General features: G+C 53.8%; 1 protein-coding gene across 3 annotated transcripts; it reads right to left on the bottom strand.

The window, feature by feature from the left end:
- Positions 1-39,609: 39,609 nt before the first annotated feature.
- ACTN1 (actinin alpha 1) lies at positions 39,610-134,275 on the bottom strand. Of its 3 annotated transcripts, XM_008138916.3 has the most exons (22): positions 133,908-134,275; positions 82,663-82,777; positions 77,711-77,830; positions 71,193-71,279; positions 69,168-69,255; positions 68,519-68,597; positions 64,499-64,580; positions 62,814-62,899; positions 55,576-55,668; positions 54,015-54,245; positions 51,988-52,135; positions 48,897-49,047; positions 48,277-48,385; positions 47,758-47,898; positions 46,290-46,472; positions 45,888-46,022; positions 44,429-44,608; positions 43,575-43,721; positions 42,592-42,672; positions 42,056-42,121; positions 40,559-40,717; positions 39,610-40,342 (listed from the first exon to the last, which is right to left on the bottom strand). In XM_008138916.3, the coding sequence occupies exons 1-22, from the start codon at positions 134,010-134,012 to the stop codon at positions 40,184-40,186; spliced, it is 2,745 nt and encodes a 914-aa protein (XP_008137138.1). In that variant the 5' UTR covers positions 134,013-134,275; the 3' UTR covers positions 39,610-40,183. The 3 variants fall into 3 exon arrangements, with proteins under 3 accessions (XP_008137138.1, XP_008137139.1, XP_008137140.1); XM_008138917.3 differs by lacking the exon at positions 42,056-42,121; XM_008138918.3 differs by lacking the exon at positions 42,592-42,672.
- Between the last annotated feature and the right edge of the window lie 8,212 nt (positions 134,276-142,487).

Genomic DNA, 142,487 nt, shown 5'->3' with positions numbered 1-142,487 from the left:
ATGGGGAACCCCTGACCTCAGACCAGGAGGCTGCACACATGCAAACTTGCCAACCTCCCGCCTCAGTACAGGTGGAGGGCACGGGGCAGGCAGTCCCAGGACTCTGGAGCACCTGCCTGGGGATGCCCACCTGGCTCACTCCATGCCCAAGCAGACATGGTCTTCACTGTCCATGTACCCTGTCTGGACCATGTGCCTGCCTAGTGTCCATTCGTTCATTCATTCATTCTTTTTACTCACTCAGTCCATGCCAGTCACACTACTAGGCTCCAAACAAGGATCCAAAGGTTAAAAAAAAAAAGTCTCTGCCTTTTGAGAGCTTAAAACTGAGCAGACTAAGCAAGCGAACAATGACCACATGGCCAGGGCCACAACCCCACGGGCAGCTGCTGCTGGAGCGTGGGGGTACGCCTGCTCGCATATGGCACACAGCTGAGCCCACCCCTACACTGTAATCTCCCCAAAGCGGGTCCATTCAGTAAATCAGGCTGAAAACAGGGTCTGAGGGTGCTGGGCTCCTTAACCACAACCCCACCCAGGATGCAGGAGGCTCTCCCCAGCAAGAAAATGTCCCCCAAAAGCGCCTCTAACAGCCTGGCCGGGGGAGGGGAGAACTCCTCCATCGCATCACTCAGGAGGCAGTGGTGGGGGTGCTGGGCTGAGCTGGATGGCCAGGGGACTCACCAGGCCCACACACAGCCACCACCCACAGCAGCATCTCCCTGACAACAGAGCCCTGCCGAGGTCCCAGGTGCATGCTCAGTACGGCACGTGCGTTTTTAAACCATGATGACTTTCACCCGTGAGGAGAGGATCTGCATTCTGGGCGGATCCACCCCTGCACCTCTCCCCAGCTGAGGCCAGAGCTCCCCTGTGTACTGCACGGACCCCTGGCCAAGCTGTCTGGGGAGGGGAGGAAATCCCTCAGCCCAGACCGCCCCCCCCAACCACGCTCCTGCCCCTCCCCTCCCCCATCCAGCTGACCCTTCCAACTCAGCTGGTCCTTCTGCAGTCCTGAACCACCTTCTGCCCCCCAGGGAGCCCCAGAGCGGGGGTGGGGCTGACTGGTTCCTGGACACGAATAGGCCTCAGATGGGAGGAGAAATGACCCCTCAGGGTCAGACACTCTAGGCCTATCCCCACCCCCGCAGCTGTCCCGGAGAACTTGGCAGGGGAGGGCACAAGCTGGATCTTCCAGGTGTCTTGGCTGAACTTATGCAACCCCAGACTGCCCTTCGGGCCAGAAGGCAGAAGGAGAGGGTGCGTGGGAAGGCCGGTGATTACCACCCTCCATTTCAGGGTGGGTGTGGGGGCCACCTGCCCAGGGAGCATAGCCGGGCCAGAGGCAGGGATGAGCCCCTGACTGTCCCAGGGGCAGCCCGGGGCAGGTAGGGTGACCTTGGTTAACGTACTTGACACACATGAACCTTGAAGGCAATCTTTGCGCCCACCCATGAGGAGGCTCAGACGTTTGAGAAATGTGTCCAGAGTCACACAGCCTGGAAACGGTACAGTCAGAATCCACATCCTGTCCCTCTGACCCCGGAGGCTTTGCCCTTGACAACTTAGAGCGCCCCTGCTGGCTGTGGGCCCAGGACCGGTGGGGCCTGAGATGTTCAAACATTTGCTGGGTGAGGGAGTGAGCGGACAAGAGTAGCCACGTGGACCAATGTGGGGACGAGTGAGTGGACACGCGCATGAGAGGACGAGTGGACCAGTAAAGACCTGGGAGGGTGGTGAATGGGCTCAGTTGGCTGAGAAGCACCTGCTGCTTTGTCACGTAGCTTCTGAGAACCTGGTGGCCCATTGGGGTGCTGGCTTACCATGGAGAGGGCCCCAGGTCTCCGTCTCAGACAGCAAACCTCCAGAACAAGGGGCTCAGAAGGCCCCAGGCCCCTGCCTGCCTGCCAGACACACACACACACACACACACACACACACACACTCTCTCTCTCAGTGACCAAGTAGCGGGCTGGCCTGGTCAGTCATCGATGAGCTCTATTGAGAGCTCTATTGCTTAATTATGAGGACTCTGAGCCCCGTATCGACCTGCACCCTGCTGGGAGGAAAAGAGGAGCAAGGGACCCATTGGCCCTGCCTGAGGTGGAGGTGGGGTGGGGGCCGAGAGGCCCTCCCTGCTGCCCTGGGCGGGCAGGGCAGTCTGGCCAAGGCAGCAACCCAGTGCGCTGGGCCCTGGGCCCCAGTGTCAGTGCCTGGGCCTGTTTGCCTAAGGGGGTGGGAGTGAGCTGGCAGGGGAGCGGTTTACCGAGAGGTCACTGTCGTGGTCAGGGAGGGTCAAGGGCCCTCCTCCTGGCGTAAGGCCCTACTTGGGCTCTGGACTGGGAGGTGGGCAGGTTGGACTGGACCCGAGTGGGGATGATGTGGCCGAAAGGGGGTCAGGATGAGGCTGTTGCTCTAAATTGGGGCTCTGTATCTTAGTATCTTAGAGCTTACGGGTGTGTGAGCCCAGCCCCCAACACCTTCTGTGAGGGCCAGAGGGAAAGTAACTGGACCAAGTCAAGGGCAAGCCCCTGAGTTAAAGGGCACACAGAGGACTCCCCCCTCCCAACTGCACCCCCAGCCAACTCTCTGGGGGAGACTGAAGCCAGCAAGGGGCAGGTGGGTCCCAAGTGTCTCTGGAGAACAAGTCCCAGAATCTGCTCAACTCGGGGACAGAGGAAGCCGCGAGGAGACCCAGCTGCCTGCTCAGGCACAGCCCCCCTAGTCCCCGGCATGAGTTGTTATCTGTGCCCCCGATGGGGTCCAGGGAGGTAACAGGGAGGTGTGAAGGGTGGGGACAGGGTACACATAAAACTTGCCCCCCCCCCTTCCCTGCCCTCTGGCCCTGCATGAGCGCCCTGCCCCAAGGAAGCCTTTAAGGGGATAGAGACCAGAACTGCCCTCTCTGGCCTTTTGGTGCAGGGTCCCTCGAGTTTGTCAGCCCCCTACCACCAAATGGGGACCTTCTGGAGAATGCACTCCACCCTAGAAAATGCCACAGAGGCCAGTTTGGCCATGGAGCAGAGAAGCAGTGGGAGACAGCGGTTGGGTCACAGGCTCTAAGGAGGCGGTGAGCGCCCTCTGCTGGCTGTGGTGGCGCAGGTGCATGGAGCCCTCCTGAGACAGGACTCAGCAGCCGCTGCCTCCTGCAGCCTCCTGCAGCTTGTGGGAACATCTTATAACCAACCCGCAATTTACTTAAAAAAGAAAGCAAGTCGTCCAACTTACACAAAAGGACACTGTGAGGATTGCCCCACATTTGCAGCCCTCTTAGCCATACGTTCTTCAACAATAATAGTGGCAACACCAAGAGCGAAAGTTGTTTTAATTCTCACAATCACCCCATAAGGGAGGTGTTATTATTTCCAGTTTTCAAATGAAATGGGGCTTGCATATGAGTACACAGATGGTAACTGGCAAAGCTGGGATTTGCACGGAGGTGTGATGCCCAACTTGTGCTGTGTTTTAGGTACTCAAATCAAAGGCTGTTTCCAGCCAAGGAGCAGCTTTCTCTCCTGTCTTCTCCCAAGAGAGACTGCCCTACTGGACAGAAGGCAAGGAAGTGGCCCTCCCGCCTCTCATGGTTAAAAGGGTCACTGATAAACCTTTGCTTATCTTGTTATACTTTACAAAGGACTTTCATCTGTGTTACCTCATTTGCACAGCACACCAGCCCTGAGAGGGAGGGGGGGGTGACTGCACACAATACACAACCCCAAAGGTAGGGGTCCACTCAACTTTAGTCCTACACCCACATAAGCCCCACCTGGAGCCAAACACAAGACCTGAGATTCCTGTAAAAATCCATTCATAGAAAATATTTGCAAAACCCACCTGACAAGGGACTAGTATCCAGGGTTTAGGAAGAACTCCTATAACATAGGATGAAAGACAAATAGCCCCATTTACAAACAAGAAAAAGATCTGAACAGACACTTCTCAAAAAGAAGATATATGAATGATCAATCCTATCTAATAAACAGGGAATATGCTAATTGACCATCACGCCCTCACAAGATGGCGGTGCCCAGTCCCCTCAGCCCTGCCTCATCCAGCCTCAGTCCCCCAGTCCGCTCAGCCCTGCAGGGGGAGGCAGTTGGGGGCGATTAGGCCAGCATGGGAGCAGTTAGGTGTCAATCAAGCTGGCAGGGGAGTGGTTGGGGGGCAATCAGGCTGGCAGGCAGGTAAGTAGTTAGGAGCCAGCAGTCCCAGATTGTGAGAGGGATGTCTGACTGCCGGTTCGGGATCGGGCCTAAACCAGCAGTCAGACATCCCCCGAGGGGTCCCAGATTGGAGAGGGTGCAGGCTGGGCTGAGGGACACCCCCCCCCTCGTGCATGAATTTCATGCACCGGGCCTCTAGTCCTATATAATAAAAGTCTAATATGCAAATTGATGGAATGACTGGTCACTATGATGCACACTTACCACCAGGGGGCAGACGCTCAATGCAGGAGCTGCCCCCAGCCCACAGGACCCCACCAGCAGTGGCGGTGGGGGACAGGGCCTGCGAGCGGGCAGCACCAGGCCAGCCAAGGCAGGTGCCAGCGCACCCCTTCCCCCCCATCGCCCTCCTGGTCACCCCGCAGATTGTCCCTGATCACCAGCCAGGCCTAGGGACCCCACCCGTGCACAAATTTCATGCACCAGGCCTCTATCCTATCTAATAAAAGAGTAATATGCAGATTGACCATCACTTCAACACACAAGATGGCTGCCCCCATGTGGTCAAAGATCCTGCCCCCATATGGATACAAGATGGCCACCACAAGATGGCCAGCAGGGGAGGGCAGTTGGGAGGGACCGGGACTACAAGGGAGGGCAGTTGTGGGTGATCAGGCCTGCAGGGGAGGGCAGTTAGGGGTGACCAGGCCTGCAGGGGAGGGCAGTTAGGGACAAACAGGCTGGCAGGGGAGCAGTTAGGCATCAATCAGGCTGGCAGGGGAGTGGTTAAGGGGTGATCAGGCTGGCAGGCAGAAGCGGTTAGGGACAATCAGGAAGGCAGGCAGGCAAGCAGTTGGGAGCCAGCAGTCCTGGATTGTGAGAGGGATGTCCCAGATTGGCAAGGGTGCAGGCTGGTCTGAGGGACACCACCCCCCCATGCACGAATTTCATGCACCGGGCCTCTAGTAAGGATATAAAAGAAGATAAGCAGCATCATTAGCCAATCATCATTAGTCATCATTAGGACGTGCAAGACAAAACCACAATGAGGCAAGACAGTAAGAAGTTAGGAAAATTCCTTGGCAAGTGGAATGGGGAAACTGAAACAAATAGCTGATTCACACTGACCCCATCCAGCACCCTGACTCACCTGCCTCCTTCTCCCTGGCATGGCCACCCTCTTAAGCATTAAGCCCTCAGGACAGTGAGGTTCTACTCAGCATCAAAAAATCTTAGGAACAAAGACACTTGGTCTGTCGACCCCAGAAACAGAGTTTTGGTCAAACTACAGATAACATCTAGGCGTCAGTTGTGTTTCAGCTCCAAGCCCAGAAAAGCAGCAAAACCAGACAAAGTGACACCGTGGCTGCCTCAGGACCAGCGGCATTGACTGTGCCCCCTGCCCCGCGCTGACCAATCAGTGGAGACCAGGACCCGGACCCTATCTGCTCATGTTGGTGAAGCAGCGTACTAAAGGCACACCTGGAAAGCTGATGAGTATTCTATTGAGATTCTCCCCTGAGACCTCTTCTAAAATTCCTGCCTTTGGAAAACAGATAAAAACCCTTAAGAAAAAGGACCCAGTGCACATGCTCTCTCTCGAGGGCTCTCTTCAGGCATGTATATTTGCTTTCTTTCTCCTAAGCTCTACGGGGGCCCCATGAGACTCGAAACCAGGGGAGCAGTGGGCAGCAGCAGCTCCTCCCGGGATAAACCCTGAACCTGTCTCCAAGGGCCCCCTCCTTTTGCTTCTGTGACTTGTTTCCTGAGTCCACAGAGCCCAGCCGGCTCACTTCTTCTGCCTCTGTGACTTTCTTTCTAAAAATCCAAGCTCTCTGAGCAGCCCGCTCGATTCTTCTCTTCAAGTTTGCTTGCGCCTTGCATGCTAAATAAACCTCCTCTTGAGCTAGAGCTCTTGGCTCTGAATTCTTTCTTTGCCAAACTCAAGAACCAAGAGCCAGAGTCCACATCGCTGCCAACAGAAAGTAAAAGGATAGAAGGAAGATGAGCTCCCCTCCCCCACACATGAATATATCAAAAGCATTATGCTGGGTGAAAGAAGTGTTACACAAAAATACCTATTATAGGATTCCATTTACATGGAATTCCAAAACTGGCACAATAATCTAGGGAGGAGTGGGGGGAATCAGAATGACAGTTGCCTCTAGGGGCCGGGGCTGGATTGATGGGGCAGAGGGACGGGGGAGCTTTCTCGTTGGTGGTAATGTTTGGCTGGTGTCTGGTTTCATCAGTAGATGCATTTGTTAAAACTCAAAGGGTAAGTTAACATATACATTTCATGGCATATAAATTTTACTTCAAAGGAAAGCAAACTATAAACAAATATTGGATCCTAGTTAAGAACTTACATGTGGAAATATTTAGGGAGCAGGATACTGGTTGCCCCAACCCACCTCTCCAGTCTTTTCTCTCCTTGCCCCACCAAACTGTTAGTCCCGTGAGCTGTGGCCGAGAGCTGTGCTTCTCACAATCCGACACCCAAACAGATCACATGGACCACTTGGTAAAGGGCACATGCTGAGTCAGGAGGCCTGGGCTGGGGCCCGAGAGTCTGCATGTCTTACAGCTCCAGGTGATACTGCTGCTGGTCCTTGGACCACATTCTGAATAGCAAGCACTTAGCACGTTACCTTCTGATAAAGGTCATTCCTCTATGGGGACCCAAGAAATGTAGGCTGCCCCAGGGGGGCCCAGTCCACATCACAGATCTGAACTTGAGTCAGTCTGCAACTTACGGGAAACCTATCATACACCCACAGTCCTCCAACTCGTCTTTAGCTGACTTACCTGACCTTAGAAAATGGGCCCTGCTCACCTCTTCCAGTAGATGGCAGCTATAATTATGATAAATGACAGCAACCACAATCAACTGTGAGAATTCTCAGGTACCAGGGACTGTGCTACATGCTTTATAGGCATTATCTTCTAACAGCCCTCTGAGGTCAATGCTAATAATGTTTCCTTTTTCCAGATGAGGAAACTGAGGTATAGAAAGGTTAAGGTCACATCGGCTTGGCCATCTGGAGACTTCCTTTGGCTTTAATTACTGGCAGCCTTATGGTAACTGCCATGGTGTTCACATACTAGTGTGTTTTCTCTTTCCACTGAGATCACGCTGTCCTGAGGAGAGGGACGACGGGTCATGCTCTTTTCCATCACAGCCTTTGCCAAAGCAAGGCCTCTTCTTCAAAACAGGACATGTGACAAGCAGCTCCCAGCCTCCCCTGTAGCAGGGCCATCATGCTCCCCTCTCCCCGCTCCCCAGGCTCTGGTGTGGGGGCCCACAGCTCCCAGCCCACTCTCCCCCGCCCTCCCCGATCCCCAGCAGCCACTCTCCCCCTGCTGTGTAGACCTCTCCAGCTCATCCCCCCTGGTTCTGCTCGTCTCCACTCCCAGATCTCTCCTTCCAGTTTTCTCTCCCACCCCAGGGTGTCCAGTCTACAGCAGCGACCCCTGACCTGGAAGAGACCCCCTGCTCTGCTCTGCTCTCCCCCAACGCTCTCCTCTGCAGCAGGCTCTGTGTCCCAGCTGCATCCACAGTGGCATTTCGTCACCGTAGGTGGGTGGTGGGAGGGGGTAGCCTGGCCTGGTCCCCAGAGGTCGGAGCAGAGCTCATGTGAGAGGGCCCTTCCTCACCCCACCCCACCCCACCTAATCTTGCCCTCCTTGTCTCTATCACCCTCTGGCCCAACCCAGAGGCCCACAGGTTGGCCACTGCATGTCCTCAGACCCAAGGCACTTCCCACTTGGAGCCCTAACCCCTGCCATGCAGTTCCCAGCCCTCCCACCGCCTCCTCCTCCTGCAAGGCCTTCCTTCTGCGGTGTCTCCCCACCCACCTAGGACCACTTAGGGAGGATATTTTACTTTCCCAGACAAGCTCAGCGATGCAATTTCTCCTCCTAAGAGGTTAGGCTAATTGCTCTTCCCAGAAGAAAATCCTCCGAAGTTTTCCTTGTGGTGGGATAGGAGGTTTGAAAATTATACGTTCAGGGCGACATGGGGTTACTATATTAAGTCCTGGTACACAGTCGGTGGCCACTGGGGAGCGCGGGCGCCATCTGCTGGCCTGAAGCAGGATCCCGGCACTGTCCACAGAGATGCGAGCTCAGTCTACTCATCCGGGCGCAGCCCTGGGCCCCCACTCAGGGCAAGAACACAGACCCAGCTCAGCCCTCCCCGTCAGCTTCAGTGCTTTCCATTTTAAGAGTCCCATAACAACAGCGATGTCTAATTCATTGGCCCCCACATACATAAATTGTATGATTTCCAGGGATGAAGAGACTTAAAACGTACCAGACACAAACACATCAAATTGTATACATTAAATATCCACAGATTTTTGTAAATATTTTGTAGATATTGCATCTGCAGCTTTTTAAGCCTCAATAAAGCAGTCCTTTAAAAAGAACCAGACTCACGCTTTATAAACATTAGACAATGAAAAAATTACGTAGCGGTACACACACATACAAATATACTGAGACGTTTCATGGACGGTGATCTCTACCACGTCTTATATCAAATTAGACTATGCAGTTTTGATCCTATTAGATTGTTTTTAAACTCATCTTTAAACAAATGGGCTCTCTCAAATCTCTAATTCATGGGAACATAAATCAGAAGGAATTTCCAGTCCGTCAAGTTACAAAAGCATATACCCATCAAGGCAGCAATCCCATTCCTGGCAATGAACCCCACGGTCATGACACCAAAGATGTATTGCCTCTGCAGCATCACTATTAATAGCAAAACACTGGGGACCACGGGTAAGATGCTGGTTAAGTGAATGACGGTCCCGCCCTGCGCGGGAGACGATAGAGGGGATCTATCCCTGCTGATATGGGCCCGTCTCCAGGCTGTAATGTTAAGTGAGGAAGCACCACGCAGACTGTGGTGATGGCTACACAGCTCTGTGAATTTCGTCTTAGAATCACTGCATTGTACTCTTAAAATGAATGAATTTTGTAGTATGTAAATTATATCCCAGTAAAGCTTTTTTTTAAAAAAAGACCATAAAGCGTAACATGTAACTTATTCTCTTCTATAAAACTAAATTAAAAGTACATATTTAATCACATATGCTTGCATATGCATAAAAATTCTGGAAGAATATATTAAAAACTTAATAGTAGCTGCTCCTTGGGGTGGGAAAATTTTTTATTATATACACTTTGTCCTATATATATTTTTACTATGAGCATGCATACTCTCTCAATAAATTATTTATTAGTTGCATTCATCATCCCATGGTTTCCACAGCAACAATTTAAATAGAATAAGAAATAGTTTCAATATTTTAACAACTTGAAGAAAAGAGATTTTTTTTTTCACCAAAGACTTAGGTTTTATGCACAAGGTACTTACTTCCTCATAAATAGAACTTGAAGAAAACTCTTTTATTCCATGGTGATTAGACTCACGTGCGAACACGCGTGTGCACACACACACATGCACACACGTACATGCATATATTTTTCTGAATATGCTGAATTTTCAGACTAATGCCTGATTATTATAGAAATTTTTAAATAGCAAAAACTATTTTAAAAAGAGAAAACAATCACCTGTAATACAGCAACTGCTAACATGCTGGTGTGTGTTTTCAGCCTATTCCTATCTGTTCATATTTTCTGTTTTACAGCGTTATGAACAAACTACAAATAGTTCTGTGTCCCAGTTTTTCTGCCAATTCACATATCATGAAAAACTTTCTATGTCCTTAAAGCATTCTTGTTTTTATCACATGCATGGGGTTATAGCCTGTGAACAGTTTCTAAGTTCTTTAATCAGTTTCTTTTTAAAAATATATTTTTCTATTGATTTCAGAGAAGAAGGGAGAGGGAGAGAGAGATAGAAATATCAATGATGAGAGAGACTCATTGATCGGCTGCCTCCTACATGCCCCACATTAGGGATCAAGCCCACAACCTAGGCATGTGCCCTGACCGGGAATCGAACCGTGACCTCCTGGTTCATGGGTCAACACTCAACCACTGAGCCACGCTGGCCAGGCTAGTCAGTTTCTTGTTGGACACTTGACTTCTTCCAGAGTTTTGCTCTATAAATAGTGTTCTCATCCTACAACTTCCCTAGGATTGAATCCTTGAGGTGGAACAACTGGAATGTCAAAGGACATGCCCATCTCAACACTGGCAACAGGTCGCCAATGGGCCCTCCACAAGGGTCACACCGGGGAGAGGAGTGGGGGGTGAGCGCTGGGCCACTGCTGAGTGCAAAGTCACTGCTTCTCCGGAGGATGGCAAGGCCAGCGGCATGGTCGGATGCCTGCTAAGTACAAGCGCCATGTGGGGGGGGGGGGGTTATTTATACAAGAGAGACTTTATGGTTGTCTCTTTTTGACCCATTAGGAAACTGAGGCTAAGAGGCTGACACTTGGCAGGCTCTGTCTCCCAGTTAGTGCCAAAGCCAGGACTGAAAATCAGGTCTGATTCCAGAACCCACACTAGGAGGAGGAGGAGGAATAGGAAGAGGAGGAATAGGAGGAGGAGGAGGAGGAGGGGGAGGAGGAAGTGGAGAAGGAGGAGGAAGAGGAGGAGGAGGAGGGAGGAGAAAGCTAGGGTACATTTTCCAAAGAAAGCCACTCCTCTCGTGCCTGAGTGCCCAGCGCCACCATTAGGGCTCCAGAGTACACTGAGCAGGTCTGCGAACGGCCAATGGGTTTTGAAATGCAGATACTAGTATAACTTTCATGCAGGAGACAAGGGCTAGCAACCATTTAGCCAAGATATCTCAAATGAGCAACAACAACAATTTTGGAAACAAATTTTTGATTCATAGCCATCAGCCGTACCTTAGACCCGTGGTCGGCAAACCGCGGCTCGCGAGCCACATGCGGCTCTTTGGCCCCTTGAGTGTGGCTCTTCCACAAAATACCACATGCGGGCACGCACGTACAGTGCGATTGAAGGAGTACCCTAATTAAGTTAATAATAATGTACCTACCTATATAGTTTAAGTTTAAAAAATTTGACTCTCAAAAGAAATTTCCATCATCGTACTGTCGTTATTTGGCTCTGTCGACTAATGAGTTTGCCGACCACTGCCTTAGACTATGGCAAGAAGGACGCAAAGTCGTGAGTTGTCTATTAAAAGGCAACATTTGACAGAGCAGACCTGGTGTGAAAGCCAAATCCTGGCCTGTGTCTGGATGGGCAACTGGCACAGAGACCCCCACGCACCTTGCTCAGCGCCTGGTTCACTCTGTCCTGAGTCGAGCTGGCGGGACTCACCTACCTGACCTGGAGAACTGCAGGACCCGAGGACAGACATGACGGACTGGCTCTGGCCTTGTCCCCCTCACTTTATCCAGAAGGAAGGGAACGAGGGCCAACTAGGGGCCAGCCTCGGGGCTCTGAACCCCTGCTCTGCTGCTCCCCAGCCCCGCCAGGCAGGTCACGCCCCTCAGCTCAGTTTGGACCGCTGTTCTTCAGCTCCAAGCTCAGACGCTTCCAGGAAGCCCTGGGTCAGCGCGCACAGCTCCGAGGTTTGGGAGCAGCTCCGGAAACTTGGCCTCCCGGGCCAGCCTCCACCCCCGGCCTCCCAGCTCTAATTGCAGGTTTCCTGTTGCCTTCCTAGCCCCCTGGGCCTTGACTGACCAGCCCGCCCCCTGCTCCTCCGCCCGCCCCAGGCCGCAGGTAAAGAGGCCGCGGGAGCTCCCAGAGGCGCCATTTGTGAAGAGACACTCATTGCAGGTTCTCCAGTCCGACTGGAACCGGCGGGGAGGCTGGTCAGGCCGGGGCTCCCACTTTCAAAACAGCTGATGACAGGAGGGCCCCCTGGCAAGGCCTGTTGGGGTTCCAGCCTCGGGGGAGCCCGTGGACGGCAGGCCAAACCAGGGGTGCTGTCCCCCAAAGAGGCTGCTACCCACCTCCCCAAGAACCCAACCTTCCCCACACATGCTCTCCCCCTGCACCCTCTTGGACTTTGTGGCTTTGTTCTCGCTGACCCCTGCGTGTTCAACTTCTTCCTCCCTTTCTTTTTTTTTTTTTTTTTTAATTTCTTTATTGATTAAGGTATTACGTATGTGTCCTTATTCCCCCATTACCTCCCACCTCCCATTCATGCCCCCACCCCCCTGTTGTCTGTGTCCATTGGTTAGGCTTATATATGCATGCATACAAGTCCTTTGGTTGATCTCTCCCCCTTATCCCCACCGTCCCCTACCTTCCCTGAGGTTTGACGTTCTGATTGATGTTTCTCTGTCTCTGGATCTGTTTTTGTTCATCAGTTTATGTTGTTCATTATATTCCACAAATGAGTGAGATCTTGTGATATTTATCTTTCTCTGCCTGGCTTATTTCACTTAGCGTAATGCTCTCCATCTCCATCCATGCTGTTGCAAATGTCTTCCTCCCTTTCTGCCAGGCCTGGTGGGCTCAGAGTCCCAGCCGGAAGGCCCCGGCAGGCAGCCCCAGCTCTCCCAGGCCCACGCGTCCCCTGGCCCTCTGCCCAGACGCCCTTCCCTGCCCGCACTTCCCACCTACCCACCTCCACGGCTCTGCCGCTCTCACGGCGCCACAAACACTTGTACCTGCGGTGAGTGGACACTCTGCTGAGTGCTGAGGTGACAGGACGCCACGGGGGGGGGGGGGGGGGGACAGAGTAGGAGGCAGACCCAGTAGACGTGGCAGCGTTACAGCAGCTCCGCGTGCAGGGTGGCTCCCACGGCTCCTGGGACGCAGCAGCGGGCACCTCTCTGCTCGTGGTCTGTGCCGGCCCTGGTAGGAGTACTTACACCACGGGAATCGGCAAACCTGCCAACCAGGTGGTGGTTGTTTTCCTCGCCGGCAAGTTGTTAAGCGTGTCCTGGCACGCACTGCAAGAGGAGCACATGGGGGCCGTGGCCAGGGAGGGCCCCGGGCTGGGTGTGGGTTCCACCTCTCCTGAGATGGGTTCCCCCCTAAACAGGCCCGGAGACGAGGACTTGACACGTGGTTTATTTGGAAGGTGACCGCAGGGGGGACAGCAGTGAGGCGGGAAGGAAGAGACTTATGGAAGGGGTAGTCAAGCCGTTTTGTCCCTGCGGCCACCTGGAGCTCCGTCCCAGGGATGGCAGAGAGCGTGGCGCAGACCTCAGTCATCCACGGAGCCACCAGGGAGCCAGGGCACGTCTCCGCCCCGCCTGCCAGCCTTCGTTTGGGCATCGTCTGCGGGCTCCTCCGGCAGGCTCTGTGCTCGGACCCAGCCTGTTCCTGCGGGAGAACCCTCCCCCTGAGCGGGAGGGCTTCCCGGTGAGCAGCTGCCTCACGCAGAGGCGAATGCCACGGAGAGCCGGTGGGCACGACGGTGTCTGCCACGGGGAGCCCACCCAGAGCACAAGTCCCCCAGGGCAGCTCTGCTATTCCGCCCGGGGGGCCGTGAGGCCCGGTCAGGAAATCCATGAGGTCAAAACGACCTTTATAACAATGCCAAGGCAGGAGTGTTTTGCCCTCTGGTTCTCTCGTGCGTATACAATAGAATTTTCCAGATGCTGCACAACATGTAACATTGTAATAGGTTAAATGCCGAAGCAAATCTGAGCATCCGGCTGCTGTTTTAAGCCAGACATCAAAGAGATTTGCAAAAATCTATATAAAATACTGAACTTCTCACTAATTTTTTGGTTTGTTTTGGAAGATACGGTTATTTTTCTTAAAATGATTTTTTTTTTTTAATCCTCACCTGAGGATATTTTTTCCCACTGATTTTTAGAGAGAGTGGAAGGGAGGGGGAGAGAGAGAGAAAGACATTGATGTGAGACACATCAATTGGTTGCCTCCCGCACAAACACGGACTGTGGAGCTAGGGATCCTGCAACCCAGGTACGTGCTCTTGACGGGAAACCAATGCGTGGCCCCTTCAGTGCGTGGGCCAGCGCTCTAACCACTGAGCACACCAGTCAGGGCTTAAAAAGTATTTTATTATAAACAGGACAATGTTTCCATTCCTTGTTATTGTGTGGGGGTACCCTTTAAAACTCTTCTGTCTGGACTAATCATCAAATTGGCATGAGACCGATGAACAGGAGAAAATGACCAAATCTGTTACGTATGTACACGCGGGGCTCCCATAGGAACGTGAGACCTGAGGGCAGATCAGGCAGTGAAGTTTGTGCTGTTTTGAGTGTAGAAGACAAGTGGAGGCTCTGGTTTGAAATATCAAAGGGCAGGAAGGCAGTTCTCATGGAGATAAGAAAGCAAACGTTTCGATGTTGGCTGGGCCACCTTTAACCATGGGAGGACGTGGGTCACAGGGCCTCGCTCGGTTCCTCCTTGTCTTTCGCTCTAGTCCCTGTTACACTAGGCATCTGTGGGGACCTCTCCCTTCCTGGAGCAGGTCCTCCATCTAAATTCTTCCAGGCAGTGACAGGGAAGGTCAAAGGTTTTTCCTGAGTCTTCTGTGTCTTAGAAAGAAGCAGCTTAACATCATCAATGTCCCAAAAGGCATATTTGGGGGTGGCAAACTCTGCTCCCCATCACTATTGTAAATTTTCATTTGTAACAGGGTAAACACTGACAGATGGAACCCAGGTCAACAAAAGCTTTTAGGGGGAGGGTCCAATATTTCGTAAGAGAGTAGGGCATCCTAAGACCAAAACATGTGAGAACCTGGGGGGGAGTGTGCAGTGGGTAGAATGCCATTAGGGATGGTGGTGCTGTTGGCTGCCCGGCAGTGTGAATGCACTCCCAGCCACAGACCCTGCCCTTCACAGTGGCCGCAGTGGGACATTCTGTCCTGTCTACTTAACCACAATGAAAAAACGTGTGAGAGTCACATAGGCTCTGCTCAGGGAGTAGACTGTAGACACGGCCATGAAGGGAAGGTTCACCGGGAAGAATTAGACCTGAAACTTTAAAAGCAAGGAACATGCCAGACGCGTCCTTCACGCACTCGTATCTACTCTTTCATCAACCCCATTTTATAGATGAAAAAACTGAGGCTCTGCCAGGTGCAATGATTTGCCCAAGACCTATACTCCTGGGATTTGAAACCCAGGTGGGGGGTCGACCCCACTGGGCCCTCAGGCCCCAGGGCCACTCACTGTCAACACAATCCAGGAGCTCAGAGCCAACAGAGCAAGGCGTTGTCATGGCAATCTGCAACTTAATCCAAACGGGCCATTCTCTATTCAAGAACTTCCCCATTCCCACTCAAAAGCTGCTGTACAAGATATTCTGTGAGCCAGTCGCTTCCCCCCATCCCTATCTTTGAGCTTTAACAACGTCTCAGCAAGGGATCCAGGTTGGCTGTGAAACAAACCCCATCCCCACAAATCTGGAGCAGAGGCTGCGCGTGGGTAAGCAGCGACATGCAAACCAGCTCTGCGGCGATGCCACGCAGGTGTCAGCCAGGAGGAGGAGCCGGGCTGCTGGGACTGTAACCTGCTGATCCTCCTGCATCCTCGCCTGAGAAATGGCGCTCTCACGCAGCGCAGCCCTGCTGTGTGGTCCGTGGCCCATTTCCGCTGGAGGAATATGACCTGGGTCAGGGCTAAGGTACCCGGAGACCACAGGGCCAAGTGGCCAGGGCCTCCAGTCGAATTGGGTACTCATCACTATGCTTACAGATACTTCTTTTTTTAATCAAACTTTTTAAAAAAAATCTTTACCCAAGGATATTTTTATTGATTTTAGAGAGAGAGGAAGGAGGGGGGGAAAGGAAGAGAGAGAGAGAGAGAGAGAGAGAGAGAGAGAGAGAGAGAGAGAAACATCAGTGTGAGAGAAACAACGATCAGTTACCTCCTGTTAGTGTCCCAACTGGGAATCAAACCCACAACCTAGGTATGTGCTCTGACCAGGAATCGGATCTGCAGCCTTTGGTGTATGGGATGATGTTCCAACCAACTGAGCCACCCGCCCAGGGCTGATTGCAGATACTTTGACAAGATTTGAAGGGAAAGTTCATCATACAATTAAATCTGAGGCCCAATATGAGACCACAGAGGCTATGGCAATTGAATTAAAATGCTAATTTATCCTATCCTGCAGTGATTTGTGTATCACACAAATATATATATATAAGCATCTCTCTGTCTCTCTCTCTCTCTCTCTCTCTCTCTCTCTCTCTAAAATCTCACAGCCCTCACAGTCTAGCTCACCCCAGTGGCTGCATGATGTGGTGGGGGGTGGGAGGATGAGGGGGCGTGGAGGATGGGTCCCAGTTGGCTTGCAGCCCCAGTGCCTCCTCCAGGTGGAACCCCAGATCTCGGTCCCCAGAGCCAATGACAGCAAGCAATGAACCAGTCCTGTGGGCCCCCCAGTGGACAAGAAACTGCTAGAGGCCAGCCTTCCCGGTTTCCTCCTAGGATCAGCCCTTTGGGGCTGCAAAGAGGGGTGCAAGCCTATACCCCTTAGACGGGGCAGGCCCCCAGTCCAGGGCTCACAGAGACTGCCTGCCCAGGTCCTCCCAGCCCCCACCTTTGGTCTGGAGGAACAAATTGCAAATGCATAGTGAAAACGGGGCCACCAGCAGCCAGATTGCTCCATGTCGGTTATTTTACTTCATCCTCCCAGGAACCCCGCAGAGGTATTCTTATTCCCACGTTGGAGAAGAGATCAGAACATGGACATTTAAAGCTGGTGTTTGAACCCAGGCCTGACTGCAAAACCCTCACCCTCACTCTGAGCCAAGCTGAGGCAGCTCCCAGATGAGGAACTAGAGAAGCAACCCCAGTTTCCCTGGCCCGAGTATTTTCCCTTTTTTTTTTTTCCCATGGGAAAAACGATTCATTTATTAAATTATTATTTTTATTTTATTTTTTTTTTAATTTCTTTATTGATTAAGGTGTCACATATTTGTCCTCATCCCCCCATTCCCATCCCACCCCTCTCCCCACGCATGCCCCAATCCCCTGTTGAACTTAACCGTTGGATAGGCTTATATGCATGCATACAGGTCCTTTGGTTGAACTCTCCCCTTCCCCCCACCCTCCCCCTACCCTCCCCTATCCTCCCTCTGAGGCCCGATAGTCCAATCGATGCCTCCTTGCTTCTGGTTCTGTTCTTGTTCCTCAGTCTATGTTGTTCATCATTTCCCCTAGATGAGCGAGATCATATGTCACTAGATATATACTAATAAGAACTGAATGTGAGACGAGCAATAATAGTTATGCTGACAGGCAAATGAATCAATCTGTAGCGAGCTTCCCCCTGGACCAACAGTTCTTTTGAGACCCAATTTCAATGTCCAGTAGTTCCTTATGTGTACATGTCAGCACTGACCCCTCAGCTCTGGATGGTGGACAAATGGTGGTAATGGAGGTCCGACTCCCTCTGGTTTGGTCTCGGCCGAACCCAGGGGCACGGCGTCACCCAGACTAAGGGGCACGTGGCCTCACCCCTACCCAAGGGGCGCGTGGTCTCACCCGGGCCTGGGACCCAGCCTCACCCGGATGGATCCAGGGGTGCACGGCCTCACCCGGACCCAGGATCTGGCTTCACCCGTACCCAGGGACGCTTGGCCTCTCCCAGACCCAGGGGCACGTGGCCTCACCCGGGCCTAGGTGCACGAGGCCTCATCCGGATCCAGGGACACATGGTCGCACCCGGACCCAGGGACGCTTGGCCTCTCCCAGACCCAGGGCCACTTGGGCTCACCCGGGCCTAGGTGTTCGAGGCCTAACCCGGATCCAGGGACACATGGTCTCACCCGGACCCAGGGACACTTGGCCTCTCCCAGACCCAGGGCCACTTGGGCTCACCCGGGCCTAGGTGCACGAGGCCTCATCCGGATCCAGGGACACATGGTCGCACCCGGACCCAGGGACGCTTGGCCTCTCCCAGACCCAGGGCCACTTGGGCTCTCCCGGGCCTAGGTGCACGCGGCCTCACCCGGATCCAGGGACACATGGTCTCACCCGGACCCAGGGATGCTTGGCCTCTCCCAGACCCAGGGCCACTTGGGCTCACCCGGGCCTAGGTGCACGAGGCCTCATCCGGATCCAAGGACACATGGTCGCACCCGGACCCAGGGACGCTTGGCCTCTCCCAGACCCAGGGCCACTTGGGCTCACCCGGGCCTAGGTGCACGCGGCCTCACCCGGATCCAGGGACACATGGTCTCACCCGGACCCAGGGATGCTTGGCTTCTCCCAGACCCAGGGCCACTTGGGCTCACCCGGGCCTAGGTGCATGAGGCCTCACCCGGATCCAGGGACACATGGTCTCACCCGGACCCAGGGACGCTTGGCCTCTCCCAGACCCAGGGCCACTTGGGCTCACCCGGGCCTAGGTGCACGAGGCCTCACCCGGATCCTGGGACACATGGTCTCACCCGGACCCAGGGACGCTTGGCCTCTCCCAGACCCAGGGCCACTTGGGCTCACCCGGGCCTAGGTGCACGCGGCCTCACCCGGATCCAGGGACACATGGTCTCACCCGGATCCAGGGACGCTTGGCCTCTCCCAGACCCAGGGCCACTTGGGCTCACCCGGGCCTAGGTGCACGAGGCCTCACCCGGATCCTGGGACACATGGTCTCACCCGGACCCAGGGACGCTTGGCCTCTCCCAGACCCAGGGCCACTTGGGCTCACCCGGGCCTAGGTGCACGAGGTCTCATCCGGATCCAGGGACGCATGGTCTCACCCGTACCCAGGGACGCTTGGCCTCTCCCAGACCCAGGGGCACGTGGCCTCACCCGGGCCTAGGTGCACGAGGCCTCACCCGGAGCCAGGGACACATGGTCTCACCCGGACCCAGGGACGCTTGGCCTCTTCCAGACCCAGGGCCACTTGGGCTCACCCGGGCCTAGGTGCACGCGGCCTCACCCGGATCCAGGGACACATGGTCTCACCCGGACCCAGGGACTCTTGGCCTCTCCCAGACCCAGGGCCACTTGGGCTCACCCATGCCTAGGTGCACGAGGTCTCACCCGGATCCAGGGACACACGGTCTCACCCGGACCCAGGGACGCCTGGCCTCCCCCAGACCCAGGGGCACGTGGCCTCACCTGGACCTAGGTGCACGAAGCCACCCGGACCCAGGGGCGCGTTACCTCTCTCAGACCCCTGGTCGCGTGGTCTCACCCGGATCCAGGGGCTCACGGCCTCACCCGTACTCGGGACCCAGCCTTACCCGGATCCAGGGGCCCACGGCCTCACCCGGACCCAGGGTTCAGATTCGCCCGGACCCAGGGGCACATGGCCTCACCCGAACCCGGAATCCAGCTTCACCTGGACCCAGGGGCGCGTGGCCTCACCCAAACCCAGGGGCGTGAGGCCTCACCTAGACCCAGAGGCGTGTGACCACATCTGAGCCCAGAGGCTCGCCGGCTCGCCTGGACTCGGGTCTCAGCGGGGTTTCGTCTTCTTGATCCCAATTCCTGTTGGTCAATTCCCTCTCATCAAATCCTTCGGTCATTTTCTCAGAGCTCCAGGGCGGCTGCCGCAGAACTCGTTGGGCGGCGGGCTCGGCAAGGCTCCGGTGTGCCCGGTGCCCGGCGGTGGGCTGGTCCGGTGTCGCTGCGTCGGCCCTTGGGTCTGCAACGGTGGCCAGTCGCTGAGCGTGCGCACCTGGCCACTTCGGGGCATTGAGATTCTTGAAGGACTCGGAGGTCAGCAAGCACGGAGTCTCCCACCCCATGTCTCCCAGGGGCTCGTCTGTCCGTGCTCGGCAGCGAGTGGAGCCGTCCCTTCAGCCGGAGACCGCCGGGGGAACTGCGCCGAGCACGTTCCAGGCCACCATTGTGTCGCCTGAGCCATAGTTCTTAAAGTGTGGACTTTGGGTCATCGGCATCAGCATCATCCTGCGTACCCCTCTCTTTTATTCTAGTTGTAGAGCATCTGCTCAGCCAGCCCCCCGGTCTTTCTGGCTGGTGTCTGCTCTGCTCTCCCGTCGTAGTCTCAATATTGTTGTGGTAGGCAACGATCAGGCTGCCGCCCTATGTCTCCATCTTGGTCCTCCTTTGTACAGTTAAGTCTTGATTGTTGTTGGTGTCACTGGGAGGAATTGTCCTCCAGGCCAATTGGCCGTGAGGACCCTCTTTGTCCATATAGGAAGAGTTGCTGTGCAGGAGACATGTTTGTGGGCCGGGTCTTGATGCAGCAATGCCTTGGCGCTCACTGAGTCTGCCTCTAGAATGCCTCCCTTATGCAAGTGATTGAAATCTGGTGTCATCTCCCACCAACCACTAGATGCCCTCGTTTCTGGGTCTCCAATGCAGTGTGGGTCAGCCACTACCTGAGGCACTCAGCAGGAAAAAGCTTCTGCTCAGCTTGGATGGGGCGGAACTACAGGGTGGAGCCTACAACCTTGGCTTCCTGTCAGCCCCGCCCTATGAGGCTCCTGTGTCTGTGTCCCTCTGTATTCCTTGCAAACACCTCTGAGAGAAACGCGCCCTGGAGTTTCGCCCACTGCCAAACAGTCCAGTCCCTCCCCTAATGAATCTGGACTCCCAGATTCTCGCCTGGAACTGGGTTTCAGTGTAGTTGGAACTGGGTCTCAGCGCAGTCTGGCGTCCCTGTCTCCTTCCCAGCAGGGCCACCCAGTGGCGCAGGCAAAAGTCCGTCCTCTGCGCACCTTCCAGTGCGCGCGTCTGGAGCCGCCGCTTCTCTGTGCCTCCGCCACCACAGCCCAAATTCATTCCCCCAGCATGCGCCTGGCTTCCCAGGGTTTCGCCCGGAACTGGGGTTCAGTGCAGTCGGAACTGGGGTTCAGCACGGTCCTGAGCTTATGTCTCCTTCCCGCTAGGGCAGTTCAGTGGCGCAGGCAACAGTCCGTCCTTTGCGCCCCTTCCCGTGCGCGCCTCTGGAGCTCTGCCTTCCCCCGCTCCTCTGTGCCTGCGCCCCACAGCCCAGATTCATTCCCCCAGCCTGCGCCTGGCTTCCCAGGGTTTCGCCGGGAACTGGCGCTCAGTGCAGTCGGAGCCGGCGCTTAGCGCACTCCGGAGCCTTTATCTCCTTCCTGCCAGTGAACGCCGGCCAGGCCGTCAGCCGCCCCTTCCTCTCCGGCTCCATCCTCCCCGCAGGCGCGCGTGCTCGTGTCTCCACCAGTTTCTCCATACCTCAGGCTTTTACGGCTCCCCCGATTGTCCCCGTGGCCTTCTCCTTCCCCCCAGCTGTGGGCATTTCAGTCCGCCAGCTCTCCTGTGGTTCTGGACGATGTCCGTTCTGACCTCTAGTTGTGCCTTTGAAATTGTTGTGCCCGGCTGCAGGTTAGGTGTTTCACCTTTGCCGCCATCTTGGTTTCTCTAAATTATTATTTTTAAAAGACACTTCTTCTAATGGAGAAGTGGGGAAAGTATAAATATACTAGAGGCCCGATGCACAAAATTCCTTCCCCTGGCTGCCAGCACCGACTTCCCTCTGGCACCCGGAATCTGGGCTTCCCTTACAGCCCCAGCTTCGTCCAGAAGGTCTAATTACCATATTAAGCTTTTATTGTTATAGACTAGAGGCCGGGTGCATGAAAATTCATGCACTGGAGGGGGGGGTCCCTCAGCCGGGCCTGCCCCCTATCCCAGTCCGGGAGCCCTCAGGGGCGGGTGGCATCCCCGCGATCAGGGGAAGGCGACACCCCCATCACACCTCTGCTGCTGCCACTGCCGGCAGCGCAAGCCTTGGATGGCCCTGGTTACCTGAGCCTCGGGCAGCCCTGGGCAGCTGGGCAGCTGCCATCCAAGGCTTGCCTGCACCTCAGGCCGGCCCTGGGCAGCTGGGCAGCCACCATTGGAGGCTTGCCTGTGCCTTGGGCCGGCCCTGGGCGGCTGGGGGGCTGAGGGGACTGGGGGACTCCAGAGGCAGGCATCCCAGTGGGGCTGAGGGGACTGGGCGCCACCATCTTGTGGCTGTAGGCACCACCATCTTTGAGGGCGTGGTAGTCAATTAGCATATTCCCTCCTTATTGGCTGTGGGTGCCGCCATCTTTGTGAGGGTGTGACAGTCAATTAGCATATTCCCTCTTTATTATATAGGATTAGAGGCTCAGCACATGAATTTGTGCATGGGTAGGGTCCCAAGGGAGGTGGGGGGCAACCAGGACCCAAACGGCCCTCCGGGTGGGCAGTGGAATGCCCTTGCTGGCCCAGGATCCAGATCCATCCCGCAGACGTTCCCACCAGTTGTCAGGAGCCATCTGGCAGCCACTCTCTTTATTTTATTTATTTTTTTGACACTTCCACTGTTTATTCCATAATCAGAAATGGATCTACGTTACCACAGAGGATGAAACCCCACTGTTCATAGATTGAAAGCTGAAAATAGTTAATTTCACACAATGTCCTAGTTATCAAGCCAGGTGGGTGCACAGGTACAATAACACATGAATGAGGGCAATCTAACAGGCTGAGGGTTCAAGAAGAATGTCACCCACATGGTAACAAAGTGTAAGTGCTCTAGAAACCAGCACCTGGCCGGCCACAGGCCTCACTTCACAGGACGGCCCTCACGTGCCCGGGGTGCTGGGCTCTATGATGGCTGCGTATCTTTCTGTGTGGTTGTCTGTGGGCCAACTGCTCTCTTCCTTCTCACTTAGAGCGAGCAGCATGTGAGGGCAGAGCGCGCTGTCGTGGAACACAGAGGGCTGCCTGGAGCCCAGGGGAGTGGCCGGGCCCACGGGGTGAGAGGCGGACAGAGAGGACCTATCTCACCCAATTGTGGGGCTGGCCGGCCTTCATCTGCCTGACCCCACCCAGGGAGGGACCCAGCAGAGTGTCCGCCTCTCCATTCTCCATCCTTCCGTCTGTGACACCTGTCACCCTTGCCAGGCCTCCCCCAAAGTGAGTTCAGCTCAATCCCTGAATGTAAAAGGGCACGGGGTCGGGGAGGCTCCACTCCAGTGCCCTCTGATTCTCAGCGACAGGACCTGGTCAACAGGACCGGGTCTCAGGACGGTGGCCACAGCTGCAGAACATAGATCTGTTTCAAGAAAAGTTGGGAATGCAGACTTTCGTATGAGCCCCTATTCCAGAAGGACAGTAGTCTGTCTCCATTCCTGTTCTTTGGGATTTTTTCATCGGAGCATAAAAGGATATGTACATTGGGGCAATCCTCTTGCGATACAATATTCCAGTTGCATCCATGTGATGACGATAACAGCGCCCCTCAGTGGGAGGGAGCCGGCAGATGGGGAGCAGGGAGTTCTGAAAACCAAAGGAATGACAGAGACGCGTCTGACACCCCTCCTCAGGCGGCCTGCAGGCCGGGCGTCTGCTGGACCTTTACCACGTGATGTCCTGGCAGGCTGCCCTGGGCCCTGCTAGGCGGTGTGCAGGGCCGTCTGGGCCCAGGGGGAGTCGCCCCCCTCCCCTGCCACTCCTGGTACAGCTCCTGCACATGGGCACTGGTCTCGGGAGGCCACACCGGGATGGCAGCGTAGATGCCTTCCATCTGCCCCAGCAGTGCCCTGTCCGCACGCCCGTCCTCGCCTGGGCCTGGCCCCTGCCGCTTAGGCATCCCCGGCGCAGGCCAGGACCTCCACGAAGTGGCAGGGAACTTGCCCCTCTTCAGCTTCAGGACCACTTCTGGATGTTCCGAAAGCCGAATGCAGCCACAAAGCGTAGCAGAACCTCTCCGTCCCTTTTAAGAGTGACCTCCTGGAAGTCTTTGTTCCTCAGGGGCGGTAGGTGAGCACCCCACGTCCTCGTTGAACAGCTCCTGGGCCATGTGCCTGAAGATGTGCGCCAGGGACCCGTCGGGGCTGGCACCCCCGTGGAGCCTCACCTCCTCCTCCTTCACGTCTCCAGAGTGGCCGCGGCGGCGGCATTCTCGCTGAGGTCACTTTGCTCCATTATCTGGACAATTTCACCTGGGGTTCACACACAGTCAGCACCCCAGGAAACTATGCGAAGCTGTGGGAACATCTTCTCGAAGGGCCTCCGGTTTCTTGTCGTGCACGGGGCCACAATGACGTGGAAAACCTTGTCTGGGGACAGGTTCTGCTGTCTGGTGAAGTAATCCTTCACCAGAGAGCCCATGATCTGCTGGGGAGACTTGGCCGTGCAGAGGTGGGGGGTGACGGGGTGACCCAGCAGCACTCTGCATATCGGACCCAGCCGGGGCAGGCGGAGGTCAGCGTGGGAAGCCGGGGCTCTTCCTCGCGGTGCTGGCGGTACCGGCGCGCAAATTCCTTCTGACTCTCCAGGATGCTGAAGTCCGCGGCTATCGTCACGTCAAAGACGGTGCATCCCAAGGCTTTTGAGGAAGCCGCAGAGCCTTCTGGATGCATCAGTGACACTGAGGCTGAATTTAGCAGCAGAATAAGGCGGAGACTGAGGGAGGACACACGGACACTGCCAGCACCTTGTGCTGTGAGGTATCACATTTCTTATTCAGGTTCAGAACACGGAAGAAGTCCTTCGCGTTCTGCTGAGAAACTTGGACTCCTTCCCCTGCGGTCACACCACTGTCACACGCCAGGCAGTCACTCAGAAATATCCTGGCATCGGCCAACTTACGGAATTCTCCCTTCTCTCTGTCCTCCTGAGCCGGACCCCGGATGTCGACTGCGGCATTCTCTCGGTCATCGGTTTTTGTTTTTTTAACTACATTCCTCCTGTGTGCAGTGCTCACACTTCATCTGGAGCAGGGCGGGCAGGGGCCGGCTCGAGTGACCTGGAGGAAGCACGGGGAGAGCAGTCAGTCACCGCTGGTCACCTCTGGCGCTGCTGGCGGCCGCTTTTATGTCCTTTCTTCCTTGTGGAGCCTCTAGGGAGGGAAGCCGCCACGGTGCCCGAGGCCGAGTTCCAGGAGGCCGGCAGTGCTGTTGGGATCGTGCCGGCAGTGGCGGTGCTGGTCCATCAGTGCCTGGCCCGTTCTCTGGAGATTGAACCTGCAGGACTACTGAGGGAGGGAGTGGCTGCCGCTGGGCTGGGGGGCCTCCTGAAAGGGTCGGTCAGGACCGGTGCTCCCACTGTGGGAGCGCACTGACCACCAGAGGGCAGCTCCCGCATTGAGCGTCTGCCCCCTGGTGGTCAGTGCACTTCATAGCGACTGGTCGACCCGTCGTTCTGGTCGTTCTGCCACTCGGTCGCTGGGCTTTTATTATATAGGATAGCTACAGTCAGCATGACATGACCACTCAGAAATAAACACTCCCCTGGCCGTGTACTCGGCTGGTTAGAGAGCATCCAGATACGCCAAGATTTGATGCCCGGTCAGGGCATACACAAGAATCAACCAATGAATGCATACGTAAGTAGAACGGCAAATCTCTCTCTCTCAAATCAATCAATAAAATAAAAGCCTGTTTCTGTTACTGGTGGAAGTGGGGTTTCCCTTTCCCCACTGGGTGCTGGGGGTGGGGTCTTGGCAATATCTTAAGAAAAAGAATTTTCGGAGACTTGCAGGGGAGGAGGAGGAGTGATTTTTGTGTGTGTGGGATTGCATCCCTGGGTTTCTACAGTCCCATGTCCCTCAGTCCAGTCCTGGAAGAGGTGCAGCTGGGGATCCAGTAGAGCTAAAGCAGAGCTGGTGTCCAGGCTTCCTTTCCAGGGTGGCACTGGGTCAGTACAGCACCAGGCTCGTTGCAGTCCATTAGTCCATGGCGTGGGCAAATGTAGGGGAACCAAAAGAGAGAGCCTCCTGCAACAAGAGTCCCAAAAGTCCTGCCCTAACCGGTTTGGCTCAGTGGATAGAGTGTCAGCCTGTGGACTGAAGGGTCCCAGGTTCGATTCCGGTCAAGGGCATGTACCTTGATTGTGGGCACATCCCCAGTAGGGGGTGTGCAGGAGGCAGCTGGTCAATGTTTCTCTCTCATCGATGTTTCTAACTCTCTCTCCCTCTCCCTTCCTCTCTGTAAAAAATCAATAAAATATATATTTTTAAAAAGAGTCCCAAAAGTCCTGAAAGCACATGAGAGCGAACTTCTATGTTTAGGGGATTAAATTCCAAATCTCCCCATAGGTGCAGTGGCCACACCTACTCTGGCCAATGACCTGTTCCCAGGTATGACTGACAGGCAAGTACCTTCCCTGTGTCACCCCGCCTTTACTGGGCATGCGTCTGTTCTCCCCGTCCACGCCCTTCCCCCAGCATCTGTGTGGAACAGACCGGGGCTCCTTGGGGAGGGCTAAACGGCAGCTTCCTGGCAAAGCTGCCCCAGTGGCCTGTAAGAGCTGGCCTTCCCTCTGCTCCTTTCCTGGTACTAATAACTAGGTTGATAATAATGGTGTCATTTCCATTTTTTTAAAAAGGAAAGAAATAAACAGTGAACACTTTGGGTGTATTTCCACGTACAGTTATTCACTGATACAGAAACACAACATTGGGATGGACTGTACTTTCGACTGAGGGCCAGGTGCTTTGCTTCCCCACCCCCTTTTCATCCTCCAAATAAGCCTCAAAGCGGGCTTATTTTTAACTCGTTGGGAGATAAACTGAGGCATATTAAATTTTTTAAGAGTTTATTTGAGCAAATACCAATTTAAATAATCCAATCTTGCAGCTAGAAAAGAGCTCCAAGGAGCTGCACGAAATGAATTACTGTCACAGGCAGAGGGAGCAGGGACAAGGAAGCTACACTAGGCAAAGGCAGGCTGGTTATTGCAAGGTTACTTCCCTCAGCGCGGGTGGGGAACGTCCGGCCCGATCGACATCATTTGCCCTGGCCCTGCCAAGGCATTCGGGGTGAGTGAATTAAATGACCAGATATAGCAGGCTAATTTTTAAGCTGATAATTTTGTATGGGCTGCAAATGATGTTATAAATACCCAAATGGCCCTTGGCAGAAAAACGTTTCCCAGCATTGCTCTAGAGCTGGCGGGATTTTATCAGGCAGATCACCTAACTAGTGCTGACCAGGGGATTCCTGATTGATTGGTTTAAGATTCCATTTCCGGGAGAGCCAAAGCCAAAATTAAGTGTTGGTTTGGTGACATGGGGCTTCGCAGCATAAGTGACTCCATTTGGGGCCTGCTGTCTTGTTTGTTTTTTTGTGTGTGTGTATTTGTGTGTGTGTGTGTGTTTAATATATATATATATATGTATGTTTATATATATATATATATATGTGTGTGTATAAATATATATATATAGATATGTAGATATAGATATAGATATGTGTGTGTGTATGTGTGTGTATGTATATATTGATTTCAGAGAGGGAGAGAGAGAAAGAAACATCCATGATGAGAGAGAATCATTGATTGGCTGCCTCCTGCACACCCCCCTTTGGGGATGAGCCCACAACCCAGGCCTGTGCCCTTGACCCTTCAGTCTGCAGGCTGACGCTCTATCCACTGAGCCAAACCAGCAGGGCCTGCTGTCTTGTGTTTAACAAACCCCGTGAGGAGCTGCGTTGCCCAAGGTCACGCAATTGGGAACAGGGCTCCGTGTGAACATAAGCTGCTGGACTCTGGAGCCAGAGCTTTCAAAGGCTGTGGTTCCTCTGCTGTGTCATACGGCACCTGGCCTATTGAATATTTTAAGCTGAAGGAATCTGAGAAACTGGCAGGTGCAGGAAGGACTTCCTGACATTGCCCTGAAGCAGATTAGGACACCATCGAGTGAGCAGTGCCCGCCCTGTGCCTGGGGAAAGGACACCCCTATCTCCACGATGGAATCTGAAGGAGCAGCCTTGCTAAGTTTACCCAGGTGACTACACTCAGCTCCCACCTCCTGTCCTATAGCATTCCTCCACTTTCCACTCTTCATCAGACCTGGCATGAGAACGCTCAGGTTTAACCACTTCTTCAGCCTTCATTTCCTTATGAAGGTTCCCATGTCACTTAATACTCCTATTAAATGAATGTGCATGCTTTTCTCTTGCTAATCTGTCTTTTGTTGCAGGCTCCCAGTTGAGAACTTAGAAGGATCGAAGGAGAGATGTTTTTCCTCCCCTAAGCAACCCTACCATTTCCTGTATATCCGACTTGGGGCTTCCATTTTGAGCATTTCTCCACGCCATCACGCATTCTTCTCACACAACGGTTGGTAAGACCGCATTTCTCAGGGAGCAAGGTTTAGCTGCACCAAGAAAACACGGCTCTGGGCACCAACCCGACATCAGCACGAGTGCCCGTCCACCACTCAGACAGGGCCTTAGATCTGCCTGTGTTCAGGGAGCACAGATCCATGAGCATTTTTGTGTGTGAGAGAGACACATCGATTGGTTGCCTCCCACATGTGCCCTGACCAGGCCAGGGATTGAACCTGCAACCGAGGTATGTACCCTTGACTGGAATCGAACCCGGGATCCTGTAATCCGAGGGCCGACACTCTATCCACTGAGCCAAACCGCCTAGGGCAAGTTGTGTTTATTTTAATAAACAATCTTGAGATTTTAAAACAAGCTTTCATGTTGATATTTCACATTTAAAAGACATTTACTCTAAGACCTTATATTTCCCAGTTAGGATTTTCTCAAACTGGGTTCTGAGATTTTTTCTTAGAAATATGTGAGAACATAGTTTTTCTTTTAAAAAAAAATTTTTTTTTTTTAGCTCATAACCGGTTTGGCTCAGTGGATAGAGCGTCGGCCTGAGGGTCCCAGGTTCGATTCCGGTCAAGGGCATTACCTTGGTTGCGGGCACATCCCCAGTATGTGCAGGAGGCAGCTGATCGATCTCATCGATGTTTTTAACTCTCTATCCCTCTCCCTTCTCTCTGTAAAAAAATCAATAAAATATATTTTTAAAAATTTTTTATTGATTTCAGAGAGGAAGTGAAAAGGAGAGACAGAAACATCAATGATGAGAGAGAATCATTGATCGGCTGCCTCTGCACACCCCTTACCAGGGATGAAGCCTGAAACCTGGGCCTGTGCCCTGACTGGGAATTGAACTATGACTTCCTGGTTCATGGGTTGACGCTCAACCACTGAGTCACACCAGCCAGGCGCGAACATAGTTCTTTTCAATGAAATTATTGCTCTAGTTGAGTTAGCCTATTTTTCTGAGGATCATCCAATCTGTAGTTTTCCTCAAATAAAAGTTTTTTATATAATTATAAAATAACACTAGCTTCATGAAAAAAAAACACAGATAATACAAAATGGTATAAAGAGGAAGTTGTGAGGGGGACAGACACTAAAGAAAGGAGCACGGGGGCGGGGAGGTGAGTGAGGGAAGCCCTCTGGTCCTGGTTTTGGAGTAAGAGGAGCAGGAGGGCAATTCTACTGGTTTTGGGGGGCAAAGCAAGGATCACTGTGCAGGTAGGGCTCCTACTGAGGGACCCACTGTCTGTGCAAGAGCAGCAGGATCAGCCACCAGCCCCAGCCCCTTGCCCTCCAGGGCTAGATGACAGATTTCATCCTTGGCTCCCAGGCCTTAGTTACGCCCCATGTAAAGCTTACACAGCTTGGCAACTGCCACCACCCACATGTCAAGCAGAAGCTGGAAGTACACTGTCCATGCTCCCAGCTCCATCCTCCCATAGCAGCGGGGTGTCCACGCCAAGCCCCCTCTCCCTTTCACACACACCTGGGCCATTTCACGCCTGAGGGCCTGATCCCCTAAGTGGGGTGGAGAGACTAGCAGCACATTCCTCTCCCGCCCTCAGGACGCAGGGGAACCAACCCCTCCCCCACAGCCAGGAAGGCTCAGTTCTGGTTCCACAAATCAGGGCCAGAGGACTCACAAGGTCTGTTTTCTGCCCAAATCACCGAAAGTCTAAGCAGAAGCCCCCAACACCCGCAAGACCTGGAGCCTGGGAAACCAGCAGGCCTGTGGCCACTGCCCCAGAGGGCTTTCCCATCTCCCTTGGGTGCCCTTACTCAGCTGTTAGGCTGCCCAGCACTTCACCTGGCCCAGCAGCAGTTGTGGCAGAGCTGGCTGCCCCTCCCAGCCTGCCTTGCAGCTTGCGTGCTGCCCTGGTACCTCGCCCCATGAGAACACCGGGCTTACCTGCACAGCATCCCTTCCCTGGGAGGATGGGTCCTGACTCATTAGCACTCTGTGGGTTCCCTGAAAAGCAGCCCCACAGGGACCAGGATTTGGCTCCCAAACTGCCTGTTACAGCACCTCATCTTCCCTGCAGGGCCTTTCCCAGGGATCAGCTGCTCCGGGTACCAGGATTGATGCTTCCTTAGGGACACCTGGGGCAACTGCTCCACAGGCCCAGCAACCCCTCACTCAAGCCTGTGCACTGCAGATGGGGCCCTCACTACCCTGCACTCACTCTGTGCCCCTGGTCACACAACGCAGAGGTCCCCAACAACATCAAGAGCCAGCACAAGGCAAGGGCTCGACAAATGTCGGCCACTGTTCTCCTGCTAAGTGTGCCTGCTTGCTTCTGCTGTCCCTCTGTGGCACAGATCGAGGCCTCTCACCATCACGGGAGTAACCCAGCTGGGACCTGTTAGGAGCAGGGCAAATGGAAGCCAGGTGGATTGAGGGCTGTGGTTTTGCTCCCTGCTCCTCTCAGTGGAACGCTGTAAGGACGCATTCGGCCACTGGAGGGCAGCATCCACCTAGCACATTTGAAGACAAGCTTTCGCAAAAGCAGCATTTTCTGGTTAATTGTGCGGGGTAGGAGGAAGCCTTAATGGGGGCTTAGTGGACTCTGGGTTAGTTGCTTTGCCCCAGGATTTCATTCACATCCACTCTTCTCCAGGCAGCCCTTAGTGAATAGAGAAGTGTTTTAAAATATAATCTATAGGCCCTGGCCAGGGTAGCTCAGTTGGTTAGAGCATTATACCTATATGCCAAGGTTTCAGGTTCAATCCCTGGTCAGGGCACATACAAGAATTAACCAATGAATGCATAAATAAGTTGTGGAACAACAAATTGAGTCTCTCTTCCTCTTTCTCTAAAAAAATTAAATTTGTTTTTATATATATATATATATATATATATATATCCTATATAATAAAGAGCTAATATGCTAATTAGACCGGACGACAGAACCATCTACCAGAACGACCAGTGGATGAAGCTGCGGGGCCATGAGGCAGCCGGGGGCTGCGAGGGCCGAGCCCCCTTGCATGAATTTCATGCATCTAGTGTATATGTGTGTGTGTGTGTGTGTGTGTGTGTGTGTATATGTATATATATGTACATATACATATATATACACACACACACACACTAGAGGCCAAATGCACAAAATTTGTGCAAGAGTAGGCCTTCCTTCCCCCAGCTGCTGGCACTGGCTTCCCTCTTACACCCGAGACCCAGGCTTCCCTCCAGCTGCTGGCAGGCACCCAGGACCAGGGCTTCCCTCGCAGCCCTGGCTTCATCCGGAAGGTTGTCCAGTCTAATTAGCATATTACGCTTTTATTGTTATAGATACTAGAGGCCTGGTACACAAAATTCATGCATGGAGGGGGGATCCCCTCAGCCCAGCCTGCACCCTCTCCAATCCAGGATCCCTCTCACAATCCAGGACCACTGGCTCCTAACTGCTCACCTGCCTGCCAGCCTGATCACCCCTAACTGCCCCTCCCCCCCGCCAGCCTGGTCACCCCCAACTGCACCCCCTGCCAGCCTGGTCGCCCCCAACTGCCCCTTGCCGGTCTGGTCGCCCCACGCAGCTTGCTGTTCAGTTGTTTGGTCATCCCTCACTAACCCCCCTGCCGACCTGGTCGCCCCACACAGCCTGTGTTCAGTCGTCCGTCCAGTTGACTCAGTCATGACAGCCCCTGACTTTTTATATATTAGGATACTAGAGGCCCGATGCACGAATTCATGCACATTGAAAGGAAATTAGAAGGTGGCTGGTGGGGCGGGACTGGGTGAGACGGGCTGGACACGCCCTGGAGCCAACTTCCTGCAGTCTCTCCCCAGCCAGCTGCACCTGGGGTGGCACCGTGGCTCGAAAGGAGGAGTGAGTGGGGTCCTTCCGGCAGGTGAGGTCCCTCAGCCTGGCCTGCAGGGATCAGGCCGAAACCAGCTCTCCAACATCCCCTAAGGGGTCCCAGAGTGCGAGAGGGCACTCTGCAAAGTTGCTGTCATACAGTGTGTGGAATGCAAACGCAAGTGTGCAGTAAACCAGATTTGGGACCTACAGTGCCCTACCAACATCATAACCCATGGCCGAAGGTGAAATCGTGCGGCCCCACAAGGAATTGGGCTCCCTCCTCTCTGGTTTTGGGGTGCATCACCCAAGAACAGCCGCTGCCAAGTCACTGCAGCTCAGCAGCTCCCGCATTGATTGAGCATCTGTCCCCTGGTGGTCAGTGCACATCATAGTGACCAGTCAGATGAAGGGAGGGACACAGCATATTAGATATACATATATACTAAATTTCTGCACGGGGGGCAGGGGTGTCCCTCAGCCCAGCCTGCACCCTCTCCAATCCAGGACCCCTCAGGGGAAGTCCAACTGCTGGTTTAGGCCCTCCCCTGCCGGCCTGATCACCTCTAACCACTCTCCCCTGCCAGCCTGATTGCCCTAACTGCCCTCCCCTGCCGGCCTAATCGCCAGCAGTCGGACATCCCTCTCGCAATCCGGGACCGCTGGCTCCTAACCACTCACCTGCCTGACTGCCTGATCGCCCCTAACCCCTCTGCCTGCCGACCTGATCTCCCCTAACTGCCCTCCCCTGCCGGCTTTATCACCCCTAACCGCCTCTGCCTCGGCCCCCGCCACTGTGGCTTTGTCCAGAAGGAGGACTGGACAACCAGAAGATGTCTGGTCAACCCTGTCTAATTAGCATATTACCCTTTTATTAGTGTATATGTGTGTGCATGTGTGTATATATATATGTGTGTGTGTATATATATATGTGTGTGTATATACATATATATATATATATATATATATATAGAGAGAGAGAGAGAGAGAGAGAGAGAGAGAGAGAGAGAGAGAAGTTTTATATAAAGAACCCTGTTTTCCTATTGCCATGAATTATAAAATGAGAAATTTGTTCCTAAACCTGGGTCCTCCCACAGGTGCCCAGTAGCAGCAGTTTTCTGAGTGCCCACATGCCGCCCACCAGGACTCCTCCCACAGGTACATGCTCCCACCTGCCAGCTGCTGCCTGCACACAGAGAAACCTGGAGGCCGCCCAGAGAGGCAGCAGCCCCTCCCGAACCCCGGTGTTTCTCCAGGCAGCCGCAGGGACAGGTTTCCCAGCCAGCGGGCTGTGTCCTGGTACCCAGTGAGGACCCCGCGTGGGCTCCAGGATTTTCCTTCTGCGTGCCCATCCTGCAGGCTTTGATCCTGGGGCTTGATCTTACTAGAAGGTGTTCATGGAAATTTGAGACAAAACCAGGACTCGTGTTCCTATATCAAATGGTCGGGCAATGACACCAAGTTGACCAGCAGCAACAGTAAGACATCCCAGCCTCACGTGTGAAAATGGATGAATTGAGGGAGCCCTCTAAGGTAAGGTGACCAGATTTTAACATTGGTAAAGCGGGACACCATTGACGGGGGGGGGGGGGGGGGGGGGGGGGCGGGGTTCTTTTTTTTTTTTTTAATATATTTTATTGACTTTTTTACAGAGAGGAAGAGAGAGGGATAGAGAGTTAGAAACATCGATGAGAGAGAAACATCGATCAGCTGCCTCCTGCACACCCCCTACTGGGGATGTGCCCGCAACCAAGGTACATGCCCTTGACCGGAATCGAACCTGGGACCCTTGAGTCCGAAGGCCGACGCTCTATCCACTGAGCCAAATCGGTTTTGGCCCGGGGGCGGGGGAGGGGTTCTTGATTAAAAATTTGGTCTATATTGTAATCGCTTTTGGTTTTTTTAATAAAAGGAAATTCACTTCTTAGATCATCGTTGAATTTGCACCCTCTTTTCTTACTCATTATGCTAAAAATCTAAAAAAATAATTTAAAATTATATTATAAATTATTATATACATATTGCTTAAAAACACAGTAAGTAGGTACATAATTACATGAACATATTTTATTGTTAGCTTATAAATTAAATTAATTTGATTGTTATAAAGTAACTATATTTTAAAAATTATTTTAATCCTATATTTCTTTCTAAATAATAACAATACTAACTTGTATTATTTTTCCTCTGAATTTGCCGTAACATAAGTCGTAAGTGTCACTTTCAAAGCCAGCGCTAGACTTTTTGCCGCCACTATAAAATATAAATAATACGAGTACTGTCTGCTAAATTCAAGAAAATTTATGTATTTATGAAATAAATAAATTACTTACCTAAATTATCTGAATAGCTGATTTGTAATGACATCACTTGTTTAACTAGCTTCCTAGCACGCAGTACAATGTGTATCATCTGAGAGACAGTTACAAAATGTTTTCGTCGTTGCCAATCCCCAAAAAATGCCATTGTTCATTAAGTCCAAACAATGGTGGTCGAATTCTAACAACTGATCAACAATGCGAACTTTGATAAGCAGTTCTCGATAATCAGTTCTCAACAATTATTTGTTATTATTAAAGTTTAACATTATAAAATTAACAAAAATAATATAAAACTCATATCCTGGCTAAATAGCCACATGGCCGCCAAAAACCGTATATTCCCTTCCCGTTATCCCGCTGTTCCCTAGCTTGTCATGCATTCTTTCCAAAAATCGGGACTTTTTTAAAACGCCGCAGGACGCGGGACAAATTGTTAAAAATCGGGGCTGTCCCGCCAAAAGCGGGACGTCTGGTCACCTTACTCTAAGGCCACCTTTTGGGTTTCCTGTCCCACCTAAACCCCGAGAAATGGCCTCAGCCTTGTCCACTGCTAGGCATCAGCGTGTCAGGCCGGGCCGGGCCAGGCCGGGCCAGGCGGCTCCTGCAAACTTGGAATTGAGACCGGCCTCTTGTGTAGAGGAAATGTAAACCCTGGGGCCCTGGGGCCCTGGGGGTATGCCTCTCCCACCGCGGGGGTCATGACCACAGAAAGTTGGGCAGGGGGAGGAATGAAGCCCACACGCAGGTGAGAGAATGCAGGCTCCCAGCTTCCCGAGGGTTTTCCAGGTCCTGCAGCCGCTCCCTACCTGAAGCTGGGCTGCTGCCTAGCCCGGGGTTCTGTGAGACACCCCAAAACCTTATTTCTGCTTTGTCTGTAAGCTGGCTAGTTGGTCTGTGTTTCTGGCAAAGGGCCCACTGCACTCCCGTAGCTGTGTTTGCTCAGGCCTTAGCTGCACTTCAGACAGGGCCTTCCCCACCCGACGTGGGACTTTGAAAGCCTCACGGGTCACCACGTGACATGGAGCTGTGGTTTAGCTGAAGGACCCTACCCGGGGGTGTCCTGTAAACTCTGGGCCCTCTTGGCCTCACGGTGTGCTTCCCTCTCTGGCTTACAGGTTTGCCGGGGGCCAGGTGTGAAAGGGGCTGGTTATGTGTCCTGCGTCACCCTCCAGCGCCCTGCACGGGATGGGGGCCCCCGGGGTGTTCAGTGGCAGTGCTGCTCTGTCCCCATAAATTTGGTATAGTCTGGGGGTAAGGCAGTATCCTGTGGCCTTGGGGACCTTCTCCATGTGAGGCACCCACCCATTCAGGGATTAGCCCACAGCCTTCAGCACCTCAACCCAGTGCCACTAACCAGCCCACCCATCTTCTGCTGAGCCATCATTCTGGCCCTTTTGTGGGGTTCAGGGCTTTGTAGCATCCATTCCCCCACTCTGTGGACTAGCATTCTCAGGGTTAGGGGCTCTGGTCTAGCAGCTAAGGCAGCCACCCAGGGACCGGAGTGGCCAGCTCAGGCCTTGGAAGCTGGGGCACTGATGTCACGGGGGCAGCCGGGCTTGCCAGAGGCCTGGACCTATTGGTTTCCTGCCGCTGCTACAACAAATGGCCACCAACGCAGTGGGTGAAATACACAACGCTGTCTTCTAGTTCTGGAGGTCAGAGATCCAAAATGGGTCAGCAGGGCTGGGATCCTTCCAGAGGCTCGAGGGGAGAGCCATTGCCTGCCCTTTCCCAGCTTCCAGAGGCTGCCCACACGCTACACTCGTCTTGTGGCCTCACAGCATTCCAACCTGCTCCGTCCTGGCAACCCAGCCTAGTGGCTGCTCCCGTGTCCAGGGCACAGCTCTGAGCTGGCCCAGTGGTGCAGGACACAGCACATTCCTGAAGACAGGGCTCGGAACAGCCATTAGGATTTTGCTACAAGGTTGACAGGCCAGAGAGAAGCTCTTTTTTAGTTAGCCTTCACAAAGCCAGTCCCTATACACATATGGGCAGAGGCAGGTAGACATACAAAGACATGCATGCTCTACACAAGCAGGAGAGAGGCAATGAATTCATCCCATGGATGCAAAAACGACTGCCACCTGGGTCGGGGGAGAGAACTCCACCTACCCAGTCATTCAGAGTGAGCTGGAGCAGATGGGGATGGGAATTGGGCAGGGGTAAAATCCCAAGATGCCTCGGGGAGTGACGCAATGGGTTGCAGAACAAATGCCAGATAAAAGGCATGGGCTCAGGGACCCTGGGGACATAGCAGACAGTGTGTTAGAATCAGCGCCACGACTTCGCCTGGGCCGTGGGTGGCACCTCCCTGGAAGTGAGCGACGCAGTTTATATGTCATTTGCACACATATAAACACCCTTGAACTCTGAGAAACTCAACTGTATCTCTCTGACAATTGTAGAATCTGCGAGTGACATAAGAGTATCAGGATTCTGAACCTTTGACCCCGCCCCCCAAACCAGGAACAAGTTGTAAGGGGACTTAAAAAACCACCTGTTTAGAAATAAGTAAACCAAACTCTTACTACTAATACTTCGGTGTGGTCAGCAGTTTTGTACAAATCATGGCAACCAGTGGACTAATTTAGGGTGCTTGGACACCTTAAGAAAAACTGGCTTGTATTTGGCTTTGTGGTTTTCACCTGAAATGTGTAATTGCAATTAGTGTGCAATTCTAATTCTGGAGGTGCTGGCAAATTGTCAGTAAACTTCAAAAAGCTTTGAACTGCTCCAGAGAACTTGATTTCCTACATTTATAACATTTCAATTGCCTTGTGCTGAGCAACACTTTGCTGCTTGGATCTGAATCTTGCCTGGGCTGGCAGTCTGATGTCCTGAAAGATTTATTAAACTTGGAAATATGTTTAAAATATTTAAAAGAAATTTAATGATGTTTGCAAATAGGCTTAATTGGGGGCATTTAATGTGTTAAATGTGTGACTAATTAGGACAAGCAGAGTTATTTTTACAGAAAAAAAAAATACATTATCGGTATAACAAAATGTGCATGACCTTAAAATTAAGCTTTTCTTAAAAAAAAATTTGTCTTTATTTTTAGAGAGAGAGGAAGGGAGAAGGAAAGAAATGTTGATATGAAAGCGGAACATGGATCGGCTGCCTCCTGCACACCCCCTACCAGGGATGGAACCCACAACCCAGGCATGTGCCCTGACCAGGAATCGAACCAGCAACCTTCAGCGCACGGGTCGACACCCAACTGGGCCACACAGGCCAGGGCAAATTTTTACCTCTTTAACAGATTGAAAATTTATTTAAAGTAACTATAGTCATTTGCACACATATAAACACCCTTGAACTCTGAGAAACTCAACTGCATCTCTCTGACAATTGTAGAATGCACACCCATTTCCATTCCAGCAACTATTACACATTCTTTCTAAGTGAGCACTGAAGGAGGCTGATTGCTCAGACCTCTGACAACTGAGCAATGTGCTTCTACCCTGGTTTTAGGCAACTTTCTGGTTAGAACCATTTCCCCCTGTCCTCAACCCCTGTAACACCGGACCCTCGGTTGGACTTGCATGTTAGTAGCTTAACAAGGGATCTCGGGTCTTCCCAAAGACTCTGATCTGGGAACAGGCTCTGGCCGGTGCCGTGGGGAGCTATAGCCACAGCAGATCCACTGTGAACATTTACTAGACTTTTTACCTCCTATAGGTCAAACCTATACAAATACTTCCCAAAGCAAATGCTAACATCTCCCCATGTCCTTTCTCCTGAGCAGCCCCCTTGCCTGGACCCTCTTTCCCAGGACAGTAGGTATTCCAGAAACTTAACTAATTCCTCCACAAGAGGGCCTCACACCAGACTATCATTGTTGGCCCCAGTTCAGTAAGTTCTGATTTAGTCCTCATCCTCCTTTCTTTTAAGATTATTGACTTGAGAGAGAAACATCAATTTGTTGTTCCGCTTACTTATGCATTCACTGGTTGATTCTTGTACGTGCCCTGACCCGGATCGAACCCTCCACCTTGGCATACCAGGGGCAACATTCTAACCAACTGAACTACCCTGGCCAGGACCAAGTCTTCATCTTCTTAAATGAGGGGACAAATCATGTTAAAGGCTCTCTAAGAGATTCTTCAACAGAACCCCTTGGAACTTAAAATAACATTGACCACAGCCAACATTCATATGGACCAATATTCTAGGAGCTCAATGTGTTGGCTTTCCACGGGCGCTCTTAGCCCCACTGAGGATGGTGGTGCAGTTTCCCCGTTGGCAATGGCAGACCCCACAGCCCCAGCTCCCTGTAACTGCTGCACTCAACTGTTTTAACTGGTAGACACAGCTGTAACTGGAACACAGACCTATGGCTTCTGCTGCTAATTTACATTCCTGCACCCCACTGCACTATTGTTATTTACATCATCGAAAGCCTCGGGGAGGAGAGAGAGGCAAGGAGCCAAAACAGGAGAAGCGAGAGCCAGTGCACCCAGGTCCCCTGGGATCTTGTGTAAGAAGCAGGGGCTGCCCTGGCCGGTGCGGCTCGGTTGGTTGGGCATCCTTCCATGCACCAAAAGGTTGCTGGTTTGCTTCCTGGTCAGGGCACATGCCAGGACTGTGTGCTCCATCCCCAGTAGGGGGCGTGCAAGAGGCAGCCGGTCAATGTTCTGCTCTCACATCAATGTTTCTCTCTCCCTCCCCCTTCCTCCCTCTCTAAAAATCAATAAACATATATTTTTTTTAAATAAAAAAAGCAAATTCTGATTCAGAAGGTCTGGGCGAGGCCTGAGGATCTGCGTTTCCAATAAGCTCCCAGGTGACGCTGGACAGCTGCTGCCTACGGGACATGTTGAATAGCACGGGGTGAGAGGACCTTTACGGAGACCACTCAGTTTGTCCGACGGCAAAAATAAGAGGAATGGGGCATACAGGTATCACAGAGCTGCTTGATGCTGTGGAAAGCAAATGAAGAAACTGCAGTGCAAGAAAACTGACCGTGCCAGGGTCAAAAACATGTTAGAGGAGTGTGACGGATGCCCCACACCCGTGGTCGGCAAACTGCGGCTCGCGAGCCACATGCGGCTCTGTGGCCCCTTGAGTGTGGCTCTTCCACAAAATACCACGGCCTGGGCGAGTCTATTTTGAAGAAGTGGCGTTAGAAAAAGTTTAAGTTTAAAAAATTTGGCTCTCAAAAGAAATTTCTATCATTGTACTGTTGATATTTGGCTTTGTTGACTAATGAGTTTGCCGACCACTGGCCCACACCATCCTTGAGCCACCCCTTACACACACACACACACACACACACACACACACACACACACACTGTTGCTTTAATTTGTCCGTGCCAAGCAATAGCAATCGTACCCCTGACCATCATTAATGGGCAGCACTAAAATAAAACAAAGTGTGCTGATGAAGAGGTCCATCGCACCTCTGGACTTAAAAATGAGGCCAGCCACAGAAAATTCTCTTCCTTAAAAAACAGCCATTTCAAAAGATTTTCTTTAATATCATAAAATATTTCCATGGACAGTGAGCTAGCAAACACACATGCACCAATGTGCCTTTTGACAAGATTATCCCCTCCCCACCCCTTTCCCACATCAAGGTGGACATGAGACTGGAGAAATGAATACAGCAGATGGAACAGATAGGAAAAAAAAAAAAATCGATAAAAAGGATGGAATATAACATTGTGCTTGGTTCTTTTCCTATGTCACAAAACAAAACAAAACATTTTGGTGCAAATAGTTAATTCTTCCTCTTTTCCATTTAAGTCTGGTGGAGAAAAAAATACTTTTTCTATAATAAAATATGCGGTTTTTTTGTTTTGTCTTTTTTACTTTTTTTAACGTAACTTTTTTTCTTTTTTCTTTTTTTCTTTTTTGCAGAAAATAATTTTGTAAACTGTCACTTGGCGGGCAGGGAGGCTGGAGGCCACGTGGGTCCCAGCTCAGGAGGCGGGCGGGGGGCAGCGGAGGAGCAGGGCGGGGCTCGCAGGGGCAGGGGTGCGGGTGCTGGGCGGGCGGGCGGGGCGGGTTAGAGGTCACTCTCGCCGTAGAGCGCCGTGGAGAAGGACATGTAGTCCAGAGCACCGGGCACGGCGTCGGGGCCGGTGTACGGGGCCATCCGCGCGATGCAGTACTCGGCCTGGTCCGGCGGCAGCTCCCGGCGCAGCTCGTCCACCGTGATGTAGTTCTGCGGAGAGAGCGTCACTGCACCCGTGCCGCCCGCGCCACCCCTCCTGTCCTGGATATGCACAGGGACCTTCCGCACACGCATGTCTACACCCGCACAGTGGGACCGTGCGGGACCCTGAGGAAGGGCAGTGGAGGTGCTCGCGACCTTCCCGCAGGTCAGCGCCCAGCCAGGGCCTGCCACCCCAGCGGGGCACCCACAACCCAGCAAACGCACCTTGTCGCCGGCCAGGATCTTGAAGGAAGCCATGACTTGGTCTGCTGTGTCTGTGTCCGCCGTCTCCCGGGACATGAAGTCGATGAAGGCCTGGAATGTCACTACCCCCAGGCGGTTGGGGTCCACGATGCTCATGATTCGGGCAAATTCTGCCTCTCCCTGGAGAGAAGAGCCACCCCAGGCCTGTCAGCCTCTGAGCCACACAGCCTGCTGGGACTCTGCAGGGACCTGGAGCCCTGGGTTCGGGGAGCCTGTGGCTGTTAGAAGGAGGCACAGCCGCCCCGGGGGCCAACCTGGGTTGTCCTGAGGGCATGAGGAGCCTCTTCACAACACCCAACAGTGAAGACCCCGCTCAGGGCTCCCCTTGAAGCAAACTATGATAATCTACACTAATAAAAGAGTAAGATGCAAATTGACCGTACCTTCGCAACACCCACAAGCCAATCAGGAGTATGCAAATTAACCCAACAAAGGTGGTGGGTTAATTTGCATACACAGGCGCCGAGTGCCCCAGCTGCTCCAGGCCTCTGGGCAGCATGGGAAGGCGGAAAGGCGGCTCTGGGCTGGAGCAAAGGCGGTGCCGGCAGCCAGGAGAAGGAAGGCCCATTCTTGCACGAATCTTCGTGCATCGGGCCTCTAGTGCTGATGATAATGATAATGACAATAACAACAGCTCCACCCACACTGCCTATATGACATCCCAGGCACTATTCCAAGTGCTGTGCACATTTTAATTCATTTAACCCTCACCACAGCCACATAGGGCAGGTGTTTACTTCCATCGGGTTTCCAGATGAGAAACATGCAGCCCAGATAGGCTTAGTGACTTGCCCAAGGTCACACAGCCAGCAGCAGGTAGCAGATCTGGGCTTTGTTAAGTTCCTTCATTTAACCTTTACAATAGCCCTCGCCTCATCCGGGCCCCCAAGCTGGTGGTGGTGGAGCTGGGATTTACTCCTGGGTTCGCTGCTCCAAAAGCCCAGGCCTCACTCCTGTGCTGGGCAGCCCAACGCTCTGCACGTTGCACGGCCCAGGAGTCACCCGGCTGCCCCGCTAAGGCCCCGGCCCTGCCTTGGTGGCTTGCACGAGGGCAGGCAGCTGAGAAGGCTGGGGAGGAGCCTGGGGCAGTGCAGAGGGGCGGCAGGCTCGGCTGGCCCTCACAGGGAAATGGCAGAACTCCCCACGCCTCGTACCAGAACGTGCAAACCTGCAGTCCTTCTGCTAGTCTCAGTTCGGCCCAGGAGGCCACAGTGGGAGTAAGCACACCTGTGTCCACAGTGAGCCCCAGAAGCTAAACTGGCACCGACGGTGGGAGAGCCAGAACTCCAGGACCCACAGGCCCTGCGGCTGGGCCCTGCCTTCAAGCTACACCTTCCCCGAGGACCAGAGCCTTGAGCCCCCTCTGGGGAGGGCAGCCCTGGCCTGAGGGCATCCGGACGTGGCCTCTGGGGCCAGCTGGCTGCCCCTCGCCAGGACAGAGGGTGGGGTTTACATTACCATGTTGTAACCCATGGAGATCAGGCAGGCTCGGAAATCATCCGTGTCCATCATGCCTGTCTTCTTCTGTAGGGACAGTGGCATCGAGACACGAGGAGGAAGGGCCGGCCCAGGGCCGGGAAGACAGGGCACAGATGGCCGGAGGGGAGGTCGCGGGGTTTGGTTTCGGGGTCAGGAAGGGGAGAGGAACAGAGGAGGAGGAGATGTAAAACACATCCGGGGGAAATGTCCAGGAAGGAGGAAGACAGAGCAGGGAGATGCAAAGGTCCGTCCACAGGATGGAGAACGGCGAGGAGAGAAGGCGGGCACCGAGCAGGTTCCCAGGAGAGAACCGAGGGCAGAGTCAGAGGTCGAAGTAGTGGGAGGAGGAGCCCGACACGGGCCAGGCGAGGACAGCAGGAGAGGATGAGCCCCAGGGCCCACAGGGAAGGGAGACAGGGAGATCCAGACAGACAGAGAAGAGAAAAAGGAGAAATACGCATTATTTCTTGCCCCGGACGCCACCCCTGAGCGTGCTCCATGCAGGAGGCGAGTACCTGGGGGTCGTTGCCAATATCATAACCCAAGCTGATGAGGCAGGCTTTGAACTCCTCGGGACCCAGCGTGCCGGAGTGATCCTGGGGCCGCCGTGCGTCAGGCAGCGAGCCATGCGGTGCCAGGGAGGTGGAGGCCGTGAGGGGAGGGGTGGGCCATGCCCCAGGGGAGGGTGGCATGTGAGGGAGACACAGGGACGGAGGCATGCGGATAGAGAAGGTGGAGGGTGGACAGGGTGGGGGAGGAGGGAAATAAAAGTGCACACGGTTAGACACACGGACACAGTCCCGAGGGTGCCCTCTCCCCGGCACACGCAGCCCTGCTCCGGGAAGCAGGCCAGAAGGGAGCACAATGAGCCATGGGGGTGAGAAGCCCCCACAAGTGCCCAGCCCGCCTCCAGCCCGATGCCCCACCCCAGTTTCCAGGAGGGCTTCACCCAGCCAGGCAGGGTGCTGGGCAGCACCTAACTCATGCTCCCGCCCCTCCCAGGTGGTCATCCCGAAGCCCCTGGAGCACTGGGAGGGGGACCCCGCACTGACAACTCTGTGCCGGGGGCGGGTGGGGCAGGAGGGAGCCCCCGCTCCTCTGTCCTGAGGCAGAGGCAAGAGATGGTCCCTACAGCCAGAGGCAAAAGGCCTTCCCTTGAGGCTATGGCAGCCTTGCTCTCAAGGGCTGAAGCTGCAGGGTAAGAGAGCAAAGGTCAGGGGTCAAGGGTCCTCCCTTTCTCCACCCATGATCCGAGCTGTCTCTCCAGGAAAGCAGAGAGGCTCATGGGACACCAGGATTGGCTTTCTAAGGCCGGCATCGTGCAACGCCGAGTAGGGAAGGCTGCTGGCAGGTGCTCCCTCCTTCCTCCTCCTCCTCCTCCTCCTCACCTGCCCAGGAACTGGATCCAGCTTGGCTGCCCACACCTGGGGCAGTGCCCTCCAGGGCCCTGGGGCAGGGGCTGGGGCTGCTCTAAGCACGTGCCGGGGGGCGCTCTCACCCGGTCAAAGTGGTTAAAGGAGGCCCGGAACTCGTTCATCTGCTCCTGGCTGATGCCCTTGGCATCCCGGGTCAGGATCTGGTTCTCCACCTCGTTGATGGTCCTGGCGATGGTGGTGAGGAGCTGCTCCCAGCCCACACGTATGTGCTGGATGCGGACAAGGGGCCGAGGGGCCAGTCAGGATAGGCTGCCCGCCTCTCCTTCCCCTGACCATCGCATGGTCCAAGCAATCACACCGGCCTTCTGCGCGATTCACAGTGTCAGCAGAGGCAGGGGGACCAGAACAAGGTTCCAGGACAGAGGGGCCACAGGATGAGGGGCAAGTGCGGGCAGGGTGGTGGCTTCTGCTTGGGACAGCAGAGACCAGCCAGGACCGCCAGCGTGGGATGGATAGCAAGGAGGGGAAATTTGGTAGTGGGAAGGATTGAAGGATAAAAAAACTGGGTAATTCTTTGAATATCCAACTCTAGAACTACACACATATGCTTTCATGGTCAAAACAAGGAATTATTCAGAATGCAGGTGCCACAGGCCGCGTTTGGAGACCAGCATCAGAATCACTGGGGGGCTTGTTAAAAATTTAGATTCCTGAGCCCCACCCAGACCCAGTGAATTCTGGAGGCGGGGTCTGGAAATCCGAATGTCAACAAGCTCCTTGGGAAATCCAGAAAGCGCTGAAGACTGAAGACCCAGCGCGCCCAGGGTGAGAAGGGAGTGCCCCCTCAGCCCAAAGCAAGCGTTGATCCTTATGGCAAATTTCCTGGGAAGATGACAGCCTCCCCCTGCCCCAGCCCAGGAAGGGGAGCGGAAGGGGATCAGGGCTTCCCCCCGAGCCCCAAGGCCCCGACACCCACCTCCATGGTGTAGTTGGTGTGCTTGTTGTCGAAGATGAGCGCCTCCTGGATGAGCTGGTGGTCGCCCTCCAGCTGGTCGATCTTGGGCTTGTAGTTGACGATGCTCTTCTCGTACTGTCGCAGGTGGCTGAGCTGGTCCTCCAGGGTCCCGTGCATCTCGATGGAGATCCTCCCGATCTCCTGCTCACCCGGGAAGGAGGCCCTTGTCAGACCACCCCACTCTGTGCCCCTGGGGTGGAGACTCGGGGCCCCCAGGCCACTGGTCAAACCCTCAGATGATTCTTGGCTCCCACCCAGGACCTGAGAGCCCACTGGGGTAATTAGTAAGCCCGGACTGGACACATTCGGCATGGCAATAGCGTCACAGCCGAGTGGGACAAGCACTGCTATCAGTGGGTGAAACCCCGCCCGCCCCTCCACCCATCTCAGGGACCTTGCGGTGCCCACAGAGCCAGGTCCTCACAGCCTCAGTGCACCTGGCTTACCTCCCCAGTGCCATGCCCCTATGTTCTGCTCCTCAGATGCCCACCTCGGTCCACCGCAATCCCACCCACCTGCGAGCCAGGCCTAATCCCCGTTTCTGTTGGCCCTTCATCCACATAAACAAACTTTGTTTGTGAAAGCATTCCGGGCACTCACATCAGTCCAGCAAATATTTCCTGAGCACCTACTACGCACAATGAGCTAAGCAGGTGGGGGCGGGGTGGGGAGGGCACAGGGGAGACACAGACGTGAACTCAACCTGGGCTCTGCCCTCAAGGAACTCAGAGGGACACCCTCGGCATGCGGCCGCCTCAGCGGCCGGTGTCACAGAAATGGCTACGCGTGTCAGTGCTGACACGTGTCATAGGTTCGCCATCACTGCTCTAACCCAAGAGGTATCCCTTCCCTGACCTACAGCACCCCTCTATCTGGCCCACACAATTCAGCGAACAGTGCCGCGCTTGCCTGAGGTTCAGGTCTCTCTCTGGGAAGATCCTCCTCCTTGACCAAACTCATTGCTTGGGAGCAGGGATAGTGAAGGAAGAGACCTGGTCAGCCCGATACGCCATAAGGGTAAGCCAAGTCAGCCACCTGATCCTGCCGTGGGACTTTCTCGTGGGACTTCAGTGGTGTCCCTGTGTGGGTCTTGGCTCAAGGCAGCTGATCAATGATTCTCTCTTATCATTGATGTTTCTGGCTCTCTCTCCCTCTCCCTTCCTCTCTGAAGTCAATAAATATATATTTATAAAAAAATAAATATTAAAAAATAAAATAAAAGACCAGACACTGGGATCAGCCCACAGCTTCCTTGCATGAGCTCCATACCCTCTGTAGGGCAGCAGACCAGTCACAGGCTCAGGACCCCCAGAGTCCGCCACAGGTCGCGCCTGGGAGGAGACAAGGCAAGCCTGTCTGGCCGGGATGGGGGCGGGGAAGGGGTGGGAGCCTCACGCCTGCCTCCCACGATGGGACCCACCTCCATCTTGGTCTGGATCCAGGGCCCGATGACGTTGGCCTGTGCCCCGAACTGCTTGCGTAGCCTCTCATTGTGCTGCTGGCGGGCATGCTCCTCCGTCAGGGCCTGGTCCCTCCGAGGCACCAGCTGCCGCACCTGGGGCAGGAACAACCGTGGGACATGGGGATGGGCCATCTACCTGCCCCGTGCTTCCGACGAAGAGGAGGACCCAAGGAGGGAAGGGCCCGTCAGTAACACACGGGAGTAAAGATGTTGGCGGGCTCTAGAAATTCGGTCCTTCATTAACTTGACAATTCTGACTATGTGACAATAACGAGAAACACGGAAATAAATAAAAGTCCACCAACCAAACAAGGGACAGAAATCCCTGCCTTTATGAAACCTAAAAGCCCTTGGACTCACATGGTCCCATTTGCCGTTGATCTCCTGAGGCGTGATGGTTGTGTAGGGATTGGTGCCGGCCATGTTGACGTGGTAGGTCTGGACAATCTTGGACACCTCGTTGTGGATGCCCAGGATGGCCAGGCGCTCCTTGTCGGCATCCGGGAGGGTGGCCTTGAACTGCTCATGCGCTGTGGTCAGTCCCTGGACAGAGGTGGGGATGCAGGAGAAGAACAATGACTGGAGGGGCTGGTGCCTCCCATGGGCCAGATGAGCAAAGACAGCCCTGCAGGTCCCAGAGTTGAGGTGGGTGGAAGAGCCCCCCGAGGCCTGAAGGCGTCAACCCAGGATTATCATGGCTCAGAACCAAGAGGGCCAGGCTGGCCAGGGAAGGTGAAGGCAGAGCCATCAAAGCCATAGCTTCCTGCCCGGGGCTGGTGAAGTCAACAGCGACCTCCAGGGCGCTTACCACCCCTGTCAGATCAGGAACAAGGAGTGCCCCAAGGCCTGTTCCCAGGTGACCTCCCCCAACACAGGCTTCCTCAGCGCTTTGCAAAAACCCTTGCGATCTAACCTGTGCAGCTGTATAAAAGGACAAGGAAGCTGTTTGCTGATAGGCAACAAGCTCCAAGGCATCTGTTACATTAACCGTCAAGGTTCCAGCCCCGGCCGGTGGGCTCAGTGGTTAGTGTTGGCCCACACACTGAAGGATCACAGGCTAGCTTCCCAGCCCCGGTCAGGGCCCATGTGGGACGCAACCAATGGATGTGTCTCTCTCTATCCCTCTCTCTCTCTCTCTGTCCCTCTCTCTCTCTCTATCTCTTCCTCCCTCTCTTCCACTCTCTCTAAAAATCAATGGAAAAGCTCTGTCGGTGTGGCTCAGTGGTTGAGCGTCAACCTGTGAACCAGGTCACAGTTCAATTCCCGGTCAGGGCACATGCCCTGTTTGCGGGCTCCATCCCCAGTGTGGGGCGTGCAGGGGACAGCCGATCAATGACTCTCTCTCATCATTGATGTTTCTTATTTCTTTCTCCCTCTCCCTTCCTCTCTGAAATCAGTAAAAATATTTTTAAAAAATAAATAAAAATAAAATCAATGGAAAAAATACCCTCCAGTGAGGATTAACAATAAATAAATAAGATTCAAAACACAGTATATTATAAAAGCTGTTTTATGTATGACAAGGGTGTGGAGGAGACTGTTAATCAGGAATTATATTTGCTGCATATGCAGAGACTGTGTGTGTGGCCTTACTGCTTTCCTCTGGGGAGGGGCTCTGGGGGACGGGGGATAGGAGCATGAACTTCCTGCACAACTTTCTCATCTTTCAGATTTTATACCATCTCCATAGGTTACCTAATCAAAATAAATATAATGCAAAGGTTTCCAATCTATGAAACCCGTGGGACGCTGTCCTCAGTCCTCTCTCTGCAGGGGCAGCCACGGGCGACTAGGGAGCTGGCTGCCAGGGAAGGGGGGCTGCACCCACCTGGATCTCCTCGATGGTGTGCACGATGAAGGTGTCCTGCAGGTCCTCCATGGCCCCCTCCATCCAGTTGTTGAAGGGTGCCGCCCGCTTGGCGTACTCCAAGTACAGCTGGTCTATGGTTTCCAGCAGTTTTTCTGTCCGCTAGGAGTGCCGAACGGGGTGGGGGTGGGGACATGTGAGCAGAGTCATATCCAGAATCCCTCCCCTCTCCCCGAGGTCCTCCTGGCCAGCCCCAAGTGGCCCAGGTCTGGGAGCACCGGGCGAACTCAGGCAGAAAGAACAGGCTGTCTGGGCACCACGCCAGGGGGAGGGGATCTGGTTTAGGGCAGGAGAGGAAGCATCTCCACAATCAGAGCGCAAACGCAGCGCCCATGTGAGTGAGCCTTCCGCACTCAGGCCATGGCTGGGGGCGGTCTGAGGGGCCCCTGGAGCATTTTTGCCCGAAGCAAAGGCAGTCACAGAGCAGGAAGGGGCACCAGAGCTGCAGGAGCAGGCCCCCGTCTCCCTCGGGGCCCTCACCTCCAGGGCTTCCCTGCGCTTCTGAGTTAGGGCTCCTAGATTGTCCCACTGGTCACAGATCTTTTGGCACCGGGCGTTGACACTGGGTGAGTCGTAATAGTCCAGCTCACTGGGAGGGAAGAGACAGGAGGAGTCAGTGGCCCAGGCTCCCTGTGTGGCCTGCTGTCCTCCTCAGGAGGCTGGGGCGCCAGGGGTGCTGGAAGGCCAGGTGTGCTCGCTGCATCTAGACTTCCAGGCGCCCCTCCCAACCTTCCAGCTCCTTGCTTTCCGGAGGCCACTGGGAGAAGGCCCAAGAAGGCCCGTCCTCCTCTCCAAGGTCCCCACCCCAACCTCAGCTGGAGGCAGTGCCAGTCTGCACCCGAAGCACAACACCCAGGAGCCACCGAGGCAGGGAGAACTCAAAGCCACGACGGGTCACCCTCTGGTCCTGCACTAGTTACAGGTAAGGCCCGAGGCCTGTGACAGGAAGGGTCACTGGCTCATTCCCCACCGGGGGGAGTGGGGGGGAGACGGCCTTCCTGCCCAGGCACCGGGCTGTCCCACCCCCTCACGCATCAGGGCCACAGCGCCCATCTCCCACGGCCGCACAGCCCCGCAGCCCCGGGCCCGGCCACGCTTACTTGAGCTCCTGTGCAATGGCGGCGATCTGCTCCACGCGGTCCTGGTGGGCAGCCAGGTCGCTCTCAAAGGCCTCGTGCTTCTTGAGCAGGGCCTTGATCTCCGAGAGGGTGGCCGTCTCGTAATCCTTCTGCTGCAGCATGGCCTCTTTGCCTGAGCCCAGAAAGATGGCATAAGGCTGAGCTAAAGCCGGGGCGCAGGAGATCTGACCATCCACCCCTCAGGGCCCCCAGGGCTCCAGGTCCAGGGGTGCACCCCCGGGGATGCCCGCTGTACAATGACTAATCATCTGCAGTGTGAGAAACCGGGTTATCCACTAAGGGCCCCGGCCAGGCAAGTTGCTGTTCTCCATGGAGCATGAATGGTGGGACGGCATCAGAAGTGGTTACATACAGAGGCTATGCCGGGCTGTGGGGAAACGTGTGGGGCATAACATTAACTTTATAGAGAGCAGAAAACAACGTGGCATAATCAGGAAAAAACAAGCCAAGCAGTAAGGGGTACCCCATTTTATAGTTTCTCCAGCGCTACAGGGACCCCCCGCCTCAATTACTTCCAATGTGGTCATTGTGTCCAGGCACTCTGCATTCACCGATGGCCAGAGCCTCCTTGGACCATCAAATGCACTGCCCTCTCTCTTTAGGGGCCGGCAGGACTTGCATTTCTTGGGTTTCTGTTTCCCGGGAGGACAATGGAATGACCTACGACCTCTCAGGACTCTTAGATGAGGTTCCCAGCTGCCTTGTGAAGTGACTAGCAAAGGACCAGGGGGGACCTGGCCTGGCCGCCCACCCCGGGTGCACCCGTCATGGATGCTCAGCCCTCTCAGTAAATGAAGGCTGGGCTGCGAGGCCAGGGCTGTGCCCAATGTGGCATTTCTTTCCTTCCCTCTACTCCTTCCTGTAAGTCAGAATAATATAACAGTACAAAAAATTACAGAGGAGCCTAGTTATCTCCGCCTTTCAGTCTTTCCTTTATGGATGTGCTAAACCCACGGGGTATATATAAGTTACGCTTCCTGCTTTTGAGATCAGCAGCAGCACATCATCGAGTGTCTCCCTGGCCCCACAGTCTTCACAGGGGCCGCCCGGGGGGGCTGTACATCCGGCCAAGCGGCTGAACCACCCATTGTGGTCGACGGGCCCCTCAGCTCACACGACGTACTGCAGATGGTCTCACCACAAACATCTCCAGACACGAGATTTCCCCCACACTTAGGGTTAATTCTTTAGACAGTCTCAAGAAATGGAATTCCCAGGTCAGTGGGCAATAGATCCTTAGGTCTGAATGAGTCCACGTAGCCGGATTGCTTCGTCCGGCTGTGCCGGCATGCCAGCACTACTCATGCCCTTGTTGGTGCTGCCGAGCCCACAGGTTCCTGCTCCGTGTCTTGCTCTGAGCTGTTCCTTGGCCCCGGAGAGGACATGACAGAAGCATGCAGGTGAAGAGTACAACCTCCACCATCCCCCTCTACTCCGCACCGTCCACACCGGGATAAATAACTCTGTGCACGCAGTGCACAAAGCCCAGCACAGGTACCCACAACAGGGAGCTAAAGCCAGCCCCCTCGACTGAGTCCAGCACCCTCCTATCCCCTACCAAGCCAAGCCACTCCCAAGTGGCCATGGGTGCGGCTGTCCCTCTGGTCTCTCGCCTAAGGAGGGCATAACAGCACTGAGTAGGGAAGTCTTGGAGCGCTGAGCTCCACTGGCTAATGGGGTCTGCCCCTGGGACACTAGCTGACACAGTCTCGGGGTCCTAAGATTTGGGCAACCCCATTCCCCTCTCCACCCCAGCCCAGGTTCTGAGGAAAAGACTCTCCCAGGTAAGATTTTTCTCTCTGGAGTTAACCTTAGCTGCCAATCACACACACATAGCCCGAGTGCCTCCGGGCTGGAGGAATGGAGACGCACGCAGGAAAGCAAGGGCTCTGCTTCTCTGAAACCGGAGGCAGAAGCAGGAGGCGGGAAGGCCGTGGAGTGGAAATACGCAGGCCACCATCTCCTGATGTGAGCCAGGTGCCATGAAATGTTAAGCCGACAACAACCCTATGAGGGGCTGTCCTGGGTTGAATGGTGCCCTCCCAAACTCAGGTCCACCCAGACCTCAGAATCTGACCGTATTTGGAACTGGGGTCTTTGCAGATGTACTTGGTTAAGATGAAGTCCTTATGGATTAGGGTGGCCCCAATCCAAAGATGGTGCTTTCATTAGAAAAAGGAGAGGGAGACTCAGTCACAGAGGCAGAGAGGAGCTGCCATGTGACGACAGAGGCACAGGGAGGGAAACAAGGCAAGGAATTCTGGGATTGCCGCCAACCAGCAGACCCCGAGGACTGGGCACGGGAAGCAGCCCTGCCGTCACCCAATTTAGGACTTCTAGCGTCTGAACTGTGTCAGGACACATCTGTGGTGTTAAGCCACCCAGCTTGTGTGGCTTCGTTGCTGCGGCCCCAGGAAACGAACCTAGGAGGGCACATCATCACCCGCATGGTCCCGATGAGGAAAGGAGACCTGGGGTCAAGTCGCGGGACTAAATTTACACTGCTTCTAGGTGGCAGGGTCGGGATTCGAACCCCCACCTCCCTGCCTCAGGGAAATCACTCCGGTGGCCTGAGCCAGTGGTCGGCAAACTCATTAGTCAACAGAGCCAAATATCAACAGTACAACGATTGAAATTTCTTTTGAGAGCCGAAAACCGACTTCCGCGCATGGGCCACGAAGTTTCAATCGCACTGTACGTGCGCGCCCGCACGTGGTATTTTGTGGAAGAGCCACACTCAAGGGGCCAAAGAGCCGCATGTGGCTCGCGAGCCACAGTTTGCCGACCACTGGCCCTGAGCTATCAGCAATGGGCCTAGCTCTGTACTACGCCAGGAACTCCTCTCGCTGCTTCACATGTACGAATTCACTTCATCCTCGTAAACCTGGCAGACTGGTGCTACTATTATCCCCACTTTACAGATGAGAATACTGGGGCAACCGAACGTGCCTAAAGCCAAAGCCCTGGTAAGAGAAAACGAAAGCGACGAAGCAAGAGAAGAAAGTTGTGGCTGATGGCTGGGCTGGGGGAGCGTGAAAGCGGGCTGCCTCACCGTCCGTCCAGGCCTCGTGGATGGAAGCCTTCTGCCGGAACTTCTCTGCCAGGTGGTCAAGCCTCTCCAGCCTCCGGATCTCGTTCAGCAGCCACTCCTCATAGCCCTTCTCCGCCTGCTCCAGGCAGCCCCAGGCATTGTTGATATCCTGCGGGGATGGAAGGTGCACGGTCAGCCCACCTGGTCGCCAAGACGCCCACAGCTGCTCCAAGCCTTCCAGGAGCCTCTTCTCCATCTTGGCCGTGTCTGGCCATCCCCTCCTGCCCCCACACATCCCCACTGGTATTTCCTTGGGCTCCTGGGCAGGGAATGGGGGTCCGAGTCCACATGGGCCACTCAGACGTGCGGGGAAAGAGCCCAAAGCCTTCCGTGGCCCCAGGACTGACTTCCAATAGGATTCACCACGTTTCTGGATCGCTCAAGGGCTCTGGGAGCCTGCGGGGACCCTGACCTGGGCAACGAGTCTGAGGATAGTGACATGCTGAACACAAACCCATAGCTCTTTAGACAGGGAACCAGCAACAGGGCCACCCACTACAGTTACCATGAGGCTGCTGGGCGAGGCAGCAATGGGCTGAACCTGGCCTGCAAGCCACTCGAAGCCCTCACTGGGTCCCCACCATGTGCCCGTGCCCAGGGCCTGGCTGCAGCTGCCCAAGGGGGTGAGGGTGGGGGGCACTTTTCCTAACTTGCACAGACCCTCCAGCCAGCACTGGTTCTGGTCACCAGAAAGCTGCTGACTCAGCCTGGAACCCATAAAGGACCACAACTTTCCTAACAGCATACACATCAGTGGCCTTTATCCTCGCTCCAATTTCCCTGGGATCCCGCCTCCTCCTAACACTGTTTGCAGGTTTTGCCCATTCCCCGCTTCCTGTTTTATGTGCCCAGGCCTTCTCATTACTCTCCATTTTAAAGGGCAAAAGCTCTATTCTGGTGGATTTTTGAAGTTTCTTTTACATATGTCTCTGGCTTATACAATTTCTCCCCCGAGCCCTCCAGAGTACGGAGAGAGAGAAGTAACATATAAAGTGACATATGTCATAATGACATGGAAATCTGGTCACAATGTTAGCTTTTTTAAAAAAGAGCAGTTTATTAAATAAAACATGCTCTAGGTTTCCCTTAAAGACTAAAAGAATCTCTCCCCCTTCCAATTTTTTAAGTTAATATGGGGTCGTAAGATTATAGCTAATTTCTAGTTTCTGAATTTTGCTTATTTGTATCTTAGAAATAGCCTACCACAAAAATCTGTTACTTGTTTAAGGTAATAAATGTGTTGGGTTTTTTTAGGTGCTTAAACAAAATTCCATGGAAGTAAAAATTATCTTTATCAGACCCTGGCCGGGTAGCTCAGTTGGTTAGAGCGTCATCCCCATACGCCAAGGTTGGGGGTTCAGTCTCCAGTCAGGGCACATGCAAGAATTAACCAACAGCAGACATATGAGCCCAACCAGCGGTTAAGGATAACAGGGGGCTGGGGGCATGTGTGGGGAGGGGGGTGGGCTGGAAATGGGGGGACGAGGACAAATATGTGATACCTTAATCAATAAAGAAATTAAAAATAAAAAAAAAGAATCAACCAACGAACACAAAGTTAGTGGAACAACAAATCGATGTTTTTCTCTCTCTCTCTCTCTCTCTCTTTCTCTCTCTCTCTCTCAAATCAATCAATTAAAAATTTGAAAAAAATTATCTCTCACTACTGAATTATGCCCCTTTTGGGACATGCTGTTTGCAAAGATGATTTTTGAGAGGTGGGAAGCTGGCGGTCCCTGGGAGTCTCGGGTGGATGTTAGGTGTCTGGAAGGGCAAGCCTGGCCTGGAAAGGTCAGGAGCAAGAGGCTCCCCGGGGAGAGAAGCCGCCCCACATCTGGGTGCAGGTGGAGCCTGGCGGGTCACCTGGAGGAGCAATGATTCTGGGGCAGTGTATGCTGGTCGGGCCCGGGCGCCGTGTGGGAGCAGCTCAGGGACGGAGGCCGACGGGGGCGGGGAGAGGGGGGACCCGGGCTGGCCCCCTGGCTCACCGAGACCATCCTGCCCTCGGAGGGCATGAAGGCGGGCCGGTTGCTGAGGCGCAGCTTGGTCTGCAGCGTGTTGAAGTTGATCTCCAGCTGGCACTTCTCCTGCACCTTGGGCGGCTTGTGCAGGCGCCGATAGTCGCGGAAGTCCTCCAGCTTCTGCTGCATGGCCTGCATGGTGTTCTCGGGCGCCCGGTTCTCCAGCCACGGGATGGTGCGGCGGATCCACTCCAGCAGCTGGGGGCGGGTCAGGGCGTGAAGATGCAGGAGGGAGGGAGGGACAAGGGCCGGCGCCCCTCTCCTCCGGAGTCCCTCCCACACAGGAGGCGCTGGCAAGTGGCTCTCCCAACAGCACACTTTTCCCAACTACCCCCCTAGGCCATGCCCAGGCCACCAGGGCAGGTTCCAGGCCTTTCCCTCTGAGAACCTGGGCTTCAGGAAACCTGGCCCCTGAGGTATGGTAACTCCCAGCCGGCACCACAGCCTCCCTGCTCTGCCCAGGGAAGAACCAGACCTGGGGAAGATAGCTCGACTAAGAGCAGGAGACTGATTTTTGGTTCTAGGTCTACTGCTTGGCCGGGCCTCAGTTTCCTCGTCTAACCCAAGGACAGGGTTAACAGCTGTTCCCTGAGGTCCTTGGTCATGACCTTCTAGAATTCTAGAATGTGGTCCCTGACACAAGAGAACAACTGGCTCCTGGGGCACCGGCAGGACATGGCCTGGGTTGTTTTCCTTGATGCGACGGAGGAGCAGTGGAGGTGGTGACAGGACATATACCGATCACCTGCAAGGTGCCAGGCACGGCTCCCGAACTAAATCACCTGAACAGTCCTGCCGGGTTAAGGGTTCTGGAGGGGGTGACCAAGGCCCTGGAGGCTATGTGACTTGCCAAGGTCACCCAGCTGGAATGGTGAGCAGTGACCACACCCAGGCACTCGGGCCCTGGAACTTGGGGTCCTACTATGCTGGAGAGCCGATCCACCAAGGGGCGGGGCTGAGCTCTTCAGAAAGCTGAATGCTTTTAAGGAAGAAGCAGGTGCAACCTTAAAACTCAAATGTAGTCAATGGCAGAAGAGCAAACCCAGCCCTGTCCCTTCCTGTCCCCTGGGTGGGCCCAGCCACGAAGCCAGCCGGAGCCGGCACCCACCTATCGGCAGCCCATACCCCCAGCACCAGACCTGCTCCTCTTCCAGCTTAAGTGACACTCACAGAACAGACACCAGCTGGAGAGCCTCTGAGACCCCCTTGGCTCAAGTCTCACGTGGCAAGTGAGAAAACCAAGACCCACAGAGGTGAAGGGATTGCCCAGGCTCACTGTTGGAAAAGCCGGGGACTCTCTCTCTCTCTCTCTGAAGCCCAGAGATTGGCCCCTGAGTCCCTCTCTGCTTCTGGGAGGGCAGAGAGGAGCCCACACTTCCCCGGGTCAGCTGTGCTGGGGTCACAGGCTACACCCAGCCTGGGACTGTGCTCCGGGGATGGATTTGAAGGTACAGGTTCTGGGGCTCCCTTCTCCCTTGGGGTGGGGTGGCAGGGCCTTGCTGGGGCCAGGGAACCCATGGGTACCCACATCGCTGGCCAGCTTCTCGTAGTCTTCCATGAGCTGTTCATTCTCCTGGTTCACGGCCAGCACCTTGCAGATACGATTGGCTGCTGTCTCCGCCTGGCAACAGGACAAAGGGGCAAGGTCAGCCACTAGCAGCAGGAGCACCCAGGAGGCACGGGCGCCGACAATGCCCCTCCCACCCTGCCAGCTCCCGAGACTTCGAGTTCACCACCTCACCCCTCCTCACCATCCTCTCTGCCAGCCCAGGCTCAGTCCCATGGGTCAGGGATGCTGGACAGAGGTCCTGGTGGCTGAACTAGGCCCCTGGAGAAGGGCCTGAGTTTGAGACCCAACAAACACGTTGGAAAGAAACTAACCCACGGACTAATACAGTCAAAAGGCTCAGGTCAGGTGGCGAGGTGATCATGCCCATCCTGGAATTCCACGTGGAGGCCCTGGATCCCAAGGCTCAGGATCCCAGGCTGGATTTGCCAGGATCGTGGAGATGCAGGAATTCAAACCGGGGAGTCCTGGAGTAAGTGCGGACTGAGAAGCCCCGGGCCTCCCAGGGTCCCTGCAGAATCTCCCAAGGCTCCTGGCCCCAAGTTCAAAGCGCTTTAGCGAAAACAGAAGGACCCACGACTGCACAAAAGGGCAAGGCTTCGGATCAGCCCAGCCTGAGCAGGACGCCCAGAAGTAGGCATGGCACCTCTGGGAAGCTGAGCAACACTGCACCGAGAGCTGGGCACGCAGACACCCGCGTGGGCTCGGCAGCCAGAGGAACGAAAGGGGCCTGAATGGCAACCACCCCCAAAGGCCCAGGAACCCCGGGGAGACGCCGCCGCCTCCGGCCGTGCGGGGCACTGTGCACCTGACACCGGCAGGGCCAGGCGCTCCTAATACACTTCGCTCAGGAGATTGTTTTAATTCAGCTGTGTTCTTGTGCAAGGGAGGGGAACTCAGAGCCTTTGGGGGGCCCTGGGAGAGAAAGGAAGCCAGCCTGTGAGAAGACAGATAAGCATCTTGTGGCCCCAGAGCAGCGTGACCCTGCTGATGGATGACAGAGGCTTGAGGGTTGTAGAAAGAGGGGCCCTCACAGCTGATGGATGAACAAGACAAAATGGGTTTCGATACAGCCAGACAGACCGAGGCTGGGCATAAGGAAGAACTTCCTGAGAATGAGGAAGGAATTTAGAATTGGGAAGGAATGACTAAGAAAATGTCAATGTTTTTTCCTTGCAGAATTTCTGAAATAGGACACACGCCTACTAAACCACATGACTTATAGGGGACTGTGCTGGGATGTGTGTGTGAGGGGGCAGAGTGAGATCATCACAAATGTCCTTTCAAGCTCAAAGTCGAGACTGCACCCTCCAGGGCGAGCTGTCAGAGCGGGGGGGAAGGGGGGGACTCCCCCAGGAGGGAATGGTCAGAGGGGGAGCTAAGGACCCTCTGGTCTCAAGAAACTGAGGAAGGAAAAGAAAAAGAAACTAAGGGAAGGAGTCACATCCTACACCAGTGGTCGGAAAACTGCGGCTTGCGAGCCACATGCGGCTCTTTGGCCCCTTGAGTGTGGCTCTTCCACAAAATACCACGGCCTGGGCGAGTCTGTTTTGAAGAAGTGGCGTTAGAAGAAGTTTAAGTTTAAAAAATTCGGCTCTCAAAAGAAATTTCAATCGTTGTACTGTTGATATTTGGCTCTGTTGACTAATGAGTTTGCCGACCACGGGCCTAGACCCTCCTCCCCCTACCTCCCCACCCAACTCGGTGCTAGAAATGGCACTTCACACACAAAACTCCCGTTTGGTCATCTTTCCTTTGGAGGAACAAGTAACCCTGGGGAATCCCAAGAGCTGACAAAGAGGGAAATTCCTTCCTGGAGCCTGTCCCAGAAGATGTGGGGCCCCGGGGACCCCTGTGAGGCAGCAGGGTCCCGGGAACCAGGCTGGCCTGCCCACTGGCTGGCTGAGGGCAGCAATCTGCCTGAAGTCACTGGGGCCACCTCCCTGGACGTCCAGGGCAGGCGACCCAAGGGAGGACAGTCCTCTCCTCTGTGCTGATGTGTGAGAACTCGGGGTAGCTACACAGACCCCTGCCCAAAGTGCTGACCAAGCAGGAAAGGAAGAATCGGGGGTGAGGAGGCCACTCATCGCAGGCAAACAGCAGCTGCGGCTGTGATATTTCAGGAATAAAGCTCCTCCTCAACCTCGTATCCCCCTCATTCATCTTGAAATCCTATGCTCCAGAGTTATAAACGTTACATGTCAGTTTATCAAACCGGTGGACTGAGTGATGCCTGCGTTTGTAGGGTTTGGGGAGACAGGTCCTAGGACCTCAGGAGCCTGGCCCATCCCTCAGAGCCTGTTGGCGATTCCGGAGTCAAAGGGGGGGGGCTCCTTTTGGACGCGGTCTGGGGGAGTTCCCATGTGGGCCTCCTGGGGACTTTTTACAAAGACCCAAGCCCTCCTCTCGGCCTGCCCCCTCGCAGGCTGGCCTCGCCAGGAGAGGCAGACTAAGAAAACCCATCGTTATAACCAGGAAACCTGCCTCTGGGAACAAAGCATGGACGTCATGGAACAAAAAAAGGCCTTTCTTTAGAAAAGGCAATAGCCTTTGGTCTCCCCCTTGAGGGACAGCCTGCCCGCCCTGCCACCAGGATTCAAGCAGGCTGGAATCCAGATTGGACTTTAGAAAAAATGACAGGCACAGTCTTCAAACTCTGACCCCTCCTCCCGCCTCACTCTCCCTGCTCAATTCCTCCCCCAACAAGCAGACAGGCAGCCCTGCAGGAGCCTGATAGGTGATGGCTTACACCTGCTCACACGTGGGTCCCTGTGTAGAGAAGGGTTCCCTCACCCACCCTCCCAGCCCAGGAGGTCAGAGAGACCAGCCCAGGAAGGAGAGACTTGGTTAAGGCCTCCAGGGCATAACCCTGGAGTGAAAGGCAAGAGAGACCCCTGAGGATGGGACCTGGGCCTCCCCTCCATGTCCTGGTGCCCTAGCTTTCCTCTCCTGTGGCTACAGGAACCCCGGGCGGGTATTCAGGACGGAGGCACCCAGCACCACCACGTCTTGAAGAGCCTGCTCCAGGTCAGAAGCCCAAAGGAGAGATTTGTTCCAGGGGAAGAACGACTCATCCCCTGAGGAACTCGGAAATCGCAGCAGCCCCCGAGTCGTGGCTTCGGGCTAAGAGGGCATGGAACCAAGGAGCAGAATGCTCAGCTCTTTCAGATGGTGACAGAAGAAGGGACGAGACACAGATCCCACGGGCTGGGAGTACCTGAGAGGAACAGCCCGATTGGTCACTTGCAAGGGCCGGAGGAAGAGGCTTGTGGAAATCTGTGTTTACCTTTCCTAGTTTCTATTTTCAGGGACCCACTCGAAGCTGTACTACCTTATCTAACACAGTCACATGTTTGGTTTTACGCTAGAGTTACTTCTTTAAAAGCATGGGCCATGATTCCCGGAGTCCTTAGAGATCCCAAATGACAGTGTCAGCTGGCCCCAGCCAAAGCGCTGCTCTGAGACCAGCTGCTCCGACGGCAGCGTCACTCCAGCTGCCACAGGCAGAGTCTGGAGAGGCACCGTCCTCAATGATGGTGACGTCAAACAATGTGGCCAAATGACACACGACCCACAACCCACAGATTCACATGAATGCCACCACGACCTCCTCCGTGACCTTTTCAGTCAGACATTTCCCAAATCTAACTAGAATTGCCCATTTCCTTCCTCCCAAGTCAGCGCCCCGCCCTGGTGTGCTGCCAGGGAGTCCCCCAGACCGAGGTGAGCTGGCCCCAGAGTAGCTCAGCCCTGTCCCCGCTGCGGTCCCTGCTCCAGCAGTGGGACGGGACCCAGACCAACACTAACGTGCTCTCCTCTTGCAGGCAGCCCTGTCACACCCTTCCTGAGCCTTTCGCTTGAGGGCTCCTATTCAACCCTTAAGACTCAAGCTCAAGTGTTTGCTGCTCAACAGTCTCGGTCCTGCAGCCCCGCACCTGCCCTCCCCCGCAGGTCTGCAGCCGAGCGGCGCACTGGCTACACAGCAGCCATCCTGCCTCCTTTCATTGAGGGTTTTCCCAGATGGACCATGAATTCCTTCAGGGCAGTTGGGGGTTTCTTCCCCTAGAAGATCCACAACAGTAAATAAAGCAACCGACAGGCAAGTGGAGGATGCAAACAGCACCTCCCAATCGCATCCAGAAACACCTACAGCTCGAGCCTGAAAGGGGAGTTTCTCAGAGACAGTTCCCGCTGGACCATGGCCGTGAACTTTAAAAGCTTTACAATCGGCATCCACAGAATCTGCGTGTTGCCTGCCCATTCTAAACCCCTGCAGGGAAGAGGAGAGGAGAGCTGAGGAAGAATTAGAACCAAAACAATGGTTCAAACTAAAGTCGGTCCTCATCTGACTAGGAAAATCTATCACGCACACTTGCACACCACTCACCTGTATGGATACAGGTACTGCTACCTCTGCACACACGTGTACACACACGTGCAGGCATGCATTAGACCCTGCTGCCTTTCTAGTTCCACTGTCCAAGGCTTGACAAGAGAAAGACAGGGGAGGGGAGGGAGGGCGCCAGGCACGGGTTTCGGCAGACTTCCCCACCTTGGCTCCAGACAGGGAGACAGTCAGGACAAGCAGGGTGTGTGAGTCTGAAGGACTCCTCCTTCCTCCGCAGGAGAGAGGAAGACCCCCCTGCCTGTGGCCTGCTTAGCTCCAAGCAGCTGCCTGAACCTTGCAAGTGGTGAGGGGCAACTCTGGGTGAGGCCCTGACCCAGGACGTGAGAGGAACACCCCCCACCCCCCGGCACTGCCACTCTCCCTCCACCCAGCTGGGGGTCTTATCCTCAGATGTGGACAAAGGGAGCGTGAAATGGTTGCAACAGAGATGAGTGAGAGGAAGAGGGCATGGGGGTAGGTGGTATGAGACTTGGGAGGGAGAAAAGCAGGCACACACACACACACACACACACACACACACACACACTCCTCCGAGCATTATCACCAGCCAGGACATAGGGAAGGTTCAGAGACGGAACCCCTGGAGGAGGAGAGAAAGAGGAAGGAGAGCTCAGCCGAGCCATGGACATGGGCAGCCAGACTGTCTGTGGTTATCAGGGTGGGGAGTCCCCCGAGGCACGCAGATCGATGCTGCTCACATCCCCGCTAAAAGGTGGGGGGTCTGAAAGGCTGGAAGAAATTGACGAGAGAGAGAGAGCAGCAGCAGAGGTGGGACAAAGAGAAAGAGGAAGCGAGAGGCAGGCCAGAGGAGGGGCTGCAAGGGCTGGGCATCCTGGGAGGGCCCGGGCACCTAGGAGGGCGCCTCCGTCTCAGTCAGCGCCAGTGAGGCCTGGAAGGAAGGGGAGGAGCCTTGGGTGCCCATCAGGCCAGGAAGGGATGGTGCCTCTGTGTAATTTCTTAAAGGCACCTGTGCTGAAACACTGTCCTATGGACTATGGGAGAAGGCACTTTTACTGCCATCGGCGGGATCCTAGTGATGCACATTGCAATCTGCATTGTCTACGGGGCACACAGGGCCCTCTTGTGCAGTGTGCAGCCTGCCCCACTGTCCGTGGCGGGCCTGGTGGGAAGGGTCAGACAGGGCTCTGTGCCTCCGGCCTGGACACCAGGGAGAAGGCAGGAAGGCTTCTGGCTGCTCTGGCCGCTGGACTATTTGAGAGGATGGTCTGGCCTCAGTGGGGAGGAGGGAGAGAGAAGCCAAGGGGGCCTGGGGATTTAGGGGAACAGACAGGAAGCTGAGCCAAGAGTTGTGCTGCTGGGATAAGGGCTCTTGTCCAGGGAAGGAGCTGAAACCACAGGCTTCCTTCCGGTCTGTGACGCCCACTGTGCCCAGCGAGTAGGGACAGGGATGCAGGCGGCCATCAGAGCCTCTGGAATCTTCAAGTGCCCTGGCCAAGGTTCAGAGAGCGCCCCGCCCCGTGAAGCTGCGCCTGGGGTACCCGGAGGATGAAGAGACGGGCAGAGGGCGGCAGGGAGCGTGGGTGAGGCCGAGGGAGAGCTCACCTTCTGCGCACCCGAGAAGGCGCGGCAGTGACATGAAACATTAGGTCACATGGCCTTCCCATCCCGCCTTAGCGTGCCCACACATCTGCACAGAGAAGGAGAAGAGGTTGAGAAGACTGGGCAGCAGCAGCAGCACAGAATACACCCCATCAGCATGGGGGACAGAGAGAACACCAGACAGACAGACAGACAGGAGTGAGGGAATGGCAGAGAGGGGGGAAATGAGATGGAAGGAGGAGAAAGGGCATGAGGAGGGGAGAGCAAGGCTGAGACAAGGGAAGGAGAGAGAGCATCGGGGCAGACTGGGCCGAGGGAGGCAGTGGGGGGAGCGCCCCGTCATGCATGCCAGGACGGGTCACTCAGACGCCGTATGAGGATGGGGCATTTGCCGGGGCACATGACAAGTCCACGGCCCAAAGCCGTGCAGGCCAAGCCTGTGGTTCCATGTCCACGGCGACCTGGATGTTGTGCTTCCGGGTCCTGCCTGCTGCTGACTGGGCGTGGCCAGGGGAACACGCATGTCTCCCACGTCTGCGCGTGAACGAAGCCCCTCCGTGTGCGGCCTGGGGCAGTGCGGAGCGGGCACCGCGGGACCTTAGCCTCAGGCCTCCCGGAGCCAAACTGGGCCGGGACACTCGAAGGGGCTCGCAGCTGCCCACCCCTCCGTCTTCCCTCCAAGGGGCCGTGCTTATGTCCAGGAACGCAGTGCAGAGTGCCCCTGCATGGGGGTCCCCGGCAGGATCCAGGAGGAAGCACCAAAACCCAAGGGGCCGGGCACAGACCTGCCAAACCGTGTCCACGCGGGAGAAAGGGGGGGGCTTCCTGACACCTTTGCCAACAGGTCAGTGAGGACAGGAGGCCCCTCCCCGGGTCTGCCTCCCAGGGGAAGCCCTGCTCCCACCGAGTGGGGCCCGGAGGGCATGCGGCCCACTGTGCCTTCCAGGGCCACCCCTGGCCGACTGCACCCACGCAGCCCTTCCTGCTGTCTGGGTCCCAAAAGGTGAGCTCTTGCCCGGTTTCTCAGAGACGCAGAGGAAGACGAGGGCACAGGTGCAGGGTGGGAGGGGTAGAGCAAGAACACAGCACGTCGGCACCAGGGGCTAACTCTACCAACGCGACGGACCGTCCTGACCCTGTGGCCAGGGAGAGGTGGGGGCGGGCAGGAGGGCGGGGCTCGGGGTCTGGCATGAGGTGTGCTGGGCGAGGAAGGAGCAGGGGCCTCCGGTACCTTCTGGGCGCCAGAGAAGGCATGGTAGAAGCTGGACACGTAAGTCATGATGGCTTTCTCATCCGGCCGGGCGGTCCCCACGATGTCTGTCAAGAAAAACCTGGAGTTAGAGCCAGAGCCAGCTGGTGAACACGAGGTACACCTCCCGACGGGATGCTCGCTGAACCACCAGGTCTTCTGGCCGAGATGCTGGGCCGGAATCTAGAGGCTTCTGGCTTCGGCTTCCGCTTACGGGAATTCGAAGGGCCGAGAAATGAAATGGTGCCCGAGGAAGCAGGCAGCGAACCCGAGTGAGGAACCTGGCAGGGGCAGCTGGCCCAGCTGCTGCAAGGTCAGGGGTTGAAATAAAAGGAGCAGGAGGGAGGACGAAAGTGCTACAGATTAGAAAAGGCAGAGAAATAGGATAACTAATTGCCATGTGCAGACCTTGGCTGGATCCTCATTTAAACAAACCAACTCTAAAAAGAGACGATGGGGAAATTTAATTGTGAGCTGCATAGTGGATGAAGGAATCCCGGCAATGGGCAAGGTGCGAACGCTGCCTTGTGGTTGCCTAAGAAAACAGCCACATGTTAAAGGTATGCAGTCTGAAGTATGTAGCAATGAAGTACTGTGATGTCTGGCATTTGCTTTAAAACATGTCAACAAAGAGAACAAAAAAGGAAAAGAAAAAAATAAAAACAAAATCTCAGGAATTGTTCTGTCTGAATGGCAGGTGTATGGAAGTTCATTGTACTTATCTCTCTGCTTTTGTATATATTTGAAAATGGCCCCACACACAGACAGATACTGCTACAAACCAGCACATCTCCCACCTAGTCTCTGAAAGGGCCATTCATCTTTCCAAAAAGTCATCTGCTTTTCCATAAGTGTCTGGTCTTCCCCCACCTTCCCTTACAAAGTTAGGTGTGCACACAGACCACCCGCCTGGGTTACTCTGTGCGTGCACGCATGTGTGTGTGTGTGTGTGTATGTGTGTGTGTGTGTGTAACGCACGTGTTAATAAACTTGTTTGCTTTTCTCTTGTTCATCTGTGTCTATCTAATTGACATGGCCCGTGTGTGTGAGTGTGTGTGTGTGTAACGCACGTGTTAATAACCTTGTTTGCTTATCTCTTGTTCATCTCAGTGTCCATCTAATTGACACGGCCCATGTGTGAGTGTGTGTGTGTGTGTGTGTGTGTGTGTAACGCACGTGTTAATAACCTTGTTTGCTTATCTCTTGTTCATCTCAGTGTCCATCTAATTGACACGGCCCATGTGTGAGTGTGTGAGTGTGTGTGTGTGTGTGCAATGCATGTGTTAATAACCTTGTTTGCTTTTCTCTTGTTCATCTCAGTGTCCGTCTAACTGACACGGCCCACGCTGGAGAAGTTAGGAGGGAAGAGGGGAAAGATGTTTTCCCTCCCCTACAGCAAAAGAATGCCACGCTCCACCCTGGCACCCACTCCCTGACTCCAAGACAGAGATGAGAACCATCCTCAGACCTTCGACGAAGAAACAGCCTTCAGCACCAGCTGTCCCCTCTTCCTCCCAACCTCAGGGAACTGTGGGGTCCCCGACACACAGGTGACCCCATAGACCAGGCCTTCTCCCTTCCCACCTCGGGCTGCTGGGGCCCACCCCCCTTGGCCACGGGGTGCAGGTGGGAGAAGCGGTGGAGGCCCAGACAGAAAGCGCCTTTACCTTCGGCATCCAGCATCTTGGGGATGTCCAGGTACTTCTCTGCCACGTCGAAGGCCGTGTTCAGGTTTGTGAGGGGGTCGTCCTAGAGGGAGAAGGGAAGCTTAGAAAGAGGTTTGACAAGATACCGGCGACCCGCACAGGGGTGACCACCAACTCTTGGGGCAGAGGGGACTCCTACCGCCCCGTCCACAGTAGGTGCCCAGGAGCCAGCTCTGGGTGTGAAGGCTGGCCTCACCGCCTGGCCTCACTGACTGGGGGTTTAAAACACCATCGTTTGCCCTGGCCAGTGTGACTCAGTGGTTAGAGCGTCCGCCTGCGAACTAAAGGGTCACAGGTTGGATTCCTGCTCAAGGGCACGTGACTGGGTTGCAGGTTCGATCTCCGGCCCCACTTGGGGCACGTGCGGGAGGCAACCAATCAATGTGTGTGTGTCTCTCTCTCCATCCTCTCTTCTACTCTCTCTAAAAATCAATGGAAAAAATATCCTCAGTGAGGATTAACAACAACAAAAATGCCATCTTTCCTTCTCAAGCCTTAGTTTGTCAGAGAAACGGGGGGTAAGAATACTGGCCTGCAGCCTAAGGAAGAATTGCTAGACGTGAGTGTGAGAGCAAGGCATTGGCCCGGGTGCCATCTGTCTCGGCTTCCCGTTTCAGCTCGGCCACCAGCGAGCGGGACTGGAAACCCGACCTCAGTTTCCCCATCTGTTACTGAAGAGTTGGACTAGGAGCTCTCCTGCCACTTCGGTGGTCACGGTCCACGAAATCCTGGGCTCCCTCAAATAGCCACAGCCTTCTGACTATTTTGATTTCCGCTACTTTCTCAAGAAAACTGATTTGGGATTGGCGAGGATGTGGAGGAATCGAACTCTTGTGCCCCACTGGTAGGGCTGCAAGACGGTGCAGCTGCCGTGGAAAACCGTGTGGAGGTTCTTCAAAAAGCTGAACATCGAGTCACCATATGACTCCACTGTGCCAGATGCCAAGAGGTCTGGTGACGGCTGCACACCAATGCGAACGGACTGAACTGTACACTTAAAAACAGGTACAATGCCTGGCTGGCGTGGCTCAATGGCTGAGCGCCAACGTATGAACCAGGAGGTCACGGTTGGATTCCCAGTCAGGACACATGCCCGGGTTGTGGGCTTGATCCCCAGTGGGGGAAGTGCAGGAGGCAGCTGATCATTGATTCTCTCTCATCATTGATGTTTCTCTCTCTTCTCTCCCTCTTCCTTCCTCTGAAATCAATAAAAATATATTTTAAGAAACAGTTGCAATGGTAATTTTTGTTATATATACTTCACTACAATGTAAAAAAATGTTTTTACGTGGAAGAAAACCCACAACTTAGTGGGGGGGTGGGGAGTTCCTTGTAGGACCTCCCACCCTCTTCTTGGTTCCCCAGAATAATCTAAAGCAAGCTGGTTTTGCCATCCCAGGACCCGGTTTTCCCGTGTGCCAAGGTGAGACTCACAGGGAACAGAAACATAAATATATGCATTTGGGATGCTTTCAGGAAGAAATTGCTCAAAACAGAGAAGGTGGAACTCTTCTGGGAAAGTCTCCAACCGCTTCCAGAATGAAACAAAATACTGCCAAGCTGTGAAGGTCATTTCCGCCCAGGGCCTCAGGCCGGCTCAGGCCAGGGGTGCACATCCGCCTGCCCCACTCAGTGCCCAGGGACTACCAGGCCCCCACGCCCACCGAAGGCAGGTACAGGAAGGAAGAGCCTCCTGGCTGGAGCCCCTCAGCTCCCCCATGCCATCATGAAAGTACCCATGATTCAGTGGGACCAGCTCTGTGCTAGGATGTGGGCTGGATTTTATTGATGCTACTGAATTAAAGAAACAGGGAAAAATGAAAAGACACAGAGAAGGACAGAGAGTGGGGCCAGAGCTGGCCGTGTATCAGATAAAGGCCAGGGGACTCCCAGCTCCCACGTGGCGGAGGTGCCTGGAGCCCATGGAATGGGGGAGGGTTAGCGTGGTCCCGTTTTATACGGGGGCGGGAACAGCTGTGGATGAACCGGCTGCTGCCACCCCAGCACACCCACAAAGGGACACAGAAACATGTACACCTGTCACAAAAATGCAGCAGCGGGAACAGTGAGGAGGCATCTGACGATGCCTTTAAAAGACAAAATCGCTACCTTCAGGATTTCTGGCCTCCGCCTGGTTGGTTTGGCCTGATAGCTTTCAGATGGCTCGGGGAGTTTTTACAACTGACACTTTTTTCTTTTTAATATATTTTTATTGACTTCAGAGAGGAAGGAAGGGGGGGAGAGAGAGAGAGAAACATCAATGATGAGAGAGAATCATGGATCAGCTGCCTCCTGCACGCCCCACAATGGGGATCGAGCCCACAACCTGGACATGTGCCCTGACCAGGAATTGAACCGTGATCTCCTGGTTCATAGGTCAACGCTCAACCACTGAGCCATGTTGGCTGGGACCTTCCTATCCCCCAAGAGACCAGCTTGGGGAGGGCTGCCCGGGGTGCGTACACCTGGACGCAGCCACGCGCTGTGCCAGGAGCGGCTACTCTCCTTCAGGGGTTGGCCTTTCCAGGTGGGCAGGGCCCCAGCCTCGAGCTTCAGGCCCAACTTGGGCTGCCCAGAGGGTTGGGAATCTGCTCCTTTCCTCCCTCCAACCCAGATATTTACATTACGATTCATAACAGTAGCAAAATTACAGTTATGAAGTAGCAACGAAAATAATTTTATGGCTGGGGGTCACCACAACATGAGGAACTGTATTAAAGGGTCGCGGCATTAGAAAGGTTGAGAACCACTGCTCCAAACCCTTCTGGCAGCTCCCTCTCCCACACCCTGAAACACAGGGCCTGATGCCACCAGGCATGGCCAGAGCAGCTCCCACACTGGCAACATCGAGGCTCGCCCGGCCACTGAGCAGCAGCAGGGGCCCCCTTGGGGCGCAGGTAAGGTGGGGGGGTCTTTGCTGAACACTGCACTCTCCCGTGTCAGAGTTAAGTGGAAAATACAAGAACAGCCCAGCTGGTGTGGCTCAGGGGTTGAATGTCCACCTATGAACCAAGAGGTCATGGTTTGATTCCTGGTCAGGGCACATGCCCGGATTGTGGGCTCAGTCCCCAGTAAGGGGCGTGGCAAGAGGCAGCCAATCAATGATCCTCTCTCACCATTGATGTTTCTACCTCTCTCTCTCTCTCCCTTCCTCTCTGAAAAAAAAGAAAGAAAGAAAATACAAGAGTGGTAATTCCTAGGAGCTGCTTTGCCAAGAGACTCAAGTGCAGACTGGCAACATTCCAACCCGAGCTCCAGGTCTCAATTGGGGGCATAGGGAGGGCTCCAGGATGGCCTTTCCCAGGATGCCTGTGCCACATGGGCGAGATACAGGATGGACTGAGAGGGAAGATGGGGTAAGTACAGTCTCCAAGGTCTAGGCCAGCATCCTTTTACCAGCCCAGACACTAAGAACCACCACGAGGCTATAGACACAGCTCATAGCTCCTGGTCTCCTCAACACCCGCCTCCATCTTCCCCCCTGCCTGCCCTCCCACCCCACACACTGACTCAAGAAAATCCTGCAGCCACACCTCATGATTGAGGGAGACCAAACCCATCGTGGGAACCGCCCGGGACTGCACAGTGAGTCTCGGACACAGCTCGGATACGTGACTCGAAGAATGCGCAGTATTTTAAATTATGAAAGTAACAGCTCCACCTTATCAAACCCGGGAAATGGGAGGGGGAAACGCCACTGACGATTCCGCCAACCTCACAAAACTGCTGCGGTGGCTCCCATCTTCTCCGGCGGGCTGTGCGTGTGGGCACGCACACACATGCTGTGCACATACGGTCCTGAGGGAGCCCTAGTGAAGGTGTTTTTCTCTAACTCCTCAATAGGCTGTCTTCTTGGCTAATCTAAGGAGACTGACCCCCGGCTCTCAGAACAGGGGCCCAGTCCTGCCCAGTCCTGCCCAGTCCTGCCCCCTGGGACCGGCGTCCGGGAGCTGCAGTGGGCAGCCGGGGGAGCACACGTACCTTCCGCAGCTTCCCGTAGTCGATGAGCTCAGGCCGGTGTCGGTGGATCAAGGCACAGAAGCCAAGGCCGTCCTTCCAGCTGCCCGGGGGAGAGAAGGGGGCGGGCTGGTGAGTGGGGGGGGACACTGACTACGGGGAAAGCACTGAGCAGGACCTCCTTTTCCCGCAGGTGGACACACGGCCCTTCAGACCAGGAGTCAGAGGAGAGAGGATGGGCAGGGACATTCCTACCTGCCAACACCCCAGGCGCCGGGGTCAAGACTCTAGGGGGCTTGGCACGTTGAGATGCACCTGCCACATCCCAGCTACCCTATACCAAGGCCATGGCCTGTCTGCTCTGTTCCAGAAGCCCCAGCAGCCCGAGCACAACCACAGGCGAATGAGGCAGTAGCTGCGTCCAGGCAGCGCCGGCAGGGAGAGGGGGCACCTAAGAGCCGGCAGGGAGAGGGGGCACCTAAGAGCCGGCAGGGAGAGGGGGCACCTGAGAGCCGGCAGGGAGAGGGGGCACCTGAGAGCCGGCAGGGAGAGGGGGCACCTGAGAGCCGGCAGTACTCCCTTCCCATGAAAAGGGACTTCTTCCCCAGGGGCCTCTGCTCTGGTCTAGGGCTGAGACCGACCTAGCCACGCCCCTCGGCTCCCGGCCACTCACCTGATGTGGAAGTTCTGGATGTTGACGTTTTTGTACGGGGCTGTCTTTCTCTGGCACCACAAAAGCAGCCCTTCCTTCGCCGAGGTCTCTGTGGAAGGGCAAAGCGGGCGGAGAGATCAGGGGCTGGCTCGGTGGTGGGAGGGCAGCCGACTCGTGGGAGGCCCCATCTTGACGACAGGGTCCCTGCTCCTTCACATAGAGGGTTCCCACAAAGACCCCCTAGATTCCAACCCTGCTGCTGACAAAGGCCGAGGAGTTATCTGACATAGACGCCGGCTAGGACGCTGTGCAGAGCGAGCTGCAGCACGCACCGAAATGCTGAGAGGACGGCCTTCCGGACTCTCTCCCTGTCGCTCCCTTCTATCCAAGAAATGGTAACGATACAAAATAAGTGGGCAACCGACTGGTCTACGAAATCTACAATTCAGGAATTTCTAGACAGGAGCGTGCACGCCATAGGGAAAGAAAGCACTGGGACTCCTACTGAGGTTGAGTGTTCATCTAAAAACTAAGGCCTCCTTATATTTAATGCACGGATCAACTCTGTTGGTGTATGTGAAGCAAACACATGTCTATCAGATAAGGCAAATAGGTAGGTATTGGAGGGGGCCCAGGAGCTCCCAGAACAGGAGGGCTGCCAACCACACTGCCCCCATGTGTTCACTTCTGTGAATTGCAGGTTATAGCACTGAGTGAAGTGGCTTCCTGGATGACCTCATTGACTTTCAATTCACAAAATTTTAAAATGACGTTAAACGATTCCTACCAAGATAACATAATAATTCAAGCACAAACAATTTTAAAAATCAGCAAAGCTAATGTTTCTACTCTCAGTTCAAGTTCTTTGTCAGCTACAAGATTAAAATAATAACTGTTTAATAGGAGCTGACAAGTCTGCCCAAAAAAATCAAACTCACCAAGGCTACTTGAAAAATGGACTGATATTTACCATTAATAACAAGAACCATGCTCTAAGTGACTGCTGCGGGCATCTTTTAACCACTTCCACCCTAAATACTAAGTATTTATAAACCAAACTTAGATCCTCACATCGCTGTATCGCAGTCAAGCCAAGATTTCCGTAACAAAGCAATTTAGTCCACGCTGTTCTCATTAAAATGTTACATTAAAAATCTTTCAAAGATTTCTTTAAAGTTTCCATTAAAATTAATTTAAAATATATTTTTTAAAAAAATATTTTAAATTAATTTTAATGGAAACTTTAAAGAAAATATTACCCCCATCTTATTTTTTTTCATTTGTTTTTGTGTATTTTATAATACGCTTGGAAATACACAAACATAAATTATGACAAAATAAACACATATCTCAGCTCAAAAGTTGCTGGAATGTAGAATCAAGAGTTTAGAGATCGCCCTAGCCGGTTTGGCTCAGTCAACAGAGCATTAGCCTGTGAACTGAAAGGTCCCAGGTTCGATTCTGGTTGAGGGCACATGCCTGGGTTGTGGGCTTGATCCCCAGTGGGGGACTTGCAGGAGGCAGCCGATCCATGATTCTCTCTCATCATGGATGTTTCTATCTCTCTCTCCCTCTTCCTTCCTCTCTGAAATCAATAAAAATATATTATTTTTAAAAAAAGTTTAGAGATCACTGACCTGTGGTGGCCCCTTGCAGATCTACAAAGTGGCCACCAGAGGGTGTTATGGGAGCAAAGTGGAAGACCTGGGGTCCGTTCCCCAGCAGGCAGGCCCTCCTGGCTGCTAGTCCCCTACCTTTTCAAGATTTAGCAATCCAAGAGCGAGGCGCGGTTTCCAATGCACTTCCCCACAGCCACCTCGGGCTTTCTCAAAGTGGGGCGTTTCCCTGGCGCCAACACGCCTGTGGGAACCAGCACCTCAAACAGTTCTTCTCTACAAACTAGGAGGGAGGACAGATGCTGGAAATGGGTCAGAAGCTCAGGATGTGGCCCAGGATCAGGCCCCAATGCCCACACCAGAGAGCCCTCTAGGCTGAGCCCAGGCCCGGAGGGGGGCTTGGGGAAGTCATGGAACCGAGAAGACCTACCTTCCACGGAGATGTCCTGGATGGCAAAGCGGAGGATGATGGTCCAGATCATGCCCAGGGTCATTTTCGCGTTCCCATCCACGATTTCTACAAAAACAGCAGCAGGATGGGTCGTGCAGGGGAGGGGCAGAGTTAGCATCCCCCGAGCGCCCACGTCGCTCTGTGCACCGTGTAGGGACTCAAAGACCACACTGTTCCACCTCCGGAGGGAAGTCCGTATATTGTTTAAAGTTAGGGCAAGTGCACTTCACAGGTGACATGATCTGGGGGAGTCGCAGAGGCACAAGGTGGTAGACTAGGGGTGTCCTGGGGGTACAAGGTGGGTGTGGTCAATTCTACTGGGTACATCAGGAAAGGGAACAGAGAAGGGGGCGACTTAACCCCGAGGGGTGTCCACCAGCCTGACGGAGAGCGGGAGGGTCTCTAAGCCACCACAGATGCCCTGGCGGCTCTGAGCTAAGGGCCTCTGGGCACGGCATCACGCCAGTGCAGGCCCCAGAAAGCACCCACCTAACTACGGTTTGCACACTGCCATCCTGCAGGCTCCACTAACTCACACATCAACCGCATCGTGCCATGCATTGGGTATTTTTTAATTAAAAGAAAAAAGTCAAACCGCTTCCAGACCGTAACGAGATACCCCCTGAATTCAGTCTAAGCAGCACTTTTTCAACTTTTCAAATAATGCTATAAATCCGATGAAGTAATATTTTCTGTGCCGGGCAACACAAACACACGTGAGCCCTGTCTGGAAGCGGCTAAGACAGGGAGCCACTTGCACAGTCTTGGGGCTGGAGCAGCTCACAACCCAATGCAAACTCCTTACCCTCACCCACTTCCAGACCAGCAGACGGTAACCTGGCCCTGTGGTGAGGTACTCTGGTTAAGCGTGAGGCACCCCAAGAATATCTTACTTTTTTTGTCTTACCTGCAACACTCGTTTTTAGGGGAGACGCAACAGAATCGGGAGAAGGGGCAACTTCCAGGGTTCCCCGAGCCAATGCCCACTAGAGTTTGTTTCCCACACACCCATTAAACAGGAGTGGATTCCATTACGGAAATTACGCTCTAAGGTCTCACTCCCTTCGGAGAAGGGAGGGAAAATGTGCATGCTGCTGTCTGGCCACGGGAGGCACAGGGCATCGCTGCTGCTTCCGGGGCAGGGCGGAGGGGGGGGCTCTGCAGAGCCTGCACTGGGGTGCTGAGCAAAGGAGGGGCCGTGTCCACTGTGAACGTGGGACAGGATGTAACTCTTCCTGCCCCCGGGCCCTTAAATGCCCCTGCCAGAACCCCAGACACCAGCAGGGCCCAGACCTGGTCGGAGGGCCTGGGTTAGAGGCACAGGGAGCTGTAGCACCGTGCGACCATGTTCCTGAGCAAGCACAGCCCAGCCAGGCCTCTGCAGAGCACGCTGCGGGCGGGGGGGGGGCGGGGGGGGAGTCTGTGGAGACTCAGTTCGTCAAGGTTTGAGATTTTTTTAAGTGCCCTTTCATTTGTGACTTCTAATGGGTTTCATATCCGTAACACTTAAAGCGTTTACATAAATTGATAAGGAAAAAGCCTCAATTCACAACAGATAAACAGGCAAAGGACACGAATAGACACTTTATGAGGCATGAAATAGAATAACCCCTTCACAGGATGTTCAGTCTCACTTGTAATTAAAGAAATCAGACACCGTTTTCCCAGCGATCAAATTAGCAAAGTTAAAAAGAAATAAAAAGCAAACACACGCCTTGATGGCAACAAGGCTACCGCACCGTGGCTGGAAGCGGATATTAGCCTAAAACAAAACAAAAAAAACACTTTCTGGGAAATAATCTGGCAAGAGGGGCAAGCACCTCGAAGCTGTTCAGCTTTCCGAGAGCCAATTCTACCTCCAGGAATCCACCCCTCGCCACAGATGTGCAGCGCAGAACACGGCGTCGTACGAAGGTGCCGGCTGCGAGGTTCTCTCTCATGGCCCCAAATCAGAAGCCGTGTGAACGTACCAAGTACAAGGCCTCCCTGAGTAAATGCCCAGACCCCATTCCTCTCTGCTCAAAGCCTCCGTGGCTTCCCACCTCACTCAGAGTCGAGGCCGACGGCAGGCTGGGCCGCTGGGCCCCTCGGCCCCTCTTCCCACCACCCCTCCAGCCACAGCTCTCCCCAGCCCTCTCCACATCTCCGCTCGCCCTTCACCTTCTCATTGAATTTTCCCTCAACCACCCACTGGACGCCCCACTTCATCTTTCTCCATCTGATGTAAGGATGTGCGTGTTTCCTCTCGCCCCTTCTAGAACATAAGCTCCAGGAGGGTCATGATGTTTTCTGTTTTGCGTCACTGCTTAGAGCCCAGCACAGTGCCTGGCAGAGAGCATACCCTCAGTCAGTATCTGCTGAACGAATGAATGAATGAATAAATGAATGAATGAATGAATGGACGAATGGACGAACACTGGAGGACACTAACCAGGGGGGTGGATGGGCAGAGGAAACGCAGGCCTGTCCGCCCCGGAACAGAGCACAGCTGTGCCCAACAAACAGATAATTAGCACAGCCATTAAAATTACATTCCCGGGTTTTTAATGACTTAGGGAAAATCTTTACACAGTAATATGGAAAGCATAAAAAAGCAGCCACAAAATTTTACGAACCGCGTTTTGAATACAAGGGGAAATTTGTTTAACGTCCAGGAAAAGGTCCACTGGTAATGATGCTGCCTGTTGGCCTTTCCGGGAGTGAAGGCGGCGGTGCTGCCCCTCGCGCCCGCCGCGGCCCCCCTGGGCCCCCAGCCTGCCCCCCTGTGCAGGCCCCACACCCGGATGAAGACTAGGCAGCTTCGTACGTGGGTCTTGCCTACTTACTCCTCTCTTCCTTCCCCAGAAAAACCCCCAGGGGTTCCAGAGGTTTTATTTACTGATTCTCACACCAAAGAAGCAATGTCCCTCCCTTCAGAAAACAGAGGAGCCAAGTACAGGCGAAGAGAGGGGTGTGATCCCTGAACAGTGAGCGGGGGCCCCACCCCAGCCCCAGCGCCCACCCGACTCCCATCCCCCTCAGCGTGCGACCCTCCCCAGAAAGGCGGGTCCTTTCCCAGGCACCCCTGTGTTTGCAGCAGGGACGCCCCATCTCACAGGAAGCTTCATGGCAGGAGGCTGCGGGGAACTGGGCCCCGCGGGGAACACCTCGAGGACCGGTTAACAATGCGGCCGTGAGTGTGGGGAGGAGTGGAGGCACGTGTCCGCCATTCCTGGTCTACAGTAGCTATGAAGCTGCCCACATCTAGGATTTACTCGAAACCGGCTCTCCCTTCCCCCCTCTCGGCCCCCCGGGGTACCGCCATCTGTACAGTGTTCAGGCAGCAGAATGAACTAACGGAGGAATCCCACAGGACGGAACTAGCCCCGGGGTCACCACCTCCAGACCGATGCGGCACCACCCCCTCCACCCCGGGTCTTGGCCCCCACAGCCGTCATGCTTTCCCCGCCCGAAAGGTTGAAAAAGAATCCTGCCGAGGTCCCCTCACCTGGCGAAATCCCACCCACTCACCCAGGTGAAGCCCCAGCCCCATGACCCTAGAAACTTCAGAATCGAGGATCATACAAGCAATCTGAAGTATCCACACGAACCCCTCCCCGGGGCTGCCCCCAGCCTCCATCTGAACATCTCGGGGACAGGGAGCCTCCCCAGAGCCCTGTCCATTCCCGGAGGTTCCGCATGGAACCCACAACCAGCCTGCCCAGAGGTCCCCGTTCCGGGCTGGTCCTGCGCTTTAGGGTCGATCCGAGTCTAGCCCAGCACCAAGTGACAGCCCTTCAGAGGTCCGGGGTCTCCCCGCTGCCATCCACCTGGTCCCCACAGCACAGGATGCTCCTCAGTGAGGCCAACCAGCAACGTCTCGCCCACCCCACGCCCCAGGAAGAGCTCACTGCAGGGGACCCGCTCCACTGCCTTTTATTGTATCGTCTACGCAGTGAAATCCATTTCGTTAAAATGCACAAAACCCATTTGGAGCTCATCTCGTTTCCTGGCTCAGCAGAGCGGCCTCCCCGCACGATCCTGGAGCTCAGCATGGAAGGAGAGACGATTTCAAAGCGGGGAGTAGTGAGAAGACAAGCTATCTCATCTGAAGGGATCCTTTAGAAACCTCTGGAGAAGCGAGGCCTGTGGGAAAGGAACTGGAACACCACGGCCAGCAAGGTTAAGTGACTTCCCAAGGTCAGAGGGGGTGGTTCGGTTTCGGTCTGTGGTCCCACCCCTCTGCTGAGGCGAGCGCAGCCACCCTGACCCGCCACGTCCCGGCCGGCCACCGCACGTGGAGGAAGCTCTGTCCTGGGCCCCTGCGGGGAGGACGCTGTGCCTGGGGTGATGGGAAGAGGTTTAGACCTCAGCTCTGGAACCGAACCCCCGGGTGCAGTCCCGGCTCTGCCACCTGGAGGCAGCCTGGCCCGGAGCCCGGGATCAACAGCACTACACGCTTCCACTCCAGCAACTCTTCTGAGCCCGCGTCCTTGACAGTGAAATGAGGCTGGTGGTACTCACTCAACCATGTGCATCTACAGCCAGGCTCAGATCTGGAACTCAGCACATGCTCTTCTCTCCCTCCTTCCCTTTGGTGCACAAGGTCTTACACATTTTTTTTTTTTTCATAAATAGTTAAATTTTCCTTTCTGAACACCTGGGTTTCTGGCTTCCTTTGAAAACACGGAAGATCTAGCAGTGCTGGGCCTGGATTCCCACCAGGCAGCCATCGGCTACACCTGTGTGGCAGCTGCCCCGTTTAGAAGGAGGTGCTCTCCCCAGTTCTCCACAGTCCCCACCCACCCCTACGGCCCTCCCCTGGCCCAACTCACACATCCTTCACTTCCCCCGCCCCAGAGGGCATCTGATCCTGCACCAGATCACCTGAGCAGCAGTTTCTTTGGCTCCTCACCTCTGCCCAGTGAAAACTTGTTCTGCCAAGACTCTGTTCCCTCCCTGATAGCACAAACTATTCTTTTTTCTTATTAAAAGGCAGAGAACCTCTTCCCACTCACAAATTGCCCTGCTATGTGCAAGTCCTTCATACACTTACTAAGCACCTACTGTGTGCATCACACTGCAGGGAGCTGGGGCCACAAGGGTGTAGAAGGCAGCTGAGGGGTGCTGGGACACCAGTGACTGCCTCAAGCTAGCCCGATAGGCAGGAGTCAGCAAACTTTTCTGTCAAGGGCCGGAGAGCAAACGTTTTTGGCTCTGAAGGCCAAACGGTCTCTGTCACAGCTACTCAACTCTCCCTCATAGCAGCAAGCAGCGAGGACAGTCTGTAAACAAACAGTGTGGCTGAGTTCCAATATTTACAAAAACCCGCGCCGGCCAGTTTCGACCTCATGGACTGTGACTTGCAGACCCTTGTGCCAAAGGCTCTTGGTTTGATGGAGCAACACAAAAATCCTTCGATTTCTAGAGAAAGGAGGAGGGGGGCTTGAAGGTCATCAACCCGGGAAGAGCCCTGCTCCTGTGGACTGGCTGAAGCCAGGCCCCCCTCCTCAAGGAAAGGCCACTCTCCGGGGTCCCGCAGACCCGGGCTTGAGTTCTGGCTTTGCCACTCAGGATGGGACCTTGAGCAAGTTACCTAATCTACTGAGGCATCTGTTTTCTTTTCATGAAATGGAAGCAGTAATTAGAGCCACCGCATGGGGCTGGTGTGAGGATTAAGTGAGAGCACTGGTGCACGGTACCTGCCACAGGGGAAGTCCTCAGTAATCACAGCCAGGGCCATATCGTGAACGAACGAGTGAATGAACGAATGAACGAACGGAGACTGCATCTTATTTATCTTTCGATCTCTGGCACACACAGCAGGTGCCCGATACACACTTGCTGAATCCGCCCGACACAGTCCAGACGGGGCGTGCTCATTCTAATCTAATCGCCGGGCCCTCCCCCAACCCTTCAGAGCCACCGCACTGCACACAGAAGCAGTGCCACCTCCCCTTAACCATTAGGAAGGTGCTGATCATGGTTTCAACTGAGCCTTAACCATTTTTTTCAGTGAAGGAAAAAGAGCTAAGAAGCTCCTCTGCGGGAAAATGCTATTAAGAATGTTCCTAAAGGCTTGTGGGCATCAGCCTTCCGGGCCGTGGAGCCTCCGGGCAGCTTCGCCCTCCACCCACCGGTATCTGCACCCTCTCCGCAGCCCACAGAACTCTCCACCTTGGGCAGCGAAGTGCAGCCAGGCCTGCAGACGAGGAAGGCGGCACTGCACACACAGGGTTCCCCCGCGCTGGGACTGGCTGAGGGGTGTCGAGGGGTGCACCAGGGAGTGGACTTTTGTTTGCCAGGAGCGGACGGACAGGTGGAGGAGGCTGAGCTCGGATGGAAGGTACTGTTGTTACATGAAGAATCATGTGACATGAGGTCAACCAGATGGAAGTGTTGGGAGCCCCACTTCCCAGTGCCCCCTGGATGTGTGGGCGCAGGAGTCAGGGTAGAAAAGGCCCAGGGGAGCACAAGCTCAGTCTCTGAGGGGCAGCCCGAGGGCCGGCCGGACTCACCTTCGGCTCCAATGGATACCAGCTTGACCCCCTTGCTGGCGATGAAGTCCAGGGCCTTGTTGACATTGGAGATCTTGTGCACCCGCATCTTGCCTCTCTCCGGCTTGGCCAGGCGCTCACCTGAATACAGACCGAGAGCGGGAAAGGGCAGGTGAGGTAACAGCCACAAGCCGGGGCTGCTCTCCCAGCACCCTCATCCGGGGCACATCTCCGCCGGACGCTCACGTGTCACCGGGCAGGGAATGAGAGGGAGCGCCCACCGTGGCTCTTCTTTCTCCCACGTCTCGGACCTAACCGCTTGCGTCCACTCAACAATTCTGCATGAAGCCCCTAACGTGTGTCAGGGACTTGGCAGGGCGCCAGGAATACGGGGGTGAACAAAACCATTTCCTGCCCTCGTGTACTTATGGCCCAGGAAGAGAGACAGATGTTCGGTAGAGAAACACACAAATAAATATATACAAATACCAAGACAGAGAAAAGCTTAAAATAATTGCCTAAAAAGAGGCTGCAGAAGAGGAGGGGCGGGCAGGAGGAAGAGGAGTCTCAGAGTGCAGGAGAGGGCCGCCGAGAGGGAGGACAGCCAGGCCTCGACGGCAGGGAACAGCGATCAAGGCAGAAGGAACAGCACATGTGAAGGCCCCGAACTCCATCCGGTCTAGCCTGGGCCTGGGAGAGGGTGTGGGTCACTCCAGAGTATTGTGCAAAAGTTCCCAGGGGGTTCCCATGGAGCTGCCCACAGCATCCCGCCCTCATTGGACAAACAGGGCTCTCGTCCCGGTACTGCCTCTGGTGGGCACCCGCGGCTCAGCTCCAATTCAACCCCCACCCACACTCAGCCGCCACTCCCCACACCCCGATCTCCACCTTCCAGCCACTCCCCACACCCCGATCTCCACCTTCCAGCCACTCCCCACACCCTGAATTCCACCTTCCAGCCACTCCCCACACCCCGATCTCCACCTTCCAGCCACTCCCCACACCCCGATCTCCACCTTCCAGCCACTCCCCACACCCCGATCTCCACCTTCCAGCCACTCCCCACACCCCGATCTCCACCTTCCAGCCACTCCCCACAGCCCGATCTCCACCTTCCACGTGGGCGCTTCTGCTGCTCAGGTTTCAGGGCCAGAAGCTGCGTGGAAACGGGGGGGGGGGGGGGGCGGGCGGGGGAGCTGGTTCTCCAAATACCCCATTCAGGGCATCATCCCAGAACAGTGGCCTCCAGAAACCTCCTGAAACTACTTGACAAATTTTTATGTGCAACTCACGCGCCCAAACCTGGGGAAGGAACACCGCTCTCGGCGTCTAAACGGCCACAAACCCCCAAAGGCTGAGAACCACCATCCGAGAGCCTGGAACTCAGGGCCTTGCAACTGTCACGGTCCCCAGCCCGGAGCCCCGCCCTCAGGCATGTCAGTAGCCTGGCTGAGGAGGCTCGGGGCTGGGCCGGGCCCACCCTGTCAGCATAGCACGTCTGCAGGGGGCTCCCAGCTTTCCTGCCGCAGATGTCATTTGGCCCGGCAGCTCCCAGGGAGGCACAGCTGGATCATTATTAAGTCAAGACTTTCCACGTGTGGCTCTCCCCAGGCTGTGGCCACTGCCCTGCCTCTCCAGCAAGGCACCCACCATCCTCCTGAGCAGATGAGAAACCACAGGGGCTCCCTCCCATGGGCTGGATGGAGACAGTGCCACGTGCCACCGCTACCACTACCCCCATTCCCTCCCACCACTGCGGGGCTGCTCCAGCTACGCCCCAGCCCTCAGCCCTCAGCCCTGCTGAGCCTGAGCAAGGCCAGCGGTTTTCAAACTTCAGTCAGCACAAAACCACCTGGAGCACCAGCTAACGACAGATGTCCAGCCGCTCCCCCTGCTCCTAGTTTCTGATTCAGGAGGTCTGGGTGGGGCCTCTGATCCTGGTGTGGGTGCTCCAGGGACCACACTTCGAGGATCTCTGCAGGCAGCACCTCCTTCCTTCTCGTCATCCCACCCATCTCCAGAGGCGTGGGTGACTCGGTCTCCGCGAGCCTCTGGAAAGAGACGAGCCCGCCTGACAGCCATGCACAAGTCCTCCTTGGGCGCAGGCCGCCATTCAGCGGGGACGCACTGGTGGTTACACAGAAAAGCCCGGTGCGGGGCACCTGGTCACTCGGCCGTCTGCCGAGTGTCACCTCCATGCCAAGTACAGTTCTAAGCACCTGGGACACAGAGATGAGGCTGTCCCTGCCACAGGAGCTCAGGGTGGAGTGGGGGGGCGGGGGGGGAGACCAGTGAGCCTCAATGACTAAACCACATGGCAAATGACACAACAGAGAAATTAATGGGGTGCCATTGGAGCCTGGAGGAGGGCAGCCACTCAAATTGGGGGTGGGGGTGGGCAGGGAAGAATTCCTGGAGAAAACCCCTGAGCTGAGTTTGAGAGAATGAAAAAAAACAACAATGCTAGGTTGGTTGGTTGGTGTTCTTAAACTAAGAAAATATTCAAACTAATAAATGCTGGGAGGGGAGGTTGGTAGAGAAGAATAGACTAACAGGTCATTGGAGAAAACAGTAAGGCAGTTCCTAAAAACTTAAACACTGCCCCGGCCTGGTGGCTACGTTGGCTGGAATATCGTCCCGCACGCTAAAAAGGAAATGTACAGGAGACAACCGATCACATTTCTCTCACATCAATGTCTCTCTCCTCTCTCTCTCCCTTACTCTATAAAAAAATAAAAGTGAAATAAAAAATCCATTAAAAATTTTATTATTTTAATCGTCATCTTCAGGTAAGGATTAAAATAATAAATTTTTAAATAACTTAAGCATGGAATTTCCATATTATCCAACAATTCCACTTCTGAGCAATGGAATATTACTCAGCCTAAAAAAAAAGGGAAGGAAATTCTAACCCATGCCGTAACATGGATAAACTGGAAGACCTTATGCTAAAGGAAATAAGCCAGTCACAAGAGGACAAATACTGTATGATTCCACTAATGTGCGGTTCCCAGAGTAGTCACATCAGAGACAGAAAGTAGAATGGTGGCTGTTGGGGGCTGGGGGGTGGAGGAATGGGGAGTTAGCATTTAAGGAATATGGACTTTCAGTTCTGGAGACGGATGGTGGTGATGGGTGCACAACAACGTGAATGTACTAAATGCCACTAAACTGTACCCTTAAAAATGGTCAGGCCCCGGCCAGGGAGTTCAGTTGGTTAGAGCATCATCCCGATACACAAGGCGGTGGGTTCAATCCCTGGTCAGGGCACATATAAGAATCAACCAATGAAGCATGAATGAGTGGAACAATAAATGGATGTTTCTCTCTCCCCTCTCTCTCTCTAAAATCAATCAATAAGATTTTTTTAATGGTCAAAATGGTAAGTTTTATGTTATATATATTTATTTTTTTTTTTTTTTTTTTTTTTTACTACCCACCCCCCCACCACACACACACCGATTTCATCTGCAAGGGAAATAGAAAAAAAGTATTGGGGTTTAAAAAAAAAAAAGGCAGTTAGCACGGAATGCAGGGAGGACCGAATGTCTCCAGTGTGGCAGGGGGCCTGAGGACCGAGCCCTTTTTGGGAAAAGCTAGCTGAAACCAAAGCAGGTGCCAGCTCACGAAGGCTCCTGCAAGCTGTGCTAAGGAATGTGGGCTGCGGGCGGGCGCAAAGCCCTGGGGAGGCGCCGAAGGGTTTCCAGCAGGGAACAGCCTGACCATATATGGGCTGCTGCACGGACCCTCTGGCGGCGGTGTGATGATGGACTGCTGGGTCGGGAGGAGCAGAGGAGGTTTCCGAGGGCCTCTGTGGCATCAACTAGGTGAGGTCCACAAGGACACACGGTAGCCAGTAACAGGAGGAGATAACATGTATGGATGGAGATAACATGTATGGAGCTTGAATGCCAAGTTGGAAAGAAGAGCAGAGGCAGAGCTGCCTGATTCCTACATTAGGTTTAGGGCAGTGATGGGCAACCTTTTGAGCTTGGTGTGTCAAACTTCGCCAAAAAACTGAGCATAACTCCGGTAGTGTGTCACTTTGAGGAAAAAACATTATTTCGCAAATGTTTCATCCTCAGGGGCAGCAAATGTTTCATCCTCGGCATGCGGCCGCCTCTGCGGCCGCGTGTCATCAGAAATGGCTACGCGTGTCAGTGCTGACACGTGTGTCATAGGTTCGCCATCACTGGTTTAGGGGAACAGGACAGAGACTGCAGAAGGAAAAAGGTCTGCTGGGGCCAGGAGTGGTAAGCACAGTTTTGGACACACTGAGTGGACCTGGGGGACATCTGGGTGGAGATGCCCAGGGCAGGTCAGCATTTAAGAAGGGGCTTGAGGGAGAAGGCTAGACTGAGACGAGGTCTGGGACTCACTGGCACCACGTGGAAGGTCAAATGAAGGGAGCACCTGAGGGTGCCCAGGGTGAACCACGGCTAGAATACTGAGGACCACCAACCTTAACAGGAGGTGGAGGAAGGTATTCACAAGAAAGCCGAGGAGCGCGTTCAAGGGGAGCCGTCCCTCCAAGACACCTGGACATCCACATTCCAAGCTGGGGGTCCAGAGAGGGACTGGGATCCTGTGGCTTTAGGCCGAGAGGTTGCCGTGGAGCCAAGGTTTTAGGTGTAGCCGTGGTTGCGTTCTGGACCACAGAATCCTAGCATTTTGGAGAAGGGACCTCAGAGGCCATCTCTCAAACCCCCTCTTCTTGCAAATAAGGGTGCTGAGGCGAAAAGGCAGCGACTTGTCCAAGGACACACAGATGATGGGCAGCAGTCTCCTGGTCTGATTCACACGTCACCCCAACTTCTTTCGGAAGCCTTGAGCTAGCCGTGACCAAGGCAGAGCAGCAGCGGGGTGGGTGCCAGGGAAGCGTTCCCAGAGTGGCAGGCCCAGCGGGCAGCACCTGATCTGGGCCAGGATGGCCCTGCCCGGCTGCAGCTCCCAGGGCCAGGGGCCCACCTCACCTGAGATGACCTCCAGCAGCAGCATGAGCTTCAGGCCGTCCCGGAAGTCCTCCTCGATGTTCTCGATCTGCGTCCCGGCCTTGCGGAGGTGGGAGTTGCACCACGCCGTGAACGTCTAGGCAAAGGAGAGACGAGTGTTAAGTCACATGGTCGCTGAGGCCCTCACAGGGGCCTCCCCGGGTCCCAGGGCCCACCTGCCTCACACCATCTCTTTGGTTGTTCTATATAAGGCACGGGTGGGAACAGGGGGACGGACAAAGCAGCACCCTCCTTTAACGCCTCCCCTCTGGGCCTTCTTCCAAAACATCATCTCCCCCCACATTTATTAGTGCCACTCATTTACTTCCTAATTTTAAGGCTTAGTTTCAATCTCCGTCGTTTTCTATTGTTGTTGTTTTTATTTTTTTACTCCTAACCCGAGGATATTTTTTCTATTGATTTTCAGACAGAGTGGAAGGGTGGGAGGAGACGGGGGTGGAGGGAGAGAGAGAAACATCAGTGTGAGAGAGACACATCAATTGGCTGCTTCCTGCATGCACCCCAACAGGGGCCAGGGATCAAACCTGCAACCAAGGTACATGCCCTTAAGGGACCGGGGATCGAACCTGTGACCCTTCAGTCTGTAGGCCAACACTCTACCCACTGAGCAAAACCAGTCAGTGCAATCGTCATAGTTTTAAGGCGAAGTACCCCAGAGGTAATATATAAAGCCTTATTAATACCATGGGGGGGGGGGGGGGGGGGGGAATACCATAGGGTAAATTGGTTTATGAAATCATAGTATACTCAGCAGCTACCTGAGTAAAAGGATTCATCAGTTTGGTTAGGCACACAGTTCAGAATCACAGTGTCAGGACAAGGAGAGAGACAGGTAAATACCCCAATGTGTATGCCCGTGTCTTTGGGATGGGGGATAAAAGCACCTTAAGCTTCAAAAATACGAAGAATTCCAGAAAGGGAATATAAGGAGCCTAAATGAAAGACCATCGGTGTTGAATGTTCTAGTCTGTGGGGAGAAACAGCAACATTGACGCTATATATATTTATTTATTTTAAATCTTTATTGAAACTTTCTATATTTAAGCAGATGATCAGGCAGGCCACAACCAAGCTGTCCTGTGCCAACAGCACCCCCTGGTGACTCAAACAAGGAAAAAGATAACAACAGAGAAAAGTGTGCATTTTCATTTTGTAATGTCCCTTCTACAACTTGGGCACGTGTCTCTCCCCAGCTGTCACGTTCCGTGGGAAACAGAGATAAGCACTTCCCGCTTCAGATCCAACCTATTCCTCGGCAACTCCAGACTTCTCTGCACCAAATGGCACTCACAGCTACATGGGGGCTCAAGGGCCAATGTTCATTCAGTCCCCACAGCACCCCAGGCAGCTCTCCTCCCACCTGTCCTCAAAGTTGCAATGATGAGCAGTGCATTATTCTCTGTAACAGCAGCAGCCACACTAGAGATACACTCCCCTCCTTGGAAAGGTCACCAGACCCATGACCCCCACCACCACTTCCTCTTGTCCCAGGGAACTCCAATGTGAAGTGGCAATGGATGGGCGGGGGCAGGGAGGAATGCCACACCAGCGATTACTGGGGGAAAAGAAATGGCTGCTAGCGTTGTAAGCAAGAGCTGAAGAGTCTGTGAGCGAGGAGGAGAGATGGCAGTCCACACAGGGGCAGTCTTTGGAAAGACTGGCACCCAGACTGGAGGTGGGCAGGGGGCATATTCTGATTGATTCATCAGCCTGGAATTTCCTCTATGTCATGTTTGGCTAACTCATCTTTCTTTCTTTCTTTTTGTTTAATTTCCATGCAGTTTATATCTTTGTTGTTTTGTTTTTTTTTAATATATTTTATTGATTTTTTACAGAGAGGAAGGGAGAGGGATAGAGAGTTAGAAACATCGATGAGAGAGAAACATCGATCAGCTGCCTCCTGCACACCCCCCACTGGGGATGTGCCCGCAACCAAGGTACATGCCCTTGACGGGAATCGAACCTGGGACCTTTCAGTCCGCAGGCCGACGCTCATCCACTGAGCCAAACCAGCTTCGGCTAACTCATCTTTCAAGATCAGGTTAAGATACCACTCTTCCAGGAAGCTTTCTTGACAGCCACCCACCATGTCTGGGTTGGGGGCACAGAACCCAGAGCATCCTGCACCCACTCCATCACTGCCCATGTCCTCCTGCACGGTCCTTGCCTGGCCACTTATCAGTCCCATACGTCCAGACTGGCACGGACTCAATGCTCTCCCTAGAGTCCCGCGGCACAAAGTCGGGAACACAGCAGTGAAGAAACAGCAAAAAACCCTGCCTTGTGCGGCGAACATTCTAGTAGATGTAAAAGTCAAACAACTGAATGAAGGAGCAAGTAGGGAACCCATGCAAAAAGGAGGAAGGTCCTGGAAGATCCAACCGCACCTGAGAGTGATGCTGAATGGTATCAGCAGGGGGTGATGGGCCGGACAGGCTCTCAGGGACCTCGGGGAGCAGAACACAGCTCAGAGGAAAGGGGGTGTGGCAAGACAGGTAAGAGTATCTACTGGGTGCCCTTCCTCTGGTGCTGGCCTCACAAAACTGGCAGAGAAGGCAGGGTGCAGTGGCTTTTATTTTCATTTTGTTGTAAAAAATATGAGTTTCTAAACCTTTAAAATAATTTATTTTGTAGTCCCATATTCTCTCCTACTTGCCATCTGTCCATATATGCACTCCTGCCAGTGTCATCACCATTCGTGGGGTGGGGCGCCTTTATGACCACCACCATCTGTATCACCAGAGCACCTTGCTCTCATCTCCCTTCCAGGCCCCGCCTCTGCCTGGGGACTCAAGGGGAGTGGGATCGTCCAGCAACTCAAAGGGCTGGTCTCAGGTCCAGTGGCCGCGGTCCTGCTGGGAATCGCCTGCATCCCCACAGGTGGGGGCTGGGGGACCTCTCTGGTCATCACTCAAGTCATGGAGCGAGGGCTGGGGTGTGAGGAAAGGGGAAGAGGCCGCTTTTGTAAGAAGACACTGCTTTGCAAGAGGAAAAGTGCTGTTGAAAGCAGCCTGCCTCATTTCCGGGAGAAGCCGGACTCCCCGCCTGGAGACAGACCGCACCTGTGTTTGCTCAGGTCTCCCATGCAAAGCCTGGTTCTGAGGGCTCGGGCCTGCTCTGGGCTAAAACCTCCAAGGCCCCGCCCCTGGCCCCCTCAGGGGACGGCCCTGATGGGACCTCTGAGCACCATCCAAGTAAGAGAGTTCCCCTAGGAAGCAGCTCCTACAGGGAAGCTCAGGCCTAAGGAGAAGATGGTGGGGGCAATTCAGTGATTACGAACAGGCACTTCCCAGCCCCGGCTGGGTCGTCGGGTGGTTAGAGCATCATGCTGGTGCACCAAGGTTACGCGTTCAATCGCAGGTCAGGACACATACAGGAATCAATCAATGAATGCATAAATAAACGGAACAACGAATCAATGTTTCTCTCACGCGCACTCTCTCCTCTCCCCCCACCCCCAAATCAATCAATAAAAATTAATTTAAAAAGAATCATGCTCTTCTGGGTGCACCAGATCTGGGTTCAATGCCCAGACCCACTATTTACCAGCTGCGTGACCTTCAGAGTAACCTCCCTAAACCTCGGTTCCCCAAACAGTAAATGGGGGATGGTTAACTGCACGTTGTAAAAGCCAGGAGGATTAACTAGAAACATGTATGAAGTGCCTGGTACTTAGAAACTGCTCAGGAAATGGTGAGAAGGACAAACCTTTCTATGGATGCGTCTCGGAGGGCTTGCCCTGTCCTCCCAGCCCACACCCTCCTCCCAGCCCCCAGCCACCCAACTCTGCCCTGGGCTCCGTCTCCGCAATCCCTGCCCCGTGTTTTCAAGGTGATGCCTGGTGTGTCTGAGAAAAGTCTTATTTTTGAGCTGAGGCTGATGTATTCTGGGAGAGGGCTAACATCGTGGTGGGGGTGTAGGAAGCCTAGGATTTTTGACAGCGGTCTTGTGGATCCCCAGCAAGCGGAGGCTGATGGGGCACCAAGAGGGGAGAGGGCAGTGCCCGCAATGCAGACTTCCACGCACAGCACACAGCTTCTCCTCGGGGGGCGGGGCAGGCCTTGTTCTTAAAACCTGAGCTCCCACCTTATGACAGGGAAGGGCACCTGCCCCTTCGTGGTGCCCCAGGGGTCCAGCGAGGAGGAAAAGCCAACAGTCACAAGTGATGCCTGTGGCTCAAGATGGAGACAGAGGGTCCCATGGCCTCTAGTCCAGACACCCCAACGTGGTGGGCAACCCTACCACAGCAGGCTATGGTCCAGCCTCATTCAAATCAAGGACAAGGGGACATTTTATTGCCTCAGTCCCAACCAGGACCTGTCCGACATGGCCTTCCCTTTGCTCTAAGAGCCCCATTGCTGGGTCCTTGGCTCACAGCCAAAGGAGATAGGGCCTGCAGGGGACTCACTATTGTAGAAATGGGCTCAGGGATGCTGAGGCTTCTCAGGAAAAGGGCTTAGGCACCGCGCTGGGCGTGCTCACAGGGCTGCAGCAAAGGCTAGTTCCCTCCTCGTTTCACCAGCCACCAGCCCCACTGCACAGCCTCTGCGGAACCTGGATGGGGGGGGGGGGGGGGGGGCGGCGCTGGCAGAGAACACAGACCTCTGTTCATCTTGCAACATCTACCCATCTCTAATCTGGCATCAAGGAGATTTTAGTGGACAATGATTATAACCATTCAGCACTGTAGTTCACAGGACTTCCTCAGGATCACTCCACAGAGCAAGAATCCAAGTGATCAGAAAGATTAAATCACTCTAAAGATGACAATGCAAATCCCGCCTCCATCTACCTCCAGCCAGATGGTAACCTTGTAAGTGACTCAACATGGCTCTGCCTCAAAGTACTCATTTGTGAAATGGGGGCAATAATATCACGGGGTTGGGTAGAGGATTTAATGAGACAACCCACTGAAAAGAGGGCCTGGAACAGAGTCCCAGCTCAGGAATAATTACCTAATATTATTGTTACCACAATAATAAGTTCTAATTATTACAAGTTCATGCTGTTCAACACGTGGCATCAAAGAATGTTAGAGCTGGAAGAGATGTTAGACATCACCGAAGTCAAACTCTCACGTTACAACTGGGGACACATGGACCAGAGAGGGTGAGTGGCTTCCCCCAGGCCACACAGCTGGGTGTGTTCACAACTCGGCCTCCTGACTCCCAGTCTCAGACGCTTTCGGTTCCACCAGGAGGATTCGGATTTCAGGTGCAGGTTCGGGTGGGGTGCTGGAAGGGCCCAGCAGAACCAAGACCGAGAATGCCAGAGGGGAGGGTGGGCTGCATCTTGGGGAGCGCCACTGAAAACGGGGCACTAAAGGGAGAACACGAGCCAGGTGGAGTCTGGGCGGCCCTGGCCAGCACTGGCACAGGGAGTGTGAGTTGGTGGAACATCGGTAGAGTTGGCGTGGGATGGGCAGCCTCTCTGGCAGAGAGAGGCAAGGGGAGCAGCACCCAGAGGCAGGCAAGTGGGTGTCCAGAGGTGGAAGGTCATTCTGTTTGGTGAGCTGCTCAGAAGCATGTCTGGGGGAACTCTGGGGACTGGGCTTTCACCAGGAAGAGAGAAAGACTCAGGGGCTCACCTCAAATATCTGAAAGACCCTCCCATGGACAGCAAATACATGTGCTGGGCACACACCCAGGCAGAACAAGGCAGGCAACTCACACCAATGCTGAGGAATGTAGATTCTAGAACAAAGCTGACCTAGAGCCAGGCCCAGCTCTGAGTGACCTTGGGCAAGTGACTTCCCTTCTCCAACCCTCAGTCTCCACATCTGTAAAATGGGTATAGTACTAGACCCTACCTCAGAGAGTGGTGAAGATCAATGCAACAAGACATGGTAAGTGCTATGCACAATCGCCCACACATAAGGCTCAATAGATGAAAGCTATACTTATTAGGATGACAGGAAGGCGCAAGGAAGCCTAGAGTTTAAAATAATAAAGAACGGAACAAAACTAGAAGTACAGTGTGTTACCGGCCAAAGGCATGTACTTAGTGAGGGGGCTGGGAAAGGATTCAAGCCCCTGGGGGCTGAGCTAATAAGTAAGGTCCCGTATAATTCTGATAATCCAAGAGCCCTAGGCAGCCCTTGAAAAGTTGGTTCTGAGATTTGTTTGAAAAGTTCCTTCAGACCAAGAACGCACAATTAAATATCTGAACAACATTATTAATATTTTGGGTTGGCTACTTGTTGGCGGGGGGGGAGTGGGGGGGGCTATCCTATGCATCACAGATGTTTAGCAGAATCCCTGGGCCCTACTCACTAGATGCTGTAACATGCCCCCATCTCAAGTTGTGCCAATCAAAAATCACCCCCCCATTGAGAACCTGGACTGGGAGACGAACACACAGGCCATAAATAAGAGTAATAATGTAACAATCGCAGCTGACATCTATGGAGCACTTACTATGTGTTAGACCCTCTTCTGAGTGCCTTACCCCCTTTGCCTCTGACTCATTGAATCTTCACACTGTGAGGCAGGTGCTATTCTTCTCCCCCTTTATAAATGAGGAAACTAAGGCACAAAGAGGCCTAATAAATGAGCACAAGAGGCAAATGTAAGACAGAAGGTAGGACTGGTCAGTCCTCACCTCCATGTATGCTCATGCGTTGCTGTGGAAACAGTGGCCCTCTCGGACTATCCTTTCTTTCCCCTCAGGATACAATGCTCCTACGTGTGCAAGCGGATAAACCGCAAGAGCGCGCAGCCTCTGTTCCAGGGCAGGGTGGTGAGGGGACGGGAGCAGCCTCTCCTTGACTCCACGTGGGAGCACGGGCCCTCGGTTGCCAGCCTGCCAGTGAGGAGGAGCCAGAATCTTGGACTTCTCCGTGAATTGCCAGTTTCTAAATGCTGGCACAATTTAAAAGTAAGACCTCTCGACCGGGCTGGCGTGGCTCGGTTGGGCGTCGTGCCATGCGCCGAAAGGTTGCTGGTTCCATTCCCAGTCAGGGCACATGCCTGGGTGGTGGGTTCGATCCCTGGTAGGGGGTGTGCAGGAGGCAGCTGACCGATGGTCTATTCTCGATGTTTCTCTCTCTCTCTCCTTCCCTTCCTCTCTTTCTAAAAATCAGTTTAAAATTATAAATAAACAAATAAATAAAATAAATAAATAAAAAACACAGGACATCTCACAAGCCTCCAAGCAGATGTCGGCAGGCTAACTCTGAATTAAGACTCATAGGGTCTCTGGTTCTACAGCAGGAAACGTGAGCTCCTTCTAAGCCTCCTAAGAAAATAAGTTACGCACACAGGAACGTCTGGTGTGTGAAAACAAGCCCTGGCGGACAGCTGTGCCGGGCACGGCTAACACTCCTGACAGACCGCGGCCGACACCAGCCATCTGGGAGCGTGGTGGCAAGGCTGCGGGGCTTCCTGTGAGGGGTGGCGGGCTCCCCGCGTTTGGGCCTGATCAAGGACCGCTGCACACACTAGTGCACGCGCCACGCCGGGCTTTGTGGATTAAAACAAAGGCACCAATTTCCACTTTCTCCATTTGCAACAGTAAGTTCCTAATTCCCGTGGTGGGGTGGGAACCAGGACAAAGCCCGCCACACGTCACAGCGGACAGGCTGCTGAGGCATCAACTCCTGTGGAAGGCAACTCCTCCAGGGAACTAAAAGGGGCACAAACCCTCAGCCAAAAGCTGGGAGCCCATCCTGGGTAAAGACACTAAATACAGACAAGGCCATGAGCATGAGAGCGTTCTTGCCAGAACTGCTTGAGAAGCAAAAGTCTGCAATAGCCCCACATTAGATTAATAAAGTGTTCGTTAAGTAAACGCAGCTCATCCACCTAATGGAACATTTGCATGGCCAAAATGATGGGTTCTGAAACTACATATTATTATGGAAAGAGGCTTCTGGGTAATTAACAAAAAAAGCAGGACACAAAATTGTGTGTACCGCGGGTTTCAAACTGTGTGAGCGATCCCACAAACACGAGACTGTGACGAAGCAAAGCGCGTCCAGATGCAAACAGTGCCTGGGCTCCGGCCATGCAATCGGATGGCTTCTGCCGCCTCCCTGGCCCGGGCCTCTGCAAATGGGGTTCGTTAGGTCTCCTCCGACCCTTGTCCCCAGCGAGCGCTCTCCTATTTGGTGTTGCCTCGCCTCCTTGCACAATCCAGGCTGTGCACGCGGGGTGGACTGACCTCGCCGGAGAAGCCTCCACTGACAAAGGTGCTTTCTCTATTGTATTGGGTTTACAGCCGAGTAAACAAGATAACCCACCTGCAGCCAAATGAGACTGGGGCGGCAGTGGGCCACCAGGCCCCAGGCTCACGTGCTGGCCACACCCCTCCTGGCACACCCTTCTGCTTCCCCGGGGACCGCACACTGGACACCAGCCATGGTCCACTCCAGGGGAGTTATTGTGCAGAGGACAGGGGTCAGGAAATCTGGGCCCTGCCCTGGCTCAGCCAGGCATGCGTGTGACCTCGGAGAGATCCCCTCCACCCCTTCCAGCTATGTAACCCCAGACGAGCCCCTTGCAGGCTGGAATCCAGAAACTTCCCCGGTTGGTGGGATCGTCTCCTTGTCCAAAGAGGCCAATGAACTCCACAGGGACAGTTTCATCTCCGTGAACTCAAAGCAGGATCAGCGTTTCAGCCCCAGGACGGCCAGCTCCTACCCGTCACAACCAGACGCCTGTTATTAGTTTACTGGATGGTCCCTAAAAGCTTTATGCCACAGTAACCCTGGAAGGACATACGAGGACCTGGAACCGTGGCTGCCTCCAGGGAGGGGAGCTCAGAGGCTCCCCAGAGGGAGGGAGGGAGGGACTGGCTTTTCACAGAATACCCTTTTGTTTCTTTTGAATTTTATAGCATGTGCAGTCATTACTTATTTAAAAAAACAGAAATGCTATGCAAATGTACAAAAAGTCTGTCCGGAAATGTGCACATTTTTCTGTTAAGTCGGACTCTGGGATGGGATACAGGGGACTTCCCATTTCTCTGAGAATTTATTTTGGGGGCAGGGGGTCAGTGCTCAAGGGGGAAAAAGTATGTTTCCCAAAAAGAGAACATCAACAACAAAAAAACCAACAACAACAAAATAAAAAAGAACAAGAAAAAGATAAAAAGGGAAAAATTATCCCATCTATTTAAAAGAATTAGGAAGAGAATCGGGTAAGGTATTATGTAGAGAAAGGGTTCTGAAAAACTTTCAAGTGCCTTATCGGAGTAAAATATAGAAAGTCAGAATTAGGGAACGGGACACACACACACACACACACACACCAACAGTTAGACACCAAGCTATTAACTGTGGGAGAAGAGGAGGGGCATTCCTGGCCAAGTGGCCACCCCCCCCCCCCAAAAAAAAAAAACAACAAGCTTCTAAGCCTCTTGAAGGTGGTACAAGGCTTCCCATAAAAGATGGCTTCCCATAGCATGGTCTTCCTTTCCCTGGAGAAAAGCAACAGGACCCTGGTCTAGGCTCATCAACTCAAAACTCACTCCTGCTGAACCCCTGGGGGGTGGGGGGGGGGGGGGTGCCCCACCTGGCTGCCATCAGAGCCTGCCCCTCCTCTGCCGCTGTTGGCCAGGACTGCGAGCACCAGGCCAGGGTCCCTTGAGGGGGCAGGGCCAGCACGTGTGCAAAGGGCTGAGCTCCCCGAAGAGCAGCCATGGAGTGTTCTTTCTCCCTCGGGCCACCCTGCAGTCCGTGACCCCCACCGAGTGGCCAGGGTGTGGGCACTGGGTGGTGTGTCTGGGCGAAGACCTGCCAGCGGTGATCTCAGATGCCCGGTGTTCTGGTAACGTAAACAGGAGTATCTGGTTAACTTATCGAGGGCTGGCTGCCAGGCTTTCAAACCGAGCTGTCAGCTGGTTCACTCACAGATGAAAAGCAGAGTCCTCAAGACATCTCCACCCAGATCTGTTTACTTTCCACCCACCTGGGAGTGGCTGCTGAAAAGGCAGAGAACCGCCAGGCAGTTTCCTCTGCTCAACAAAAGCATCTCACAGCTTGCCCCCCCACCCCAAGTCATGTGAAGGCTGGGGTCCCAGAAACTCAGAATGCAGGTGGCCAGGCACACCTCATGGAACCAGACACTCGAGCTAGAGTTTCAGTCCCAGCCTCCACCTCTCACTAGCTGTCTCTTTGGACAGAATTCTTAATCTCAGCCTCAGGATGCCCATCTGTGAAATGGGGATAACACCACCGACGACGACGGCACAGCATTAAAAAGGACCAAATTAGATCCTATGTACGTAGACAGTCCGGTGCTATGTCCACAACAGACGCTTAAAAAACATGAATCCGGCCCTGGCAGGGTGGCTCAGTTGGCTGGAGCCTCGTCCCGTGCGCCAAAAGGTTGCAGGTTCGATTCCCAGTCGGGGCACATACAGGAGGCAATCAATTGATGTTTCTATCTCTCTCTCTGAAAATCAGTTTTCAAAAACCAAACAAACATATCCTCAGGTGAGAACTGAAAACAAAACATTAATCCAGTCAGCTTTTGTCACTCACTAGCTGTGTGGCCTTAATTAACCTGTCTAGGCGTCAGGTGCTTTACCTGACAAGTTGGGATACCTAACACCACTCCTTTGCAGGGTGGTTAACAAGATGAGGGTGTCATGGATGCAAACCATGCAGCAAGATGCCCACGAGATACCCAGGACAGAGCGGGAGCCCAGTCAACGCCCGCCACCTTCCTGACCTCACTTCCCATTCCCTTTCTATTGAATCACAGTTAATCATTGACAGAGCTCTACAGGTTGGAAAGAAAGAGGTCATTTTTTTTTTTTCCTACGTACATAAGATGAGAAAACCCTGAAATCCGCCTCCCAGCCAGGGTGCTGGGAAGCAAGCAGGGGCCTGTGCATTTCCTGGTTTAGGTCCACCTGCCGCCCATTTCAGGAGACACAGCACCGAACACCTGGAGGGCGGCCAAGGCCAAGGAGGAGGGACCCCTGGCTCAGCCTGGGAGGGGGTTTGACCTAATGAACAAACCCATTTGGAGAGGGCTCCCCGCCATGAGGCCCAGGCACCCCTTTCCCACCAAGGCCCTCAGATGGCAGGCTGCTGCCTGGACAGCTCAGCCTCTTCCTGCCAGTGTAGGCAAAACTGGCGGGTTCCTGACAGAACTCAGAGCTGTTTCTAAAAGTCAAGGGGTGTGTGAGCCAGTGAAGAGATGAGGGCTGTCCACTTAGCTCCTGGCCAGTGAGAGTCAGATGCCCCCACCGTCTGCCACATCCACAGCCTGGCCTCTCCCAGGGACCAGAGAGCCTCCAGCCATGGTCCAGCCATCACAGACAGACTCCCTGAGCCTCGGTTTCCACCTCAGTAAGGCTAAGACCAACACGAGCATCCATCCCGCGCAGCTGCTGCGAGGAGGGTGGTGTGAGCTAACTTGAAGGGCTGAGGCCAGTGCCAGACACAGATTAAACGTTCACTCGATGTTAAAAAATCAAAAGTGTAGCCCTAGCCAGTTTAGCTCAGTGGATAGAGCGCCAGCCTGCGGACTCAAGGGTCCCGGGTTCGATTCTGGTCAAGGGCACATGCCCGGGTTGCGAGTTCGGACCCCAGCTGGGGGCGGGCGTGGAGGGGGGCGGCGTGCAGGAGGCAACCAATTGATGATTCCCTCTCATCGTTGATGTTTCTCTCTCTTCCTCTCCCTTCCTCTCTGAAATTAATAAAAAGATTTTTTTAAAAAAAAAAAATCAAAAGTGTATCTACAAAAACAGAAAGCCAGGGAGTGGTAGTTTAGGGCTGGGCTAATTAACGGGGAGACAGCGAAGGGGTATGGGGCTCTGTTCGAGGTGATGAAAACAATGGAAAGCTGACGGCAGGGACAGGTGCACACAGCTGTGAATATGCTGAACACCATTCGGTTATGAACTCCACATGGGCGAATTGTGTGCTATGTGAATTATCTCTCAATCATTATTTTTTTAAAAACTAAAATGTTCCAGTCCCCCACTAGGCCTGTGATTCAGGGTCGTCCCCCCTGACCCCCACCCCCGGCAAGAAACCAGTCTCAAAGGCAGGCCCTGGAGCTTGGCCCGCCCCAGGTACCGAGGTAACTGAGCCACTCCAGTTACTGACCAGTGGGCCGAAAGCCAGCTGAGCGGAGGACTCCAAGGGGCACATGCAGCCCTTGAACCAGGCCGAACCTGAGCTGTAGGTGCTCCCAGCCTGAAGCTGGCTCCCCAACAACTGGTTCCTCTGAATAGCAGGTCAAGCCCCAGGGCATCTGTTTAACCCTCAGAGTCCAGTGGGCTCCCCCCTGCTCTGGAGGCCCGAAGAGAACAGCCTGCTCCCCGCTGCTGTCCCCAAGTCCGGGCCTGCCTATAACACCTCCCCCACGTCTGGAGTCTGACTCCAACCTCGGCAGGTCTTGAGGGCCGCAGCTCGCAGGAATGGCCCACACATTCCTTCCCCGAAGAAGCAAAAGCCACCCAAAGGTGAGGTCATTTGGTTTTTCTGGCACAGATGCTGAGAGCTTTGGGCCACTAAATTCTACAGAGCACTCCCCCGGATGACAAGGATTGACCCAGCTGGCATTCATAAACAGGGATCTGTGGTCTGGCCTGAGCACTAACTGCACTCCTCAGGGTAGTTGAGGAATGGCCCTCAACTTCACAGCCTGAAGCCTCGATGGTCTCACCTGTAAAATGGGAATCATATGCTCCCCTCCTGGGGTTGGGGTAAGAATTAAACAGCGCACTACTTGACTTATGGCGGGGGCGGGGGGTGGGGTGAGGAAATAAAATACCTGTGAAGACAGAGAGCCATGAACTAAAGGGCCTAATGAAGTCCATTTTTTTTCACCTGAGGTCCAGGAAAATCAAGCTTCTTCGCCCAAAACACAAGCATAGATCAGCACATTATCAAGCAGCACAGAAAACCCCCAACACCTTTATTAAGGAGCCACAGAGAACCTGCGGGCCGTGGAAAACCCCACACGGGTCCAGGCCGACTGCCGCTCCTGCCACCCCTACCCTCCCAGACCGTCCACTAGACCCGTCGGCAGTCTGGGCGCCAGCAGCCCAGCACAGAGGCCTGCTGGCCAGGCAGCCGGCCAACACCTCAGCGTGGCCAGCCAGCTCGAGGGACACGGCGGCAGGGGGATCCGCAGCGGGGAGCAGGAGACTAAGGAACAGTGTCTAGAAACTTCTACGTGGCCGGACCCTCCGACTCTGCGGGGACAGGGCAGGACATGGGCTCCTGTCTGGGGATAAGTGTGTTCTCGCCCTCCTCGAAGCTCAGAGATCTACTCCAGCTCTGTCCCGCCCCCCGTCTCCCCGCAATGGGCTTAACCTCAGAAACTGTGCTGAGGGGGAAGGCACCTCAGCCTCCCCGAAACCTTGTTCCAGAGCAGAGGACAACAGAATGCAGGCCAAGTGGACCTCTGGGAGCCTGAGGGGAGGGGAGGAGAGTGAGAATAAGGTACTGGAGCCCTCGACGGTGCGGCTCGGTTGGTTGGGCGTCGTCGGTGCACCGAAATGTTGCCTGTTTGAATCCCAGTCGGGGCACATGCCCGGGTTGTGGGCTTGATCCAGGCAGGAGAGGTGCAGGTAGCAGCCAATCGAAGTTTCTCTCTCTCCCTCCCTTCCTCCCTCTCTCTCTCAAAAAAAAATAAAATAAAATCAATTTCAAAATCTTAAAAAAAAAAAGAAGAAGAAGAAGAAGATACTGGAGTTGCTCAAGGATGTTGGCTATTACACTCAGTGAGGCATGGGGCCATCTCAGCAAATCCACGCAACAATGTTAGAGGAAGAAACGGAAGGTGAGAGGCGTTAAGCAACCTTCCCAGTCACACAGTTCTGAGAGGCAAAACTGAGATTCGAACTCAGGTCTATAGATCACCAGAGCCTGAACCCTTCCCACTATCCTGGGGGCTGAGGTTCTTCCAGGCAAACTTTCAACCTCTGGGCAGGCCAGCAGCTCCCGCCCCCACCATCCAGCTCTGCCCACCGTCCCACAGAGCCACAGGGGGAGCTGGGCAGTGTCCCCAGGCCTGGGCCGGGGCCTGGGCCGGCAGCTAAAGGGCAGCCCAGGACACCGGGCTGAGACCACGCCCAGCGCTCACATCCAGCCACAAGAGAAGGTGCTGGACCTTGTGGCTCCCTAGGGAGGCAGAATGGCCGGGCAGGTTTATCTTCTGTTCTCAGCCTCCTTAATGGATGGAGAGTTTGAATTCTTGTCTCTTTTGGCTTCTAAACACAAAGCCCATTGAGAAAGACCATGAATAATTAAAGGGGCAGCCAGGTTGGTGGGGGGGTAGGGGGGGGTGATATGGCAGAATGTGGGCAACTGGCTTGTTTGGGCCTGGACAGGCCTGATGTCAGCCGCTTCCCTCACAGCAGCCCTGCAGATGTTCCCGGCCTGCCAGGCTCCAGGCCACCCTGCCAGGGAGCTGGAGCCACATGCCTTCCTTCGTTCACTTACTCATCCAATACTTACCGAGCACTGACTGTGTCAGGAACTCGGGTCACATGTCGGGCAAGTGAAGACACAGTCCCTAAACCAGGGAGCCTTTAGTCTAACAAGGACGACAAACATTAAAGACTCAAATACATGAGTGTATATTTGCAAACTGAGCTAAATGCAGACAGGAAAAGTTCCAGAAGGCATGAGACTGAAAACAGGTAACGAGGTCCAGGTGGTGGTGGTGGTGGTGGTGGTGTGGTGGTGTGTGTGTGTGTGTCTGGCCACTACCCTGAGGAAGTCAGGGAATTTTTTAAGCTGAGAAATTTTAATTAGATGAAAAGATTGTAAATGTGAAGGGGGACCATCTAATTTATCATCCAAACCAGGACACTTGAAAATAACAGGAGATGCTATTAATAATTACATCACGACAACAGGTGCAAATCGAGATGCGCTATCACCCTCTGCACATGTGTGGGGTCTGGATGGTCAGGAAACACAACATCACAGACCCCAAGGCGAAGGGAATAAGGCCCCAACTCCTGGAAAACCGCCACTGGGGCTGGAGCAGGAGAGAGGGTGCCAGAGACAGGAGGTCAGCAGGCACAGGGCTCCTGCAAGATGTTAGCACGGTTTCTCCTGAGAATAAATGGAAGCCACCAAAGGGGTTTTGTTTGATTTCAGCTGAGGGTTGGTAGGTGCAGGAATCAAATGCCGGTTTACACATAGTCACACCTGCACCCTCAAGGAGACCGCTAACTGCAGTGTGAAGAGCAGATCAGACATGGACAAGAATGGCAGCAGAGACCAGCTGGGAGACCACGCCAAGGTCCAGGCAGGAGAACAGGGTGGCTGAGACCAAGGCGGCGGCGGTGCTTGGGGACAGAGAAGTAAGCCGGTGGATACAGAGGTACTCAGGGAGTGAGGAGGGATCAGAGGCCACACCCAGATCTCAGAGCTGAGCCAACAGATTAACGTGCGGGTAAAGGGGCCATCCGTTGGAACACAGCTCTCCACCCTGCCCGCCCAGGCACCCACAGCAGCTCACCACGGTTACCAAAGAAGGCGCACAGTCCTCAGCCTGCCAGTCCAATCTGAAGGTCGAGCAGAAGGACTTCAGAGACCAATTAATTCTCCCACCCACTCTACGAGGGACGTATTATTGTTACTAATCCCATTCTACAGATGAGAAAACTGAGACACGGAGCAGCTCACCAAGTCGCTCCAGGTCACATCAAACGGTAGATGGAGGAGCCAGAAGTCAGGCTGCAGAGCCTCTGCTTCTGACCAGGCGTGCTCAGCCTGGACCTCCTTTCTCCCTCCTCTCCGCTGACCCTCCCGAGGACCCAGTCAGATCACCTTCCAGGGCTGAGGCTGGCAGGGGAAGCTCCTGAAGCTCCCAGGGAGAAGACAATCCTACTGGGCAGTAGGGCGGACAGCCTTGGCCTTGCAACACCCGCATGGAGCAAGTCCATTGCCTCCACTCTGCCACCACTGCGGCCTCGGCACTCACCTCCCGCCTGAGGCTCTCCGCGTCTCCCCCCTTTCCCACACTCTGGTTAGTAGGATGTCTGTAGACACACAGCCCTGGGAGACCTGGGTTCCAATTCTGGTTCTGCCACCACGGAGCTAAGGGCCTCAGGTCCGTTCCTTAAGGCATCCTAGTCTCACCCCCGAAGGCTCCCACCCGCCTCAATGGGCTCCTGTGAAGATCAAATAATTCAGCCACTGGGAGCACACTCTGAGGGAAGGAGCATTTCCCACATTGGCCTATGCAAAAACACGCTGAAATCCAGACCCCACCCCAACAACAGCTTCCGGCTCAGTGTTGGGGAGGGGCCTGAGAACAGGCGCTTTAACAAGTAATGAGTACTCCAGATGAATCCTATACTCCGGCAAGTTCGGGAAACTGGTCTCCAGGAGCAGGAAGTCTTTATCACCTCGCCTTCGGGGCACAGAAGGGAAAGAAGGGCGTGCCTGGGTTTTGTGCACACACAAAAGGACAGCACCTGCCCCCACTCAGGGAGCCCATCGGGTGCCGAGTGCCAGCCTGAGTGATTTAAACCCATCATCTCCTTCAGTCCTGGCAACGACCCTGCCAGACAGACCGGCTTCCCTTTATAGATGAGGAAACTGAGGCTCAGAATAGGGGCCTGTTCAAAGACACAGCTAGTAAGATGGCAGAGCCCCTCCCCCTATCCCCCTCCAGCCAGGACTCTGATGCCAAAGCCAGGCTCTTCCCAACACCTCGCAGCCTCTGCAAGATGGGCTCTCCGCAGGGAGAGGCAAAAAGGAGAAGGCAGCTCCAAGCAGGACTGCCCTCCTGCACCCTCCCCGAGCCTGCACATGACCCATGCATCGGTGGTCCCAATCATCCTATCTTGCAGGAGAAAGGGACACTCTACCACATGGAGATGGAGGACACTGATTTCTGGCCCCAAATATGAGGGACACGGGGATCCTGGAGCCGGCAATCCAGAAAGACGGCCAGGACCCACCTAAGACACAGTCACATAGCAGCCCAGGGCAGGGGAGAGTTCTGAGCCAAAGTGTCTGGTGCTGGAGTGAGGAGCAGCTCCAAGAGGGCCTGGCAGGGAAGGGTGCCGAGATCTGACAACATGCTGCGTCTAGAATCATGACCCAGGAACCCCCTACCCCCTTTCTTCTCCCCAACACATAACATCCCGGCCTAGCGAGCAGCAGCTGGCCCCGCAGCAGAGTTCAGCAACTCCCACTGCCTGGAGAGGAAGCAATTTCCTCCTGCAGAGGAAGCTGCCGCCACCCAGCCAGACAGCAGCAGCCAGCCCTTCCCTCCTGTCCCCCGGCCCCTCCAGGGGGAGCCAGCCTGGGACCAGACCACTGAGAAGCAGAGAGAAAACGCCGTGGCGGTCCCGAACCCCGCCCTCCTGCACGGGGTCCTCGCTCAGGCCTGGCAGCTGGCGACTCCTGTCCCACTTGGGCTGACATGTAGTGACACATTTACCAAGCACATTGCTCTTAATATCACCCTTACTCTTCACAACAAGCTTAAGTAGATTTTAATTCCCATTTGAGAGATGGAAACACTGAGGCCCCAGAGGATAAGTAACCCAGATGGAAAAGACCAGGCCCCAAGCGAAAAATCAGGCGTTCCCTCACACCAAGTCTCCAATTCTTTCTATTGAGGTGTAACTGACATAGAACATTATATTAATTTCAGGTGCATAACACAATAATTTGATACTTGTATACAGTCAAATCCCAAATTTTTTCCACTGCTTTCTCTCTTTTTCTCTCACTATCCACTAAGGACAGGGTACAGACCAGCCATGGCCAGAATAAGACACCCCCACTCTCAAGGAACCGTGCACGCCTCGCCCGTGAGGCACAGACTGAGCACCCGGAGGGAGCAGTTCGCAGGGCCCTGCAGGCGTCACGGTAGAGGCCCACGCCAGGGAGCAGGCAGAAACCAGTTTGTTCTGCACAGGGCTCTGGGCTGTGCCCATATCTTGGGGGCTGGACTTGAGACAGTGGCCAACTTCAGGTACAGCAGGCTTGGTGGCAGCAGGAATCAGAGAGGAGACCCTGCTCTGTTAGTAAGAAACAGAACTTTTCTCCAAAGGAAGCCAGTTGTGCATGAGTGTCTGTACCTCACTGGCCAAAAGTGCGTCGCACACCAATCCAGCCTGTGAGGGAGCAGAGTCTGGGAGAGAATCGGCCTGGGGCAGAACGACCTGGGAGGAAAAAGGCCAACGGGGAGAGTGGGACCAGCTGTGGGGTCCCTGCTCCTCCCCAGCGTGTCCAGGAGGCCGCAGCCGCCTTCCCAGGGTCTGCAGCAAAAGAAGGGTGGGGTCCTGGCCCCAAAAGACCCTTCTCCACCAAAAGATGCCAGAGCTCCTCATTAGCTCAGCGCTCCAGACTTCCCAGAGCTGTGAGCAGCCAGCACTGGACACGGCAAGCCTGCGGCAGCCCAGCTGGCCAGCCCACCCACCTCCACAGGCAGCTACTGTGACAGGCCCAGCCCACCAGGAACCCAGCCCCCAGCCCTGGGGCAGGAGGCAGGAGGGCTGGTGTGCAGGGCCCTCTGCTGACCTATCACCCCTGCCTCGGGGACTCGGAGTGCCTGAGCAGCACACTTAGTAAGTACATCAGCTGCAGCAGTTTCGCTTCGCTTCTGGGTATCTACGGAAAAGAACTGAAAGCCGGGACTCCAACAGATATTTGTACGCTCAGGTTCATAGCAGCAGTACGCACGCACGCAACAGCCAAAAAGTGGAAACAATCCAAATGTCCATCAACGGATGAATGGATAAACAAAACGTGTTCTATACATACAATGAAACATTACTCAGCCTTAAAAAGGAAGGAAATTCTCACACTTAGAAATTATTTCACTTAGCTAATGAATCCTGAACATTAGCTAAGTGAAATAAGCCAGTCACCAAAGGACAAACAGTGTCCTGATCCCACTTTAATGGGGTACCTAAAGCAATCAAATGCACAGAGAAGAGAGTAGGAAGATGGTAGTCAGGGGCTGGAGGGGAAGGGAATGGGGAGCTGTTTAATGGGTACAGAGTTTCCGTTTGCAAGATGAAGAGAGCTCTGGAGATGATGGGGACGGTTGCACAACAATGTAAGCGTACTTAATGCCACTGAACTATACACACCTAAAAATGGTGAAAATGGTAAATTTTATGCTATCTATAGTTTACCATAAAAATATATGGATAGCCTGGCCAGCGTGGCTCAGTGGTTGAGCATGAACCAGGAGGTCACGGTTCGATTCCCGGTCAGGGCACATGCCTGGGCTGTGGGCTCCTACCCCAGTGGGGGCATGTAGGAGGCAGCCGATCAATGGTTCTCTCTCATCATTGATGTTTCTAGCTCCCTCTCCCTTCATCTCTGAAATCAATAAAAATGTACTTTTTAAAAATATAGATAGACAGATCAAACACATAAAATGATATGTGTGGCACAGAAAAATATCTGTGTTACCTGTGGAAATTTTTTTTGTACTAGGAGCATGTCATACTTTCATAATAAAACCAAAAGACTGAAGATGTATAAACCAAAAATGTTTCGAATCATGACTCACAAGGGTGTTTAAGAACCCCCCACCCCCATATAGAGTGGGCAATGCTGTCATCTGACTCCTCTCCTTGCCCCGCCTGCCCCAGAGGACAAGCAACAACCCCTGTGACCCCCCCCCCACCCCGCCACACACACACAAAGCAGTAAAGGAGGCAGACGTGGGTGGGGGCCTGCTGGCTACATGGGGCCCCTGGCCCTCCCCTTAGCAAAAATGGCAGGAGAGAAGTGCCCCCCAGGGCCAGAGGCAATGGGTAGCTGGGGTCCCCGCCCCAGCCTCTGACTCCAGGGTGACTCTGGCTCTGGTTTCCCCGGAGGAAATGACCCGCCTGCCCTAGTTCCCTTTCTAGGAAGCCACAAGGGAATGACCTGGCCCAATCCCTACGGGCGCAGCCTTTCCCCACAGACAGCTCTGGTGGCGCCCACCGCCCTCCCTCCACTGCAGGGGCCGAGGAAGCCGGAATGGAGAGGGAGGCGGGGGGGGGGGGGGGGGCGGGAAGAGACAGCTCACCCGGCTGATGAAGGCACAGACAAGGGAAGCACAGAGGACAAGATGGGCCTAGGCTCTTTCTACCCTCCATTCCCATCCAGAACACACCAGGAGGGATGCAGACTGGGGCTCTGGTCTGACTAGCTGTGTGGCCTTGCCTCGGTTTCCTTGTCTGTGACGTGAAGGGAATAGGACGTGTCCTACCCAAGGCCCCTTCCAGCTCTGCAACCCTGGGCGGCTGTGAGAGCTGTGATGGGCCAGAACTGAGCAAGGGCTGGAGAAGACGGGACATGGCCCCGGAACAAGAACTTCGGGATGGAGACTCAGAGGGAACCGCCGAGCTTCTCACTGGAACATCAGCACCCACCCTCAGGCCGAGCCACCCAGTCATTCATCCAGTCAACCTCTCTCAGCCCTCACTCTCTGCCAGGGCCCGTGCTAGTCCCGGGAAGCAGCGCCTTCGTCAGCCCAAACCAAGCTCTCACTCATGGCCTCAGGAACATTGCCTCCGAGTGTCAAGACCTGCCACCCAAGCCCCTTCCTTCCCCAAGGCCAGCCTGTGAGGGAACAGCGTCTGGAAGGGTAAAACCAACATCAGCCATAGCGGGCCCCCAAAGAGGCACCAAACCCAACTGAGCGAAGGGAGTGTGGTCTGAGCTCCAAGTCCACCTCTGGGCCTCAGGTTCCTGATACGTAGAGAGGACTGGGGCTGGTCTCCGTAGGGCCTTCCGGCTCTGGCACCCGGGCATCCATGGGACACAAGCCCTTAACCCCAGGATCAGGGCAGGGAGGCCTGCCATCCAGGAAACGAGGACAAGGATGCCAGGCGAGCCAAGCTGACTGGCGGCCGACTCGGGGTCCTGCGGCACCAGAATGGAGCTCGGCCCAGCAGGCCCAGCTGCTGCAGGCCCTCTGAAGGCGAACATCTGCTTTAACGTCAGGGATAAAATGGATGTCCGTTTGGGATGGGCTCGGAGGAGCAGAGGGAAGCGTGGGGCATTCCCCGTGCATCACTGCCTAGGAGGGGAAAGTTGCGCCCCTCCTGCCCCATGTCTGCCGAATAGGAACCATAAACATAGCCTTTTTCTGAAGGGAAGGGCTTAACATGAACCAGATGCTGCAGGGACTCTCCCCCACCCCCCCCTGGCCCTAAAATTAAACCTTCGGTGTCTCCTCTGCCAGAATTCACTTGCAGGCCAAGCCTTAAAGAGCCAGCACCTCTGGTCCTCGCCCTCACACGCTCTCAATCACATCCCTGCTTAAACAAAACGTCAAAGCCGCCAAGTGCCATGTGTGGATGGAGCGGCCCCCGAGGAGCGCCTGGCGCCCATGCGGCCAGGGACAGATTCACAAGGAGGGGTCACTGGAGAAGGGATGCTGACCCTCCACCTCCAGCCGTAAGGGCAGCCTTCTAGGGATGGTCCCCCTCCTGGGGATTTGCCCCTAGAAGGCTCAGGGCGGGCTTGCAGACAGAGGGCAGCTACCCCCCCAGGGGACTATGCTCTAGCCTTCTCTCTCCCTGAGGGACCCTGGAGATTCCTGGAAGAGTTCATTTCCTGGACTTGAGTTCCCAGTCTCTAGAAAATGGGGTAAGTAGCAGGCATCGCATTGACCTGACCTCACTCAAAGCCGTGGTGATCCGGACAGAGCCCATCTTAAGGGAAATGGACTCTGCTGGGCTTTGCAGGCTTCCCAGCTGCCAGGCTGGCTGCTCTGCTGCCCTGAAAGCTCCCCTGGACCTATGGGCTCCTCCAACCCTGCTGAAGGCCCAGACCATCCACCCACCACCACCACCCCATCACCTCCCCATGCCCCCCACCCGGGCCAGGGTCACGCCTCAGCACCCAGCACCAATCAGCTTGCCCAGCAGAGGCACATCTTTTTTTTCTTTTTTTTTTTTTTTAAATATATTTTATTGATTTTTTACAGAGAGGAAGAGAGAGGGATAGAGAGTTAGAAACATCGATGAGAGAGAAACATTGATCAGCTGCCTCCTGCACACCCCCCACTGGGGATGTGCCCGCAACCAAGGTACATGCCCTTGACCGGAATCGAACCTGGGACCATTGAGTCCGCAGGCCGACGCTCTATCCACTGAGCCAAACCGGTTTCGGCCAGAGGCACATCTTGTCATCCCCCTGTCCTTAAGCTCAGGGACCACGTCTCAGCCCTCCGTGCCTCCCAACACACTGAGGTGCTCAGAACAGATGGTTCAAGTTCACAGAGCTGCCATTACTCAAGCAAAGGGACAGGAGACAGCAGACAAATGTTTGGAGAGGGATGGTGCTTCAGAGAGAAATTCCCTGACTTGCTAGAAAATTTAAATACTACTCTTCTTTAAAAAGTAGTATTTTCTACTTTCTTCAGTCTACTTCAATAAAAAGAGAATCTTTATATATGTTTTCATTGATTTCAGAGAGAGGAAGGGAGAAGGAGAGAGATTGAAACACCAATGAGGAGAATCCTTGATCAGCTGCCTCCTACCCGCCCCCATGGGGATTCAACCCACAACCCGGGCATGTGCCCTGGTTCATAGGTTGATGCTCAACCACTGAGCCACACCGGCTGGGCAAAATAAAGAATATTCTTAATCATTTCTTTGTTTCAGTTGGATAATTTCCTTAGGACACAGCCTGGGGTGGAATTACCAGGCCAAAGGGTATGAACATTCTCAAAGCTTTCGCTACACAAACAAGCCATGACACTCACCCACAGACTGCACCCAACCTCAATGCTTCTGAACCCAGGGCATCCATATGCTCAACTAGAAACCTACCCTGCTAGGAATTCTTTACTTTTTTCAAAACTGCCTCTCAGTAAAGCTGCATTGACTGGAAGGTTTCATCTCTGGGGACCCTGTCTCTTAAATCTCAGCCCCAAGTCCCACCACCTCTCTACTAATCCTGCAAGCTTGGTCCACTCTGATGTCAGTGATGCCTTCCCTACCAAACTCAATCCCCCCCATTTCTGAGGCCGCTGATCCCCTCTTTACTGTGGCCCCTACGGTGCTACATCTCCCCTGAGAAATGACCACTAGGCAGAGAAGCAGCCAGAGGGCTTCTTGGCATAGAGCCCCCAAGACTAACGCTACGGGTGGATCATCAGGGAAATGCCTGTTAAACAGAGTCAGTCCTACAGGCCTGCCCAGCTTCCACTGCCTGGGCCCTGTCTCCAGGGGGCAGTTTGAATCTGCACCAGCAAAACACACGGCTGCTGGCAGACCCCCAGGCTGAACCGAACCCCGATCAGACAATGAGGAGGCGTTCACAGTCTAGAGCCAACCCAAACCCTTGTAGCCACACTGTCTGAATGAAAGCTAGAAGCCAGACAACAGCCCACAGTTAGAAGTTGGCTCAACTGAGACAAGCTGATCAGAGGTCACTAAGGTGGGACAGGGAGGAGAGCAGGGCGAGGCAGGATACAGAACGTTGAAAAGCCCTCTCTCCACAGGAAACCAAACAACAGAGCTGGCAGGTCACTGAAGGACACAGATGTTTGTGCTCGGTGGCAGGGAGGGCCCATGAGCAGGCTGAGGGACTGGTGGGCAGGGTGGGCCGCCTCTCTGATACGGACGGCCCAGCATGAGTCAGTGTGCCCTCCACCACTACCACTGCAGTGCTGCTGTAAGGCAGCCAGCAGCCCTGGCTGGTGTGCTCAGTGGTAAGAGCATTGCCCCATGGACTGAAGGGTCGAGGGTTCAATTCCCAGTCAAGGGCACGTACCTGGGTTTCAGGTTCAATCCCCAGCCCCAGTCGGGATCCATGTCTCTCTCACAACCATTTCTCTCACTCTCTCTGCCTCCCTCTCTCCCTCCCTCCCTCTGTCTCTTAAAAAAAAAATCAATGGAAAAAATAACCTTGGGTGAGGATTAACAGATAAACAAAAAAATTAAGTAGTAGCTGCTAGAAATGCAGGCTCCTGGGTTCTGAACTCAGAGCATTTGGTTCAGCAGGTCTGGGCAAGGCCCAGGAGGCCACAATTTGTACATGAACCCTAGGTGGACTGTAGACCAACTTCCAGGGAATACGGCCTTGGAGTGAAATTCTCCACTTGGGTGGTAGAGGGTGGACATGCCCATGGGAACCAGAATTCCTATAGGAAAGTTGTGGTCACCTGGAGCAGGTGAGGCCCTTAATTGCCACCTGCATCCACTCCTATAGCAAAGCACCCTCTCCTTCAGAGAGCAAAGCGCAAGTCATTGTCTCCTGGGAGTCCCTCCCTCTCCCTCCCAATTACCATGACTCTAAACTGGACCAGCCTTTACAGTTCACTGTGGTTTTCTGGGTGGGGAGAGGCAAAGAGGGTCGACCGTCTCACAAACCAGACAGAACAAATCAATCCCAGCCTGTCCACATGGCCACAAGCTGGAGCCAAGAGGGAGCAATTTAGCAAACAACCAGAACAGCAGCGAGACATTCCAGCGGCTTCCGCCTTCACTGCTCCCAAGGAAATGTCCCAACACCAAGATTCTCTCTGGTGAATTCACTGGCTCCCAAGTTCTGACCGTCCACAGCCCCTGGACATGGGGAAACTTCCTAACCGTGTCCGATGGGCTGGCCCTGAGACACTCGGCACTAGGGACAGCAAACCCCCTCCAACCCCCTGCAAGAGAACCTCAGAGTCCCACCCGTGGGTAGGGGCCTGGGTAACTCTAAGATGCCATCGTTTAAGCATCATCTCTTCCTCCCCCAAGAAACACCAGCTGTGGTCCTGCCCAAATCCCACCAGCTCCATGGAAGGGCCAGAGTTGCAGGAGAAAAGAACCTTTTGTGCATCACCTCCTACATGTTGAAAATGACACAAACTCCCAGGTGTGCACAGCACCAAGCACTCCCGATGTATTCACCCGTGTTGGCACTTGAAGCCACCTGAGAAATCGTTAGCTGGCACTTAGAGCTCCTGGCGACTGACGCCTCAGTCCCTATTTGAGGTCATGTCATTCCATGAACAGCCCAACTTCTCCCCATCCCAGCATCTGTGAAATTCAATCAGGCACTTAACTGCTCAGGTGACAGGGGAGCTGCCCAGGGATAGGGAGAGAAGTAACACTGTGGGTTGGGGGTGCCAGCAACCCTCAGCCCAGAACCAGCAGCCCCGTCAAGAGTTCAGCAAGGCCCGGCCGGTGTGGCTTAGTGGCTGAGCACTGACCTACCAACCAGGAGGCCACAGGTCCCATTCCCAGTCAGGGCACATGTCTGGTTGTGGGCTCCATCCCCAGGAGGGGGCATGCAGGAGGCAGCTAATCAATGATTCTCATCATTGATGTTTCTCTCTCCTCTCCATTCCTCTTTCTGAAATTAATACTTTTTTTAAAAATATATTTTATTGATTTTTTACAGAGGAAGGGAGAGGGATAGAGAGCCAGAAACATCAATGAGAGAGCAACATCGATCAGCTGCCTCCTGCACAGCCCCCACTGGGGATGTGCCCACAACCAAGGTACATGCCCTTGGCCGGAATCGAACCTGGGACCCTTCAGTCCGCAGGCCGATGCTCTATCCACTGAGCCAAACCGGTTTAGGCAAAACCTTTTTTTTTTTTTTACAAGTTCAGCAAGGGCCGAGCCAGCACAGGAAGCTGTCTCTCCCACCCTGGGGCTTCCTCCTGAAGGTGGGGGTAGAGGAGAGGTCACCTGGACCATGGAATGTTTGGTCGAGAGAAGTGACGTGGGGAAGTGAGAGCGGGGTGCAGACACGGCAGGTTTAGGTTCTCGTTTACGACTTCTCCCACTTCCCTTCCATTTTACCAAACACCCTGGCTCTTCCGACAGGCCTCACAGACAGGCAGGAACTTGGAGAATGTGGTCAGGAGCCAGGTCTGGGCAAAATCTGCTCAGACACATCCCACATCTGACCACTTCTCCCATCAATCCTCATCGGCCGGAGCCCTGCCCCTTGGGTCTTCCCTGGCCTGTGGCAGCTACTGAGGAATCGGCTAAGTTGCCAGTGGGCGACACAGTTTCACACTGTCTTGCCAAATACTTAAATCCTGACAGTGTGGGAACCTCCTCCGATGTATCTGGCACTGGATTAGAATGTGAGCGAGGCCTTCAGAACTCTAAGCCCACAGTCAGACAGCTAAGGGGCTGGGAAGGTATTTTGGGTCAGAGGAAAACCAGGGGTCCCTGTGCCAGGAAGCGGGCACCGAGGGACAGGCACTTACAGGGGACTGTGAGCTCAAACCCCGGCCTGACGAGAAGCGATAGGTTCATCGCAACAGCACACCAACCCAGCACCAACCCAGCACCCCCACGCCCTCAGGTATCATGGCTGCAGGTCTCTTTCTTCTCTGCTATGTACCTGGCTATCTTTTCCACAATAAATATTACTTTTCTTTATAATGAGTAAGGAAAAAATAGGTTGTGTATTGCTGGTGGTACGTTAAACTGGTTCATTTTATAAAGAGACCTGATTGAGAAGTGAAAGGGCTCAGACAATGATCATTCGCCTTTGACCAATTCACTCAGCTGCCAGATATTAGCCTAAAATGCAGGAAAATGTCCATGCCAAAAGAATATTTATGGAGGAGTTATCTATGGTAGCCCAAAACTGGAAACCATGAAAATGCCCACCGATGGGAGAATTCAGGGGAGGGTTATGTCCCCTGGCTGAGGAGTGAGGCAGCGGTGAAGGGCCATCCCCAGGCCAAACCCCGGCCGGCACGCTGTTTCCTTCCCGAAGGGCCTCATCCTGCTCCGAGGCAGAGGCCTGAGACACAGCGCGGACCTAACGAGCTTCTAGAAGGCAGCACAGCCGTGGCCTCCGCGGCTTCCTCCTGAGAAGGCGGGGTGGACCAAACGCTCCTTTTCCTAGCAAAACGGCAGCAGCAGCTTTGGCTCTGCCCTCCTGTGCCCAGCAGCTAATGCAAACAGTTGTCTTCTCAGTCAAGGCCTCAGGGGACCTCTGAGCACCCTCCCAGGAGTCCACACGGACCGCCGCCCAGGTCCTGTCCGGCAGGTGCCCGTGAGAGTCCCCACGAAATGCTGCTGAGCATCCAAGGACGGGAGCCTCGCTCATGTTCAACCTCCAGGAACAGTAGAACAAGATGGCACTATTCCGCTTCCCACAGAAATGCCTCCACACAGTGTGATTTAACACCATGCCTCCGGCTCAACTGGGCGTTGATTTAAGAACCGTTAGATAAAAAAGGTTTCCGTGGGTTCCAGGACACTAATGCTGACAGCATCATCCACCACGCTGCTCTCCTAACATGGAAAAGCCCTTGGCGTTCGGGACTTAAAAAAGGGGTTTCTTTCCCATGAACTGATATAGTTCCCTCTACTCGGAAATAAACCTATGACATTCCAATTCCCCTTTTGGTTTTGGCGACCAGGGAGCTCGGAACCAGGGTCAGTGCTGACTCACAAAAACTCAGCTCTTTTAACCTTGTTTTCTCAATTACCTCACCGCCACCCTGACGAAGCTCTAGATCTCCCAACTTTAATTTAAAACTCAGCTAGCTACAAATATGAGCCTTGTAATGTGTTCTCCTCAAATGCTATTTGGAAAGAGGCAGGAAAGTACAAATAAATATATATTCATGAAACAATCTCTATACTTGGCTCTCACTTCTCCACGGAAGGAACATGAAGGCGGTGTGGCTACAGAAGAAAAAACTGCCTTCGATAAAATGTCGTATGTGGAAATAAGAAAGCAGAACTCCATTGTATGTACACTTTGATTACCGTTTTTGTAATATGTTTTTATTGATTTTTAGAGAAAAAGGAAGGGAGAGGGAGAGAGAGATAGAAACATCGATGAAAGAGAAACATCAATCGGCTGCCTCCTGCACACCCACTACTGGAGATCTAGCCCACAACCCTGGCATGTGCCCTGACTGGGAATCGAACCGGTGACCTCTCGATTCATGAGTTGGTGCTCAACCACTGAGCAACACTGGCTGGGCTGATTACCACTGAAGTAAAGCAAGCATGAGGATAAAAACAAAAATAGGTTTCTGAAAATATAAGTACTTGCATTTAGGTGAAAGAGTTAAAATGGTCATTTCCCCCTGCCCCCCCCACCACCCCGAAGTTGTCTTCTCAAAAGGAAGCAGAGCCCCATGTGGGTGGAGCAGGTAGGCAAGCAGAAGGTGGAAACGCAGAGTCCCCTGACCTTTCCAATGTCATCCCCCAGGTTGCAGCACTGGGAGGGAGGGGATAGGCTACAAGCCCCCACCTGAACCCTTAGGGACTGGACCCCGGTAGGTGATGGTCTGCATTTCTCAAGGTCTTAGGGAAGGTTCCTGGCGCCCTGAAATCACAGCTATTAAGATATTTGCCAACCCCTTCAGTCAGTGGGCATGTTCTGAGCACTCCCTCACAAGAACAGAACTGGGCCCTATGACACATGGCTGGAGGGAGGGGGGGGGGACGGGGGAGCGGGGCGGAGGGGGCAGGCCAGGAACCATGACCTCCAGGTGCCTAGGACTTGATTGGCATAGGAGTGACCCCCTCAACCTTCCCGTGTCAAATCAAATGCCACTCCCTCCAGGAAACTTTCCTCATCACTCCCAGAAGCTACCCCCACACCTGACCGAGAGACTTTCACAGAAACCCTTAGCATCCCTGAAATCACATCCTCAGCATCCATCCAGCTCCCAGGACAGCTGAGGTCAGTGCCCATCTGAAGGAGCTAAGCGGCCTACAGACAGGATGGTTCAGTCCTGCTAAGGGCGAAGGTTTGGCCAACTGGACTAAAGGCTCTTCCTGCCGCCTCTGGAGAGCAAGCAGGACTTCAGGGGCAGGCTGACGCATCACCTCAAAGGTGGAGTGAGCTCCTTCCCTTCCAGGGCATCCTCCAAAGGAATCCCCTTAACCTGCCCTCCTCCAGCCTCAATCCTCAGAACACAGAGTGAGGAGGGCCAGGCACGGCAGAGCCCCCTCCCGCCACCTGTATCAATACCTTGAATCTAGCTGATCCCTTTTAAAACCCAGCCACTCATCTTCCTAAATTATAATCACTATGTTGTATACCTGAAACAAATATAATATTGTATGTCAATGGTAATTGAAAATCTACACTAATGAAAGAGAAATATGCAAATCGACCGTACCTCCGTGACACCCATCAGCTAATCAGGCGTGAGTATGCAAATTAACCCAACAAAGATGGAGAGTTAATTTGCATATGAAGGCACAGAGCAGCAGGGCGGGATGCCTGCTATGAGGAGGAGGGTAGGGGGCGGAGGGAGCTACAGGAGCGGTGCTCCGGCCGGGAGCCAAGACTTGCACGTTCCTGGGTGGCGAGGAGCGAAGACTTGCAGGCTCCCAGGCGGCCAGGAACGAAGCCAAGGGAAGGAAAGCCTATTCTTGCATGAATCTTCATGCAACAGGCCTCTAGTTTTAAATATTTTTTAAACATTATGAGACAAAGGATATTATATATACATATTTATAAAAGGTCCAATACAGCAAAAAAATTTAAAAAGAGCCTGGACAGTGTTGCTCAGTGGTTGAGCATGCACCAGGAAGTCATGGTTCCATTCCTGAAAGGGGCACATGCCCAGGTTTCGGGCTCAATCCCCCCCAGTTGTGGGGCATGCAGGAGGCAGCTGGTTAATGATTCTCTCTCATCACTGATGTTTCTATCTCTCTCCCCTCTCCCTTCCTCTCTGAAATAAATTATATATACATATACATACACACACATATATGAAATAAAATAAACAAAGACCAGGAAACTCTTGACCTAACAGTTCATTCCTTCTCTGAAATGTTTGACTGGGAAAAATTGTGAGCTAGGCTCCATCTCCCCACAACTCCCACCAAGTCCCACTGTCCCCTGTGGGCCTCCCAACACGGCAAGTCCACAGCCCTTCTTCCAGAGGACAGCCTGGCCTTCTCCAAACAGCCAGGGTCCTTCCACATTCCTGACACGGTTCTCTCCTTCCCTCCCCTCCACAGGCATTACATGGTCTCTATCCTCTCAACTCGAGGTGACCTGTTCAGACAGCCGAGTGCTGAGCAGGTCTTAAGACAAGCCCACTACTGCCCAGAAAATGGCCCAAGCTTGTCCCTCCACTGACTCACCCTGTACTCACTCTCACCCACCCCTGGGCCTCTTTCTCTCCAGCTGCTCCCTGCCCATCCTTCACATCCATCTCCCTTCCCAGAACTTGACACTCAATGTTTCATGCCTGTGGTCATACGCTTTGTCTGGCCCACCTCCCTCATCCTTCACCTCCAACCCCCTTTTTTCCTGACTCACTCTTACATGTTCCAGATTTAAATTTTAGCTCACATTATCACCTCCTCCAGGAAATCTCACCTGTCTCCTCCAGGTAGACTGGGCCTGCCCTGGGCGCCCTTCACTGAGGGATGTGACATCTTTGAACATGACAGGGAAATGCCAATTCATGGATCTCTTATCCTCTGGCCTCTTGAGGGGCAGGGATCATGCATCTGTCCCTGATCTAGAAAGAGTGAGTGCTTAATATTTGTTAAATCTGGGTGGTGAGCACATGGGTATTTATTTTACTATTCTCCGTACGTATTTTTTAAATACAGATTACATTTAATATTATTTTTTTTAATATTTTATTGATTTCAGAGAGAAGGGGAGACAGAGAGAGAGATAGAAACATCAATGATGAGAGAGAGTCATTGATCTGCTGCCTCCTGCACATCTCCTACTGGGGATCAAGCCTGCAACCCGGACATGTGCCCTGACTGGGAATCAAACCGCTATCTCCTGGTTCATAGGTCAACCCTCAACCACTGAGCCACACCAGCTGGGCTACAGTCAATATAATTTTGAATTGGTTTCAGGTGTACAGCACAACAGTCAGACAATCATAGACCTCACAAAGTGCTCCCCCAAATATTTCCAGTACCCACCTGGCACCATACATAGTTATCACAGTATTACTGACTATATTCCCTGTGCTGTACTTCACATCCTCGGGATCATTTTGTAACTACCAATTGTACTTCTTAATCTTCACCTTTTTCACCCACCCCCCCCCCCCACACCCTCTCCCCTCTCTGTGTACTTTCTCTCATATTTGAAATGTCATTTTTAGAAAGTGATTTGAATGGATGACCTATTGCTGGCTGCAGTGTCTTCGGCCCAGCATCTCACGTGTCTGCTGACTCCCCTCCCACCTGGGGCACGAGCGCACCTGGGGCAGGAGCGCAATGCCACCTGGCCAGGTACTGAGTGCAGTCAGTTCAAATCTTCAGGTGAGCACCCACTACATGCCTGGCACAGCAGGACCATGAGGATGAGTTTTTATTAGTACTATCGTATCGTTTTATCTCCACTTTGCATACTAGCTTCCTAATCTCGCTGTGAAATAACCCAGGTGGCTAACTATGACAGGCAGGTTCCTCTGCCAATTGCGGAAGCTGGGTAGTGGGTGTGTAGGGATTCACTCCACTATTCTCTACTCCTGTGTTTGAATCTTTCCATAATAAGTGTGTTTTTTTAATTCATTCATTCACGCCACTAACACTCCTTAAGTGCCTACCAAATACCAGGCATCGTGGATAAAGAGAGAAATAAGAAACAAAGCCCACAATGGATAACTATTAAATTCTAAATTGTTTGTTCTTATCCCTCCCTGGAAATCAAACACCTAATGGCACTATGCCATGCTTACCTCCCCAAAGAAACGATGAGCTAATGAGGGGCTTCGGGCACTGTCTCCCAGCCCTGCCTACTCCCCTACCCTTAAAGTCTCCCCACACGCAGAGGCCCTCCCCCATTCCCTCAGTGGCTGCAGGAAGCAAAGGCTGGGCCTCAGGGCTGCCACGGATCTCACACACCCACAGGAGGCCTTGCAGGTCCCCGCAACTTTCCTTCAAAGGGCAGGCTCCAAGCGCCCTTCATTCCATCGTTACAACTTTCCCTGGAACCCACCGGCACTCAGGTGCTAGGCCAGCTGTGGGGATAGCAATAAAGGCCACATGGAGGCCCCTGACCTCAAGGACCATGGTCTTATTAACAAGAAACCTTGGATTCAAATCCTAGCTCTGCCACTTACCAGCTTGGGCCAAGTACTCAACCTCTCTGAGCTTCAGTTTTTCTGTCTGTAAAATGGGGATACCAGCGTCCACCTCACGGGGCTAGTGTGAGGATGGTATGGTTAGTGCATAGGAAGTCCTGGTGCCAGAGCTTAGATGTAAAAAGCTAAAAACAGTGCCAGGCCCACAGCATTAGAGGTTAGTGTGCACAGCTCTTAGAGGAGAGTTGTTGTTATTGTTATTGTTATTGTTATTGTTATTGTTATTGTTATTGTTATTGTTATTGTTGTTATTGCAGGTCCAAGTGACAATGGGGCTGAAACTCTTTGAAAGGAGGCAGTCACAGGCAGGGCAGATCAGGGGCAGGCTCCGACGGGCTTCCGGCCGCCCTTGCATTAGTGCTCGCCGCCTGAGCTTCCTGAGCAATGCCCAGCCCCAGCATACTGAGTAAGAGGTGCCCACAAGCCTGTAAATGCTTTCCATCTGGCCTCCTCTCTCCTCCATCAGGGAGCCGCCCCAGCCCACCGCCGGGAGGCTGCAGCCAGGCTGAGTAGGGTTTCATTGTTGTTGTTTGAGGGTTGTTTTTTGGGGGATTTTTGGGGCCAGCTGCCACTTTCTGCTTACTCTGGGTGTCAGCGGGTGCAGGCACTTCAGCCCCACAGACCCAGGTGTGAATCTCAGTCTGCCGTATGCTGACCTCAGCGCATTCTTTGACCTCTCAGGCTCTGACTCCCTCACCTGTAAATGGGGCTAACACATCCCACTTTGCTGTGGGTTTGAAAAAGAGTGTGGCCCTGACTGGTTTGGCTCAGTGGATAGAGCATCAGCCTGCGGACTGAAGGGTCTCAGGTTTGATTCCGGTCAAGGGCATGAACCTTGGTTGCAGGCACATCCCCAGTAGGGGGTGTGCAGGAGGCAGCTGATTGATGTTTCTCTCTCATCGATGTTTCTAACTCTCTATCCCTCTTCCTTCCTCTCTGTAAAATATCAATAAAATATATTTTTTTAAAAAAAGAAAAAGAGTGTGTACGTACAACAGTCAGTGCAGGACCTGCAATGACGGGGGAACACTGCCGTGGCCGTGTCAGAGGGTGGAGGCCTGGATGGAGCACGTCTATGGACACAGGAGCAGCTCAGTCTTGACTCAGCCAAGAAGTGCCCCCCGCCAAGGCAAGGCCAGCACCCCTGACCCCAGGAAGGCGAGGAAAGCCACCCCCCACCGCCCAAAGGGAAGGCCCAGCAGAGCCTCATCCCAAGACCGCTGCGGAGCAAGAGGGAAGGAGAGCAGACAAGAAGAAAGGAGGAGGGCAGAGAGAAACATGGCAGAATAAAAAGCCCCCATGTGGCTGAGCCACTCCAACTCCACTGCTCAACACAGTGCTGGGACCTCTAGTGTCAGGGACCGGAGAGGCGGCCACTTCCTGGTTCCTCAGGAATGGGCAGGAGTGTGTCAGGAGAGAGGTCTCTGGGAGGACGGAGACCGGCTCCACCTCTGGTAAGGGGCTTCCTTCTCCAGGCAGGGCTGCCTCTCCCCTCCCCTCCCCCCCACCTCCCACACCCACACCCACCCCCCGGCCCCAGCAGAAGTGTCCTGGCTGCCCTGGTGAGAGGAGGCAGCCAGGGGCAGTGATTAGGAATGGGTTCTGGCCAGACAGCCCTGGGACCCCAGGCTACAACCCCACTCAACAGCTGTGTGAGTTGGGGCAGGTTATTTAATCTCCATAATCCTCAACTTCTTCGGTAAAGTGGAAATGAAAATGTGACTACCTTCTACTTCACAGGGGGTATGAACACTCTTTGATATGGACTCAGCACAGGGTGGGAGTGTGGGGTGTTAGCTGTGAAGTCAGGACCAAGGCCACCAGCGCCACCACCACTTATCATCTTGTCCCACTGGTTCACTTCTTTTCTTTTTTTTTTATTGATTTCAGAGAGGAAGGAAGAGGGAAAGAGCGATACAAACACCAATGAGGCCCGGCCGGCATGGATCAGTGGTTGAGTGTCAACCTATGAGCCAGGAGATCACGGTTCGATTCCCAGTCAGGGCACATGCCTGGGCTACAGGTCCGATCCCCTGTGTGGGAGGCAGCCAATCAATGATTTTCTCACTTGATCTTAGCCAAAAGGCCAAGAAGCGATCAATGATTCTCTCTCATCATTGATGTTTCTACCTCTCTCTTCTTTTCCCTTCCTCTCTGAAATCAATAAAAATTAAAAATAATAATAATAAAGGAAGTGTAAAAAAAATAAAAAGAAACATTAATGAGAAAAGAAAATCATTGGTCAGCTGCCTCCTGCCCGCCCCACATGGGGGATCAAGCCCACAATCGGACATGTGCCCAGGCGGGGAATTGGACCATGACCTCCTGGTTCATAGGTCAACACTGAGCTCAACCACTGAACCGGCCAGGCTCTCTGGCTCATTTCTTTCTCCTCTCCTCAACAGCAAAATCAGGAGCCAGTGTGAAGGTGACCAGGCAAAGGGCCCACCTGTCCATCATCACCTCCAACCTGGCAGAGAACAGCTGCCAGCATGTGTGAAATTCACCTGAACTTGACCACCCACACACTAGTCAGAACCTAGCCGCTCCATCTGCCTTCAAGCCCAACCTGCCAGTCTGTCAACAGGTGTTCTGGAGCCCACCCAGAAGGATGACTTCAGAAGACGGCTTACATGTGCCCCAAATAAAGAGTCCTTTATCAAAACCATCCCCATCAGGAATGCATTCATGGCAATGTGTCCCTTGGACAAGCCAGATCACCACTATGGACTTCAGTCTCTTCATCTAAGGGGCAAGGGTCAGGTGACAGTCTAGGTCCCTTCTGGCTTGGGCATTCGATGATTATATTTCTTCAAATTACAAGGGACAGGAGGGATAGAGCTGGGTTTTGAGAGTAAACAAAGTAAAAAACAAGGCTGCTTACTGGCATCAGTCCCTTGGGCAATTTCCAGACTGAAATCCTTGCTCCCTGGCTCCGGCTGGGGTTTCTCCTACCCACTGAGCCACAGGCAGGCCACCTCCCTCACACCAGGCCTGTGGGGCAGCCAAGCTTACACAAAGGACCAATTATGACCAGTCCACCTTGCAATGGGCAGAGATGCCCTCCCCACTCCTCCTGAGCCGCCCCCATGCACCCCACCCCTCACCCCCGGAGCTAGCAAACAGAGCTAAGGAACTTTTACCAACCCCAAACAAGGCCTCCCCTACCCTTCCCTCCCCGGGCACCTGGCTTCCCACTTGGCCACACCCCAGCAGGCATTTCCAGAGTAAGAGAGTGCGGGGCCCAGACACAGAGCACTTTGGATCCATAAGAAAAGCTCATTTACCTGGTCCACCCACGCCCGCCCTAGAGGGTAAGAGCAAATTCCTGAAAGCTGAGGACACAGAAGACTCCTACAGATAAGAGACTGTGCTAGCAGAGCAGTTCAGCTTCAGGACCAGGCTGGGAAGCCCTGGGTCAACCTCAAGGTCACCTCAAGAAATGCTTGACAGCTGAGTGACTCCCCTGACAAGAGGACAGACACGCAGACTGCTGGTGTGGAGCCGGACCCTGGAGGTCATCTCCCTGCAATAGCCCCAGTGAGACGCTTACTACTACAGAGCACCACTGCCACCCTATCGCCCAGCCCCCTCATTTTCATTTTTATTTTTTATTTTTTTGTCAATCCTCACCCGAGGATATTCTTTCCATTGATTATTTCAGAGAGTGGAAGGGAGGAGAAGATAAGAGAGAGAGAGAAACGTCAATTTGTTGCCTCCCCACACACACCCTGACAGGGGCAGGGGATCGAGCCTGCAACTGAGGCACATGCCCTTGACCGGAATGGGAAGAGGGGACCCTTCAGTCCACAGGCCAACACTCCAACCACTCAGTCAAACCGGCGAGGGCCAGCCCCCTCATTTTACAGGTAAGGATCCGGTGTGACTTGTCAGCATCATGCAGCAGCCACAGGCAGCTCTGAGACGAGACCCCAGGCCCGGCTGGTGCGGCTAGCTGGGTTGAGCATCATGCCATGCACCAAGAGGTCACCAGCTCAATTTTGGTCAGAGCTCCATCACCAGTAGGGGGCGTGCAGGAGGCAGTCGATCCATATTTCTCTCTCCCCTCTCCCCTTCCTTTGTCTCTAAAATCAATAAAAACATATTTTAAGAGAGACAGGTCTCCTGGGGCCCTGGTGCATAAACACAATCGTACTCCCTATGCTGAGGGGACAGGACAGGGTCCTCCCAGACAGGTCTCTGGCCTAATAGTGCAAAAAGGACAGTGTTTGGCCCTGACCAGTTTGGCTCAGTGGATAGAGTGTCGGCCTGTGGACTGAAGGGTCCCAGGTTCGATTCTGGTCAGGGGCATGTGCCTTGGTTGCAGGCACATCCCCAGTGGGGGGTGTGCAGGAGGCGGCTGATCGATGTTTCTCTCCCAATGATGTTTCTGACTCTCTATCCCTCTCTCTTCCTCTCTGTATAAAAATCAATAAAATTTTTTTTTTTAAAGGATAGTGTTTGCACACCTATTCCTCTCCTCAATGCCACCCCGCAGGGTCCCAACAGGAAAGAAGCAGAAAGCAGTTGGGCCACGGTCCCGGTCCCACACGCTGGGAGCTGGAGGATCCAGAGATGCTGGCTGGTTCCACGCGCCCCGGGACGCTGTGGCTAAAGACAGAAGGCTGCCGGCACCCCACACCCCAGAGAACCCACGGCACTGGGCCGAGGAGAAGGAAAACCCAGGCCCAGGTTTTACTTCCTCTGAGGCCCCTGAACCCACATATGAGGACAAGAAACTCCCTAAGATTTTCTCAAGTAGGGGCTCCGGCCAAATGCAATAGGCAGGGAGCGGAGGGACGTGTGAGCACGGCCAGTGCCTCGGGAGAGGAATCCGAAGTGGGCCGCGGGCCCAAAGAGCAGAAACCGCCGCTGCCTGCCTAATATGGAGCTTGGGTCTGTGCTAGCTCCCGCCACCGCTATCTGACACCCGGGGAAGACCCCGGCCCCAGCACCAGGCCAGCTTCCCTGGCCCCGGGCAGCCTCCCGGGGCAGACCTTTGAAGCTGGGGGGGCCAGCCCAGGCGCTGCTCTGGGTACTGGGCTCAGCCCCATCCCTGAGCAGCCCACCCAGCACCTCAGCACCTGCCAGGTGTCTAATGCTGGGCTGTGGCATTCACACGCCCTCCAAAGGCACGGCCCCTCACTGTTCATCACATCCAATGCTTGGAGCACCTACTACGTGCCAGCAGGAGGCTCTTGAGGAGTTACCCTTCCTCGGGGTGCAGGAGCACATCTCTCCAAGCCTGGGCCTCTCGGAGAAAAAACATACTTATTTGGGGAAGGGAGGAGAGGTGGGAGATAGAAAATACCAGCAGTCACAATCGGCCTCAAGGCCTTTCTCGTAAAGTGTGGAAACAGCCCCAGCCCCGATTCTTCCTCTTCTCCTTCCTCTGCGAGAAACTCTGAAGTGCCCTCGGTTAAAAACGCACATTCTCAGCCCCCACCCCAGACCTACCGAATGACAGGCTCTGAGGATGGGTCCCCACAATCTGGGGGGAGGTGTTGTTTTTATTCATCCGCCTCCCCCGACCCCGATATGTCTCCACTGATTTTTAGAGAGAATGGAAGGGAGGGGGAGAGACAGAGAGAAAGAAACATCCATGTGAGAGAGACACATCGCTTGGTTGCCTCTCACGTGAGCCCCAACCAGGGCCAAGGAAAGAGCCTGCAACCGAGGTCTGTGCCCTTGACCGAAATTGAACCCTGGACCCTTCGGTCCGCAGGCCGACACTCTATCCGCTGAGCCAAACTTGCTGGGGCAGGAATCTGTGTTTTAACAAGCCCTCCCGGTGATTCTGATGCACGTTCAAGGTTGAGAGCCACTGTCCTACTCCACAGCTCCCCCCTGTCCCCCGATCCTGCTAATCTCCAGGCCCCTGGGATGAGGTGGCATGAGCATGTCCGAATTTCAGGGGCACAGCCTCCAGGAGCCCCGATAACAGGTCCCTTACTAGAGTGCCCCAGGAGACCCCACAAATCCACCTTCAATCATCCGAGGAGCCCCACGGCAGTCGTAGATCAGTGACATCCCCTGAGAGCCCTCCAAGTGTCCTCAGCGCCAAGCGCTGCACAACAGTGGCCAAAGCAAGTGTGAGGAGGCTGCCAAGAGGCTGCCAGCACGTCTGTCCTTTCCAGCTCCCTCCAGCCCGTCCACCCAGGCGCTAAGTGCGCGAGGCAAAGGCCTGCGGGGCCCAGAGCCAGGGGAAAAGGAAGCAAGGCCAGAGCCAGGAAACCCCGGACAGGGAGGCATAACTGCACCTCCTGGCTGCTCATTCCCAGCCAAGTGGGGCTCATCCCGGCGTGGCTCCCCTCCTCTGGCCTCTTCCAAAACTGCGCGCACAGCACGGCTAGCTTCCCCAGGCTGCCAGACGCCACGGTGGGACGTGAAGCAGAAATCCATGCAGCAGCATTCCCAAGTACTTTCACAGCAGCTTTCTGCCACTGCCTATTTGCCTCCTCGAGGAGCCATAAAAGCACCACGGCTACCCTGGGAAGAGAAAAGATGGCAAAGCTGTGTGAGTCCCAAATACCCACACTCCCAGAGCCCCGGGGACAGAGGGCACTGGGCAAGGGTGCCGTGCCCCCAGGGCCTGGGAGCCAGGAGCCAAAAACACACGCGGGAGGAAAGAAAGAAACTGAAACTGACTCCTCCTGCCCTCCCTCATCAAATACCAGGGAGTCTTTGAACTCGGGCAGGGCCCAGGGCGGCCCCGCGGCAGAGAGCACCACCCGCACAGGCAGGAAGCCCGGCTTCCAGTCCCACCTGCCATCTGTGCGCAGCTGTGTGACCTGGGCAAACCCCCAAGTCCTCCGGCCCCACCGGGCCTCGGCCGGCTCATCCACAAATGGGATGCTGAGTCCCGTCGGCAGCTCCGGGATGCAGAGAGGTGTGAGCCGACGGGGCAGGGTGCGCGGGGAGACACCATTTCTGCGAAGTTCTAAACAGGCGCAAAAAGACAACTACGCAAGCAGGAACTACATAAACATGCGCATACAAGGAGAACACCAAACCAGACAGTGGTTAAGGCCAGTGAGGGAAGGGAATGGGACTGGAGAAAAGCACGCCCCGGCCTCAACTCTGTCTATGACGTCCATGGTCGCTGTGATCTGGCCTCGAGAGCAGAAAACCTAGAAATGACAGCTGTGACCACCTGAGCCTTTGCAGGCCTTTCTGAATGTTCCTCCCCCCCTCCCCCGCTCCCCCCTCCCCCGCCCCCAGGCAACACCACCTCTAAAGGGTGCTGTGAGGATTACATGAATCAGTATCTGTGAAACACTGAGCAACGTGCCCGCCCGGCCCACAGCACAGTCCCAGGTTAGCACTTCTCAGCTGGGGGAGGGGAGATGCTGCTCAGCTCCTCATTCCCAGATACACTCCCTGAGCCACAGGTGACCCTAAGCGGGGCCTTCCCCTGAACCAGCAGCTCCCGTGGAAAGGGAACGGGGGCAGGTCCCCCAGCCAGGGACCCCTGGGCCCACTGTGGCCTCACTGCCCGTGCCAAGCAGCCCCATCGAGATGCCAGTGTGGCATTCCTTAATTTTTAAAAAGCTGATTATATACAACAAACCTCTAAATTCACTGTGGCTTAACTTTTAAAAAAAATAGGTGGCATGCGACAGGGAGTAGGGGAGGCTGGGGGAAGGTCAATGGGGAAAAATAAAGGAGATATATGTAATACTTTAAACCATTTTTAAAAAAACTTAAAAAAAAAAAAAAAGGTGTCTTTCACTGGGGCTAACGTTTGGGAAATCATCCCAATTTCTAAAGAGAGCCCCAGGGCCTGGTGCGAGTGATGACTGCTCCACAGTCCCCGCCGAGGGATGAAGGGCAGGAAACCGGGGTCTGGCCCCGCTTCCCCCGCTCCAGGAAAGCGGGATTCGCGAGCCGCCGCCTCCGGCTCCCAGGGCAAAGTCTGCAAAAGCACTTTGGGTTCCTGGAAAGAAAGGCCTTTCCGAACTATCGGGAACTCGACGGCAAAGTGCCATTAGGCATTATCTGGAGGATGTCCGCGGTGTTTGAAAGGGAGCCTCTGCTCTGCCAAACACAACAGAGGGGCTTCTGGGAGCAACACACACCACACACTCACGCACTCACTCACACACTCACTCACACACACTCACACAAGCACTCACACACTCACTCACTCACACACTCACTCACTCACACACTCACTCACTCACTCACACACTCACTCACACACGCACTCACACACTCACGCACAGACCCAGGCAGACACAGAGGTCAAGACAGCAGGACCTTGGCAAAAGCGGCTGCCCTCCCCCACCCCCACCCCCAGGCCCTCACACTAGGGATGGTAGGGAACCTGCTTCCTGGTGTGAGGACTTAGAATGAAAAGCCCCACGTATCTCTCCATCCCCAAACCTCAGGCTGTTCGGCCTGGACCTTTCCACACAGGACCTAAGGAGAAAAGAGGGAGTCTGGCTGCAGCAAGCCCCCTCCCACCCACATGCAAGGCTCGCCACCTCTTCCCGACGGAAAGCCAAGTTCCATTAGGAGACCTGCCTGCGGGAGGCCACCCACCTCGCCGCTCCCTCCGCCGGTGTCATTTCACCTACAGATGATTTGAAAATAGAGCTGTGCACCACTCCGCTCTACGCCCATCGGTTATCATCGGCTTCACAGATGGCTTTTAAAAAATAAATCTTCAGGCCCATAAAAATGCTCCCCTGCAAGCCCTGGCCTGGTCTCAACTCACAGGCCTGTGACCACCGCGTGCACAGCCCCATAGCACCAGCCACCCCAAAAACCAGGAAAGGTAAGGTAGAGAGGAGACAGCTCGTCGGAAAGGCTCCCTTCCCCCCGTGATCGCCACTCTGCTGTGCCCTCCACTGAACCACTGGGGGGGCCTTAGATTTAGACCCTGGGGGCAAAGGTTCAAAACTGGGGGGTCAGGAAGGATACTCTCTTCTCCCTGGCCTGGCCCACAAAGCGTAAAGCCAAAACTGCTTACCCCAACCTAAGCCCCCAAGCTTTCCCTCACCAACTTCCTCAACAGTCTCAAGGCTTAAACAAGAACCCCTAACGTTGGGTTTCACGTGCACAGGCTTCAACAAACGAGGTAACACTGAGCCTCAGCTACCTGGTTCCATCGATCCTGTTCAGTTCTCCTGGGGACCAAAGGGACCAAGAGGAGCAGGTAAGGCTGAAGGAGCTGAGGCAGCAGAGAGGGAGGGGGACATGATTGAATCTTAAAGCAGGGAAGTCCGTCGTAAAAGCAGAGATCAGCTCGACTTGGGCCAAGGGGGACCCGTGGGGTCCTCTAGGTTCAGGGGGCCTGAGTCTATTCCTGACAGTCACTCCTTCTCCTGAAAGTGGAGAGAAATACAACTACAACCCTCTACTACCTTTTCAACCAGAAAAAGGAACTTCAGCGAGACCCATGCCCACCCCGCGAGCCTCACAGACTCTCCGTTCAGAAACCTGGGTTCCAAACCATTCAGGCTGTGAGACCCAGTCAAGTCACCTCCCCCTTCTGAGCCTCACGTGCCCTGTCTATGAAATGGGGATAGGACCTCACAAGGTGGCGCATGGTGATTAATGGAAAGAAAACCCTATGTGAAAGCATAAATGTTAAAAATCCCGAATCTCAGGAGTACTTGATTATACACCATCTTGAGCTGTTCCTATTTATTTCATTTATACATTCTTGTCTCGCAGTTAAAGCGAAGGCCGTGTCTGTACTTCTGGTTAATAGATGAATTCTGAGATCAATCTCTCTGGGCTCATTCCGCACCTGGGTTACTGGCTGGTCAATCTTAAGCAAGTTACTTAACCTCTCTGAGCCTCAATTTCCCGTCTGTAACAAGGAAAATAACCTTCTTCAAAGGGTTGCTGACCAGATTGAACTATTAGTCTTATTACTTATTTGGAGAACTGAGATGTTTTTAATAAATACTGGTTGGTTGGTTAGTTGGTTGATATAAAACAAGTAATTCGCCCTAACCGGTTTGGCTCAGTGGATAGAGTGTCGGCCTGCGGACTCAAGGGTCCCAGGTTCGATTCGGGTCAAGGGCATGTACCTTGATCCCCGGTAGGAGGTGTGCAGGAGGCAGCTGATCGATGTTTCTCTCTCATCGATGTTTCTAACTCTCTATCCCTCTCGCTTCCTCTCTGTAAAAAAAATCAATAAAATATATTTTTTTAAAAATAAAATAAATAAAACAAGTAATTCTCCTTTCAGCCCTCCTTCTCCCATCTTCTCTTTCCCTCCCAGGAGGTGAACAGTGTTGACGTTACCTCCTGGATCTTGGACCTGTGAAATGCTTTAAATCAAAATGAGAGTTTCCTTTGGAAACCAAGGGTACCAGCACCTTCATCCCCAGCCCTTTCCTGCTGTGTGGCTGTGAGCCTGTCCTTTTATATCTCTAAGCTCAGGATCTTCATCTATCAAGTGTGATCATCCCACATACCTTACAAGGCTGTTGGGAATGTTAACTGTGGCTGCCAACAGAACACAGCTCACACACAGGTCATGTACAGGAAGGGTTTCTCTGTCCTCCATTCGCCGACACTGTGGGTGACAGGCCCGGAGAGGACCCTACAACCTCCCAATGAAGAGTGGATCCCAGCCCAGTAGCCCACTGTAGCCAAGGACCAAGCAGGCGGTTTCCAGGGTAACAGCATCCTCTGCATCTACTTCCCACCTCCATCCCTGGCTGCCTTTTATTCTTCCCCCTACCTCTGAAGTGGGCTAAGTCACCTTTTCCCACTATTGCTAAGCAACCCAAGAGTGGTGCAGCTGCCTCCTAGGGGAGGACCCTGACCCTCCCCATGCCTCAGACTCTGGGGAAAGCTGCCCCTCTTGGGCCCCCACCTTGTTAACCCTGGGGATGGCAGAGGTGAGAAGCAATCCCAGGCCCACAGGGTTTACAGACGCAGGTCCAGTGGGGAAATGAGGAAGGCCACCTCTCCTCCCCAGCCCCAGCCTTCTGATGATCCATCCTTAAGCAATTTCCAAGAAAAGGGCCACATTACACTTTTTGTGAAAGCTGCCCTTCTTGATTATTTTCCTCTCTATTCCCTCCCCCCCTCCCCACCCCGCCACCTCACTCACCACAAACTCAGATTCCCGGCCTTGGAGTGGACAGTGAGGGGAGAGAAAGGGGGACGCAGGGATGACAGGAAGAGGGACACGGTGGCAGAGGGCACCTGAAACTCCTGTGCGGGCTCTTACCGCTGGGAGGTGGGATGACAGGCCATCGTCACTTGCTTCTTTGTGTTACTTAGCATGTTCTGAGGGCTTTGTGAGATGTGATTATACCATAAAAGGCACCCATTTAAAGCATGCAGTGGTTTTTAGTGTATTCACACAGTTGCCAGCCATCACCACTATCTAATTCCAGAATGTTTTCATCACTGGGTTTTGCTCTGTGTGTCTGCCTTTGGTTCAATGTTCCTAGACACAGGAGCATTCCCTTTATAAGCAGCAGAGCAGAGTGGTGAGGAGGCAAACTCCAGAGCCACACCGCCCGGCCTCGGATCCCAGCTCCCCTCTTGCTGGCTGTGTGATCTGGGAAAAGTCATGTAGCTGCTCTGAGCCAGTTTTCACATCTGTGACATGGGGTAACGTAGGACACACCTCACAGGATTAGATGTGTTAATGCATGTAGAGTCCTGAGGACAGTGCCTGATACTTAGCATGTGCTCAGAGAGCGTGAGAAGCTATGGCTATTATAAGAATTTTTTTTTAAATTTAAAACAAACAAAAAAATCCAGTCCTGCTCCTAGCTCTGGGTCTGGGAAGATGGCCCTGCCCAGGCTGCAGGGGACTGCCACCGTTTTTGCCGATTTCTCTAGGAGGGGCTGGAGCTGGCCTAGGGCGCTGTCACTCCCGCCCAGCCCCTCTGTAACCAATGCTGCCATTTGGTGGCTGAATGGGGCACACAGAGGGAGCAGGTTGGGGTCATAACTCTGGGACAGATGTATTACTCCTGGTGTCCCACACACTGAGATCCTGCCAGATAATCCCCGGCCAGGACAGGGCGGGGGCAGAGCACATGAGAGCGCAGAGAGCACTGGACCAGCCTTTTCCATACATTCACCTCCCACCTGCTGAGAAGAAAGGATTCTGGGACTTGATGCTCAGCCTAAGGACCAGCGAGAAAATCTGGGCCATGTGTTAAGAGGAAGTGGGCTTCCAGGGTGGTTCTGAGCCCTGGGGTGCTGGGTCTCCTCCCGGGCCACTCCCAAGGCTCCTTGCCTCCATCAGGGCCACGTGTGGACAATTCAGACTTAGCAGGATGCTGGCACCTGAGCTGATGGAAACAGAAGCCTGGGCTGAATCATGAGTCTGACTAGGGTGACCCAGCCAGGACTAAGGAACCAGGTTAAGGGGGTCTCCTTCGCCCGAGGCCTCTCAGGCGTGACCCCTCTGGGGAGTGGGTGGGCCCCAGGACTGCTCTAGTATCCTTGATGAGGAACTAGATGACCACACTCAGAGGGAATAACAGCAGGGCAGTGGGGAAGGTGCCCTCGGACCACAGCCTCTCGGCCAAATAGCAGATCCCAGGAAAACACTGGGTGGTTACACGTGGGGTTAACTGGCTGGAATGGTCCCAACAACACCTGCACAGAGGTATGGGGCTCCAGGGCCCCACCTGTGAGCTGTGCAAACAGCCTGGCCTCTCAGAAAGGTGAGAGGTCAGTTCTGGGAGAAACAAATAGAATAAGAAAGGACAAGGAGTGAGAACAATAGGAGGGGTGTTCCCCCAGCCCACGGGCCCTGCAAGGAGGACAGGCAGTTGCCCTTGCTCTGCCCTTTTAGCCTTCTCCCTTCTCCCTTCCCGTCCGCCCCTCCTTACACACACACACACACACACACCCCACAGCCTGGCTGCCAGGGAAAACGGAGGCTTTCCAGAAGAAACTTCAGTCCTGCCCATCCTTGGCAATGAACCTCAAATGCCACCGGCCCTTCACCTTCTCCACCCACCACCACAGGCCGCCGTGCTGGCTCCTGCCCTGCAGGGACCATGGCATTTGTCTTGGCCATGCTTCCGGCCATTATCGATGCAGGCTGTTGTCCTTTTCTGTGTCTTTCAAGTCCTCTCTCCACCTAAACCATGATTTCCATGACCTCACGTGGGCACAGCTCTGATACCTAAGAGGAGTTCAGTCATCGCTCACTGACTGAGCCGTAAGAAACTGTCAACGTTCTTACACTATTAAGGAACTAGGGGGAGAAGCAGAGTCACTTCCAGCTCTTTCCTGGAGACACACAGTAGCAGGTCTGGGTCTAGGGTCACGGCTCAGGCTCGTGCTGCTCCACCCTGGCTCCAGGTCTTGTGTGACAAGTCCTCACGCCAAATTTATGGTTTGTGGCCACTGGCCAGGTGCCCAGCCCCAGAGCTTCCCCAAGAAGATGGAAAGAGGGGGCCCAAATCCCAACCACAAACCCCAAACTACAGGACACTCATTGGTCTGACCTCCTCACACTCAGAACTACCCCACAAGGAAGGGCTCACGGGTCAGGGCCTCCTCCCACGCCCACCCCGCTGGGAACGGCCTCCAGCTCCTCCTCAAGAATGGAAATGAGTCTCTTCCTTCTCCATTTGAAAAGGCTGGTGACCACGGATCCTGCAGGAGCCTGCTAGCCTCTTGCTCCTAAAGTCCATCTCCAGTGACCCCGACGGCCCCTCAAGGTCCCATCAGTCCTCAAAACTGGAAAGTCTGGTTCACAGAGCGCTCAGGCCGTCTCACACCTGTCTGTCTTGGGCAGCACAGGTGGTCCCCACAGCCCTGACGCTCCAGCCCCCCTACTCTCTCCTTCAGGCTTTGTCGATCACTCCGACAACCAGTGGGCACCTGTTCTCAATGCATTCACGTGGACAAGCTCTGGCGAGAGAGCACCTGCAACAGGTCCTGAAGCCAAGCAGGGCTGGGTAAGCTGCTGGGAGGTGGGCAAGGAGGGGAGGGCAAAGAATGCCCCAGCTGTGTGACAGCAGGGCTTGCAGACACCCCCAGGTTGTCTCGTTTAGAGGAAATTCCTATTTTGAGGTCATTTTGCCTGTCGTGTAACAAGCTGACAAGCACTTTAACACGCACCTCTTCATCCTATACATCTAGGAAGTAGCGAAAGGCTGAACAGGAATTTTACAGCATTCTAGAGTGAAGGAACTGAGCAATCAGAGGTCAAGTGACACTGAATGAGCCAGAGCTGACTAAAGGGTCAGAGGTCAAGGATGACACAACTCCCACACATTCCTAGGCAGCCTTGGCTCCCTCTATGATGGGTTTATATATTACAACCTACCTCAAAGCATATTGGGTAAAGGCCATACAAATTCTGATTACTCAAAATAGTTAACATTTACTGAGCACTGGCTATCCGCTAGGTGCTATGCTAAACTTTCTATGTACGATACTTGGCTTACCTCAACTATATCAGGCAGGAATGATTATTATCTCCATTTCCCGGTTGGGGTCATCAGGTAGATCACACAGCTCGAGATGACCTAGAGTTGAAGCCAATGTGCCCAGAGCATGGCTATCAGCAGAGCATGGAGCCAGATACAGCCCCAGGATGGGGTGGTGTATCTGGAATGTAAAGCATTTCATCCCCATCTCCACCCCCCAGCCCAGAGTTCAGAGGCATGCATGACGCCATTTTCCAATTACTCAGCGATATTTCTTGACCACCTCTAACAGGCCTGTCTATGTGCTCGGCACTAGGGATTCGGCAGAGAACAGGGCAGGCTGGGTCCCTGCGCCATGGACACTGGCAAGAGGTGAAGCCGGCTGGAGTCAGGAAGTGTGAGGGGCCTGAGGACAGACGCCAGAGCCAATGCCCTCTTCTCTCCGGTTCTGTTTCTGCCAGACACCACTCTGGCTGTAGGAGTCCTAACCTTCGAGGCCGGCAGATGTCTGCTCCTCCCCACGGACCGGTTAGCTCCTGTGCGGGTCATGCAGTCCAGAAGGAAGTGTAAACAGGGCGGCCTCTCTTCCCGGGGCCTGGCTTACCAACCTGGCTCCACGTGGGTGCAGAATCAGGATCTGGGCCTATTTACAACCATGTCCTTACACCTGCCTGTTTCAACATCCATTAGCTCAACAAATATTGATTAAGCTCCTACATGTAAAAAAAAAAAAAAAAAAAAAAACAGGGCTGGCGCCTGTGGAAATACACATTCAACCAGAGCCTCCAGGATTTAAGAAGGAAGAGAGAACCACAGAAGCTGCTATTTTACATATCTTCTCCCATCAACCTGGGGCAGTGGCAGGGTGGGGGTTGGGAGGGCATGAGGGCAGGTCTTAGCTTCTTTTTTAAAAAAAAAAAATGTTTTTATTGATTTTAGAAGGGGGGATGGTGAGAGGGAGAGAGAGAGAAACACTGATGAGAGAGAAACATTGATAGGCTGCCTCCTGCATGCCCCCTACTAGGGATTGAGCCCACAACCCGGGCATTTGCCCTGACTGGGAATCAAACCACCGACCTCTTAAGTGCATGGGTGGATGCTCATATACTGAGCCACACGGGACGAGAGGTTAGCTCCCCCCCCCTTTTTTTTTTCAACATATTTTATTGATTTTTTTACAGAGAGGAAGGGAGAGGGATATTTAGAAACATCGATGAGACAGAAACATCGATCAGCTGCCTCCCGAACACTCCCCACTGGGGATGTGCCCACAACCAAGGTACATGCCCTGACCCGGGAACCTTGAGTCTGCAGGCCGACGCTCTATCCCCTTAGCCAAATCGGCCACGGTGAGCTTAGCTCCTTTTATATAAATAAAAGACTGACAGAGGTTATGTGACTTGCCCAAAGTCAAAAGCCTGAAAGTGTAGAGTCAGGATGCTCCTCAAAGTCTTATGATCTGTCCAGCCTGCCTGACGCCCACACACACATACATGTAAGGGCATGGGCAAGATCCATGGGGACTATGGTCAACCCAAAAAGACAGGCGTTCAGACCTGCTGCCCCTAGGACAGTGGCTTTGGCGGCTCAGCCTGGAAGGTCAGGAAGACCGCGGGCCAGTGAACATCTCTGACCCGCTGCATTTTGGGTCTGAAGCCAGGGAGTCCGGCCTGATGAGCTCTGCACTGAAGCATTCTTTGAAGAAGGGACAAGCCCCGGCCCACCTGCCACAGGTCTTGAGTCATGCCTCCTGCCTGTGCAGACTCCTACCTGCATGTGCAACAGGCCTCTCACCATTCAGAGGAAGTACTTCCTTCCACGTCATTTAATCCAATCCCTGTAGGAGCCCCAGGGTGTTAGCAGGGCAGGAATGCAGCCCTTTTACAGAGAAAACAGAATGGAAGTGCCAGGCACCTGTCTGTCTTGTTCGGCGCTCTATCTGCACAGGGTTAATGCTCCAAAAGTATTTATTAGCTGAATGAGCTAATGAAAGCTGGGAGAAGTGAAGCGACTTGCCCAAAGTCTCACAAATAGTCGTGGTTGCACCAGGGCTAACAACAGGGTCCTTTGCCTCCCCGCCAGTGGCCTTGGTATCCCACTGCCCTGTGTCCTCCCCTCCCCACCCCCCACTCCCCTGCCTCCATCTGGAATGGTCAGACTCTGTCCATTTGTCAGCTCTGGTTCACCCAATGCTTGCTCCCCAAGGTCAGCAGGGAGGGTGTCAAAAGCAACAAATTACGCTCAGTCTGATTCTCCACAGGTGATACCACTTTATATGCCACTGAGAACCGGGTGAAGTCTACAGAGGAGGGAATGGAGGCCCATGCAAGGCGAACTGATGGCAGAAAAAAACTTGGGACCAGATTTTCTGAGTCCAGCCCAAAGCTCGTGCTGCCCAGCTGCTCCCTCCCATCAATCCCACCAAAGCAGGCATTGGCTCCCCTCGGTCCAGCGGTCCTGGCAGGATCTGGATGCCAGGCCCAGCTTTCCCGCCTCCCTTAACCAACGAGGGACAAGGAAGGCGAAGTTGCCTGCCTCGAGCATGGTTGCATCCCAGCCGCACCCCGCACCAGCCTGGAACTCTGGGCTGGTTAACGTCCCCCTCTGCCCCGCCTTCCCTCATCCTCCTGTGTGCCGGCTCACAGAGCTGTTGGGAGTAACAACTGGAACAATATATGTGACTAGATTAGAACAATGCCTGGCACACATCAGCCAATGCCAGCTTTTGGAACTGCTGAGTTTGCCCAGTAGATTACTAAATGTCCCAGACCACTGTTTCCACACCACCCCGGCCAGTCTTATGAATAGATATACATAAAGAGAGAGAGAGAAAGGCACTACATAATTTTCCTTCCCAACTATATTGAATACGTTCATTCATTCATTTGATAATACTGAATACTATTGGGCAGGTCCCCTGCTCAGTGCTAGGGAACAAGAGTTTGTGCTTCCCAGGAACTGAGTCCTCCCACTGTCCCTGAAAGGACCTAATTTCTCATTCTTGGGCAGTCCTGTCACTCCCACCCCTCCTAGGCTTTACAGTAAGTAGCTACTCAGTAAACAACAATTTCCTTCTCTTCTACTCCGCACCGATGATCCCAAGACATCCACCATCCTCATCTCATCGCCCCGGGCCAAGTTAAAAATCTATTCTCAAGAAGGAAGGCTTCACCCTAAAATTTAAAAAGAGCCCCTCTGCCTGGCCCCCACGGGAATTTCTGTTACCCACTCGCTTCTCTGCTCCACCAATCACCCAGTTGTCCCAGGATAGAAGGGGGTGTGAGTGGGGTACTGTCACAGCTCTCCCAGAGGGGGCAGAGGGGAAGAGAAGGGGTGGTCTTAAGTAACTGCTGTATTTCCAAGAGGTCAGCTCCAAGCTGGGGCACCTTGGGATGTCGCCTAGGGCTGGGCCCAGCAAAAGCCTGCCTGGGTGTCAGGTCGACTGGCTGTGAGGAAGCCCTTTGTGTGTGTGTTTTAAATTACCTCTACTTGTCTGATGAAGTGAGTAAAAGGGCTTAGGATTCCTGAGTGAGCTAATACAGGATGCCTTTGGCTGAAGAAAAAAAAAAAAAAAAAACTTCAGTCGGCTCCCTCAACTCCCCCCCTTTTAAGTTTAAAAAGGGGAATGAATGTTACCATTTTTGGACATGAGCGTTCTCCCTCAAGCCCAGCCCTAACCGCACTATCCAGAGGGACGCGCCATCCTGTCCCCCCCCCCCCGCCCCCCATTCCCAGATCAGCAGGGGGTGGGGGAATGGGGGTGGGGCGAAGAGGGATGAAACGAGGAGGGACCGGATGGGAGCGGGCAGCGGGGGGAGGAGGGAGAGAGGGGTGTTGAGGGTACGTGGCCGCCTGGGGCAAGACCTCACCGCGCAGGCAGGAAGCAAAGGCAGTGTTGGGGCGCCCTCCCCCCACCCAAAGAGTGGTTTCTGACCTCTTCCTGCCACTGGCCACTGTGCCGGAGTCCCATCGCCAGCTGCGAGCCTAGCTCCGGGGGTGGAGTGCGCACCGGGGTACACGGAGACTGGGACAGGGCTCGGTGGCTAAGCGGGGATCCCCATGACCCTAAACATTCCCGGAACAAACCCCTGCCCTGAAGCCCCTCAACTCCAATCAAGTTGCCTAAATTCGCCTTCTCCCAGGAATGAGCAGGGTTCGGAGGGGCAGGACGCAGACCCAAGCCCACCTCCGCTCGCAACTAACAACCCACTGAGTTAAGCAATAAAACGGTTTGCCGTCCTGACCCCGCCCCCACAGGCCCCGCTGGGGAGCCCGCGTACACCCCTTGCTTTTCGCGCACCCCACCCCACCTCAGCAGGTCCACCTCCAGGCCGACCCGGGGGCGGCTCCCAATCCCTCCGCGCCCTCTTTCCCCTCGGTCTGCGGGCCGGCGCAGGGAGGCGCGGGGGCGCAGCTTGCCCCCTCCAGCTACCCAGCCCCGGGCAGCCCAGGAAGTGCGCTGCCACCGCACGCCATATGGAGAGGCGGCCAGGGGGCGGGCAAGGGAAGGGAAATCGATCCGGAGCCGCAGCTACCGAGCCGGGGGCTCAGCCCCAGCCTCCCGAGCACCGCCCCAGCGCCCTGCCCACGCGGGATGGTGCGGCGGCAGCCGGGTGACCTGGATCACCAGCCCCAAAGCGACCCGCCCGATGGCGGCCCCGCTGCCCCGTGGTCTGGCTGGGCGTTCGCGGGCTCCGGGGCAGGGGCTCTCCCCCTTCCGCCCCACGCCTGTAACCCAACACCCCACTAAGCAGCGGGCGCGCAACCCCCGCCCCCGCTCGTGCGCGCCAGGAACCGGTTCCCAGCCCCAATCCGCTAGCGCGGCGGGCGGAGCGGAGCGGGCCGGGGGCAGCAGTGGGCTGGGGCGGCTGCTGACCTTTCTCTGCTGCTTCTCCCAGGCCGGGTCCAGGAGCAGGTCTCGATCCCAGTCCTCTTCGGGCTGCATGTAGTCGTTGGTTTGCTGGGAATCATAATGGTCCATGATGGTGCGCGCGTGCTAGGAGCTGGGTTTCTTCCTCCACCTTCTCTCCCGGCGGCGGCGGCTGCTGCTGCTGCTGCTACTGCCCCGGAGTGGGGTGGGAGTCGAGCCGGGCTGTGCTGTGCTGGCGGGGCCGGGCTAGCTCCCCTGCGCCCGGTTCCGCCGCGGCGCTGCTCGCGAAGGCTGCTGCTGCTGGCGGCGGCGGCTGGAGCTCGCGGACTGCCAGCCTCTGGGCGGGCGCTCGGACCTGATCTCCACGCACACTGAGCGGGGCCCACACACTCGCGCTGCCTGAGCGAGGCAGGCGGGGGCGGGGGGAAGGGGCAGAGCCCTCCCTAGGTTCTCTATTGGCCAGGCCGAGTTGCCCAAACTTCCCCCCATCGCCTCTCATTGGGAATTCCTGGCATCCGTCAGCGGGGCCACCGAGCATATAGGTGGACGGGGCGGCTCCTTCCCGGCGCGCACGCCCCCGCCCACAGCCTGGGTTCCCACTCCCCTGTGGCTCATGTGATACCAGCTGAAGCTGAACGGGACCTAAGCCGGGGACGCCTCCTCCAGCTCTGGGACCGAGCGGCAGCGGCTCGGGAGCCCCGGGAGCCTCCGGGAATTGGACACACGCCCTGCTCGCAGGGAGGCCCGAACTCGGGCGCGCGGGTGTAAATGCGCTCCCACGCGCGCTCCAAACCCAGGTGGCCAGGGCTGGAGAAGGGCCGCGAGGAAACCCGAATAACATTTCATTTTCTCTTTCCCAAGGCTCGGAGAGATCGGCACCCAAGGAAAGGGGCGGGGAATGCGGGAATGGAAAGGAATTTCCTGGGAATTTCCTGACTCCGCCGCCCCCACCCCAGCCCCGCCCGGCTCCACACGGCCGACCCCTGCCCTCCGGGAGCCAGGTTTCTGGCCAGACATCTGCGCTCAGAGGCCACAAGCTTTCCCGCCTCGCCACGGGTCCTTTCCCGCCCGCCCTTGGGCTAAGCCGCGGGGCTCCCTAAGTGGCAACTACGTCCCCCAGCTTCCCGGGAACCCCTGCCGGTCCCCGCGGGCTGGCGGAGCCGGAGCTACCCTCCTACACACCCGGGCATCATCCTGAAAATTGGGAAGGAGGGCCCTGAGTAATCTACCTCCCCCCTCCACCCAGCACACACCTGACAGATGGGGCGACTGAGGCTCAGAGGTGAGCTTGAATAGGGACTTAGCAGGTTCTCAGGACTCCACAGGCTAACCCTGTAACCTTAAGCCGACAAGCAAAGGCTTATTGTTATTAGAGGAGGAAGGAGGGCCAGACTGACTAAACACCTCTTAGTGCCTGCCTGGGCTTCCCTCCCCGGATCTAGCAAGAGGAGGGTCTAAACACCTGCCCCAACAGTGATAGACACCTGGAAGAGGCAGCCTCACATCCTGGTGGGCTCCGGAGGGACCCCACGGCTGAAGAACAGCAGCAAGTAGACCTCCAATGGCTTATGCGCATAATAGTGCTTAATTTATACTTGTGGTCCTGAAGGGTAGCGGAGTCAACTGCAAAAACGCAAGGGTGATGGTCCAGGGGTGAGTGAAGGTGCTAGAGGACGAAGTTCACGGACAGGAAGGGCCATCAATTAGGCTACTGGAAAGGCCACAGATGGGAAAGGTGCGGAAAGTGCCTCTGACTCTCCGGAGAGCCAGCTGATGCTGTTGTAAGCAGATATCCGTGGTGGTGTTGCTCCCTGCATCATTAGCCGACCTCACACACTTAAGCAAGTGCTACCAGTCAGCACTGTGCTTGCCACCCGTCCCTGGCTGAGGAAGCATGGCTTCTGAGCCACAGAGACAGCAGATTTATGGACTATTTTATAACCACTTCTAAACAACGGCTCTAAACCTAACATAGAGGGTAATGATGGTGCTATAGCCATTCATTCGCTCAGTAAGTATCTGCTGAGCCCCAACTGTGTGTCCGGGGAGGTGCTAGATGTAGATGTGAGATGTGAGAAAGACACAATCCCTGCCCCTACGCAGCCCTGCAGAGACAGACAGAGAAACAAAAATACACTGCGATGGGCCAGCTGGGCTCCGTGGTTGAGCATCAGCCTATGAACCAGGAGGTCACAGTTCAATTCCTGGTCAGGGCATATGCCCAGGTTGCGGGCTTGATCATCGATCAATGATTCTGTCTCATCATTGATGTTTCTATCTCTCTCTTTTCCTCTCCCTTTCCTCTCTGCAATCAATAAAAAGTATAATTCTTTAAAAAAAAAATACACTGCAATGAGATAAATGCAAGGGAATAGATCTGACCAGGGGACCTAGAGCACAGAGGAATGAGTATGGAGCCCAGCATGGGAAAGGAAGCTCCAGGTATAACTTTTTGGAGGAGGTGAAATTCACGTGAGCCTTTAAGAGTCAGCCAGATGAAGAGGAGTGTGGGAAGTTATTCCAGGCAGAAGGAACAGTGTGAGCTAATACACGGGGGCAGGAAACTGCATGGTATAAAAGGAATGCCTATCATTTCAGTGTGGCTAGACTAGAAATTCAAGGCTGGGAGGGGTGAGAGATGGGGCTGGAGAGGTGGGCAGCAGCCAGACCGTGAAGGCCTTGTGTGAAGTGTGGATCTGAGGGGAGCAAGGCTGGCTGGAGGATGTGACAATCCGTTGCAGAGCTCTTCCAAAAATCCAGATAGAAAATGCTTGGTCCTTCTGGGCTGCAATAACAGAATGCCATAGCCTGGGTGGCTTATACGGCAAACATCTGTTTCTCACAGTTTTGGAGGCTGGGAAGTCCAAGATCAGATTCAGTGTTCGGTGGGAGCCTGCTTCCTCGTTCCTAGATGGCCATCTTCTCACGGTGCCCCCATGTGGCAGAAGGGGCAGGGAACTCGCTGGAGTCCTTTTCATCAGGATACTAATCCCACTCATGAGGGCTTGGCTCTTATGACCTAGTCACCCTCCTAATGCCATCACATTGGGGGTTATGATTTCAATGTACGAATTCCAGGGGTCATGCAGGTTGAGTCCATAGCAAATGGAGAAGAGTGGGTAGACTTAGGAGATAAAACTGGGAGGCCTAGGAGTTTGGATGTGAGGGTGAGGGAGGAGTCTTTGTTGCTTTCAACAAATGTCCGATATGGGACAGACCGTGCACTTCACCTATATTACCTTATCTAAGCTCACCTTGTGAGGCGAGAATTATCTCCATCTTAAGAGAAAACCAACTCAATCTCCAAGAGGTAGCTAACTAGTCCAAAGTTACATAGATCTGTGTGGCTCCTAAACCCATCTTTTAACCCAGTGGTCCTCAGCCACCCCCTCCCAGGACATATTTGGCAGTGTCTGGAGACATTTTTTGTTGTCTCAACTGGTAGGTTAATGATAGCATCCGGTGGATTGAAACAAGGGATGCTGCTAAACATCCCACAATAGACAGTACAGTCTCCCCCACAAGAAAGAAAGACCCAGCTCAAAAGATCAACAGTGCTGAGATCTAGTTTTCACATGGGTTTCTAGTTTGGAGGATCTGGTGGAAATACAACCAGTTGAGATAAAGAATTTCAGGTTTGCCCTAGCCGGTTTGGCTCAATGGATAGAGCGTCAGCCTGTGGACCAAAGGGTCCTGGGTTTGATTCCAGTCAAGGGCACATACCATGGTTGCAGGTTCCTCCCTGGCCCAGGCCCTGGTCAGGGCGCATGCAGGATGCAAGCAATTGATGTGTTTCTCTCACATGGATGTTTCTGTCTTTCCCTCTCTCTTCCATTCTCTCTAAAAGATCAATGGGAAAATATCCTCGAGTGAGGATTAACAAAAAATAATTAAAAGCTCAGAGTACCTTTAAAAAAAAAAAAAAAGAATTTCAGGTTTGGGAGTGGAATCATGGATCCAGTTTGAATACATTGAACTTGAAGTGCTTTGAGAATGTCCAGCTTCAGCTGTTCAGAAGGAAGTTGACTGCATAACCCCAACCTCAGGGGAAACAGAAATTTGAGAGTCATCTGCATATGGTTAGTACTGACACCATGAGATATCCATGGAGAATGCCTAAGTGGAGCAGAGAAGACCAAGGACAGAACCCAGAAAAGCAGCACTGAAAAAAGGAGTGTAGCCCTGGCCGGTGTGGCTCAGTTGGTTGAGCGTTGTCACATGCCCCAAAAGGTCACCAGTTTGATTCCTGATCAGGGCACATACCCAGGTTGCAGGTTTGATCCCTGGTTGGGGTGTGTACAGGAGGCAACTTCACATCAATGTTTCTTTCTCTCTTTCTCTCCCTTCCTCTCTCTCTAAAATAAATAAAAAGCATTTTTTTTTTGGGGGGGGGGGTTTAAAGAACCAGAACCCCTGAGTGAGACAGAGAGGAAATGATGAGTGAACATGAAGACCCTGACCATATGGTGCCGTGAAAGTCAACGGAGTGAACTTTCAAAGTGAGAGGAATCAGAAAAGTCTGGAAAGTAAAGCTTAAAAAGTGTTCTTTGGATGTGACAGTTGGAAGTTCTTTGGTGACCTTTGCCTGTGGAATTTTAGTAATATGGCCAAAGCTGTGAGTTTCAGACGCTAGGAGCTGAATAAATGGAGACTGTGGACATAGAAGGGAAGAGGAAATATTGGGCAGTAGCTAGAGGGGGAACTAGGGGTCAAAGGAGGAATTTTTTAGGACAGGAGAAACTTGAGCTGTTTGTAGTCTTAGAGGAAGAATTCAGTTGAGATAAACGGCTTGAAAATGTGAGCAGAAGAAATGGAGGGATGGCACCAAGTTCTTGCGGAGACAGGACCATGTGGGTTCAAGGATGCAGGCTAAAGGATGGGCCAATAGGAAGAGGAAAGCTCCTCATGTTCTGAGAGGGGAGGGGAAGGAAAGATGGGAAGGATTTTTTTTTGTTTTGTTTTGTTTTAAACATATTTTATTGATTTTTTACAGAGAGGAAGAGAGAGGGATAGAGAGCTAGAAACATCGATGAGAGAGAAACATCGATCAGCTGCCTCCTGCACAACCCCTCCTGGGTGGTGCCCACAACTAAGGTACATGCCCTTGACCAGAATCGAACCTGGGACCTTCCAGTCTGCAGGCCGACGGTCTATCCACTGAGCCAAACCGGTTAGGACAAGTGCTCTAATCTTAAGCACAAAGCTCAGTGAAATTTTACACATCTGCGCTCATATAAAAGATTTCCAGCATCTCAGGTTTCCTCGTGCCCCTCCCCAATCTATACTCCCAGTCCACATAGAAAACCACGTTTCTGACTTCTTATCACCAATGATTATTTTCACTTATTTTTGAACCTTTTATAAGTGGAATTATACAATATGTACACTTTGGTTTCTGGATTTTTACTCGATTTAATGTCTATGAGATTTGTTTATGTTGTAGCTTGTATTAGTAGCTAATTTTTGTTTGTTTGTTTGTTTGTTTTGTTGGTTGGTTGGTTTTTCACTCCTATGTAGTATTTCACTGATAAGTATATCCCCAAGTAATTTATCCACTCTCCTATGGATAGGCATTTGCATTGTTTCCAGTTGGGAGCTACTATGAATAAAACTGCTGTGAACATTTTGTGTGTTTTTCTGGTGAACATATGCATTCTTTTCTGGTGGGTATCTACCTAGGAATGGAATTGTTGGGTCATATGGTAGGTATGCTTCATTTTAGTATATATTGCCAAACAGTTTTTCAAATTAGCTGTAACAATTTACTCTCCAAGCAGCTGGGTGTAAGAATTTCAGTTGCTCTATCTACATCCTCCTACCACCTCATATTGTCAATTAAAAAAAAAAAAAATTGAGTAGCCCGGCTGGTGTGACTCAGTGGTTGAGCGTCAATCTATGAACCAGGAGGTCACGGTTTAATTCCTGGTCTCCAAATTTAATTCACTCAAAAAATATTTATCAAGCAACTGCCCAGTGCCTACCACCGTGCTGTAACAGCAAACTAGACCGGTGTGGTCCTGTCTCTCTTAGAATAGATGGCAGATGTGTGATAGATGCTCCATATGATTGTTTGGGGAGGCTGTTTGCTTTGGTGGGAAGCTGAAGCAGGTCTATTTCATAGGAATTTTCAATAAAAAGCTTAAAAAAAAAAAAAAACACAGCTCTTGGAAAAAACCCTGGGGTCACAGGGCAACCAAAGTGGAATGAGGTAAAATCATGAAGGAAAATGAGAGGATTTCTCTGGAATCAATCCTGACTCCTTTCTCCCCAGAGGCTCAATCTTTGTTGCCTTTTTCCCATGCAGCCTTTGGATTTCTCTGGGTGTAATGACAAAGGAACCAAGATTTTGCATAGATTTCTTGCCATTCTACTGGCCAGTGGGTATGAACTGAGACTCAAGCATTTTGCTCAACTCTCCCCTACCAGCCAGGCTTTTCTCTGAAGCTTTTCAAAAAAACACACAGAAATTCCTGACTCATCAGCAGCCGCTCTGAGACTCTAGCCCAATCAGTTACCAGCACTCAAAAGGGCAGCTGCTTTTGCCCCAGTCCAGCCGGAAATGAGTCACCCAGAAAGCCACAGGTGCTTTGCTGTTGAAAGAACCTAGCTCTGGGGTAGGTGGGCTAACTTCCCTGGGAAAGAAGGAGGGATCATTATGTCTATGAATTCTGGGAGTGTTTATCAACCACCCACTCTGTGCCAAGCAGAATGCAGGTAGACCCAAAGAAGAATTGGTCCTCCCAAACCTCCTGGTCTACCTGGACCAGCTGTTGGCTTCTTCCCCTAGAATTCGTTCATCCCACAAATAGTTACCAACAGGCACAGTCTGAGTGATAAAAATGAATTGGACTGACATGTGAAATGACACAAAGAATGTAGAGCCTGCCCTAGCTGGTTTGGCTCAGTGGATAGAGCGTCAACCTGCAGGTTTGATTCTGGTCAAGGGCACATGCCCGGGTTGTGGGCTCAATCCCCAGTTGGGGGCATACAGGAGGCAGCCAATCAATGATGTCTCATCATTGATGTTTCTAGCTCTTGCTCCCTCTCCCTTCCTCTCTGAGACCAATTAAAATAAAATAAAATAAAATAAAATAAAATAAAATAAAATAAAATAAAATGTAGAGTGTGCCCTGGCCCGAGTGACATGTGGCTCATTTGTTTGGAGTGTCATCTCGTACACCAATGGGCACATACATACCAGGCTGTGGGTTTGATCCCTGGTCAGGGTGCCTGTGGGAGGCAGCTGATCAATGTCTGTCTCTCTCTCTCTCTCTCTTTCTCTCTCCCTCTTCTCTCTCTCTCTCTCTCTCTCTCTCTCTCTCTCTCTCTCTCTTTCTCTCTCCCTCTTCTCTCTCTCTCTCTCTCTCTCTCTCTCTCTCTCTCTTTCTCTCTCTCTCTCCCTATCTCTAAAAGTCAAATTTAAAAAAAAAAATGTAGAGTGCCAGCCCAGCACCTGGCGTGTAGCAGGCCATTTTAATGCTAATAAGTTCCTTTTTCTTACTCTGTTGTGTATAACTGATCATGCAAGGCCCTGTGGGAAACACAAACAAGTAGGATCCAGATTCTAGAAACTAAAAGCACATGGACCTCCCAGCCTGGAGATCTGGGGATTTCCTTCTTTGAGTCCTGAACCTCTAACCTTACAGCCTAATGGTACGAAACTCCCTATGGGCTCTTCCTAAGAGCCAAAAGCATGTACAAGGCCAGGAGGGAGGGAAAATCACTATGGTTTAGGGGGTTTCTAGCTCAGAAGGCCAGAGACCTCCATTTTGTTCTCAGTCTCAATAGCAATCAAATTCATGAACTTGATTTCCCCCAAACGTCTATAGGACACCATTTATAACAGAATTTTCTGCCTTGTTGTAGTCCTTTGTCCACATTTTATCTCCTACTGCCCCTATGTGGTCTCACCCCCTGCCTTCCCCACTGAGCCTAACACAGGGCCTAGGACATAACAGGTGTTCCAGTTGGATCTTTGCTGAATAAAAAATGGCATTAATCAAATTCCATCTCCGTGCCTCAATTTCCCCCATCAACCCATGGGGGTCCCTGAGAGGCCGGTTCTTCACCATAGTACACTTAAGCCTTCCCTAAGTCCTCTGACTTCCCAAAAGGCCAGTGCTGGAGAAATCAGCTTGGCCATCTCGCTAGTCATATGTCCCAGCCTGCAGCTCTCGGCCCTCACCAGGCCTAAGTCCTCCACCAGCTGCACCAGCAAATGGCTGTTTGCCTCTGGGCCAGTTCCTGCCTCTCCAACTACAGTCCAGTCAGGGGAGGAAAGAAGTGGGCGGTTTCCCTCTTGCAGGATCTCTAGTAAAAAAGTCTGACCTGAAGGAGGCAGATAAATCTCTTTGGTTCCCATGTTCTGCCTAAATCCAAGGTCTTAGGTCTCAGGTGATGGAACATCGGGGCCTGTCTGGTGCCTTCTTTTGCATCTTTTTGCATAAATCTCTTCCCCAAATTGTAGGAGTCAAAACCAAGCAGGGGCCTTAGAACTCTCCACCTCAGATAGCTACCCTGAGGTCAGCTCTGTGAGCAAGAGATAGTCATACCTGATAGCCGCCCAACCTAAGCCCTCCCCTCCCC

The sequence above is a fragment of the Eptesicus fuscus genome, chromosome 5 (genome assembly GCF_027574615.1).
Source record: "Eptesicus fuscus isolate TK198812 chromosome 5, DD_ASM_mEF_20220401, whole genome shotgun sequence".
Taxonomy (NCBI): Eukaryota; Metazoa; Chordata; class Mammalia; order Chiroptera; family Vespertilionidae; genus Eptesicus; species Eptesicus fuscus.
Note: the sequence above shows the minus strand (reverse complement) of the source record. Positions and strands in the feature narration are given on the sequence as shown.

Bases quoted from the DNA above. Each gene is read 5' to 3' on its own strand.
- ACTN1 (XM_008138916.3), bottom strand. From the start codon at position 134,012: ATGGACCATTATGATTCCCAGCAAACCAACGACTACATGCAGCCCGAA. The intron at 43,722-44,428 runs GTGGGTGTCGGG...GTCCGCATCCAG, and splicing joins ACACCAACTACACCATGGAG to CACATACGTGTGGGCTGGGA. The intron at 42,122-42,591 runs GTACTCGCCTCC...CTGTCCCTACAG, and splicing joins ATATTGGCAACGACCCCCAG to AAGAAGACAGGCATGATGGA.